This window comes from Cyprinus carpio, chromosome A10 (assembly GCF_018340385.1).
Source record: "Cyprinus carpio isolate SPL01 chromosome A10, ASM1834038v1, whole genome shotgun sequence".
In the NCBI taxonomy this organism is placed as follows: Eukaryota; Metazoa; Chordata; class Actinopteri; order Cypriniformes; family Cyprinidae; genus Cyprinus; species Cyprinus carpio.
The window spans coordinates 16,045,672-16,166,491 of NC_056581.1; the positions used below are offsets into that span (position 1 = coordinate 16,045,672).

At 35.7% G+C, this 120,820-nt stretch overlaps 7 protein-coding genes across 10 annotated transcripts; 3 read left to right on the forward strand and 4 right to left on the reverse strand.

The window, feature by feature from the left end:
• Positions 1-12,525: 12,525 nt before the first annotated feature.
• On the forward strand, positions 12,526-33,708 carry fgfr1b (fibroblast growth factor receptor 1b). 4 transcript variants are annotated; one of them, XM_042765413.1, is made up of 17 exons: positions 12,526-12,974; positions 17,448-17,644; positions 24,014-24,100; positions 24,179-24,351; positions 25,367-25,490; positions 25,585-25,775; positions 26,472-26,616; positions 28,999-29,171; positions 29,260-29,405; positions 29,516-29,637; positions 30,211-30,321; positions 30,435-30,625; positions 30,696-30,818; positions 30,901-30,971; positions 31,084-31,221; positions 31,915-32,020; positions 32,204-33,708. In XM_042765413.1, the coding sequence occupies exons 2-17, from the start codon at positions 17,542-17,544 to the stop codon at positions 32,384-32,386; spliced, it is 2,187 nt and encodes a 728-aa protein (XP_042621347.1). In that variant the 5' UTR covers positions 12,526-12,974; positions 17,448-17,541; the 3' UTR covers positions 32,387-33,708. The 4 variants fall into 4 exon arrangements, with proteins under 4 accessions (XP_042621347.1, XP_018928123.1, XP_042621346.1 ...); XM_019072578.2 differs by having other exon boundaries at positions 12,527-12,974; positions 28,978-29,171; XM_042765412.1 differs by having other exon boundaries at positions 12,527-12,974; positions 17,452-17,644; positions 28,978-29,171.
• A 3,479-nt stretch (positions 33,709-37,187) lies between these two features.
• On the reverse strand, positions 37,188-38,807 carry stc1l (stanniocalcin 1, like). Its single transcript, XM_042765720.1, has 3 exons — positions 38,754-38,807; positions 38,409-38,620; positions 37,188-37,470 (listed from the first exon to the last, which is right to left on the reverse strand). The coding sequence occupies exons 1-3, from the start codon at positions 38,805-38,807 to the stop codon at positions 37,188-37,190; spliced, it is 549 nt and encodes a 182-aa protein (XP_042621654.1).
• rhobtb2b (Rho related BTB domain containing 2b) lies at positions 38,687-51,605 on the forward strand. Its single transcript, XM_042765415.1, is given in 11 exon segments — positions 38,687-38,925; positions 44,215-44,416; positions 44,519-44,622; positions 44,702-44,758; positions 44,760-44,885; positions 45,439-46,385; positions 47,209-47,327; positions 47,525-47,675; positions 48,389-48,477; positions 49,637-49,742; positions 50,063-51,605. Coding segments are annotated over 11 exon segments (2,211 nt in total). The 5' UTR covers positions 38,687-38,839; the 3' UTR covers positions 50,287-51,605.
• LOC109055354 (cGMP-dependent protein kinase 1-like) lies at positions 51,571-68,488 on the reverse strand. The gene is made up of 21 exons (XM_042765419.1): positions 68,353-68,488; positions 67,299-67,385; positions 65,898-66,118; positions 65,704-65,836; positions 65,457-65,623; positions 64,094-64,207; positions 58,166-58,271; positions 57,994-58,057; positions 57,825-57,902; positions 57,651-57,745; positions 57,494-57,559; positions 56,224-56,298; positions 56,053-56,149; positions 55,835-55,974; positions 54,867-54,956; positions 54,643-54,784; positions 53,407-53,570; positions 53,152-53,274; positions 52,209-52,271; positions 52,047-52,113; positions 51,571-51,782 (listed from the first exon to the last, which is right to left on the reverse strand). Exons 3-21 carry the CDS (start codon positions 66,103-66,105, stop codon positions 51,684-51,686), a joined length of 2,091 nt encoding a protein of 696 aa, XP_042621353.1. The 5' UTR covers positions 66,106-66,118; positions 67,299-67,385; positions 68,353-68,488; the 3' UTR covers positions 51,571-51,683.
• LOC122146480 (EKC/KEOPS complex subunit LAGE3) lies at positions 68,112-69,708 on the forward strand. Its single transcript, XM_042765417.1, has 3 exons — positions 68,112-68,252; positions 68,482-68,610; positions 68,863-69,708. The coding sequence occupies exons 1-3, from the start codon at positions 68,119-68,121 to the stop codon at positions 68,975-68,977; spliced, it is 378 nt and encodes a 125-aa protein (XP_042621351.1). The 5' UTR covers positions 68,112-68,118; the 3' UTR covers positions 68,978-69,708.
• A 209-nt stretch (positions 69,709-69,917) lies between these two features.
• On the reverse strand, positions 69,918-76,728 carry zgc:100918 (Ras-related protein rab7-like). Its single transcript, XM_042765416.1, has 6 exons — positions 76,502-76,728; positions 75,771-75,843; positions 75,549-75,675; positions 74,735-74,953; positions 71,443-71,571; positions 69,918-70,873 (listed from the first exon to the last, which is right to left on the reverse strand). Exons 2-6 carry the CDS (start codon positions 75,821-75,823, stop codon positions 70,784-70,786), a joined length of 618 nt encoding a protein of 205 aa, XP_042621350.1. The 5' UTR covers positions 75,824-75,843; positions 76,502-76,728; the 3' UTR covers positions 69,918-70,783.
• A 1,193-nt stretch (positions 76,729-77,921) lies between these two features.
• wdr45 (WD repeat domain 45) lies at positions 77,922-83,629 on the reverse strand. Its single transcript, XM_019072594.2, has 11 exons — positions 83,467-83,629; positions 83,217-83,333; positions 82,671-82,745; positions 82,486-82,590; positions 82,203-82,308; positions 82,011-82,105; positions 81,836-81,915; positions 80,443-80,651; positions 78,529-78,630; positions 78,253-78,398; positions 77,922-78,172 (listed from the first exon to the last, which is right to left on the reverse strand). Exons 2-11 carry the CDS (start codon positions 83,263-83,265, stop codon positions 78,063-78,065), a joined length of 1,077 nt encoding a protein of 358 aa, XP_018928139.1. The 5' UTR covers positions 83,266-83,333; positions 83,467-83,629; the 3' UTR covers positions 77,922-78,062.
• Between the last annotated feature and the right edge of the window lie 37,191 nt (positions 83,630-120,820).

The following is a 120,820-nucleotide window of genomic DNA, read 5'->3' on the forward strand; positions in this document are numbered from 1 at the left end:
ATCACATTTTGGTAATGATAAACGAGCAGTTTATGTTTGTGGAAGTATCATCATTCAGTTCTGTCATAGGCATAACATTGAAGCAAGGTCAGTGCCGGTGGCAAAACAAGGACAGAAGCGATAGCAAAAACAAGTCAGGACCATAAACCATGAAGACTGTGTGTCATTATGAAAAATCTTAGGGTGGCAACCCACTCTGAGCCTGTCATTTTCACCGTAATGAATGCCTGTTATTATGGATGAGCAGAAGAAAATGACCATAGTTTCCAGCAGAAATTATGCCAATAAACAAACTGCCTAACCTTTCTGTATTTTAATTCTAATGTACTTGGCAAAATGTATTATGAAAATACAATAGTTTTCAGTGTATTTTCATCTAGAGCTACAAAGTACCAACAGTTTAGTATTTTTTTTAACCTGTGATGCAAAATTTGATCCAAAAACATTGATAACTGCAAAAACCAGGATAGTGACAAATGAGCAGAAAATTACAGTTTTAGCATTGTTTGAAAGTAAAATGCAAGTGGGGTTTAACAAAAGCCACAAAAGTCCCAGGTTGACAGACCTTTAACTACTTCAAGAATACAATCTGAATCTGTCTCAAGGGTTAAAACAGAACGGAGTTAATATGACAACAGTGTTACCCCATAAATGCTGCTGCAGGCAGAAACAATAATCAGTCCTCTTGGACTCTTTGTTAATTACTGAGCAAGTCAAAAGCGAGCTGGCGAGGTCATGTCAGGGGATGCCCAGTAAAACGGCGCATTTCAAACTTTGGAGTGTTTGTTTACTGAGAGCAGCGTGTTCCTGTCTGGCCGTGATGTGAGAGTACAAACACAGACACAGGCCTGTTTTAGAGGGGAACAGAGGTTGAATTTAAATGCGGGAATCTAGTGAGAGGAATGTGTCTAAAGTGCCAGTAGCTAGATGAATGTTAAAATACTGATTTCTTTTTTTATTGACCCTATTTACTTTTTAAATGCACATTCATTGTCTTATTGTATTCATCTGTGCATATTATTCCAGATTTAAAAAAGATTTTATTATTTTTTTATAATATTTAATCATAATGTTTTGCACCATTTACCTTTTTGGTTGACATCACAAATAACCAGTGACTATATGGTTGCAGATTATGTAGCATATACTTTGAACCAGTGTTAATTTAGTATAATTGCGATGCTATTATAGTTTTTCTTAATATTTTGATTTTGATTTAGTTTTTATTTTTATATTTTCTGTTTTCATTTAAATTTTAGTTAAACTTTTAGTAATTTTGTTGTGTTTTTGTTCATTAATGTCTTTTGAAACATTTTAATTCCAGTTTTAGTTTCAATAATTTTAGTACATCAAGTTAAACTAAATGAAAATGAGAAGTGTTGCCTGAAATAAAATGGTTGTGTGTGTATATATAAGCGTGTGTGTGTGTGTGTGTGTGTGTGTGCGTGTGTGTGTGTGTGTATATATAAATATATATATATATATATATATATATATATATATAATTTTTTTTAAGTAACAATTTTTTTATTGGTTTTAGTTTTAGTTAAAGGAATAATTCACCCAAAAATAAAACTTCTGTGATAATTTGCTCACCCTATAAGGTTCCTCCAAACCTGTGTGAGTTTCTTTCTTTTGTTGAACACAAAAGATATTTTGAAGATTGTTGATAACCCAACAGTTGACAGCTAGTATGGGGGGAAAAACTAAGGTAGTCAATGGCTACCGTCAACATTTTTCAAAACTGAGGGTAAGTAAATGATGACAGATTTTTCATTTTTGCATGAACTACTGTATCCCTTTAACTATAATAACCCTGATTTGGCGTAGTATCCGTATTGTCTTTTGCTGCTATTGTTTACCACTTTCTGACAGGTAAGATAAAAGTTTTAGATACAAGATACAAATCCAGCCACTCCCTGATAAATGAGATGAAAATAAGCAAATGAGACCACTGCTGTGAAGAAATCAATACTTTGACAAAAAGGTAGCATGTGCCTCCAGCGTCATTTTGAATGACCTTCTCATTTAGTCCTGTGTACTGTTCATATTTCAAGACAAAAAAAGTTTAAAATATCACTTTTGTTGCAATATTTTGTTAATAGTGATCATTTGTACTGTTCATAGCAGAAGTTCAAAGACTGGCGTTTATCCACTGTTAATTCATGAATACTGTATGTATCAATTCTTTTTCCAATCTACTATCAGTCACCCTCTAAATGATTGTAGACGCCTCTCAATGAGGGCATCCGTCAGTGTGTTAGTGGGAGCCGAACAGCTGAAATGCCAGTTCAAGCATTGCTGACTCTACTGCATTGATTCTGCTGCCAGTTACAGTGATACTGTGGAAATGTCACTTCATTGTTTGTGATTTAACCAATGTTTGACCCTTCCAGTTACAGCAGTAAACATCCCTCCTCTTGAGTGCTTATAATGAAATGCAGGACTGTGTCCAAATAAAATGTAAGTGTTACTCCAGTTATTGATTGGAACAAATGCTAATTAGCTTGAACCCTATATGTGACCCTGGACCACAAACCCAGTCTTAAGTTGCTGGGGTATGTTTGTAGCAATAGCCAAAAATACATTGTATGTGTCAAAATTATTGATTTTCCTTTTATGCCAAAAATCATTAGGATATTAAGTAAAGATCATGTTCCATGAAGATATTTTGTAAATTTCCTACTTTAAATATATAAAAACTTCATTTGTGTTTAGTAATATGCATTGCTAAGGACTTAATTTGACAAATTTAAAGGCAATTTTCTCAATATTTAGATTTTTTTGCACCCTCAGATTCCATATTTTCAAATAGTTGTATCTCGGCCAAATATTTTCTTATCCTAACAAACAATACATCAATGGAAAGCTTATTTATTCAGCTTGATGGATAAATGTGTAGATGTGACATTTGTGACTGGTTTTGTGGTCCAGGGTATGAAAAAGATCACCGTGATGGATGAGCAGACTGTTTATATATTGTATTAAATATTGTATTTTTATTCTATAAAACTTACCCCTGGTTTCATAGACAAGGCTTAAGCCTAGTCCCAAACTAAAATGAATGTCTGGGCTGTTTTAACTGTCTACACTGACATATCTTAAAACATTGTTTTGTCTCAAGATGCACACTACAAACTATGGCCTAACCTAAGCCCTGCCTGTGAAACCAGGCCATAATGTTTTTGTTTTATTTTAGTTTTTATTCACTTGTATTTTATTTATTTATTTACAAAGTACAAAACCCATACCCACACCTTTTGGATTATTTAATGGATATATCTCTTAATTTGTTTGTATATTTTCAGTTTGATTTATTGATGTATGTATTTATTTATAAGTACAAAAAAACCATACCATTTTGGATCATTTGTATGTAATATTTCTCTTAATTTGTATATTTATATTTATTTATTTATTCATTCTCATGTACAAAAACCATACTCAAACTTTTGGGAGCATATTTTCTCTGAATACACAAATTACATTAATATTTTTCTTAATTTTTCATTATAGAAATGAATAGGTAGTTATGGTAACCAAGATTTATTTGTCCCAAGCTAAATCAAACCCCCATATGACATGTCTATGACTGTATTTTTATTTTAGTTAGATTTTTATTTTATAAAACAAGTCATGTTTCCATTTAATTATTTGTATATTATTTATTATTTAAATGTATTTTTATTTATTATTATTGATGTATTTATCTTATTTTGTTTATTTTTGTTTTTTTATTTTATTTGTATAATTTATTGTTGTATTTTTTTTTTTTTATCTTATTTGATTATTTATTTATTTATTTATTTTGAAGTACAGAAACCATACTTTTTGGGGCATTTTTTTCTCTGCATTATTTCATGGATATTTCTCTTAGTTTTTCACTAAGTGATTATGGTAACCAATATTTATTTGCCCCAAGCTAAATCACGCACCCAGTGACATGTTTATGACTACATCTATTTGTATCAATACAACTTCACTGAGATGAGCCAAAATATTAATACATACTTGTTTCTTAGACATCATTTTGTAATTGTAACCAGAGATTTTTTAAACATACTGCACACTGCTGTGAAATACCCTGTAAACGCATCTCCAGATGTTAATGCTGTGGGACCCTGCACTAGGTGGTTTTTCTATGATCCAAGTCGTCCACTTACCACATCAGACGCTCACAAATGAAGCAGGTGGTTTCTGCGCTATGGTGTGTGGATTGAGAGAGCTGGATGGGTTCAGCAGATGGAGATACAATCACTCTGAAAGGGAAGTGAGCAAATGGAGTTGAATGTTGATGTAAAGCACCTCATTGGGGAGCCGTTTAAAAAATACAGCGGTGTCAAAGTAAAAAGGTAATTCATCAAAAGTCATTTAGAACCAGAACTGCTTTTCTGTTTTACTTCTTGATTTGCATTCAGAGATTCTCTGTGACAAAATCTTAAATACCCAAGACATACTATTTTTTTGTAAAAAGTAAGCTAGTTTTTAGATTTTCAGATGAAAATTACCTCTGCAAACCTTGCCACCATGATGCTACGATGTTGTGGATGATTGCTAAATACTAAATGGAAACTGTTTCATGTACTGTAAGTGAAATTTGGCCGATATATTTTCCAACAGAACTCTTATTCACGGGACATTGATGAATACAGTTGACTGGGTAATTATCGACTTGAACAGTAAATGGAGTCTTTATTTGTTTTTGCAGTTCATATTTTCAATCCAGTCACTCTGACATTAAGTGCTCTGAGACCACATGACATCAACTGAACCAATCAATCCAATTAGAAACAGAGACTCATACAATAACCCACCCATTGTCCGTCTGTCTATCTATCTATCTATCTATCTATCTATCTATCTATCTAAATTCCAAAATCGCTTTATTGGCTTGACTGTAAAAATACAATATATTATGGAATATATTTAGAGAGATATATTAATAACAATGAAAATATCAAAATAATAGAAGCAAACATAACAATTTAAACTTAAACAGTGTAACAAATTAGAACATGTGTGAACTGATACTAGTGTTTAACATAAACACACACACATGCTGAGGGTCACTGTAGTGGACAGAAGGGAAACACACGGAGGTCAGATATATAATACACACACTACACACATTCTCCTGCTGTCTCTCAGGCTGTGGCACATCCACACATATCTCGCAGTGCTGCTGTTTGTCCCACTCCTAGTACTCTTTATTTGTTCCTCTTCAGTCATGGCTGTAAAGTTCTTTATGATTTTTTGTGAATTTGTTCATGTATAGGTCTCTTATTGATTTAAATTTGTAACAATGAAGGCAGAAGTGCACCTCTGTCTCGATCCCCTTACCAAAAAGTAGTATACTTCAAGTTTATTTTATTAAGTATACTTAAGTAAAGTTCAAGTATATTTTTAAATATACTTTATGAAGCAAGTATACAAATATCAGTGTTCTAGTAGTATACTTGTAAGTGTACTGTTTCAGTTCTCCTTAAATTGGCCCACTTTCTACTATATAAAAGTATACTTTTAAGTATACTTTAAGTATAACAGTAGCAAACTTTGAGTACACAACTGGTTAACCTCTATGTTTGTAGTTTGTACTGCAATTATACAAAAAGTGAACTTATAGGTACATACTTATAATTCACTAATTAAATACTTTGTACACTTTGAAGTATAGTCTCAGTAAACTCCTAGTGTACTCATAAGTTATCTTTAAGTGAACTTTACATCATACTTTAAGTATACTGCTATGTCCCTATTTAGGTTTAATTTGTACATATTTTGTTATATGAATATCTGAACATACAAAACATCCAAAGAAAGAGCAGGGTATCTGCTTGTAAACAAAAACATTTTATTCTAGCTTCATGCATTCTTTTTTTAAACACTTTAATGTGGGTCGATAAGTTTCATAAAAAAATAAAGAAATAACAAGTTTGAACAAAAAGCTGAAAAAAGACTATGAATTGGATTCAGAATGATGTTATCAAAATGTAGATAGAGTCGATCAACACCCCAAAGCTTGACTGTAATTATTACCTCTTCATCGGTCAACATTTTATTCCATAATGTTACAGTTTTGATGCTGTTTCATAACATAGGATCATGTTAGATTGCATATGTTAGTATCTGTTGTTTCTTTTTTTTCTTCTTCACTTGTGTTTTTTGGGAAATTCTGTGCAGAAGATGTGTACTAGCGCCCTCTACCGTATAATAATGAAAACACAGATTCTAGGAGCACAAGTACAGTTCAAATATATTTAGACTTTTTGTAAGTATAAGTCAAGTATACTTAAATTAAATGTCATTTTAAGTATATTTCTGAGGAGTACATAAAGCCCATTTCTGAGAAGTACATAAAAAGTAAACTAAAAGCATACTTTCCTATTTTTAGTTCAAAAGAAGTATACTAATAGTGTCACGGTAGGAAATCCATTGTTTCCTCCGTGTCATGTTTTGTGTTTGTTGTTGTACTCACGTAGTCTCCATGTGCTCGTTTGGTTGATTGTTGTCACCTGTGTGTTGATTGTCTCGCTCCAGCTGATCCTCATCTCCACTCAGCTACATATACTCACTCATCTCTCTGTCTGTTGTCAGATCCTCATTCATGTCTCCACTGCCTAGTTGGTTTACCGTCTTCCGTGTTCGTGTGCTGGATTGTATTCGTGTTGTCGTCTTCGTGTCAGTGTTCCGGTCTGTTCCTGGTTTCATCCATTGACCGTCTTCACCTTCACCTGCGACTTCACCATCCAGCTCTTCTCACGCCACCGTAGACCTTCGTTGCCATTGCCTACATTCTGGACTCTGATTTCAATAAACTTCTTCTGATTGCCTGCAATTGCTTCCTCCTCTTTTACCAGCCGTCACAGTAGGATCTGACCATCATGGAAGCAGCAGGCGATCGCTCCCCATCTCATCTAGAGGAGTTTTTGCAGAGAGCCGTTGATCGCATGGATCGCCAAGACAAGGCGATAGATGAGATGGGTCGAGCTTTCCAAGCAATGGTGACGAAGGTGTCCGAGCTCGCTCTCCAGGCTCAACGACAACAACAACCGCCACCCGCTGCGCCTCCCACGCCACCCACACCGCCGATCGTCTCCGGAGGGATTTCCCAGTCCGAACCACGCCTCCCCATCCCTGAGAAATATGCGGGTGAGCCAAAGTTTTGTCGATCATTTCTGTCTCATTGTTCTCTGCACTTCGCCCTGCAGCCCCCCGCACGTTTCACACCGAGGAAATGAAGGTGGCATTCGTCTTGTCACTACTGACGGGGAGGGCTGCCCTCTGGGGGACGGCGGTGTGGGAGAACCAAGACAGCTGCTGTGCCTCGTTCCACGCCCTTTCGGAGGAGATGAGACGGGTCTTCGACCGCTCCGTCGCCGGGAGGGAGGCGGCTAGACTTCTCACGGACCTACGTCAGGAAGACAGGTCCGTAGCCGACTATTCTATTGAGTTCCGCACCCTGGCGGCGGAGTGTAAGTGGAACGAAGAGGCGCAGTGGGATCACTTCCTGCATGGGTTGGCTGACCGCATCCAACAGGAGATCCGCGCCGTCGAGCTCCCCACTTCTCTCAATGGCCTGATCGACCTCACCATCAGAGTAGACAACCGACTCGACCAAGCCGCCAGACGGAGGGGGAGAGCAGTTCTCGCGACCAGACCGGAGGCTCAGCGTCAGCGCTCAGAGGTTGCGGTCAGCCCACCGGGAGATCTTGAACCCATGCAGGTGGGGCGAGCTCGGCTCTCCCGGGAGGAGAGGATCAGGCGGAGATCCCTGGGACTATGTTTATACTGCGGCAGCCAAGAACATCACATCCAGCGCTGTCCGGTAAAAGACCAAGCCCGATATTAAAACGGAGGCTACTATCGGGTGGGATCTCTGCCAGGAAGACCTCATCTACATCGACACTCCTTCCGGTGAGTCTACGGTGGTCCACCCACGCACTCGATCATCACGCTTTGTTGGATTCTGGGGCAGAGGGTAGTTTTATGGACTGTAAGTTGGCTACTAAACTCAACATTCCTCTCACCTCCCTCAAACACCCCATTGCACCTTTTGCACTCAACGGACACAGACTGCCAGTCATCACACAGACCACTGTACCGGTTTCTCTCATCACATCTGGCAACCATACGGAGGAGATTTCATTTTACATCACGGACTCACCTCAATCCCCCATTGTTCTAGGTCACACCTGGCTCCAGAAACACAACCCCCAGGATCAATTGGCGCCTCGGATCTGTGGTTAGCTGGAGCGAGGAGTGTCATTTGTCTTGTCTTTTGTCTGCTGGTGTTAATGTTTCTGAGTCTGTGTTTCAGGGGGAAGCAGTGGATTTGGCTAACGTGCCCGCGGAGTACCACGACCTGAAGGAGGTGTTCAGTAAGTCTCGGGCTGATTCTCTTCCTCCTCATCGTCCCTATGACTGTGCGATAGAGTTATTGCCAGGAACTTCTCCGCCTAAGGGCAAGTTATATTCTTTGTCTATTCCAGAGACGGCGGCCATGGAGAAATATATATCCAGTTCTCTAGCAACGGGGTTCATCCGCCCTTCTTCTTCTCCAGCGGGGGCGGGGTTCTTTTTTGTGGGAAAGAAGGACGGATCCTTGCGACCTTGCATTGACTACCGAGGGCTGAACAACATAACGGTAAAGAATACCTATCCTTTGCCGCTTATGTCTTCAGCTTTTGAGAGGTTGCAGGGAGCGTCCGTTTTCACTAAATTGGACTTACGTAATGCTTATCATTTGGTCCGCATCAGGGAGGGGGATGAGTGGAAGACTGCCTTTAACACCCCTAGAGGCCATTTTGAGTACTGCGTGATGCCTTTCGGGCTAACGAACTCGCCGGCAGTCTTCCAAGCACTCGTTAATGACGTGTTGCGAGACATGGTCGATCTGTTCATATATGTTTACCTGGATGACATATTGATTTTTTCTTCGTCTCTCCAGGAACACGTGCAACACGTACGACGAGTGCTTCTGCGGTTGCTAGAGAATGGATTGTTTGTCAAGGCGGAGAAATGCTCTTTTTTCATGCACAGTCTGTTTCTTTTCTAGGAAACATCATTTCGACTGAGGGTGTTCGCATGGATCCTGAGAAGGTTAAGGCTGTGGTAAATTGGCCATCCCCAGAGTCTCGCAAGGCCCTGCAGAGATTTCTGGGGTTCGCCAATTTTTACCGGCGTTTCATTCGCAATTTCAGCCAACTAGCCGCTCCTCTGACCGCCTTGACCTCCCCTAGTTTGACGTTCAGGTGGTCAAACGCAGCCGAGGCTGCGTTTGCCAAACTGAAAAGCTGCTTTGTTTCAGCTCCCATTCTCGTCACCCCTGATCGCTCACGTCAATTCATAGTGGAGGTCGACGCGTCAGAGGGGGGGGTAGGAGCAGTGTTGTCCCAACGCGCATCCTCAGACGGACAGGTGCATCCTTGCGCGTATTATTCTCACCGTTTATCTCCTGCAGAGGTTAATTATGACATTGGCAATCGAGAGTTGTTGGCAGTCAAACTTGCACTGGAAGAATGGCGTCACTGGCTTGAAGGGTCGGGTGTACCTTTCATTGTATGGACGGACCATAAGAATCTCGAATACATTAGAACCGCCAAAAGACTTAACTCCAGGCAGGCTCGGTGGGCATTGTTTTTCGGTCGTTTCGATTTTACACTTTCTTACCGGCCAGGTTCCAAGAACATCAAACCCGATGCTTTATCCCGTCTTTTTGAGCGTTCCGATCGTACTGCTACTCCCGAGCCCATTTTACCGGGGACCATCATTATCTCCGCGCTCAGATGGGAGGTCGAATCGAAGGTGTTGACTGCCTTAGAAGGGGTAACGCCCCCGGCTCGTTTGCCCACCGAACCGATTGTTTGTGCCGGAGGGGTTACGGTCAGACGTTCTCCAGTGGGGTCATTATTCCAGTGTTGCTTGTCACCCAGGGGTTAGTAGAACTAGGTTTCTAGTCAAGCAACGATTTTGGTGGCCTGGTATGGCTCGTGACGTCCACGACTTCGTCTTGGCTTGTTCAGTTTGCGCTATTGGTAAGACTTCCAATCGACCTCCAGATGGGTTACTCTTACCGCTGTCTGTCCCTTCGAGACCCTGGTCCCACATTTCGCTAGATTTCATTACCGCCCTCCCGCCCTCTAAGGGCAATACAGTGATTTTAACCGTAGTGGACCGGTTCTCGAAGGCGACTCATTTTATTCCCTTGCCCAAATTACCATCAGCCAAGGAAACAGCGGTAGCTGTCATTGACCACGTCTTCCGTATACATGGCCTTCCGACAGACGTGGTTTCTGACAGGGGTCCCCAATTTGTGTCCAAATTTTGGCGAGAATTTTGTAAATTGTTAGGAGCGACTGTTAGTCTTTCTTCCGGGTTCCATCCCCAGAGCAATGGTCAAACCGAGCGAGCCAATCAGGATGTCGAAAGGGTTTTGCGATGTTTGGCTTCCAATAATCCTTCGTCCTGGTGTCAGCAACTCTCAATTGTGGAGTACGCACACAATTCTTTACCAGTGTCATCTACGGGCATGTCTCCATTTAAGTGTAGTTTAGGGTACCAACCACCTAATTTTGTCAGTACGGAATCCGAGGTTTCGGTCCCCTCCGCACACGCACTAGTCCAGAGGTGTCACCGCACCTGGACCAGAGCTCGCAGAGCTCTGCTCCAGGCTAGGTCGCGCACCAAGGCTAAGGCCGATCGCCACCGGTCGAAGCCTCCCCGTTACGTCGTCGGTCAAAGAGTGTGGCTTTCTACCCAGAATATTCAGATGCGTTCCGTTTCGAATAAGCTTGCTCCCAAATTTATTGGCCCGTTTTCTATTACCAAGATCATTAATCCGGTAACAGTGCGTCTTAGCCTTCCTCCGGCGTACAGGAGGATTCATCCCGTGTTCCATGTGTCCAAAATTAAACCGGTGGTTTTTTCCCGTCTTAACCCGCCTGCCCCGGTTCCCCCCCCGCCTCGTATCGTTAATGGGGAAACCACATATTTGGTTAATCGTATTCTGGACTCTAGACGGAGGGGACGCGGATTTCAGTACTTGGTGGATTGGGAAGGTTACGGTCCGGAGGAGAGAAGGTGGGTTCCTGCTCGGGACATACTGGATCACCGCCTTATTGATGATTACAATCTACAGGTAAAGCAGGCTGGGAACGTCAGGTGACGTCCTAGGGGAGGGGGTACTGTCACGGTAGGAAATCCATTGTTTCCTCCGTGTCATGTTTTGTGTTTGTTGTTGTACTCACGTAGTCTCCATGTGCTCGTTTGGTTGATTGTTGTCACCTGTGTGTTGATTGTCTCGCTCCAGCTGATCCTCATCTCCACTCAGCTACATATACTCACTCATCTCTCTGTCTGTTGTCAGATCCTCATTCATGTCTCCACTGCCTAGTTGGTTTACCGTCTTCCGTGGTCGTGTGCTGGATTGTATTCGTGTTGTCGTCTTCGTGTCAGTGTTCCGGTCTGTTCCTGGTTTCATCCATTGACCGTCTTCACCTTCACCTGCGACTTCACCATCCAGCTCTTCTCACGCCACCGTAGACCTTCGTTGCCATTGCCTACATTCTGGACTCTGATTTCAATAAACTTCTTCTGATTGCCTGCAATTGCTTCCTCCTCTTTTACCAGCCGTCACAAATAGCACACTTGAATAAATGTCTTTTTTGTAAGGGTCTCTCCTATCTGACAGTGAAGACACACTCTTTGCTCTCAGTGTAACAAGCTCTTTTTGTGGGTTCCAATTCATAATTTGATTTTGTAGTTTGATAGAGTTGTAATTTACTTTGTGTTTTAGTTTCTTGATCCCAGTGTTCCAGATATATATTTTTAGATTGTTTGATCTCTACCTAACCAACCAACTATCTATCTATCTATCTATCTATCTATCTCTATCTATCTATCTATCTATCTATCTATCTATCTATCTATCTATCTATCTATCTATTGTCTGTCTATCTATCCATCTATTGTCTATCTATCTATCTATCTATCTATCTATCTATCTATCTATCTATCTATCTATCTATCTATCTATCTATCTATCTATCCATCTATCCATCTATCTATCTATCTATTGTCTGTCTATCTATCTATCTATCTATTGTCTGTCTATCTATCTATCTATCTATCTATCTATCTATCTATCTATCTATCTGTCTGTCTATCTATCTATTGTCTATCTGTCTGTCTGTCTATCTGTCTGTCTGTCTATCTATCTATCTATCATCTTTCCATCTATTGTCTGTCTATCTATCTATCTATCTATCTATCTATCTATCTATCTATCTATCTATCTATCTATCTATCTATCTATCTATCTATCTATCTATCTATCTATCTATCATCTGTTTGTCTATACCTGTCTTCTTATTTAGTAAATGAAGTAAGTAGAAGTGAGTTGGTAAGGACCAGCAGTATATCTGCACTGAGTTTCAGAGGTGAATGGGAGGGTCGCACTGGGGGTTGGTGGAGGGGGGCAGTGAAATTCTTGAATCCTCAAATCCTGGAAGTGGGAGGTACGATGAAAAAAAAAACTTCCTTCATATTCATTTCGAGAGGAAGAATCGCTGCTGTGAGCGACAGAGAAAGCGCAAGACAAACACGCACATTCGCAGCAGTTGACTTCGGTGGGACTCGTAAATCTCCGTTCGCTGCGAGACATCCGCGCGAGTTTCTTCCTCAAAACTTCCCAAACAGCAAAGACGTGGAAGTTTTCTAACGGTCCCTCTACGCACCTGGACCAAAAGCTTTTGTGTGCTTTAGCTGGTTTAAACGTGACTCTTTTTTTCCTCGTTACCTTTGCAGAAACGCGCGCTGCACGAGAGAAATCTGGCTGAGTGGCTTGTTTTGATCAACTTCAGCGTGGGATATTTTCTATGGAGAACGCTTGTTTTGGAGTAATGTTTTACAAACCTAAATAACTCCCACAAGAAGTGCACTTCAGCACAACCCAGTGCTCACAATAACATCCAGAGGTGAGTGTTTTTAACTTTGAGAAGAACCTCAACATTTTACGTGTTATCTGATGCCTGTGATGTTTATTTTTATTGAAGTATATGAAAGATACTCCCGAGTCGTAAGAAAAACACTTCAGACACTTATATGTGTCGGCACATTTTTTTTTTTTTTTTTTTTTTTTTTTTGCACGTTTTGTGTAGCGATGTCTATACAGAAGTGTTGTTACAGCCTATATGATTGAGATATAAAGATAAATAGAGTCTATATGTGTACTATAGGCTACATGCATATAACCTTATACATAACCTATATGTATAGTTGTGCTTTTTAAAGTAAATTTTTTCCCATTTCCATTGTATTTGCACATTCATGAAGAAACAAACCTTGAATAGGTGCTCACAGCAGGAGTAGAATAAGAATGCTACATTGTGTTCCCTTAATTTGCATATCAATGAATATGAAAAGTGACCTATTTTGAGCTGTGAAACCCTAGGTGATATGTCCAGTGTGTCTTATGGATGCATTGTGTTCCTTGAGGAAACAAACCTTTCCAGGATCTGTTTCTGTTTTAATGATAAATCAGTGTTATGTTTTTTTGTGTGTGTGTGATTTAACTGAGCTGATTTTCCCTGGCCGACCTCTGTTGTAGACTTTAAGGGGAAAAAAGCACTAATAGAGTCATTCTAAACATCTTGGTCAAGAACCATTGAAACTGAGTCAGTCCCATGCTCGAGACGTTGTGCTAATTTACCTTTAGGGCCACTTTCTGATCACGAGTGAATGTGTCAGCATGTCAGCATCTCTGAGGATGACTACTTCATTCCACAAGCATTAATTTCAGAGATGATTCATAAATAAAACTGATATTTTTCAAAATCACAACCTCCCTCCCAGAGGAGCCCATCTTGACTTATTGTGGCACTTTGTGCTGAGTTACAGCCAAATCTCATGTGTCAGCTGGAGCCCATCCAAATTGAATGTGTAATATTGGATGCGCTGAAAGACGAGCTCCGTCCATGCACCTGGTGGTTATTCCTGCTGCTGGTTTTGTCCAGAGTTTTAGATATTCCATGAATCATATTTATGGTTTGTAGCTTTTGAGGTTCCAAAAGGATTTTTTTCTTCTTCTTTTTTTAATTGAAGTGATGTGTGGCCAAGTATGGTGGCCCATACTCAGAATTTGTGCTTTGCATTTAACCCATCCAAGTGCACACACACACACACACACACACAGTACTTAATGAACACACACCCAGAGCAGTGGGAAACCATATTGCTGCGGCACCTGGGGAGCAGTTGGGGATTCAGTGCCTTGCTCAAGGGTCTCATCTCAGTCGTGGTATTGAAGGTGGAAGAGAGCGTGTGGTTATACACTCTCCCCACCGACAATGCCTGTCAGACCTGAGACTTGAACCCGCAACCTTCGGCTTACAAGTCCGACTCTTTAACCATTAGCCCATTACTGCCCCCGTAATACCACAGAAGAACCATTTTTGGTTCTCCAAAGAACCTTGTAGTGAACAGTGAGGTCCTGGGATGGATTGATGACTATCTCCCAAAACAAACACCAAGTCGAGGAATGTCATGCATGGATGCAGCAGCATAGTGATTAAGGGTCCGGGCTGGACTCTCAGGGGGGTAGGGAACACAGCAAACCCCAAACTTTAATTATCACAATGGGCTTTTCAAATGCTCCTCTTGCATTACTGTGAAGAACTCTGAAAGGACTGCTGGTTTCAGTGCTGTTTTGGTTTGCATTTATTCACATTTAGAAGATGCTTTTGTCCAAAGCAGCTTGCAAAAGAGAATAGTACAAGTATAATCAACTACTGAAAGGTTATTTAGGGCCAGATATGAAAAGAAATAAAACAGTTCATTATTTTTTTAATTATATATATATATATATATATATATCTATATATATATATATATATATATATTATAATCATTTTATTAACTGTTTTTGCTGTCTGTACTTTTCTGTATATTTAATTATTTAGTTAGTTATCCATTATTATATTTGCTAATCTGTAATATGCACACATTTTTTAATATAACATTTGATATTGTGTTTTTTTTAAGATGTTTAGTTTCATTAAAGATGAAAAAATCATTATTTTTTGAAGTTAAAGATAAATAAAACATTATTTAAGTATGTTTTACAATAAAATATTATTTTAGTCTTCAGAATTTCACGTTTAATTACTTGCCATTTCTTTGTAGTTATTTGTGAATTTTACTAGCAATTTCTGACTGAAAATTGTTTCATAGTATTTATTTTATAATATTTATTTATTTAGTTATTTTGACATTGTATGGCTCTTTTTTTTTTTTTTTGTGTTTATCATTGGAAATGGCTTGTTTCCTGCACATAATGTTTTAAAAAGTACAAGCTATCAAGCATGAGCACTATTAATCTCTCTTTTTTTATTTCAAAATCCATCAGACTGGTGGTAGGACTGTGCAACATGTTATCTATTATTCTTCTAGAACTTCACACATTTTTTTTTTAATGGTTTCGTGACTGTTGTTGAAAAACACTTTTATAGCTCATCCAATAACATTTCTTTGAGTTTCACCAGTTTGCCGCAGTTTCTTGCGTGAAAAAGTGCCACGAATAACTCCACATTCTCATCAGTTTAAGAGATTCTTAAATTTTACTGCTTTGACGTGGTTATGGACAGCGCCTGGGAGGTAAATGAACTGCGTTTATGGCCTTATCATAAACCCGCTGCACATCAGCATTTAGGATTTTTCATTCAGTGTCGCCACCCACCACAGAACGACCGTCTCTTCATGTACTTGCCTTTAGCTGAATTACTCAGGCATAAAACCATCCGACAGCTCTCAGTAATGGACGGACATTCCTCGTTTATCATTGTTATGAGGTGTTCATAATTAACAGAATTGGATGTTGCTGTACTTCAACTCCTCTAGATGAAAACAGATCATGGTTGAGTATTTTAAACACACTTGTGCGAAACTGAGCCTTGCAATGAAGGTGCTAATAAGTTAAAAACAACTTTGTTTACATTCACTGATACTCTAATTCCCCTCATTATTAATGAGAGCAAAACATGTGGCACCAAATTGTGTTGGTTCAGATTGGAAATTGTGAGTAATGTTGAAGGTGCGAGAGCAAATGGTTTGCAGCACTAATATTGGAGGAGGGGTACAAAAACAACCACCAGATTACGGGGCTTTTGTTGGGTAATGTTTGGCAGGGATGGAGGCGTGACTGCAGTCCCGACGAAAGACAAGTGTCAAGTGGCGGGTCTTAGGGGGTCATAGCATTAACAGATGTGTTTCACACCACCAGTATGGCCTCTCTACACCTACTCAGGGGGGCAGCTGCTGTCGGGTGAGGGGTCGAGAGGTTTGGGGCCTCTGTTTTCTTCATACTTGTGGGAAAACCATGTTTGAACTACTTTTTGATTTGTGAGGTATCTAGTCAAAAAGTTACAGCTTTTTCTTAGTTAAGTTAGAATTTCATGTAATAGGATGATTGTTGCTTTGAAATTAGGAGATTTTTTTATTATTTATCAGTGGTTGTTTAATTGGGTGGTGAATTGATGCATAAACAGTTGTCAGTGCTAATCAAACTTAATTAATATTTAAAAGCAATGAAGGAGCCTTAGAAGTTGAATTAGTGAGTACCAGATGGGCTTTATGGCCAGGTGACGGTATTATTTCAGTAAATGAGAGGGGTCTGGTCTTTGTAAGAAGAGCGTGAGTGTAGCTGGGCTTATATTTTGTGGCTCTTTGATATAGTTATAAGTGGGAACTTATGCTACTGTTCAAAAGTGTGGGGCTTGTAAGATTTTTTTTAATGAATATAAAGTCTTCAATGCTCATCAAGGTTGCATTTCTTTGATCAAAAATATACTAAAAACTGTTATATTGTGAAATATTATTGCAATTTAAAATAACTGTTTACTATTTGGGTATATTTTAAATATAATTTATTCCTGTGATGCAAAGCTGTATTTTCAGCATCATTACTCCAGTCTTCAGTGTCACCTGATCCTTTAGAAATCATTCTTATATGCTGATTTGAAACTTTAACTTGTTCCCACTGCAATGTGATGTGTCTTCAGGTGATTTTGATCAGAATAAAATGTACTCATTCACAAAATTTAGAGTAAAGACTGCATATTATGTTTTTTGATGCTTTATGTATGTAGTTTATCATTTTTGTGTTGCCACAGAGAATTATGGGACATGTAGTTTTATCGTGCAATCCTGTTTCCACAGTCATTTCGATTTTTTAGCATGTAAAGAGCTCTTTTCCACTATAAAGAATCTTTTATAGAATGGAAAGGCTCCAAGGATTTTAAAAGTTCTTCATGGAACCATAGATTCCAGTTTAAAAAAAAAACTGTGGAAAATCTCCAAAAGCCAGATCATTCCAATGAAAAGTTCATTTTTCGTCCTTTGCATCTATGCATAGTGTGTAATATTAATTCCTGTACACATTCTCTTTTTGGCAGATAGCTCTATGCTGCCAGTGTTGATGGGCCAGTGCTGCCCACAGCTGTGTGAATGAGCTGACTCGGCCCATCCTCCTCGCCCAGCTGCCGTGGCATGACTTCTCTCAGGATGATGAAGTCATGGCATTTGCTTCTCCTGTGGGTTATTCTAGCTCAGCTCCCCTTGGCCCACTCACGTCCTGCAGTAACCGAACAAGGTAAGTTTTTCCTGTTCCCATGTCAACTTTCAGGCTGTTCCTAATCTGAGGTGGCACAAATTGAAACAAATAGAAGAAAGCAAGCAGCACATCTTTTACTTGCGTGATTTAGGTTCGAATACATTCATTTGATGTTCGGTTTACACTTGGCTCCAGCACATGCAGCAGCAGAGTTCTGATCATGGCTCTGTTTTTGATGTGGAGTTAACTAGCGGAGCTGGAACTCATTAGGGTCTGATGTGCTGTAGGACTCCAGATGCTTTTCCTTTATGCATCCAAAGAGCTTTGGGGTTTTTCACTCTTTCTTGAAACCTTAGAGGTTCAGATGGATCACGGTGGAATGTCCAGCATTGCAAAGACTTCTCAATGTGCTAAAAGATCTCCAAATACAATACAGACCTCTACAGCAATCGGAGAATGGCTTTGAATAATTTATTCATTAAATCTGGAATGCTCATTAGCTGCTTCGCTTTTACTCGTTGGTTTTGATATATTGGTACCATATGGTTATATCAGTTGTATTTATTATCCCCCCACCCCAGTATTGGATATCAGTGTCTAGTTTTAGTTTTAGTCTAGTTTGTGTTGTTTTATTTTTTATTTAAAATGTCTATATAGTTTTAATTGATTTTCAATTTCATTTTATTATTGTAGTACATCAGTTTGAACCAAAAATGGCAACTAGCTTAAATAAAATGAGTTGATTTTTTTTTATTATTATTATTTTGGTTAACATTTATTTTATGTTAAGAAATGAAAATTGTCTCATGGTTTTAGTTTACTGGATTAACCCATAATTTAAATTACTTATTTTTTACTTTAAGTAAAATAAAATATAATAATATATATATATATTTTTTTTAATTTCAAGTAATGAAAATTGCTTTATGGTTTTAGTTAATTGTAATAACACACACACACACACACACACACACACACACACACACACACACACACACATATATAATATATTTAATTCATTTGTTTTTTATTTTAATTTTCATTTTATTTTTTACATTTAAATCATCATCTTTGTCATCATGCTCATTTGAAGTTTTATTTTTTATATTAATTTTGACAAAATAGTATTCAGTTTTAATATCAATCATCACTAGCCATATCAAGAACATTATTATCATCTTTTTGTTTTGAATTTTTATATTGATGCGTCCTCATAGTTCATTGTTTTGAGTTGAATCAAGAAGTTTGATAATTTGCATTTAACTTTATTGTAAAGGCAGGGGTCAGAATTGTTGTTGTGACAGCCTGACACCAACACGCTTACACTAGTCTCAGTTGTTTACAGCCTTATTGATGATGCATGTTTGCATACAAGTGGACATAGTGTCCATTCACAGCTGCTTAAGACACTGATATGTTCTACACTGTGGGCTGCAGAGCTCATCTGCATGTGAAAACAGCCATCGTCCATATCCTGTTTCTGCATAAAGTCTTGGTCCATTGTTTGTAAGCCTTGATCGAACTGTCTGTTTCCCTGAATTAACTTGTGTAGTGACTCAGTGCCCAGGACAATTACTAGCCAGGCAGGAAATCCCAGAAGCAATCCATCCAGGCTATGACTTCCTTTACCGATTCCCAGCCAAGTCCAGAGCTTCGCACCAATCCTGGTCGATGCGGAGAGACGGTCGCCTATAAGGATTTAAGGCTTGTTTTATTGAAGGTTTAGTTCATTAAAAGGGTCATAATGATCAGAAATGCAATGACATTTAGGCTTTTAAAGATGTTGCGGATGAATAATGAGGTGATGACAGATTTTGTCCACTTCAGCTTGGACTGACTGACCAAGACAGATGGGTCGGGCCTCCGCCTCCCTCTGAGAAAACACATTCTCTTCGCTTCTCCAAGAAGCCAGTCCGGAGCGGTCTGAATCCGAGCACACAGATGTGCATTGGTACTGCTCGCCGATGAAATCATGCTTGTGTTTTTGGGTCGGTCAGACTGGGAAGAATGATGTAGGAGCAAATCAAGATTTTTTCTGTTTTATGGAAAATGTTCAGTTTTAATTTAGTTAGATTATTTTCTAGCAGTCATAAAGAAAATGTGCTTCCAATTTTACAGTTACCCCATTTCGGCTGTTTAGGTGGTACACTTCTCCCCTTCTTGTCAACTGCTTCAAATTTGACCAGAGAAATGGTTTGAATTTCTGCATGTTGAGGGTCAAATTTAACTGCATTTTTATTCAATGTGCCGTTTTACGTGCAAAAGCTCATTTTAGGTGAAGCTTGTGCAATAGCTTTGCATGATATTCTGACTGTAAATTCCACACATGAACTGTTTTGAAAGAAGTGTGTATGTGATTGGCTTGATTTTGAACTGTTTGAAAGCCCAAAAAGGGATGACGGTCTGTTCTGACAGGATTGTGCAGAACAGAGTAAAAAACAAATAATGCATGCAAATAATAAATGCCAACTATGCACTACTGTTAAAAAATTTGGGGTCTGTAAGATTATTTTATTTATTTTTATATTATTTTTATTTGTTTATTTTTAAAGAAATTAATCAGCAAGGATGCATTAAATTGATTTAAAAGTGAGAGTAAAGATATTTGTAATTTGACAAAATATTTCTGTTTCAAATTAATGCTGCTCTTCTGAACTTTCAATTAATCAAAGAATCCTGAAAAAATATACAGTAAATCATCAAAATGTTAACCAGCACAACTGTTTTAACACTAATAATAATAGATGTTTCTTGAGCATCAAATCAGCATATTAGAATGATTTCTGAAGGATCTTGTGACTCTGAAGACTGGAGTAATGATGCTGGAAATTCAGCATTGCATCACAGGAATAAACTAAAGGTTAAAATATTTTTAATAAAAAAATACTTATAATATTTTATGCTGTATTTTAAATCTCATAGATGCAGCCTTGGTAAGCTTAAGTGTTTTCATTTGAAAATAAATCTTACTGACACCAAACTTATGTTTAAATCAGTTGCTACATTTGCTTCAAATTAGTGCATTACTTGGTAGAAGCTAGCTAAATTAGGCACATGCTAACAAGGACAAGCTCTCTGACATGTCGTCATACTCAAAAACCATACGCAAAGTTACCCAGACTACATTAAATACCAGTTCAGTTGCCAAAACAATTGAATTTCTAGAGCAATTTAGAAACCAAACTCTTAATGTTGCATATTGTTGTGCCTATAAAAGGCAGGGTCAGATTGATGTTTTTTATGGACATTTTTGTAATTTTTTTTGCCACTTAAAGCAAAACCACTTGTCTATGAAGAATTAATAAATGCTAGACTCCTCTAAAAATAACTTATCTGAATTTATTGCAACAATAGTCACAGCCAGGGTTTAATTTTAGTATAAAAGAATCAAAGGGCATGCTGGGAGTTGTCAGCCCTATTAACTGCAGTTATAAGTGCTGTTTTTCTCATAAATGTGAGGTTTAGGGGTGCACGTCATGTTTCTGCTCTAGTAAGTGACCAGAATGATTGGAAATAAAGTGAATGGAAGGATATAGGATGAGACATCAGTTCTCCTTTTATATTTGCAAGACCAGCATCTCCCTCAGCCTCAACCTTTCCTGCACACCATGCTTTTTTTGTTAAATTGGGCTGAAGCGAAAGTCGATCCCAACCCCCTTTCGTCCCGTTTCCCTGCCGGGATTAAGGGGCCTGTTATCCAGGAAATACCTCCACTAGGCTCAAGTGAGATCTCCATGACAACTAGCCGAGGAACCTGCTGTTACAGGTTCTTCTCCGTCTCTCTTCTTCCCCCCTTCTGTCTCTTACGGATCCGCTCACATTGTCAGGAAACACTGCAGAGGATAAAAGGGACAGATTAGTTTGTTTGACAATCAAGGTGACTTTGGCTTGGTGGGGGGTCTCTTTGAATGGGACGGCTGTATGTTCTGGCATCAGGGCTTTTGTTTAGTATGTACTGAAACTCAGGCCTAAGTGGGCCACAGGAGGTTAATCTTTAAACTGTTTATTTTTTTCTTCAGAACTTCCCCCTCTTTTGTAAAGGAAGTATCACAATGCTTGCTAGCAGGCTTATGTTTTAGATTCAAAGTGTTTGACTGGAACACATTACACCTCAGAAACAAAATGGAAAAAAGGAAATAACTATATTCATAATTTATAATAATTTTGCTGCACTATATTTAAATTATTATTTTTTTTTTAAATCATTAAATGCAGTACAACAAATACTATCTTGATGTATAAATACATTACAAATTAAATATCTAAATCAATATTTAAACCATGAATTTTTTCACATTCTAGTCATAAGAAATTTTTTCATTACTGTAATTAGCTTTTTTTTATTGTGTAGTGTGCTTAATTATAATAAATAATGTAATCATGCAAAAATATTCATGCTTAAGGCTGCATTTCCTTTGTCCAAAAAAAATCTTTGAATAGAATAGAATTCTTTTCTATTAATTTTAGGTTAAAATATAGCCCAAGCAAATCTTGACAGGTTTTGTGAGATTCACAAAATGTAAATTTGTTTCTGAAGATTTATGCATTACTTTCTCATTTTCATCTTCTTTGACTTTGTGACAGTTTTCTTATTCGTTATTTCTTTTGTTGGTGGTGTTCCTGTCATATTTTTATAGTTTCACGTGTTTGTTTTTTTGTTTTGAGGTACCACTTCCATAGTCTTCTTTACCCATGGTGCTTTAAAAGCTCATACCTCTTTTGTTAGTCATGGCCCTTAACTTTAAGTTTTGTGGTTCTTCACTTTTCTTTGGACAAGAGTTGTCTCTTGTCCCACACTTTGTTTTGAAATGCTGATTTTGATCCAGTGCCCCCTTTTGCTGGTCTACTGTTCCACCACTAGTCCAAACAGAGGTGAAAATGGAGCTGTACACATTGTTCCCCGGGGAGCGTTTGGTTCTGCAGTGCTTGGCTCAAGACGAGACCCCGATCACAGGCCTAGAGGTCATCTGGACTAAAGACCACACTGTAGTTCTGAATGGAGACCACATGTGGGTGAACGGGGGCCAGCTGGAGATCGGGTCAGTGGAGCCGACAGACTCTGGCCTTTACACCTGCACTGTCCAGAGCTTGTTCGGCAACCACTCTGACTATTTCATCGTTAATGTGACCGGTATGTTTTATAGGAGCTTAGAGAGGATGAGCTTTGTGTTTTTTCTTACCGGAGAAACACAGATTTCTTCACAAATGACTCATTTTGTTCTTGTTGCATATAATGCATCAGATATTTTACTCTTTTGGTTTTTGTTGTTGTTTTTTGCAATTTTGTGTTGTCCTCAAAGAGGACATTGAAAAATTTTCATTCATGTAATACCTAAAATACATGCGACGTTTCAATTTTTATTTATTTATTTATTTTTTATTTTTTTTAATAATTTAAATGCAGTACAACTAATAATATCTTTATGTATAAATGCTTTACAATTATAATTAATTAAATGCAGTACAACAAATACTATCTTGATGTATAAATACATACATTACAATAATCATTATTATTTAAATATTTTTTTTAACATTCCTGTCAATTCTTTACAAATTTTTTACTGTAATTTGGTTAATAGTGATCAATTGTTATTAAAATATTTTCATTTCAGTTTTTCTTTATTTTCTTTATCCGAAATGTAATAATTATTTTCTTTTAATTATAAAATATGTTAAAATATGGTTAAAATATGACCCAGACGTGATCTAAGCAACCACATACAGTAGCAACCCCCTGGCATCATGCAGGCAAGTTTTGCAGGCAAACACCACTTATTGTCTTCTGAAATTGTTAAAAACTAGTTTAAGTTGTTTTTGGGATTGTATTGTTGTTATAGATGAGCAACTGAAACATTGTGAGGTTGTTTCTCTCTGTTCAGCTGTGGAATGTGTCAGGCGTTGAGTGGTGAATTTGTCAGACAGCTCCCCAGAGTGTGTGTGTTTCCGTCTGTGTGATGGGAGCGTGGGTACGGCTCTGGAGCGGAGCCTGCAGTGACTCATGCGCTCGCACTGTCCGACGCTCTGTGAAGGACAGATGCGTTACTTCATCCTGGTTCAATATCCAGATCAAGCAGGAATACAAAATCACCAGAATATTGTGAATACATAAATAATTTAATAAATAAAAGCATTGCAAGCCTCTCCTTTCTCAACCTGCTGCTATTCTTTGCTTCAAGACTGGTAAAATCAAACACTTTAAGGGATATAAATCAAGACATTTTCAGATTTGACTCTCAAGGTGGACAAACAGACAAATAAATAACCACATCTGCATGTGCTTTGCTGAATTTGTGACATCTAAATCATGCATGATGGATTGTGGACTTTTGCATAACTATATTCTGACCTTTATGGGCAGCTATATGAATTTATTCTCTGACACACATCCTGTCGACTTTGTCACAGGTCACGCTGTAGCGTCTTCTGAGGATGAGGATGACGATGAGTCATCATCAGAAGAGAACAAGCCGTCAAGTAGCCAGGAGCTCTTACGTAAGCATGCACTCTCATTTTTAGGAAGGAAATCAAATGATGAATTGTTCTGTTATTAATACCATATTTTCTCTGTAGCAATGGCACCTCATTGGGCCCAACCTGAAAAGATGGAAAAAAAGCTTCATGCTGTACCAGCCAGCAAAACGGTGAAATTCCGATGTCAGGCCGAGGGAAACCCGACTCCGAAACTACGCTGGCTCAAGAATGGAAAAGAGTTCAAAAGAGACCAGCGCATCGGGGGCTACAAGGTACGTCTGCGCATAAGCAGACTTCAGTACCTGAGTGATATCACTGTTATGTGGGACATACAGCCCTCATTTACTCTGCACCTGAGCCGAGAGAACGAAAGCTGATACCTTAGCTTACAATAGGCCAAAATCACAGCCTGAATCTATACACCCTGAACCCAACACCTGAATGCACACACCCTGATGTAAACGTGTAGGAAACAACGGAGCTCTGGTTACAAATTGTTTGCTATAGTGATAAAGGCTTGGCAAAATATTTGTGATGATTTGCTGCCGATTTAAAAATGGATTCAAGAGAGATCACACCAGCCATATAGAAGTATACATGAAACCCGCTACCTTTAAGGCCCCAGAAAATGTAAAAATGACTCAACATAGAGAGACAATGGGCAAATATCAAGACAAGAAGTACCACAATGTGATAAAACAATTAGTAACCAACAATTAAAATTAAGCAACATCATTAATATCGATTTATATGTGATTTTGATGTTTATTTGGCCATTACGTTCCGTTCAGGGTGCATTATTACAATAGTTTTGCAATCACAAGAGCATTAAAACTGATGTTTTAAGTGTTTTTAAAAGTGAATCAGTTTTAACTGATTCAAACCTTTACCCATATGTGTTTTTTTTATGTAATAATTTTAAATGACTACTACTATTATTATCATCATCATCATCATCATCATCATTATTATTATTATTATTATTATTATTATTATTATTATCATTAAAAACATCAATGTAATAATTATTATTATTGTCATATTGGTCAGCATAGATTACAATTATTAAATATTGTTATTATATTTATTTAGACTTCTCAAATGATGGTCTCTTTTAATTTGAAATAATTCATTTAAGCCATTAATAAGCCAAAAATACATATGTATTTCACATAAGAGATTTGTGAATGGACTATGCATATCTGGTTTTCATTTGTGTGTGTGTGTATTTGGAGTAAATATTGTGTGAATACACTTTAAAGAATATTTCTTTTCTTCCATTCTCAGCTGCGGGAACACATGTGGACCATAATCATGGAGTCCGTGGTGCCCTCAGACAAGGGCAACTACACGTGCCTGGTGGAGAACGAATATGGAAGCATCAATCACACCTATCAGCTGGATGTAGTGGGTCAGTCATCTCTCAATATCAGCCAGTAGCAGATCAGGAATAAATACTGTGCTTAAATACAAATCTAACAAACACTGTCTTGTGTATATTTCAGAGCGATCGCCTCACAGGCCCATCCTGTACGCTGGTCTCCCTGCAAATCGAACAGCTGTGGTCGGCAGTGATGTAGAGTTTGTTTGCAAGGTCTTCAGCGATCCCCAGCCTCACATTCAGTGGCTCAAACACATATATGTGAACGGAAGCAAACTGGGACCTGATGGACTACCTTACGTACGCGTCCTAAAGGTAAAGGTTTACATTGAAATTCAGTCAGTTTACTTAAGTCTGACTTGCATTGAGCAGTGTCATATAAGTGGTCCACACATATTAGGATGTCCTGGGTTGGGATTGGATGTGATGAATTTGGTCTCTTGTCATCTCCAGCACTCGGGGGTCAATAGCTCGGACACCCAGGTGCTGACACTCTACAATATCACAGAAGAAGAGGGCGGCGAGTATATATGCAAAGTGTCCAATTATATAGGAGAAGCCAATCAGTCAGCCTGGTTAACTGTCCTTAGACATGATGTACAAGGTAACTTGACCACAGGATAATCTAAAGTGATCTCCTCAGAGGTTTTAGCCTTGGGTTTCTCTCATGCTTTGGGTTTTCCTATCCCATTATGCCATGGAAACTCCCGGTCGACCCAATCAATGGCGATAACTCCCTCGCTATGGATTGGGTCTTACTGGAGAGAGTCTCCATGTGGCTTGCCTGATGTGGGTGGAGGTAGATCGAAGGTGATGGTGCTGGGCGGCAATATTTGTTCCCTCTACAGGTGATAGAAAGTTTTCAGGTGGTTTCCCGGGCATCAAACTGGTTTTAATCCAACCAGATAGATGCAACGACTCCCCAAAATTTCCCAAGCTCAACGTTGTCCTGCTTCCTCCCCCTTCCCCTCACGTCTTGGGCCTCGGTCTGCTTTTCTCGTTCTCTTCCAGACGGCAGGCCTCAACACCACCGACAAGGAGATGGAGGTGCTCCAGTTGAGGAATGTGTCCTTTGAGGATGCTGGGGAGTATACTTGCTTGGCAGGCAATTCAATTGGGATCTCCCATCATTCAGCTTGGTTGACCGTTGTCAAAGGTATCCGGCAACTCTTTTCTGTCCTCTCTAGACTTTTCCTTCTCGTCCCAACAGTGGCTATTTGTTTGTGTCATTCGGCAGTTTCAGGTGAACCACGTATAAGTCAAAGAGCATTTACTTAGCTATCACTTTAACCGGTGTATATTTTGCACCGTTGATGAAGGACGAGGTGTTTCATGGGCCGTCCACAGGTGCAAAACCACCCATGCATGGCACCAGCATGTAGACCGAGTAGACCAAACATTTGGATTTTAGTGACATCTTCCCCTATAAGTATCATCTTACTGAGCTGCCCTCAGTGGTTTTCACTTCTGACAAATGACACGAGTTATAGCACTGTTTCACCTCCTCTACTTATTTTTCTCTAAATACCTTGTTTTCGCTCTCTGACCTGCTATCTTTGTTGTTTTAATGAGTGGTTAGTGCACATCAAGTCACCTTTATTCAGATTATATGAGTTATGCTCATTTTGAGAGTAAGCAGAATGATAACAATGTATCAAGAGGGTGGGAAACCTGGTTCTTCAAAGGAAAATAAAATATATTGTTGAGGGGTTGAATTAAAATTAGAATTAGCTTTTTTGTAGCTTATTTTAATGCTTGTTTTGTCTTATTTTAATCATTTTTAGTCATGTCGGGGCCCCTTAGAAGTTCACTAAGCCTCCCTATTGGGTCCTGGCCCTCAGGTTGAAACCCTCTGCTGAAAATGGTGCAAACAATATTGGGTAAAATTACCCACTGAACTATTAAAAAAAATTTAACCACTTTTTTGTGTGAAGCATGAATATAATGCCTAAAAATGGGATCTAGGTATAATTCTGGAGTTGTTGACTATAATCTGAAATTGCTGTGACTTGGTGCTGCATTTTCATTGGATCATTAAAACATTTTTTACTAATGTATGAAGTTGGCATCTATTTTCAGAGTTGTGTGGCTGTGATAGCTGTCACTTGATGTCACTTCCTCTAACCCAGTGTATTATCAGCTTGATCACCAACTAATATGGGTTTCCTTGTGGGAAAAATAATTATTAATGATCAAGCATCACACGATTAGTTCCTTATCTTCTGGATGATTTGTTTTATTTCAACCACTGCATACTATTGCAGAACAGCTCAACTCCATATGAACGATGCTCTAATTTATGAACAACCCATAAGGTGTAGCTGTGTGTCACTTTGGCCTTCCAGGACATTTTGGCCAGGATGGTTCAGTTTCATGCTTGTGCATGGGATGACTGCAGCCTCACGCTGGTGGAGAATGTGGGGGGAAATACTACGCCACAAAGGAGCCATTGTGTGGCCACAAAAGGGTGCTTGTGCTCTTTTCTCAGTGCCAATAGTGTCAAATGCACTGGTTGAAATAAAACAGAGCTCGGTGTGTTTGTGTTTGTGTTTGTGTGTGTGTGTGTGTGTGTGTGTGTGTGTGTGTGTGTGTGTGTGTGTGTGTGTGTGTGTGTGTGCCTGTCACCAGAATCTACCAGTGTGTGTCAATCCAAAGCACTGTAGACACAGTAACAGAGGTGTTCTTGACACTGTACAAGTGGATTCAGCCTTATTAGTGCTGTATTCTATGGCAAGCATCACTATTATCCATATTTTGTCTTGTGTTCCAGAAAAAAAATAATTTACTTGAGGAGACAAATTTGTGTAAAATAACACTTGTTTCCAGACAAAATATCTTGAATCAAGTTCAGTATAAACCTATGGAAGCCCCTTTCCGCCACTGCATAAAACAAAAAAGGTAATTGTGACTTTTTATCTCACAATTGCAAGTTTATACATTAAACTTCTGACTTCTTTTCGCAGTTTTAAAGTTAGAATTGTTTTAATGTCGAAATTGCTGGATATAAACACAATTAGAAGAAAAAAGTCAGAATTATGAGATAAAAAGTCACAATTACATAAAAAAAAAATATTCAATTGCGGAAATGGGCTTGCATATAAACCTCACTATTTTTTTTATATATATACTTAAAATAAATATAATATCTTTTTAATTTTGCTTGTCAAGTAAATCAAGTAAAATCTTGTTTTGAGGACGGTTTTTACTGGAAAACTAGACTTACGAAACCAGTTTATTGTTGTTAACTAAAACTTAAATTGAAATAAAAATAAATTAAACCTAAATAGTAATAATAAATAATAATAGTCATAATAATAATAAAAGTGACAAAAACACAATAAAATGACTAAAATGAAAATGAAAACTGAAAATATAAAAATAAAAGTTAATTAAAAGTATTAATAAAAACTATAATGGTTTAAAATAACACTAAATAAAATAAAAAAGTAAAATGAGATTTCTTATAAAATATATATATATTTTTTACTGACTGCGTAGCCTTCTATTTGTCCCATAGCCCCTACCACTCCCTCTGCAGTCCCCAGTCAGTCCTACCTGGAGGTGCTGATCTACTGCGTTGGATTCTTCCTCATCTTCCTCATGGTAGGAATCGCCACCATCGTCAAAGTCCACAGCTCCTCCAAGAAGAGTGACTTCAACAGCCAGCTGGCTGTCCATAAGCTGGCCAAAAGCATTCCTCTCCGCAGACAGGTAACAGATAAGGGCTTTGGTGTACTGCCCTCCAAAGAAGGGCCCTTGTGTCTTTCTAAAAGCACCATTCTACTTCCTCACTCTACAGGTGTCGGTGGAATCCAGTTCCTCTCTGAACTCTGGTGTGATGTTGGTCCGACCTTCACGACTCTCCTCCAGCGGGACGCCCATGCTGTCAGGGGTGTCTGAGTACGAGCTGCCCCAGGACCCATGCTGGGAGGTGCCCCGAGAGAGGTACAAACACTGTTCATCTAAAAGTTGAACTTTTCTAACTTTTTTTCTTCTGTAACAGGGTCATCTGAGAAATTATTCTGAAATCGTGTTCATCTGTATTTTTGTAACAGGCTTGTACTTGGGAAACCTCTGGGCGAGGGCTGCTTTGGTCAGGTGGTGATGGGCGAAGCCATTGGACTGGACAAAGACAAGCCCAACCGCATAACTAAAGTTGCTGTGAAAATGCTGAAATGTATGTGGTTTTGCAAATTATCAGCCGAAAAGAACCCATGACATGATCTGATGCAATTTCTATAGGATCTGATAGATAAATTTACTTGAGCAGCAAAATTGTGTAAATTTTCACTTGATTTGAAATTATTATTATTATTATTAATACATATTGTTATTATCTCATTGGCTTTTTTTTCCGTTTTAATGATAAACCTCACTAAATTGTATTAAATTTCTGCATAAACATGAATAAGGAATTTTGTGGGGAAATAAATGTAAATATAGAGAATAAGAATTTATTTTTAGAATAACCATATTTTATAGTTATTTAATAAATAATAATAATAATAATTATTATTATTATTATTATTATTATTATTATTATTATTATATGGTTGAGGAATTTATTATTTTTTAGGTATTTGTTTTCAGTATTTATTATAAAACTAGACAAAAATACAAAAATACCAAACAGACATTTTAGTCATAAAACTCCAATTTTGATTGCATGGGGGCTTTAAGACCAAACCACATTATTAACCAGATGTTTACCAGAACCAGACCTCATTAAGATTTAGCATGTTTTTAATAGCTGATGCCACCGAGAAGGATCTGTCTGACCTCATCTCAGAGATGGAGATGATGAAGATGATTGGAAAACACAAGAACATCATCAACCTGCTCGGAGCTTGCACCCAGGATGGTAAGAGCCCATTTGAGGATTCTTACAATCACGCAGCATTTGAAGATGTTGGATCACACTACAAGGATTTCCTCTCTCAAAACACACATTTGTTTCCAATCTCCTTGTTTCAGGCCCTCTGTATGTCATCGTGGAATACGCCTCTAAAGGAAACCTGCGGGAATATCTGCGTGCCCGCCGGCCGCATGGCATGGAGTACTGTTACAATCCTGACCAGGTGCCTGTGGAGAGCATGTCCATTAAAGACTTGGTCTCCTGTGCCTACCAGGTGGCTCGTGGCATGGAGTACCTGGCATCCAAAAAGGTATTGCTGACATACTGTGTGATTTATTTCTTTAAAATGTGAGCTGAAATTAACATTTTTATTTTGGTAGTGTATCCACAGAGACTTGGCGGCACGCAATGTACTTGTTACAGAGGACAGTGTGATGAAGATAGCAGACTTCGGTTTGGCCCGGGATGTTCATCACATAGATTACTACAAGAAGACTACAAATGTAAGCAGTCAGTTCTACATAGCTGTATTTATTATCTAAAAAGGCAATATATGACAAGTGAACGTCTTTATTTCTTCTTCAGGGCCGGCTGCCTGTCAAATGGATGGCACCTGAGGCTTTGTTTGACAGGATTTACACACATCAAAGTGACGTGTAAGATGGCTCATATGTTTTCAATTCCAGTATATCTTCATATCAGCTCTCTTACTTCATAAAAGTACAGTTTCTTGGTTCTGTTTTGGTACTGAGTGATCTCATGTTGTAGGTGGTCTTTTGGTGTTCTTCTGTGGGAGATCTTCACTCTGGGGGGCTCGCCTTATCCAGGAGTGCCAGTGGAAGAGCTCTTCAAGCTACTGCGGGAAGGTCATCGCATGGACAGACCCTCAGCCTGCACTCAGGAGATGTACGGCACATTATAATTAGTGACAAAAAGATGTTCCTTTTAATTTGATTAAATAGAATCTTTAAAAATGTTTTAAATGGAAGCATTCAAACAAATCAAAAACATTTTAACTTCCATAATTTGAAACATTTTTGAGTGAAACCTATCATAAAATTCATTTATTTGTTTTTTGTTGTTGTAATAATTATTTTCATTTCTTAGATTTGTTTTCTTTTTTGTACTTTAGCAAACATTTTTCTTTAGAATAAAAAGGCCCATTCAGATGTTTTGGTTAGCAACTAAAAATCCTTCAGAATTTAATAAAATAGAATCTTTTTTAAAACATTTTACTTCCATAACGTGACACATTTTTGAATGAAACAGACTTTGTAATTGATTTCTTTTAATAAATATTTATTATATTTGCAATAATAGTAATTACTTAATTATTATTAAAATAAATATTGATTGAAACAATTTTAATAATAAATGTTATTTTTTATATTATATAATTATTTCACATTTTTTTTGCTTTATTTAAATACATTGCTCAAAAATGTATCACACCATTTTAATACAAGTTTAACATATTTTTTTAGTTTTTTTTTTTATTAGAATAAAATGCAGGGATGAATTGTGCACAATAAGATTTAATACAAAAATAAATAATTTATTTTGTATTCACATAATGACTCAATTGTTTCCCCCCCCCAGATATCTAATGATGAAAGACTGCTGGCATGCAGTTCCCACACAGAGGCCAACTTTTAAACAGCTGGTAGAAGACCTTGATCGCACTCTGTCCATGATATCCAATCAGGTAAGGCCAGCAGACTGCATAGGTAGCTATCTTTTATGTCAACATCCCACTCAAAATAAATCCTCACAAGTGACTGATGTGACTCATGGGCAGCAACTCTGTTAAGGCTTGGGTCCACAATGCAAATACGCTGCTCCATCTGCCAACTTGGATGAAAATGTTCACTGTTCTCTTCCCTTGCAGGAGTATCTGGACCTTTCTGTTCCCCTGGAGCCCCTGTACTCTCAGGTCATCCTGAATGAACGGAGTTCCACCTGCTCCTCCGAGCCGGACTCAGTCTTTTTAAGAGAGTCTGGACCCGAAGAACCCTGCATCCCTCCGACAGTCCCCTCACAACAAACCATACAATCCTTCAAAAAACGCTGACAGTAGAGAACACCTGCACCTCCATGTTCACAGAAGACCTCTCTACATCTTTCTGCTTTCTGTGACTCGTAAACTCTGCAGGCTCAGAGACTGAGGTCAGCCTGCGCCGTTCTAGCACAGAAACGCAAGCGGGAGGAAACGTTTCATACCAGCAGACTCTCAAAAACAAGACTGATCACAACAGAGAGTCTCACGTGGGGAACTATCACACTTTCTGTCCATCGATTGTCCTTCAGAGGGTTCAATCCTCACAAATAAGATGTTCAAAAAGCATCACAGAAGGATAAAATGCTTATCAACGGCAACAAAGTCAATGGGGTGGAGAAATATTTCATGTGTTACCCAGTGGAGTATGTTGGCTTTGTAAATGTGGTTAAATTGTACAAATATGAAATTCTATAAACACAATGGTTTTATATTACTATTATAATTATTATTATTTTTGTATGAGCTTGTTTATTCCTTTTTTTGTTCAAGAACATGATCCGCAGCACAGTGTTCTAACCAGTCACAACAGTGACGAACAACATTTGTTGTTCTTTGCTTTATTTTTATTTCTACAGTCTGCAGTATTGGCTTGACCAATAGCTTGAATTTGGAGCGGGAATATCTGTTTGTTTGACCAATGGCAGATGGAGTAATCCTTTAGGAAACCTGTTTGGAAACAGTATTTTTTTGCTCTTTGTCAATGCTAGTTGTGCAGAAATTACACACTTCACCTTTAAATGTCAAATATGTTCTGGCTGGTTGTGATTGTGTTGCATTTTCTCTTTCACTGTGGAAAAATGAATAACTTATGGTTAAAAATTTAATCTCGAGTCTGTATAGAAGATGATGTCACAGATTTATGGAAGACTTATGACTTATCTATATGTTAAAATAAGCTACAAATGAAATCTGTTACTCATTGCTTGCAGTTACAATCATAAGGTGTGGTTACCTTTTGTTTGGTGTCCTGAAAGAGTAAATTCAAGTGTGACTGAATGTTTAGTAACTATTAACATGAAACAGCTGTTTAGCATTAGCATGGTGGTTGACAATCTGTTAGCACCAGTTTCAGAGCATTGCATGTCTGTAGCTTCTTCATAATTTGAAGCTAGACTCTCAAACGACAGGGTTTATATGACAGGATTGGCAACTTGTTGTGAGGAACAGTGCACATTTTATTCTCGAATAGAGTTTTGATGCATTTGTGATTGTTTATGGTACGTCCTGATGTGAATTTCGAGGCAGTGGCCATGCACTTATATTCAGGCTTTCAATAAGCCGACTGATACTGCCTTTCCTGTGGGAATATAAATAAAAATGTTATATATAAAATATGATCTGAAGCTGATATTTGTATATGTAGCTCATGCATGCAGGAAATTAATGAGGTGAACCAAACATCTTAACTCACAGGCCAGTCCTAAGGTTGCTGGAAGGGCAGATGTGCATAAGAAGTTGCTGACTTAAATGTGAACCCTCCATTCATGTTAAAAGCAGAGCGAGAGCTAAGCACATGATTAACGGTGAGAAGAAAGTGTTTTTCCCCTCATCGATTAACCACGCCAACACCAAGAGCAAACACAGCAGCATCTGGCTGTATATCAGGAGGAAAAACTCTCAAGGCAGTGAAACAAGACAGCTAAGCACACTGGCAAGCCTTTAGATCTCTGATTAATACTAAACAGTTTTTCAGAAGATTGAAACCAATATAGCAATCTACTTTACAATCCAAAACTCAAAATTCAATCATTCAGGTGTTTCTCTTGTCTGATCTGAAAATATAACAGAGACATTTGAATCATTTTAAATAAAAAATGTAAATAATCTAAAATTATTATCAGCATGACACGCTAAGCTACAGTGACTTGAATATCAGGAAGTGCTTAATTTGCTTGATCCATCAGAAGCCTTTTAGCATCTTTCTCTTTTCAATCTCAGTCATCTTGTTGCTTTTAGCAGGAAGGGGTCATAATTGTATTAACGCCTGGAAATAGGAGCCGTTAGGAGTCACATCTGCCGGTCTGTTTGTGGAATCGCACACCTGTAAAAGCTATCTATGGACTACACACCTGCCTTTATGAGCAGCTAATGGGCCATGAGGTGCAATTAACCGTTGGCCATTATCACCTTTGACAGATGGTCCAGAAAAGTCCTGGATAAACGACTCAAGTGCTCTTATAGTGACAGTGCTGTCATTACAACCAGCGGCCTCAAGACAAACATCTGAGCAAACAAATGTAATTATTTGGGCTCCATAAAGGTGTTACGTTACCAAGCTGTAGGCTAAAGACATAGCACAGCATATCTAATGACACTTCCATGATTGTAGCAATAGCAATTTTATAGCATAAATTTTGTTCTGTGATTTTTTCACATTTTGTTCTATACCTCAACATTCTGAATCTGTTGTGAACTTTAAAACTATTGATTTTAGCATTGTAGTCCTTATGTAGCAGCTTGTTTAAGGTGTTGTCACATTAACGAAATTTCACAGGCAAAAAGGTCCATTGTCTATTGATAGAAATGAGTAAAGCACACCTCACAAGTCACTTACATCCTACATTCCCTGCACATACGGAGTGTTTTGAGAGCTGTCGCTGCATTGAGGTGCCGGTGATGACACTGTCACTCATTGTGTTTATTTCTCTAAGCTCTCATGGTTTCGGTGTCAAGGTTGCGTGACACCTGTTTAGCTGCGTGTCTGTGTGTGTTTACGAGAAGGCTGATGTGCTGACACGTAGCCTATAAAGAGAGGAGTACAATTGTTCAGCCAAGACTTGAGGACAAGGCAAGTATAGGACAGGCAGGTTATAAAAATTCAAGGCAGGATCTTATTTGCACTTTTCAAAGTACAGCTGAAACTACATAGCCTAAGTGACAAATATAGACTGAAAATGAAAAGAAATTAGTAAACAAGTCAGACTGTGATGCAATGCACATAGAATAACAAATGACATTTTAATAAGTCCTCATGTCCCAAAATGAGATCATATTTTATAGCTGTAAAACAGACTTTAACTTTATTTGTTTCCGTTGTCTCATAAACACTTTCACACATTGGCAACTGTAACTTGATCAGTCTGTTTGCTCTTTTCCCCATCATCATTTTATGCAGGAATTAAAGACTAAATTTAAAAGCCTTTGTGATGTAACTTTATAGGGTAATAACAGTATTGTCTGTCTGTTTACTTTATACTAGTTGTTCCCCATCTGTTCCTTTTGCCCGCAAACACCCAAGAGCAAACTAAGAATGTTCTACTTGCTTTCTAGGATCACTTGATTAGATGTTTATTTGTTCGGTCTCAGTTAGGCAACAGTACCAGACCACTGTTGTCTTGATTCTGGGAAGTTTGGAAATTGGCTTATGTTTTAGTTTTTTGAAAAGTGTGTGGTTACAATCATCTCTTGTCAATGACGTAATGCAGTTGAACACAAAGGATCAATCAAGGTCAAGATAAATGAATTGCCTTCACCCTCTCCTGATTATGGAAGCCAATTTGTGAGATACTGTACGTTCTGTGTATGTATGACCAAAAACAATCATGATTTGGTAAATCGTAATTATGACAAAAAACCTTTATGTCATAATTATGATATAGTATGTCATAATTTAGACTTTTATGTCTTATTTATAACTTTTAATCTTATATTTGTTAATTTCCTCTTTTATGTTATAATAATTTTTTGTGGAAATGGGTTTGGTTGAATGCAACTAATTTTTCATTTATGATTTGATAGTGTTTCTATGAAACACTATCAGTGAAAAGCCTATTCCTTTTTTTTTTAAATCATCAAATCCTTTTATTGCAAACATTTTATGTATCCTAAACACATAATTTTTTTTTCTAATTTTTGACCAAACTATAGCTTGATCATTGAGCAACATAATCAGACAATCAGCAATAACTCCTTATTTATTCTAGTACATTTTTTAGCGAGTCAAATTGTGAAGTTCTATTAAGAAATGATTTCCTACTGTAAAAATATACAAATATGTAAATAGGGTTAACTCAGGGCTCATTGTTAGGAGAAATATGTGACCACAGGTAATCAACAACTTTTCCAACAAGAATGCTTTGTCTGGTAAACTGTAAGAACCTAATGAATGTGTTTGAAAGCAGCGCCCCCTTGCGAGTAACATAACCGCTTGATGAAATTTTATGGATGCTATTGGCCACATCATGGACAAATTTCATACAGTAAGCAATGAAAGATGAAACTATTTAGTATATCAGTAAATTTTATTTATATTTAAGCACATCAACTACGCAATATCACCAAGATGAACAAAGTATGTCCTTCTTAATCATATATAATATTTCTCATGACCAGCATAGGAAACATTTATGAAACATATCCAAAAATGTAGTTTTTTTCTCTCTTAAAGAATAAAGACTCTTTCATTTCAGACTCAGATTACAATAAACAATAATATACTATATAAATTACATTTGGTAGGAAAATAAATACAAATTATTTTCATTGTACACTAATAAATATTTCTGCCCTGCCACAACAAGTTGGTTAGGGTGACAGGTTTCCTTTTTCAAAAATTCATGCTAATATTTAGCTTCCCTTGCATTAGGCCATATACCAAAAATGCAATAAATATTAAGAGTCTTAAACATTTTTATGCTATAAATGACATCGTCATGTATATTCAATGTAATGCAGTTAAAGAATCAAGCAAAGATTTCTGTCGTGTACCATTATAAAACTACATTCACTAATTACTCATTACCATCTTCCACTTATAAACATCAGCATGATACATGATGCAAACTGGTAGTTGTGAAGATGCAGTCGCGCGACTCTAAGAGCTTCCATCCAGTGAGCGTTTCTTGGCGAAGAGGTGCGTGGGGTCCCTGTTGCGCAGGTTGGGCTGGATCTTGAACATGGGAGGCCAGCGGAAGCTGGTGTGGCCCTCAATCCCAGAAGGCCCAGCGGCGGCGGGTTCAGGTGGACAGGGCTTGTTTTGAAGCAGCTGGAAGAGTGTGGCCATGTCAGGTCCCAGTCTGGACACCAGCCCGGCTCGCACCACCTCCACGGTGTCTTCATCGCACTCCATCAAGCTCTGCAGAAGTGTGCTGTAGTACCTGCAACACCAAAGTATGATGCATTAGTATGCACTTTTGAGTAAGCTTATTATATAAAGGAATAGTTAACTCAAAATGTAATGTAAAATTCTGTTATTATTTATATTTAAAAAATATTGTAGGTTGTTGTTTTTTTCTGAGAAACATACATTTTACTTATAGCCATCGCAGTTCAAAGTTACCATGTTTGTTAAGTTCCAAAAAGTAGGCTACCAAAAATTTAATAAGCTATTAAAACACCATAAAGCACCATAAAATAAGTTTAACTTAAATTTTGGCCTGTTCCTCACACAAATGTATCATTTGGCACCAGAAGAATTAAAATATAGTACACAATATCCACCTTATTTTAAAACATTTGCAACTTTAAATGTGCGAGGCTTCCAGTGCCATTGGCTTTCAGTTATTTTAGCTGTACAAAAACAGCCCGTTATACTTCTTGCTATTGCAAACTATTAATTCTTATCCTATATTTGATATTTTTAATGCATTATTTTAATGTACACTGCACTTTGTTATTTTAATTAATGAGTCGGCATTAATTAAAAAAGCTTCCTGCAAAATAAGGTGGAGAGTGTATTAAACTTGCATTTATTATCTTATATTGTACAGTACGTTGCATTAGGAATGTTTAAATTTGTTAAATTGGTTTAAAGCAAAATTGCAAAATTGCAAAAAAAAAAAAAAAAAAAAAAAAAAAAAAAAAAAAAAAAAAACTGACCAAATCGTATGGGCTTTTCGTATCGTATGGAGCAACTATTCATTGTTATTAACTGCCATTGTATAGAAAAGAGCTGCATTTTCTTTATTTCATGGAAGAAAAGAGTGAGTACCATAAATAAAATAACCAAATTTTTCATTTGTGTCTACAATCCCTTTAAGTCTAATATGGACCAATCACGCATGCCAAACAAGTTCGCGCGCTATTGTTCACTTACCTGTTTGGGAAGTGGCTGGGCACTTGGACCACGTCCCCAATGGCCTCAGGATTGGATTTGGCCACTTCGCAGATGTCAAGCTTCTTGTAGCATTCCTCCTGCACTTCAGCAATCATCTTCTGGAAGGTGGAACAGCGTTTGATGGTCTGGAAGACCTTCGTGGTGATACCGCTCGCGATGCACTTGATGCTTTCTTTCACAAACGTCTTACCCTGTAAAAAAAAAAAAAAAAAAAAAAAAAAAAAAAAAAAAACCATTATAACTTGCATTGCAAAACAAACGGAAAGTGAAAAATGCATAACTTTGACTCGCTAAGTAAAAGGTTCTGTTAATGAGGTTTTGTACCTCTGTATTAAAAACCGCAGCAGTGTGGAGGAAGGTGTTGCAGATCTCATGCATGCCGTCAGTGTCGCAGGTCGAATTCTCCAGACATGCGAAAGCTGCGCAGCCCACCTGCAGAGCTCCGTTCAGACAGCGGGCAACCTCAGCTGGAGGAAGAAGGAAAAGTTTTTGGGAGGTACTTTTATTCAAAGAAGTGTAAAAGTGGATATTTTTTTCTAGATAGGCAGTCCTGAATCTACTGAGCATTTCTGGACATTTGCCCATGCATACCCCCCCCCCCCCCCCCAAAAAAAAAAAAAAAAAAAAACTAAAACAAAAGCAAAAAGACAGTTCAATACAGAAAATAATACTTACTAGGGCTGTTGGCAGAGAATCGTGCTCGTCTTGGTTGTGCAGGTTCTTGATCTGTTCCGAATGCAGATGCAACCAGAACGAGGAGTAAAACAAATCCGCTTTTCAGGAGCATGTCTGCACTTAGAATCAAAACTAGGATTCAAAACACGAGCCGTTTGCTGATTCTGTAGGTTTGTGTTTCAGGTTGATGACAGCCTCAGCTTTATACAGATCTTCAGCTGAGCTATACGGCTCATAAACCCCTACAATCACCAATCAGAACGCAGGAGCCAAAAACTCAAACTTTCCATCTCTTCATAAATATTCATGGGCGGATGATAAATGCAGACCTACCTGCTATGATTTTATCTCCGGTTAGACGTTTAAATTCTTTTTGAGTGCTGTCATCTATGGTAAAGATCAAACACGTTTAGATACTTAAAATTGTATTTTTTCCAAATACTGTACATCAGGGCTGGACTAAGACAAAAAAAATCAGCCCTGGCATTTTTTGGTCTAAATGGCCAACCTCTATGATCAGAATCGGTCCAGTACCTGACCTGTATATACAATGTCATTCAAAATAGGCAAACACACATATATATTTGGATCCTAGAACGTAGGGAATAACACTTACACACCAACTCTGTGTGTGCTTATGTGTGTGTATGCCTACTGTGTATACTAGTTTAAGTGGACCAGTCAAAGTTATGACCGAGACGTTCTTAAAAGAACCTTTTTTTCTAAAGGCTGGAATATACTACACAATTTTTGCCCCGATTTTCCGCCGATTTACTGTCTGATGAAGTTGACACTAGTTGCCAAAAGTCTGAGCCAGTCTGCTTTTTTGGTTTGACAGATTTCATAGAAAATCGTGTAGTTTATAATGGTCACAGACTCCAATTTTTTAGCTTCAGACTATGATTCCATCCAATCAGAGGAGATCAAACATGTTTGATATTTTCAGCCAATTTAAGAACACATTGTTTTCATTCGTCATGCCTAGCAACAAGGCACACGTTTCTGCGTGAGTTTGTTGTGATCAGAACAACTTTAAAGTCTGGTTGTGTGTGATCCTCAATTGTTTGGTCAGTGTATGATGGCCAGTTTTTCCTCTGTGACTATTACAACGCCGGTAAGTGTATGATGCCAAGTGTTTTAAAATCTGTTCAGATTTGAAAAGTCGTGAAGTATTCCAGCATTTAGTGTGAAGATCTGAAGAACCCTCTTACACAAAGAACCTTTAATGCAATTGAAAGTTTCCATTTATGTTGAAGGCTCTCCATTCATTTATTTTCAGAGTGTAGTAAATCTAAACCGTCAAACCAACTATTATAAAAAATAAAATAAAAATCAGATTTCTTATGATTGTAAATGATGTTTGGTTTACATTTTCAACTGGAGGATCTTGTTGATTCAGTAACAGTGTAGAAGATAAATGATATTTCCCTCAGGCAGGTCACTCTCAATGGCTTCTTTGTTGAAAACAACTACAGTATGTTTGGTTTGGATTTCAAATCACTGTGATTTCAGTTATGCACATCTCTTGTTTGCTTTTGGTTGCAGTACTAAAAGTAAAAGAGTTCAGGGAGTTTTGTTGACACCTGGCACAGGTTATTGTGCTAAAGGTAGAGTACGAGCGGTTTTTGACAATGCCAAAGGACTTCATGAAAACAGACAGATGTAGCTTGTCAGAACTGGTCATGTAGTTGATTAAACATCTGTTCCCACCGTTTGCAGTGTTGGGTCTGACGGAGAAGCGTTTATCAGTGTCTAATCAGTGGATGTTGGAAAGGCTTTAGAGGAAGTGATGTTTTCCATGATGAATTTCATTAGCCTCAAGAAATTTCCTTCCCTAAAGGGTTAATTACGCTGATAATGATCAAAGCGCTCACTGGTTTTGAAGGGGGCTGGAGACATAGCTATTTTGGTTTTATTACCTTTGTTCACACAGACGTCTGTTTGTTACTACTGAAGTAGTGCAGGAAAGTCACACCCACATCTTTACTGAATAACATGAATGAGTAGTCTAAAGAATAAATATACACACACCTTAGGCCTTTGATTTTCCAATTCTCCTGTGATTCTCAGACTACGTGGAAATGCTGATCAATCATTTGTCCTTCATGTGACACTGAAGTCATATTTTCCTGACTTTTATTCAGCGTACCCGAGACATTTAGGTGACAAAGCTAAAATATGAGGCAGCAGATATGAAGTTTTAAGTTGTTATTTTTATCTTTTAAGCAGAAAATGTAAATGTTTGTAGCTCAACGTCAGTAAATTCATCCTGAGAATTCATCACCATTCATTCAGTTTAAAAAACTGAGGAAGGAAATATTCATAAAAGAAAGTGGGCTCCAAAAGTCTGAGAAGTTTTAAGATTTTGGAAAGTAAAAAGAAAAGTTATGATGGATACATAATTATAAATGAATGAATAAATAAATAAATGTATATAAAAAGAAATGTAATATAAAAATATGTAATATAGCCTATAAAATACCTAATAAATTTATATTTTTTTAATAAGTATTTTTCGCCCTATTATGTCACTAATCAAATATAAGAAATTAAGTGACATTTAACGTGAACAGCTTTTTCCCGTTGAAGCACAAACCTCTGCTGGATATGATGGATAATCAATACTGTCACAAGAAAAAAAATTTGATAAATAAAAATAAGGGTTTACAGGCCTAACAAATAGTAAAAACTGTAGAAATTATGAATTCTTCACTTTGATTGCCATGCTGATATTATTTAATAATAACAAGATTTTATATCAACTTAGATTTAAAGCATTTTAGTCTGACATTTAGACTTCATTGATGGCTTTATATCAACACAAAGCAACAAACACACACCACACTGCAAGCTTATCTATTAAGATTTAATGTTCAGTTTATTATTATTATTTCATAACTAGAGTTTGAAGTGAGTGTACAGATGGGCAAACAGGAGTGCACACGACTGGAGATGGTGGAAAATGCAGATATGTTAAGATGAAGTAGACCAGGTTGTAAGTGAAAAAGCTTGAGGAAGTTAAATATAATTCTTCTCATCAGCGTTAGTGTGGTGCGTCAGATGGCGCTGCCTACATGCGGAAGAGAAAGCGAGGAACACCGGGAATGTCACGAATCAGAAACCTCCAGTCGTCGCGCTTCTCCGCGCATTCAGTCGCTGTATCTGACTCAAATGAGCTCAAGAACAAGGGCATGGGCTGGTAACATGGGTTAGCTGAAGTCTGGTTGCGGTAAACTACGGTAAAATAATTCTGTATCTTCCGCGTCTCCGCCGGGAAAATGAAGCGTATGCCCGTTTCGCTTCAGGTGCTCGCCGCATCAAAGGGGTATTTTATTACCATCACCTTCATCTCTAAGATCACAAACGACTGCCAACCCGATGCTTCCTTTCAGTTCGCTTCGGTAAGGTTTTGCGCGTTCATAAATGCATGTGCTTGTGTGTAGGCTACATTAATTGCCCTGTTGAGCAGGACATTACGGACGCGAGGAGTATTACATAAGTTCAGGATTGAGGCTGTGTCATAAAACCTAGTGAGCTTCCCATCTAGACAGTATTGTAGGCATCGTATTTTTTCAGCGCATTCTGAGCGCGTCTAATGAGGCTGACGTCATACTTGACTCTGATTGGTCAGTAGCGACGCTTTGGCGTATATAAATATATATATATATTCATTTATTTTTTTTCTCGCCAAACTGGACATTGTCCATTTATTTTTAACTGTAACTTTTGAGGAATATTTAGAAAGGGAGTCCCCAGTTAAATCAGTAGTTGTCGCCATTTAGATTTTTTTTTTTAAAAAAGTAACATTGTCTATGTAGAGAAGTAATATTTATTATATTTATAAACAATTAATTTTGTTGCTACGATGTATATGGACTATTTTTCATAGCTTAAAGATACTTAAAGGTCCTCTGAGGTAGTGCATTATTCTATGTGGTGACGTAATTTCAACTGAAACAGAAAGAGAGGGCGGGACATATCCCTTTTTAAAATAGCCAATAGTGTTTTGTTTATATCTGCTCGGGCCAGAGCTGTTGAGCTTGGTAAAGCTGCATTTGACAGCCGCAGTCTGATAGATTGCCGCCTACATTCAATATGAAACTCTTAGTAAAACAAAATAGTGGTCGTAATCATACTTAGGCTGTGTAGTTGTAAAAGTTTTTAATATATGCCGACTCGCGCATATGATATGATTATGATATGATATGATTATTTATAGTGCAGGGGGCGGGCGCTTTGGATTCTAGAGAGCATTTGATTGGTCAGAAGATTTGATGAGAAGATGAAGTACAATGTGACGTCAAAAAAATCATTGAACCGTTTTGGCGGAAGTGAAGAACTGCAATCTTTGAAGGCTTATATCTTCTCAATACGAATTTTGTCACTCTTTTGGAGCACACTGCATTATAGATAACCTTAAGACTAACATATTGATACTAACACCCAAAAAACTTCACTTTTGATTTCATGGGGACTTTAAAATGGACTCTAAACTGGATATTTCACCGTTGTCCATAGCAAAATTTGTGCTACTTTTATTTTGCTCATAACTTTTGAGAGATATTTAAAATGGGAGTCCCCAGTTAAAGCAGAAAAAATATCGTTATAAGAGTTTTTAAGTTGTCACCAATTTTTATTTTTATTTTTACAAAAAAAGTTACATTTTGCGATGTAAATGGATTATTTTTTCATAGCAGAAGCTTAAAGACACTTAAAATGGACTCTAACCCGGATATTTCGCTGTTGTCCGTAGCAACATAACAGCACTAATTTTATTTTTAATCGTAACTTTTGAGAGATATTTAGCAAGCTGAGCAAAAAATTGCTTTGACAATTATAATGGAATAGGGCAAAATACTGCATTGCAACTTTTTGTTATATCACAAATTTTTATTGCCATTTAATTATGAAATCTATTATCATTTTGTATCTGAGACCTTATGATATATATCTCAATAATCAGTATTTTGATTAATACCCATCTTGCCTGCACGTTAAACATAAGGACATAAAAAGTATATTTTTACAAATATCATTTACAGTATTCTTGATTGTGCAAAGAATTTATTCGCTTAAATTTGACAATTTTTTTTTTATCCATTGCTTTTAGGTCCCAGTTTACAGATACTGACATGGACTATGAGAGGCCTAATGTCGAGACCATTAAATGTGTGGTGGTGGGGGACAATGCTGTGGGCAAAACGCGTTTGATCTGTGCTCGCGCGTGTAACGCCACTCTTACACAGTACCAGCTACTGGCCACGCATGTGCCCACTGTCTGGGCCATTGACCAGTACAGAGTCTGTCAAGAGGTCAGGGTTTTATCTTTCCACTCATGACACTTCAGAAGCATAAGATAAGTATTATAACTTCAATCCAGATCCAAGTTAAATCCAAATCTCTTCTGGTTTTGAGTTCTGGAACGTTCCAGAGATGTCGTGGATGATGTCAGCGTGTCTCTTCGATTATGGGACACCTTCGGCGACCACCACAAAGACCGCCGCTTCGCTTATGGCAGGTGTGTTTGTGGACCACATCTTTCTTAAGACTTACTCTCAGTGTTTTCTTGAACTCTTTGTCTTGTATCTGGACACTAGGTCAGACGTGGTGGTCCTGTGCTTCTCCATCGCCAACCCCAATTCTCTGTTACATGTGAACCATGTGGTACCCGGAGATCAAGCACTTCTGCCCTCGTGCTCCGGTCATCCTGGTGGGCTGCCAGTTAGACCTGCGTTACGCTGACCTGGATGCTGTTAATAGGGCACGGAGACCTCTTGCCAGGTGAACTGTCAAAATTTTGATCTGTGATTTAAAGACGACTTGACCCTTGATTAATGTAATTTAGTGGATACACTTATTTAAAATTTATAGTCATTATTTTTCGAAAACAGACCAAAAATTTAAAAATATTTAATAAATATAATATTGAAAAAATATAATGTTTAAAAATTATATTTATTTATGTGGATAAAATATTCAGCAGCAATTACATATTTTTGTTGAAACCATTACAAGGATTCAGTGATGAATATAAAGTTCAAAAGAACAGCTTTTATTTGAAATATAATTTTATTATAACATCTTAAATGGTTTTTGTCTCACTTTTGATCATTTTAATGCATCTCCCCTGAATAAAAGTAATAACTTAAAAATATTAATACTGCACACAGAAAATCAATAAAAATGAATATAACGGTCTTTATATTATAAATACCACCTGATTCTCTAAATTGTAAATATAAATATAAATATTCTTTTATCAATATTATATAAATTATTATTATAAGTATCACATGCTTCTCTAAATTATAAATATAATAAACCCACCTTACAGACCCATCAAAGCGAACGAGATTCTTCCTCCTGAGAACGGTCGTGAGGTGGCCAAAGAGTTGGGGGTGCCGTACTACGAGACCAGCGTGGTGGCTCAGTTTGGAGTGAAGGATGTGTTTGACAATGCCATCCGCGCAGCTCTCATCTCACGGCGCCACCTGCAGTTCTGGAAGTCTCATTTGCGCGATGTCCAACGGCCCCTTTTGCAGGCACCTTTTCTGCCTCCCAAACCTCCTGCGCCCGTTATAGTCATCCCTCCGCCCCCTTCCACCACTGAGGAGCACCCGGGCCGGCTGCTGGAGGAGCCGCTGTGTGCGGATGTGGTTCTGGTCCTCCAGGAGAACCAGCGAGTCTTTGCTCATAAGGTCTACCTCGCCACATCCTCCTCGAAATTCTACGACCTTTTCCTCCAGGATGTGAAAGCCGAGGCTGACTGTAAGTTACCCACGGGACGGGAGCCTCCTGCACGGGCGGCCAGCTTTGACATGTGTGAGAGCAGTGATGAAGAAAGCAGGGTCAACCTCAGGCCCTGCATCAGTGACGGGACCCTGATCTCCGCAGACTCCGGTGGGACCCTGGAGGGTGGACGCGGGGGCCGGCTTTTGTCTTCTTTGGGTCGGGCTTTCGTCAGCATCAGGAGAGAAACCGTCCAGGATCCCGTCACGTTCATCTCCCGGCTGATGACGGTGGTGGACATGGACCCCTCTGTGCTGCTCGGGCCGTTTCGGGTGGTCATGCGTTACCTTTACACGGGGCAGCTGGACGAACACGAGAAGGACCTGATGCACATCGCACACATCGCTGAGCTGCTGGAGGTGTTTGACTTGCGCATGATGGTTGCAAACATCCTCAACAATGAGGCCTTTATGAATCAGGAGATCACGAAGGCTTTCCATGTGCGACGGACCAATCGGGTGAAGGAATGCTTGGCCAAAGGAACTTTCTCAGGTTAAATTTCCTTTATCTTATGTCACAAACACAGTGTTAGGCCCTATAAAATTTCCTTTTTTTTTCTCAATTTTTCTGGATTGTTTTTTTTTTTCTCTTACAATTTTTCTAAACTCTGTTTTAATGGTTAAATTGAAATAATCAAAAAGCATGTCTAATTAATTGAAATCATTAAACTTATACAATTTAATGTAACAAAATGTGAACTTTTAGGGCCCTTTGAAATTTTCCCAAAATTCTGTTATATTTTTCCCAAAGCCAGTATTTTTCTGGATTCCATTTTAATGGTTTACTTATATTTTAACAATAAAAATATGTTTAACCAACTGAATTCATAAAACTTTAAAAGTTCATAAAAGCTACAATAATAGGACACAATGATTTTTTTTTCCCAGAATTTTTTTTTTTGATTTATGATTTAATGCAAACTTATCAAAAACCGTGTTAATCATATGAAGGCATGAAACATTAACAATTTAAATAATGTTTTCGTATGTGATCAGATGAAAGTTCAACACTTTCTTTTATTTTTTTGTCAGCTGAGACAAAAGCTCCTTCACACAGAGATACGCATATTTAAACAGCAGTCTTTAATATTCACATACACTTGTCCATATCATGATTTAATTAAGTATACAGACCTGCCTTTGAAATATTCATCCAAAATTTCCCAGATTCCACATCCCATACTGTAAAGAAACATTTTGTGACTGGATTCCACGATTCTGTTCACAGTTCATTATCTTCCACCTTCCGGAAATCATAGGGTCGTATTAATACTATCAGTTTTGCTGCAATAAAGATTTCTTTCTTCATATCCCAGATGTGGTGTTTAAACTGGATGATGGTCCCGTTCAGGCCCATAAACCCCTGCTCATCTCCAGCTGTGATTGGATGGCAGCCATGTTCGGTGGGCCTTTTGTCGAGAGCTGTACTAAAGAGGTGAGTACTGCATTTTATGGATGTGACCCATTCATGTGCAGCATGGGAAATTTCTGGGAAATTTCAAACTATATTACACTTGATCCGTAGTAGTGTCCAGATGTTAATATTAACTTCAAAGACATCTACTGTTGATTTATGTCTTTTTTTTTTGCATTGGTATACAGATTGTCTCATGACTTGTTGTGGTTCCACAGGTATTGTTCCCAAACACGACTCGTAGTAGTATGCAGGCGGTGCTGGAATATCTCTACACGGGACGCTTCTGCTCCAGACCTGACCTGGATGCCATGGAGCTCATTATCTTGGCTAATCGCCTCTGCCTGCCTCACCTGGTTGCCCTCACAGGTCTGATGATTGATTATTATGCCAATAATGAATATAAGAATTACCAAGGATCAGTTAGTTTATTAAAAAAAATTATCTTCTGGGGTTCTATGCTTTCCAAGCCTGCATTTATTTGATTAAAATACAGTTAAAACCATAACATTGTGAAATATTATTACAATTGAAAATAGAGTTCTGTTTGAATATATTTTAAAATGTAATTAATTCCTGTGATCATCCGTCTTCAGTGTCACGTGATCCTTCAGAAATCATTCTAATATGCTGCTTTACTGCTCAAGAAACATTTCAGATTATTATCAGTGTTGAAAAAGTTGTGCTGCTTAATATTTTTGTTTTCAAAGTTCTTTAATCAAAATAAAGTTCTAAAGAACAGCATTTATTCAAGGGAGAAATTTTTAGTGGCAATATAAAAGTCTTTACTGTCACTTTAGATTAATTCAATGCATTCTTGCTAAATAAACATTTTAATTTCGTAGTTGTAAATTAATTAAAAGTTTTTACCAGCAATGTAAATATTAGGATTTTTTGCTTACATGGACAAAAATATGTGGTGACCCCTTTTATTTAAATGAATAATGATCAGAATTCATTGAAAAGAGCAGCATGGGCATTGTGCTAAACTTCTCCGTTTGTGTTGCACTGAAGAAAACAAATGTTTGAAATGACCTGAGGTTGAGTAAATGATTTTTACGTTTAATTGTGTTTTGCTGCAGAACTCCATACTGTGACTGTTCTGACGGAGGCCGCCGCCATGGGCACGGACATTGACGGAGATGTGCTGGTGTATCTGGAGATGGCTCAGGTAAAACTGCATATGAAAACCAGCACAAACTCTTCCTGCAATAAATGTAGCATATATTATAATCTGAAGAGCATAAGTTGTTTAAGTTGTTTAATTTCCTTTATCGATTGATACTGAAAGTACTGAGTTTACTATAACAATCACAGCTATTTTAGAATTGTTGTGTTTGCTGAATAAGAAACTGCACGAGGAAATGATAGGTTTCATGCAAACGTTGCTGTAACCCGTGTCCTGCTCTGAGATTTGGTGTGAAGTCAGACACATTTTTGCAGCATTCCTGTGATGGTTCACGTGGTTCTTTCAGTCATGCCTGACTGTCAGTGCTTTACTAAAGACTCTCAGAAACGCTGAGCACGACTAAGGAGCTCTCTGCCATGAAGTGTGATTCTGTAGATGACTCTGCTGATGTAATAATGAAACTAAATGGTATGATTTATAAAATGCATTCAACAGAGCTTGAGTTCCGTGGTTGATCTGGTATAGACTGACTGGAGAATGAGCTCACTCGCACTAATGCCATTACAAACTGAGATATTTATCACATTGCTCACTTGTTCAGGAAAGAGGACATAAAGAAACAAAATGAAAAGTTCATAACATCTCTGCAAGATTACATTTAAATGTAGTTTGTGCATCATGGCATTACTATTTTTTGGTTACAAGAAATCTAGGAACTTTGACATTTCGCAGAAGAAAGGTTTATTCAGGAAGAATGCATTAAATTGATCAAAATGGTATAAACGATGTCTATTAAATAAATGCTGTTCTTTTCAACTTTCTATTCACTCAAAACATCCTGAAGAAAAAAAAGGTATATAAGCTACCACAAAAATATTAAGCAGCAAATCAGCAGATTATTAGAATGATTTCTTAAGGATCATGTGACACTGAAGACTAAAGTAATGATGCTGTAAAATATTTTTTAAAATTAAAATTTTAAAATATGTTCATATAGAAAACAGCTGTTTTAAATGATAATAATATTTCACTGTTTTTACGGTATGTTTGATCAAATAAATGCAGCCTTGGTGAGCTTAAGACTTCTTTTCAAAAACATTTAAAAAATTGTACCAACCCCAAATTATGAACGATAAAGTCTGTGTTTTTGAAACAACATGAGGGTGAATAAATGATGATGTTTGTTGTCATGTGGTTTCAGTTCCACTGTGCCTACCAGCTCACCGAATGGTGCCTTCACCACATCTGCACCAACTACAACAACGTGTGCCGCAAATTCCCCAGAGACATGAGGGCCAAATCAGCAGGTACTACATCAAACGTTTGTCTTTTGTTTTGATTTTTTACATTTGATATTTTTTTATTTGGGCATTTTCATTAGTTTTTATTTCTTAAAATATGTGTATATAGTTGTTTATTCATTTGTATGTCAGTTTTTGTTATCTTAGTACATCAAAGTTAGAGTAAATGAAAATGTTGCCATGGTGAATAGCTGAAATAAAATAAGAATATTTTCATATTTTTTTATTTATTATTTTATATATTTCATTTCAAGAATCAAAAATGTTTTTATACTGTTTGTTTACTGCAATAACCCTGTTGGATGCATGTTCATTTGCATTTTCAGAGAACCAAGAATACTTTGAGAAGCACCGCTGGCCTCCGGTCTGGTACCTGAAGGAGGACGACCACTACCAGAGAGCTCGGAAAGAGCGGGAAAAAGAGGACTACCTCTCCCAAAAACGGCAAAACAAGCGTAAATGGGTGCTGTGGAATCTTCCACCCTCCCCTTCGAACCCCTCTTCATCTTCTTCATCGTCCTCATCCTCGGGCTCCTCTGCTATCATCTGAAGAGACGAGGATGAAACCGTAGAGATGGAGAAACTGTGAGGTGCAGTGAACACATCCAACAATTTTTCCGTTTTTTTCTGGTTTCAGATCAACTTCTCATCAGTCGTGCTTTGAAGTTCTTGGTGCTTGAAGTCCTGCACTTGGAAGTGTACAGGCATCGCATATGACACGGCCAGCAAGCAGGTCCAGATGTAAACTGTTTACCGACTGTGACTGTAGTCGTTCGGTTTTTAAGTAAAACAGGTAGGCGTTTTAAAACAAACAGTGATGAAAACTTGCTGTGATTTTGTGATGTAGATCAGTGGCTCTCAACTGATTTTGCTTCACAACTTTAGACATCAAATGGTGAATCAAAAATTGTTTATCGTAAAAAATTTATTGAATTGAACACTGTGGTTGTATATTATTTCTATACTACTATAGTATTCATCAACATTTTGATTCAGCCTTAATTTTTATATTTTTATTTTCATTTTCATTTTAGTAAATTTGTGATTTTTGCCTTTTTTGATATTTAAAAAGTATTTTTAGATTCAATTTATTTTTAGTTTGCAATGTAACATTTCTACATTTTACCTTTTTTTTTTTTTTTTTTTCAACAAGTCTGACATCAAAAGAGATTTCTTATATATTTAAAATATTAATATTTCAGCTGTTTCGCTATGCTAAATCTTTAGCTAATAAATAGTTTTTTTTTTTTTCATTGATCCACTAACTGAGAACTACTGATCTAAAACCATTTAGCCTCAAAAGCAGAACTGTGGGAAAACTGAAGAGTCACCCAAAGAACAAAACTAAACCAGTCTGTACAGATCGCTGTGCATTTTTAGCCTATAATAATATTCTTGATTTTTAGCATTGTACCTACAATGACTCTTTGTGATTCATCCCCTGAATCATATCACATATATTCTCCTGATTATAACAGGCATGACCGTCAGGTGATCACTAGACTCTAGTGCTGAACTTATATCAGAAAATGTGAGTTCACCTCAATTGTGCCTAGTCATGTTATTCAGAGACGTCATGGCGAGATTCTGCTGGCAGAGTCTTTCTGTATGAAATCCTCATTAGATGGTCATCAAGTGCACGTTTTTCACACTACAGCGTAGTTTGGATATTGAATCCAGTGGCAAAACATTGACACATTTAGTAAAGGCAGAACCTTTCTTGAATTCCATGCAAATGAAGGGATAGTTCATGCAAAAGTGAACATTTTGTCAGATCTATCTATCTGTCTATCTATCTATGCGTGTGTGTATATATAATCAAGATATTCTTAGCAAAACAGAAGAATAAAAACGTTTATTTGCACATGACCTTCAGGTCTGTTGTTGTTTTAATCTGGAATGCGGCGTCTGTTTCTGTGCCGTTCGTATAAGCATTTGGTCCCTCGATCAGAACTCAAAGTCCCAGCCGGACTCCTCATCAGGCGGCGGCTCATCTGTGTCCTCAGGGAAACAGTCGAAATTACTCGTGTCCAAAGGCCCTTCCACCTGTGGCAAACAAACCAAACTCATTTTCTTTGGATGAAAACGCAAGATAAAGCAAAGAAACTCACTCACTTACTCAGGACTGTAACTCTCTAAAAATATCCCAGACGGAGTAAAATTATATCAGGATTTGTGAGGTCAACTGAGACTTCTTTTTATTTATCGGAGATGACTAATTCATTTTGAACATATGTATTTTTCATATCCCTCCAAGTTAAAAACAGTCCATCAAATGATTCATTTCTCTTATTCGCTCGAGAATCTCACATTTGGTATAAACGGAGGAGTCAGGGTTCCTTCACGAATACCATCCCAGTTAAACCCTTCAAACCATCTGCAAGACACATCAGAACCAGCACAGCCCACACATCATGACTGTTAAGTGAAGTGCAGTACTGTGAATATGTAGTGATAATGTATGGTCTGTACTTGTGTTTCTGGATGTCCTTCACGCCGTTCTTCTGGTTGCCGAGTCTCTCAGATGGATTGTCCCTGCCAGGTTATATGACACACTTTATGGCTGTTTTTCAAAATGTATAATCAAATACATATTGTTTTCTTAAAAAATGTGCATTATGATATTAATTAAAATTTCACACATTGAAATCCTGAACTGCAAAAAAAAAGGGGGGAAAAAATAAAAAAAAATTTTTTTTAGCTCCTTCCTAAGCCCTTAGATTTTTTTTCTCTCCAAATTTTTCTCAGATTTTTTTTTTCTCTCTTTAAAAAAAAAAAAAAAAAAATAAAGAACTTTGGAGAGAAAAACTCTCCCTAAAACATTTTTTCTCTCACCTGAAACTTTTGTCTATTTTTTTTTCTTTCCTAGAAAAATGTTTTTTTTTCTCTCAAGAAAAAAATTCTAATGAAAAAAAATTAAAAAACTCTTTTTTTCAATAAACCTTTTTCTCTCTTTATTTTTTCAGCATTTTAGTCTCTCTTTAAAAAAAAAAATTCTATCCTGAAAAACCTTTTTCCTAAAAAAAATTATCTTCCAAAAAAAACTTTTCTCTATCCAATTTTTTTTCCAAATAAACAGTTTTCTCTAAGACACTGCATTTAAGTTTTTTCTCTTTGATTTTTTTTTTAAATAAAACACTGAAGCACCTTGTTACCGTATTGCATTAATCAGACACAACATAAACATAATATTTTAATTCGCATCTTGCATAAAATGCTGCGAATGCAGAGGTGAGCCTCAACTAAGTTATATTTTAAGAATTTTTAAGTCACCGTATTTCTGTAACAATGCCCCCCCCCCCCCCAAATAAATATATATACAGAACAATGTTATTTCAGCAGCTCAGGTTCCATAACAAAAGAACTGTCTTTTAAACAGCGTTTCTGAATAAACACACTGACTCTATCTTTGTACCTGCACAGTCTCTTGATCAAGTTCGCAGCACTCTTAGTGATTTTCTTGGGAAACTCCACCATATCGATTCCTCGAAGAATAATGTTGTACGTCTTCATGGGATCTGACCCTGAGAAAGGTGGGCTTGGAGGGACAGAGGACAAATAGTGTTGAATGTTAATAATTAGAAGAGTCAGAGTGTGAACTTCACTTCCCGGGATTCTGGAAACAGGAAAAACGTAATCTTGTTAATAATGACATTAATAAATCACCAACCTTCCGCTCAGCAGCTCAAAGATGAGGATTCCTAGAGACCAGTAGTCGGCCGAGACGTCGTGTCCTTTATTTAGGATGATCTCGGGGGCCACGTACTCCGGAGTCCCACAAAACGTCCATGTCTTCTTCCCCAAGCCGATTTTTTTAGCAAAGCCAAAGTCCACCTAGAAAACAACGACTGTTCTTTGCCACTTGAATATTTTGTTGGTAAATATACAAAGGTTTAGACACGCTTGACTTTGTTTCTCATTTTCTTAGAAATCTAAAGACATATGCTTAAAAATTTTGTAGACTAATATAATGTATGGCTACAAATAAATTTCATAAAATTACAAATTTTCTTTAATATTTTAAATTAAAAAAATTGTATATGGATATCAAATGTAGCATGTACAATAATTTAATGTGTATTAATTCTTCAACAGAAGTACATTGGTTTAGTGTTTACTAACACTAAAACAAACTTTTAAAAATTGTTTTCATTAATTAAAGCTGAAATAAAATATAAGATGAATGTTTCAACTAAAATGAAGCGCTACATATTTTAAGTACTAAAATTACTAGAACTGAAATAATAAATGTTTAAAAAGAACAATTAAAGCTAAATAGAAATCATTAAAAAATAAATAAAAAAATGTAAATTTAAATAAAGTTGCATAACTAAAAACCTCAAACTAATACTTAGTTAAAATTAGTTTTTGTTAAAGCTTAAAATAAAAAAATAAATATTAGATGAACACTGAAAATTAAAAAAAAGGAATATTCAAGCACTAAAATTACTAGAAGAAACTGAAATAAAAATGTGAAAATTGAATCTAAAGCTAAACAGAAATATTATAAAAAATATTCAAATGTTTGTATTAATTAAAATAAAGCTGAAACAAAATAAAATTTAAATATCAAATGAACACTTATTAAAAGGAAGTACTTAAATCAATTTAAGAACAAAAAAAATCTTCAAATACTACAAAAAATGTAAACAAATCTATTACACATTTAAATTAAAAAATTAAAACAAATAAAATAAAATATAAATATTACAACACTTTAACTATAAAAACTTAAGTATGTTATGCTGCACTTAGTACTTAATTTTAGTTGAAGTACTGAAATTACTAGAACTAAAACATTTAATTTATTAAACTAAAATGAAAATGAAAACTGAAAATAAAATAAAACAATGCAAAATAATAATAAATATTCTAATAGTATATAAACTAACACTGCTTTGCTCACCAGTTTGGCATATCCCCGGTGGTCCAGTATGATGTTCTCAGGCTTCAGGTCTCTGTAGATGATTCCACGGCAGTGTAGAAAAGCGAGAGCTTCCACCACACATCCAGCGTAGAAGCGTGTGGTGCCGTCATCAAACGAGCCTCTGGAAACAGCCACACAACTTCCTGTAGGTCACTCGATCCGTTCAGGAGAATGTGATTAAAAACTGAGCGGGATCCTGATACCTGTCTCTGAGCAGAGTCCACAGCTCTCCACCCAAACACGCCTCCAGCAGCATGTACAGGTACTTCGAATCTCTGAAGGTCCGATAAAGTCTGAAACATGTAACCGATGTGGGCTTATTATTGCATGCTTTTCATAAAAATACCACATGATTCATAAAATATGTAGAGTTACAGTGTCATCTGTCAACTTAAGATTTTTATTGCATTGCAGTTATTATAATCAGACTATAATAATTATAATTAGACTAAAATAGATATAAGATATAATAATTATTGTATCTAATATTGTATAAATTATATTATAATAATATTTATAATAGTTTTAATTATAATTATTATGCATTTTATTATAATTCTAATCATTATTATTATAATTATAACAAATTATTATAATCAAATATGCTTTATTTAATTCTTCAATTTTCAAACTGTTACCCAATACTCTATGTAGCCTGATAATATACATTTTACACTAAAAAAGAATATATTAACAATTTTATAGAATATTAAGGATTTTTAATAACATTATTCACAATTAATAATATTAACATTAATAATTTTAAAATTATTGTTTTTATTTCGAATTATTAAATTAAATAATATATTGATAACTTACATTATTTCACTTTCTTGATATTCTAGTTCTAATTTTGTGCCAAAAGGCTTAAAATAAGTTGAATGTCAGTTCACGGATGGATAATAATGGCCACATAATTCACAATCAGTATGTACTTTGTGCCATGCAAGAATTTATTTTAAAAAATATTTTTTCTCCTTTAACAGAATTGAGCTTTATGAGACCAACATGTGTATAAAATAAAATACTGCATACTGCATAACTCATTAAAATGTATTGAATATAAGTTCATATGAAATATAGGTTTTTACTTTAAGATTGCTTTTGCATTGCACATTAAACCAATCAAATCATGTGACTAAGTTATCAACTGGCACTGAGTTGTACAGACCTGACAGTAAAAGGACTGTGGGCCTCCATCATGATGCGTCTCTCAGACAGGATGTGGCCCTGCTGACTCGTGTCCAGGATGTGACGCTTTTTCAGGACCTTCATGGCAAAGGAACGGCTGTGATCGTTCTTCAGCTGTACCTGTAGAGAATCAATATGAACACATGCTGTCAATATACTTCTAACCCCCCTACAGAAACATCAAACTACTCATCTTACCAGCTCCACATGACTGAAGCCGCCCACCCCCAGCGTGCAGATCACACGGACGTCACTGAGAGACATATTAGAGAAGAACACGGCTTCTGCCTCCAACCTACGAGAAATGTCAGTTATTCTGATTTAACTGTCTCTGATCGATGGATGTGAAGCAGCTCAACGTGTGCTTACCTGGCCTTCACCTCTTCACTCTCATACATCTTGTTGCTCATATTGTCCAGTCCTCCGATCAGCTGCTTGAAAGACCTGGCAGAGTTGAGTTTTATTAGCAGTCAGTGACAAGACAGAGGAGAGATGATGTTATTAGTTCACTGACTTCTGATATTGTGCTTGTACAGGTTCTGATTTTGACTGATTATGATGGCTCTGACTAGCTATGATTTTGAGTAAACGTGGTTATTAATATTTTGATTAAAATATGAATATTAATAGTTATGATTTTGCTAATTATGATATTGTGGATTGTAATAGTTATGATTTTCTTCACTTGGGATTAGGGATGTAATGATTCCCACAACTCACGATTCACGATTGTTTTATTTAACAAAATGAGATTTAAGACGAATTATGAATTAAATCTGTCCTTTTATTATTGATTGGACAAAATGCTGCACGTTTATTTGTGAAACTGAAATATAAGACTATAATAATATGCTAATATAGCACTTGCATATTATTGCTCTTTTGTTGGTTTTGATCGCTTCTATTGTCCTTATTTGTAAGTCACTTAAATTTGTGCTAAATGACAAAATTTAAATATAATGTAAATGTAAATAACAAAACTAAACTGAGCATTTAAAACAAGATCCAAATCATACAAATAAGCGACACAAATAAAAGAAATATCTTCATATAAACAAAATAAGGTGCTCTTTCAATTTAAATTAGAGGCAAACACTGCATTTTAATCATGAGCAGTTTTTAATCTAAATTAGATTGTATAATTTTGAAATTTGAAGCAAAAACAGAATGATTTGACTTCAGTCATCAGTCATCGGAAACAGAAGACGAGCTGAACGAGACGCAGATTCACTCTCTGCCAGCAGGTGGCGCTTGAAGCGTTTCCTTGTTTTCTGCTGTAAACAAAGCAGCACTGCACTTATGAACTTTAATATGCATTATACAGAGGCAAGACGAAAAGAAAAAAATACCATCGAAACTTTTCTAAAGATGCATTCATATAAACTACCCCTAATTGAATAGCGATTTGTTTAGCATCTCAACCGATTTGAATCGTCACATATTTGAATCGTTTTTCAACCGGCTCGCAGTTAATCGTTACATCCCTACTTGGGATGGTTGTGATATTGGTTGTGATTTCAAATGATTGTGGTTGTGGATTTGACTGATTGTGATTTTGTTTGTGCTGATGTGATCCTGATAGACAGTGAGTGCTGTTTTTGAATGATCTGTGATTGTGACTGTGCTGCGAGCTCCTCACTCTCTGTCCACAACCAGACATGTCACATCTCCAACAGCCGTTACATTTGCTGTACGCACATCTTCCCTGGGAAGAAAAGTGAAAAATGTAAAAAGATATTCTTAACTCTTAACCAGAATGAGAATTATAACCCTTAAAAATGAGGTTTCTCCCTGACCCTTTGAGAGCCTGCTCTCCGAACCAATCCCCTCGAGACAGTGTGGACAGGAACACTGGCTCCTCACTGGCTGATTTCTGCTGGGTGACCCTCACCTGTGGGACAAAACAGCCACAAAACTTATAATAAATATTCTGTCCTACAACTCTTCTACAATTAAGGCTCCTTTCTCACCTGACCCTCACTGATGATGAAGAATGTGTCTCCAGTAGCGCCCTGACGAATGATGTAGTCGCCATCACTGTAGTGAGTCTAAAGTGTCAAGAGAGAGCGAAAACAACACGGAATAAACACACTGAAGGTCACAAAGATCACATTTTTGAACAGTGTTCAAACACTTCACCTCTTCCAGAACATCTGCTACTTTACTCAGCACATCTTCAGTGAGAGTCTTGAAGGAGGGCACACTGACGACACAATTCAGGTGATAGTATTAGTATTACTAGTCTTACTAAATCTAAACTCTTGATTTTGGTTTCTAATGTCAAATTTGGTTTGGAGCTAAATTGTGTTACCTTCTCAAGAACTCCATGTAGTTCGAATGCTTGAGAAGGCCAGTTCTCATCATGATGGTTTGGAAACCCTGTCGATCTATAGCCCATAGTTTGATATCAGTCAGGGCTGAAAGGGGAGAAGATGATAATGGTGAGGAAGGTTTCCTCCTTATTCCTCCTTTATTCCTGAAAATGTGCAGTTTAATCCTTACCATGCAAATAAATGACACTACTAATTCAAATTCCTGAATATACTGTAATCTTAAACTGTCCTTTCAAGTAAATGTCAAAAAGCTCCTAAGATTCATGAATTAAATGCATTATATAAATGATTATTAACTAAATATATCACATTAGTTAACCTAAAAATAGTACTATATTAAATCCTGTAATTTTACAGTCAAGAACACTTTTATTGAAATTTATGACATGGATTACAACATTTCAGATCAGACGGATTCACTATAATTCTCTGCTTCATAATTCATAAACAAGGACATGTGCAAATATAAATGCAAATATAAATGTTCTGTACTTCCTCTCAACATGACTGACAGCTGCTGCTTTGAGAACTCTTCACATCCCACTCAAAGTAATTACTCTGCCAGCCCACCGCACACAAACACTATCACACACTGTTAATATTCCTCAGTAAACACCAATAAACTCTGGAGTCATTTTATTAATACCTGCAAAACCAATAAATAAATTCCTAACAAATATAACAACCTCCAAAATACCTTCATTTTAAGCCAAAAGATTATTTGGTGGCATAATTGTATGATTAAATATCCTGCAAGTTCTATTTTCTGGGTTACTGTTCTTCCATTATGTATGTATGTATGTATATATGTGTGTGGGTGTGAATATATATGTGTATACTGTTCAAAATAGCTTACTACAATACAAATTGTACTATTTTACAATATGTAATGAGAATATTGTTCCAAGTTTGCAAATTATTAATATGAACAGAGTACTTGAATGACAAAATGTGCCATACACAACAGTTAACAGTGTAGGCTACTCTGCACAGAATATTGTATCCCACAATGCAATGAGTTCGACTTGACCTTCCAGTTTCAGTGTGACAAAGACAAATGAAATGCTTAAATGTTTTATTTTTCCGGACCAGCCAACCTGTACACATTTTGACCTCAAAGTACGCTGGTACGATTTGTCCCCTAAACTACACAAAAACCTGGTGACGCCTGTATCTGTGAACGCACAGTACTTAAATCAAGCAGCAGCAAAAGAAGAAGAAGAGTTTGACCAAGACTGCAATCTTTTGATGCGTCCCTACTTATACTACGCCCTTAAAGTATGTACTCTTTTGGTGAAGACACAGTACGCACTTTTGAGTGTGTAGTAGAAAACTAGGCAAGCTTTGGGACAAACTATAATGTCATACAATTGCGTCTTCAATGGTCCGCTCTGTCGCATAATTACACGCAACCCGTCACTGTAAACTGGCCTGTCAGTCATCTTGTCACAGTTAACATCCTCTACAATGAAATATAAAACAGATAACATTAAATAAATATCTTTACCAGGTTAAATGTTAATTATTAGTAACTCAAACCCCTTTATCTAAACCTCTCTACTTAACCGTTGGTTGCACACATCCTCCACCATTTTAGTATTTTAATAATTTTCAATTTAATGTGTTGTGTTTGTAGTTCTGAACCGAATCCTTTGTCAAAGCGCAATGGATTGTGGGCAATATTAGCCATTAAAGTGTGCACAGATCCACACTTCAAAAATCTACCTGAAATAGTAGACCATCCGGGGACTTCTGTCACTGTTTTCAACATACTATGCTTTGGGACGCACTTATTTTAATCTCACATACTATTTAGGATGGATAGTATGAACATTGTGACTCAGGGTTTACTGCAATAGGGGTTATGCGCAACAGACTTCCATGTTCTGTTAACCGGGTCTCGTTGCTTCTGGTTCAAGCGTTTTACATATGCTTCGTTAAATGTGAAGCAGTTTTACTCAAGATGCCTTCAAAGTAGATACCAAAGATTATCATAACCAATGTCCATCACATATGTGGACTGATATCTATTTTCACTAATATTTAGATATAAAAATTGAATAAAACGTCCACCATAAAAACAGCTAGCTAGTTTAACTGATTATCTTAAAAGTCTATAGATATCGCTATTATTTATTACAGCTGTTAGCATGTTCTCCGTCAAGTGGAAGCGATGAGACCTGCGACGAAAAACCCGGCCGATCCCCCTCCACCTCCACCATCTGGCTGATTTCTTAAGCGAGCACAGACACAGTACAGTAGTCATTATCACTGGTTTTATTTTTTTCTGGTTATGAGTTTAAATAATTTCCATGCGTTTTAACGGCTCTGTTTGTGTGTCTGTGAGTTTACGTGGTGAGATGAGCAAGCGCCTCCCGCTTAAACGTGCATTTGAACACGCCAAACATCTTCAAGAAGAAACCTGCTGTCTAATGAAAGAGAACGTTACAACATGTTTTACTCCACAACATCAGTCGAGTGTTTGAAATAACCTTTTGTGATCTGATATGGCTTCTTATCACAGAATGAGGCAGGAAATATATTCTATGCTGTCGAATGGATTATAAATATACATAATTAATTATGAAAATACACAAGATGGCTTGAAGAACACAGATAAACTATATTCCATTCGCAGTACAGTGTTTACTGTCGTCATGTTATATCTCTGTCCATTTTGAGGATTTCCTGGAGTGTCATCGGTTCTATTATTTCTGTGATGCACATGTGGATATTCTGCCTGAGGGCGCCCTCTGGCGTCCAGTATGAATGAAACAGACATTATATGTGTTTATAGCACTAAATAATGGCCAATCCATAAAATAAATATATAAATAAATAATACTTCTCTCTCTCTTTAAAAAATAAAATAAAAATTAATATTGAAGTAGACATGAGAGTCCATGCTTTTCTACAGTGTAGGGAAGTGTATTGGAGTTTTTTTTATTTTATAAAGTTTTAAATTGCAAATCTCAGAAAAAATACTCTGATGTGCCGTGAGAACCGAACCGAAAAGCTCTGGTTAGGGTGTGTGTGACTGAGTGCAGACCGCTGATCTATATAATGTATATAATGATCTTATAGATCAGTGGTGCAGATCTGCTAACCTTTGGAAAATATTTAACATTAAATCTTGCATTTTGACATTAGCCATCAGGGAGCTTAAGGTAATAATGTAGATATCTAGGAATATATGAAACCCTCCCCCAAACCCTGTGTCCCGTGCCGTCACACTGATGTTACTTTTCCAAGGTGGGCAGGTCTGAATTTCCCCTCAGACATCCAAGTTTTTAATAATATAGAATCATACTAAACCGCAAACTGGCCATTTTATCTATGCAATGATAGCTGGATGCCACTCCTCAGTTAAAACAATGTGTAAGTGTAGCATACTACTGTTTGAAACGTGTACCATGACAAACTATATTTAAAAAACAGTAGGCAAGATACAATTTTTTTACTGTACATTACACAGTATGCTAGCAGTAGCTAAACATTTTAATTTAATTTTCATGTTAAATGACCTGAATGTGATGAACCACTAAAATGACTCAATCTGAAGTGTTTTCAAAAGATTTCAACATATGCTAGTGTGGTTAAAGTGAAGTACCTACCGTCTTAGCTTAGATTTATAAAGTCATACTTTAAACCTTAAGTAGCTGTTGACATTTCTAACAGACCTTCACCCCACTTTGTCACTCTCTGAGGTCTCAGTGACGTCAGATGTACATTGAAAATGGAGCTGACCTCTAACCACAAAAACAGCAAGAAATGAGAAAGCCCAGAAATTACTGATGGAGTGAAAGCAGACAATGAACACATGACGCTGTAAGAAATTGTTATTGAAGCTATTTTATTTTCAAGCTATTCATTTAGCTGACCCTGAACAGCACACACCGTCTGTCATCTTTCTATTGACAAAAGAGAGAGATAGGACAATGTTGAGTAACATTGTTGATTTATTTTATTCTCTAATTATGTAAATCCAGCTTCTATTGTAGTCATTCTGTGCCACAAAATAAATAAAGCAATTTGCAGCACTTTTTGTTCAAATCCAGGAAATCTGTTCTGTTTTGTAGTATGAAATAAAATGAAATGCTGAAATACCTCAATGACTACATTTGCCAAAATCTTCAGTATGAAACCAGAACATGTGGCATGGACTATGTCCCAAAATGCAATTTTTCATCTTATAATTCTATTGTGACAAATATTTCACCTCTCAAGACATTAACTGATGGACTGGAGTGGTGTGGATTACTGTAATGTTTTTATCAGCTGTTTGGACTCTCATTCTGTGATGACAAACTACATCATGGATGGCCTGAGGGTGAGTACATTTTCACAATTTTTGGGGGGTGAACTATTCATTTTAAACACTACGCTGAGTGATGAAGCCAGTGTGTGTCAAATTTTTTTGATTAATATTATTCTATAATTATGCAAATCCAACTTAAATTGTACTCATTCTGAGCAGCGGAGAAAAACAAAGCAAATTTCTTTTAGCACTCTTTGTTGAAATCCAGCAAATCTGATCAGGGTTCACAGGTGAGATTCTTACAGGGAAATATAGAGTGATCTTTGCATGAACAGGAACAGCCAAAGGCCTAATTTTAATTGAATTTTTATTATTGTGATTAAACAGACACCACCAGAGTCAGCTCATTTCACCTCAATCCATCACACTAAACCGATGTGTCGTAAAAGGGCAAAAGATGAGGATATATACCATATGGCCAAACATCCCAGCAATTACACACTGCCGATTCCTCCACGTTCACTTGTCTATAGCCCACAGCGCTGGCAGATGAGCAGGATTTCAGACTCAAGACAACAAACTTTGTATTTGTGATCTTATAATTTCAGGCTTTTGTTTGTAAGAATTACAGAGACAAAGAAAGAGTGTCCTTGTGACTAAATTAAATCCCATTATTGGCATAGTTTGGGATCATTTTTATCGTTACTTGATTCTTCCTACTGACTAATTATGTCACATCCTATCTCTCAAATTTTTTTTTTTTTGACATTTTCTGAATTTACTCTGCAGTGGTATATATTTTTTTTACATTTCGTTTTTTTTTGTTAAGTTTTTCTATTTACTCCATTTGCGCTATTGTTATTAATTCTCTATTGATCTTACTATTTTCATATTACTTTATATATATTATATATTTAAATTTTCGTATGTTACATCCTGTTCCTTCATAATTTAACTTATCATTTAATTAATTAATTAATTAATTTTGTAATAATACTTAATCAATTTGCTCTATTGTTATTGACTTTATATTAACATTAATATTTTCATATTACTTTTACCCTTTGTCTATCTTAATGAAATTTATTTTAGAATTTAATTTAATGAATCACTTTTGTTTAATCTAATATAAATAATAACTTTTTGCTCTGTTATTTCACTCTATATTTACCTACACTCTATATATACACAGATGTATTATTTTATATTACTATTAACATTTCTATATTTTAATTATTCTATGATTGTATGATACATCTTGTTCCTATTTTTGGTAAACTGGTTGATTGTTACTTTCTCTGAAATTTAAATTTAATATAATAAATTTAATTTAACAAAACAAATTTGTTAAATTTTTTTTTTACTCCATTTGATCTATTATTATTTTTCTCTATATTACATTATTATTTTATATTACTTTTTACTTTTATATATTTATTCTAAACTCCAAACACATTAACAGTATAAATGTACAGTTTTGTCAAACTAATAAAGCAAATCCAATTAAAACTCAGTTGAACTGAAAGGAGGAGAAAGCTAATTAAACAGCTAATTAAATTTTAAAAAAGCTCATTAAATAATCAACTTCCTTTAGTCCCCAGTTTGACTAATATTTTGTGCTGAAGCACATAGACTGAGTGAATCTCACCCGTGACGGTGGCCGTGCGTGTGCAGTTATAGAGTATTGCGAGCTCTCCAAACACTTTCCCCGGCTCGATGGTGCACAGCTTCTGCTCTCCTTTGGTAACCTCCACCGATCCCTCTGCACACAACACACACAAACAAACCCAACAACCTTGAGAATGTGTGTAGGAGAACTATTAATTCTTTTATTCAGCAAGGAAGCATTTAATGGATGAAAAAATACAGTTTAGAATGTTACAAAAGACTTCTATTTCAAATGAACTTTCTATTCATTAAACAAATTGTGTTTGCAATATAGATATTAATAAGAAATGTTTCATGAGCAGCAAATCATGGATCTGACATCATTCTACCTCCTCATCAGTCAGTTTAATAAAATAACTGCTCTGAGCCCTTTGTCACTTTGTCACTTTTAATCAGACTGAATAAGCTATTTTTTTATGCACTAAAAAAAATCTTTTATCTGCACCTGTTTGTTCACTGGTTTGCACTCTATCTGCGCAACTGTGCCTGCCTTGCGCTGCTTTTTATTTAACCTTATTTTTATTTTATTTTTTTCTATTATGTCTTTTTTACATTCCCTTATTGTATAGTTTTATCTTATATTTTATATTTGATCTAGATTTTTAGGCTCTACTGTTAGTTGTTATCTGTATGCACCGGGGGGTCCCTGAGAGTTGGAAGAATTGACAATAAAGCAGACTTGACTTTACTTGACTTGACTTGAATTGTGTTATTTTGTGATCCTTAACTTGACTTGACTTGAAATCAGCATATTAGAATAATTTCTGAAAGATCATGTGACACTGAAGACTGGAGCAATGATGCTGAAAATTCAGCTTTGTATCACAGGAATAAATTACATTTTAATATATTTTCAAATAGAAAACAGTTATTTTAAATAGAAATAATATGTTAAAAAAATACTTTTTTTACTGAATTTTTTTCTCCTAATAAATGCAGCCTGGCTGAGACTTCTTTCAAAAACATTCCAAAATCTTACCAACCCCAAACTTTTGAATAGGTTTATTTAAAAGAAAAAAATCCCCTTTGTGTTCCAAACGATAAACAGAATATGGCTTTTGAGTAAATAATGACAGAATTTTTGTTTTTTGTGCTTGAACTCTTCCTGTGCAAAGCCATGAAACAATAGCACACATCATGTGAAGTGTTTTCTTTGCACAGAGGATCGCTGTCACAAACACATGACGAACAGGCAGCAAATTCAGCTGCCCACTTGACAGAGGGTAGCATAAAAACAAAACGCTGTTGTTAGGGACCCTTTCAGTTTTACATGAACTGTTTCTCCAAATAGTTTTAACTGATCATAAAGTAAAAATAGTAGATTTAAAATACATGCTCCTCACCTTCCAGGACGTAGACGGTAGAGCCATCGTCGCCCTCCTGGATGACGCAGCAGCCCTGTGCCAGTGTGGTGGGATACATGCAGTCCATGATGGTGAGGATCTGACTGGCCTCCAGGTGCTTCATGAAATCATTCTCCAAAAGAGCCTTCTGGATCAACTCTCGAGACCTGGGATGAGCACAGAGAGATGGGACGCAATCAAACATGTTGCATTTCTAATTCACTCACGTGTACGGGCTCTAACTCACTCCTCGCTCTTGCTGTAGTTGGTGAGGGTGACGTGGGTGAGTTGATTTGGATCCAGCCCTGTGGGTTCGGCTGAAATGGCCTGGCGTTTAGTGCGCTGGGGCTCATCTAACAACGCTCCGTCACCAACAAAAAAAAAAAAAAGCAACACAACAAATAAATCCGTCCGTTTAATCAATCCAGACTTTAGATTGAGTTCCCAGCTCACCTGTGACTTCTGCCGTCCCGGAGGGGTTGAGTGAGACAGAGGCGGTGCGGAGACGGTCCAGCTCGCCCTGCAGCTGTCTGATGAGGTCATCTTTAGAGTCCAGCTCCAGCTCCAGTTCATCGATGAGGGCGTCACGTTGCCGCAGCTCCTCAATCTTAGTCTGCAGGGCAAACTGGAGGTCACGGAGAGTTCCCATCAGCCCGTCACCGCTGGAGGATTATGCATAAATAAAAGCAATTAAATCCAATAAAGAAATCAGTAAAACACATCAGAACAAGCAGCTTCACAGGGTTTGGGATGGATGTTTCTGAGACGTTACTGATTTCAGTCAGAAGGAAATGGAAGTGTTACAGCTGATGGGATGATGAGGACAGAATTATGAATAAATTAAATAGAAATACAGTGGTAATAAAAGAAATAGCCAGTGAATAGAGTGGAGTCCTCTTGAAAATGCTTTCTTTTTGAATACATTTTTTTTTATTACAAATTATATTATGAGAGTAACATTTCAAATGAATTTCAAAAATCAGATTTCTTCTATGTCTTATGTTTTTGGTGTTATGGTATTAAGAATTTATGTTTTTTGATTTCTAGATTATATACTATTTATGTACAGAACTTTGGTCCATTTTTACTGTTCTGAAAGTGCTTTATAAATAAAGGTTGAATAAAATAAAGGTTGAAATATTTCTAGTTTATTAAACAATTAAAAATACACTTAAAATGCTTTCTTTTGGAATAGTTTTTTTTTATTACAAATCGTTAAAGCAACAATTGAAGTGTATAGCTGAATTTGAAAAATTATTTAATTGAATTATGAATTTCATAGTCTCCTAATACTTGGTTTTAAACATTTCCTATTTAGTTTACATCATATTTCCTTGTTCTACATTTTCAAAATCCAGTTTATTTTCTGTTTCTATGAATCCCCGATAAATAAAAACCCACTGTAGAAAAATATATATATTTTTTTTAAATAAAATAAAGTGAAAATAAATATTTCGATGAACAAATACACAAAGAACCATAAAGAGATGACACGGAACAGAAGTGATTTATATATTTCATTATATATTACATTGTACATGTTTAGTTAGCACATTGTTTTCTGAATAGCATAATCTCTTTTTAGTATTCAGGCATAAAGATATAGGCAATAGTAAGAGAAAAACAAGTAATAAAATAAGAAAGGCTTATTAGAATGATTATCATTATGGTCCTTGTAAAAATCTTGTTTAAACTCGTATCATCATTACATAAAAAGAGAGACTGGAAAATATTTAGCACTCTGTCATTTATGCTTTTTAAGATTTTTCATAAAAGGAAAATTTTTCGCTTGAAATAAAATGAAATCATGTAATAACAGAGGTTCTGCTGTGTCGGACTTACCTGCAATAAAGAAGCACAGAGGACTGAAGCGATGCAGCGCAGAAGACCAGGAGAGACTCGGCTGTGTTTCAACATCTAGTGCGCTGCCTACACACACACACTAACTAGACTGCATCACATGAGCCTTCCAAAAACGAAGCTTGCGACTTCATAACGAATCTTGCTGCATGCCATTAGTGATGTAGAGTGAAAATGCTGCAGGTGTGTTTCTGACTGTACATTTGATTCATTTGAACTGACCGGTGTTAAAGAGATCAAATTAGACACGCTACTAATAATAACTACGTTTTCGGTGACAGTGACACGAGTGACAGTAGCTCGGCTATGTAGCTTTTCCAGCAAGGAGCTTCTTATATCGACAAGAAGCAGTGTAACGTGACAAATCGCTATTTTAATAAACACTTTGCGCGCGTTCTCTTAAATGTTTGCTGGCTCTTGTATGAAGCATTCCGATTCATTCCGAATCGGTTCGTTCGAATGATTCATTTAAATTAGCAAGTTTAGAAAACGTCCATGCGCTTAATTCGCGGCATTCACAAAATAATATCATAATATTTATTACAATAATTTATCAAAATATCAAAATAATATATAAATAACATGTTAATAACAATAACACATTAATCAACCTTAAAAACATCCATTCAAAAAAAATCCCTACAAAAATAATTTTTACTACTGTATTTTTGTGTAGATTTTATTGATTTACTCTAGTTCCTGACCATCTATACTAAACTATGAAAATTCATCACAAAAAAAATATTAATTATATTTAGATAATCTAATCTAAACCAGTACAATAATCGCTAAACTTTGTCGAATGTTATTTTTTGAAAATAAGGGTACGTTTAATCAACACATGACGAAAATGCCGCTTTCAAACCGAAGCTCAACAAAATATGTCAACATGGCGGCTTGCGTGAGCGAAAACGATTCAGATAAAAAACTGGAATTGTATCCTTTTACTGCGGTTCTTAAATATTCAACTAATTTACTGATACAGTTGAACTCTGCTTTTGTATCCTGGGATTTCTTAAGACTTTTCAGCTCTTACCTGCTTGCACGGCGGGGTTTGATCAGAGACACATGTGCAGCCAAGTAACAGTAGATCGGTCAATGTTTGAGAAACAGAGGTGCATGGTTTTTCCAAGTCCTGTTTTGTTTATCTTTAACAAAACATCAGCTTTTTAAAGGTACCTTTCCCATCTGAGAGAGAGGCAGCTATCGCCCTGCAGTCTTTATCTCCTGATCCCGAGCCCAGGAAAGGAGGAATCACTAAAAACCTGGATGTTACAGGACACACACTGTCTGTGTGAGTTACACCACATGAACGATCACCTACAAAAGTCTAGCGTTTAAAATAGTTGTCCTAATTTAGATTTAGGTCGACACACTTTGCCACACTGGACTAATTACCTGATTTGCTTCTTTCAAATACCACCCTGTGTTTGTGATATTAATATTAATAATAATAATAATAAATGTGTGTTTTGTTGTTGAAATTAACAGTACATATCTATTATACACAATAAAACTTATCTGATTTTTGGTCATGTCTTTATAGGAGATGGACTGCGGATGAAGCTCGTATTCTTCGTGTTTCTGTGAGTTCATTCTTGGACCATTTGTCTCTAGTGATGGAAACTCTGGATGCATTTGGACCACCTGTTTCACAATGAGACAAATACAAGCAGAAGAGCAGAAATGTGGACGCAGATGATGTTTGCACTATGTTAGGAGGATGTCCGAGAGAAACATCTGCTGCAGTGTGTTTAGTATGGACTGCCAAGGCTTAAAAAGCATAATTAATGTGCTTTTGCTCATGTCTTAAGACAATTGTTTTGAGTTGTGTTGTTGAAATATTTCACCCAAAAATAAAATTTACTAAAAAATTACTCGCCCTCAGACTATACAAGATGCAGAGTTTGTTTCTTCATCAGAACAGATTCGGAGAAATGTAGCATTACCTCTCTTGCTGACCAATGGATCCTCTGCAGTGAATAGGTGCCGTCAGGATATTTTCCATATTATGGCCATAAATGAAGGTTTAAAGTTTAAAACCCCTTAATGATCAATTTGTTTCTTACAAACATGCAGGTTTTCACTTCACAAATCGTTAATTGTTGGATTGGAATCGTGTGGATTTCTGAAATGTTTTTATCAGCTGTTTGGACTCTCATTCTGACGGCACCCATTCACTGCAGAGTATCCATTGATGAGCAAGTGATGTAATGCTAAATTTCTCCAAATCTGTTCTGATGAAGAAACAAACTCATCTATATCTTGGATGACCTGAGGTCAAGTAAAGTTTAAGCTAATTTTTAGTTCTTTGTTGAACTATTGCTTTAAAGTTGTAACAGAAGCCAAAACAAACGAGTTTTGTCCTTTGAATAAAGATTTATTAATGCAGCATTGTTGATAAAACAATACCGAAAAATGATTTGACCGTGTTCAAGGAAAGGTAATTGTTTTATAAAAGAGGGACAGATGTGTGTTCATTGGTTTCTACTGACAGACATCACTAAGAGTTTTCGATCAAAATAATCTACAACACTGGTTGTTAGAAATAAAGACATAAAAAAAAAAAATCACAGATTCAAGGGTTGTCAGGACTCACTCTCCGATTTCAGCTTTCCTTTATTTGACCTACATCATACCCATAATTTGGTCAACGAGATGAGCCCGTTAGAAATGTCTACTATATGAACACAGAAACAAAAATAAACTGTAAACCTAATAATTAAACAGCATGAGGTCAAGACAAGAATTAATCATTATTGTTACATTCATACATTAAAACTGGGGAGACACTTTCGTTCGAAGTGAAAGAAACTGTGTTGCATGGTTAAAATGATTGCACTTAAGACTTCGTGAGCTCCCAGATCCCCCAAATGTTCACCAGCCTTACAAGACTGTGTCATGTGAGTGGGCGTCCTTAGGCACAAAAGTTAAATATTTCTTTCTGGTAGCTCTTAAATTATGCTGAGGATTTTGATATTGCGACATGTTGGGCTGTTTATTCTGAGTGTGCATATAGTTTTTTTTTTTTTTTAGTTAAAGAATTAAGTTTAGTATATTAAAGGATTTGGCAAAATAAAGGAATTTCAAGGAAGACTGCTTCTACATCCTAAAACAAAGTAAAAGGCACAGACAGACATATAAGCAGGAGACGAGTCTGAAAGACTATAATCTGCATGGATGAAGGAATAAACGATACAAAAAGCAAAAAGAAAAATCACTTGTAAATAATAGAATAACTATCACGTTTCATCTCTTTCTCATAGAAATAATATCCTTAAAGGTAGTTATATTAAAAGTGATGCTGTAGTAGGGAGTTTCTTTAAATTCCTAACAGTTCTTTACATACAAGTTTGGAAAGGAAGTGTTTTCTTCTGAATGCTGGATGTTTTGCACTTCGGGATCGGTCTGCCCCACACTGGCTCTCCTCTGCATCTCTGGTCCCCTCTGTCTCCATACATCCCACCTCAGCAGCTGCAGCCGTCACCAGAGGACACGGGTCTGTCATCTCTCAGTTTAATCTGGTCTGGGAAGTCGTACGTCTCAACCTCAGACTCCTGTGAGATGGGCAGACATTAGTATCAAAGTGGAGGTGCTGTTATTAAAAATAAATAAATGCATCGCGATGCGAATGTAGACGATTCTGAATCGATTCACAAATGTCAAAACATTTGAATATCATATATATATTTTTGCATATCAGGGAGCCGCTATCAATATGAGGGGTATTGAAATCGCTTGTGAATGATCGCTTGCAGTTCACTTTTGCGATCACGCGCACTCTGTAAAGAGAACACATCTTACAAGATCAGATATTTGTCAATGAGCTCAGGATCTGTTGAGCAGCAAAACCTTCTGCATGATCCTGCAAGGCAAATGTAACCTTCCAGATGACTTGCCAAATCACTTCCATTTGTTTTATTAATAAAGGATATTGGAAGTAAATTCATTATTGATCATTACAAATACTTTGCTTTAATAGTCACACAGTGAGAAAAAAAAGAGAAAATCTGTATAGAAAAAGATGCATCGATAATCGTTTTATAATCGCATCACAGCCCTCTGAATCGTATCCGAATCGTGAGGTGCATAGAGATTCCCACCCCTAATGACAAACACTGCGTACCTGTTTGAGGGCGTTGCGAGCGATCGTTTGGAAAGCTTGGTCCACGTTGATGGCCTCTTTTGCACTAGTCTCAAAGTACGGGATATTGCTTTTGCTCTGACACCAGGCCTGGGCTCGTTTCGTTGTCACCTGCACGGGGCAGTCAGTTGGTCAGTATAAGAAATTGATATGTGGCTCATCCAGTCAGATTTTAGAATCAGTATCAGGGTTCTCATTAAATAAAACTAAATTAAAAAAAATTACTCAAAATAAAAGTTGATTGAAATAAAAAAAAAAAAAAAAGTTACGATTATTTATTTTAGCTAATTGTTAAAATAACATTTCTTATTTTAAAATTAGTTTAATTAAAATAATTAAATCTAAAACTGATAAAATCAATAAAAAAAATACACTAATAAAATTACAAAAACACACATCAAAATTACTTAAACTTTAAAATTAAAAGACAGAATAAAGTAAGTAAAAGTTTTTCTAGCCAAGTAAAAAAAAAAAAAAAAAAAAAAAAAAAAAATATATATATAATATATATATATATATATATAGTATAACAAAAATATATAGTATACATTATTTTTAGGTGCAAAAAGACTCAAGTAAAATTGTAAGTGGAACAAAAATTCCACAAAAAATTGACAAAAAAAAAAAAAAACAATAATTTCACTAAACCTTCAACTAAAATGAATATACACAAATATAATAATATATAATATACATAATAACATTAAAGGATTAGTTCAATTCCAGAATTAAAATTTCCTGATACTTTACTCACTCCCATGTCATCCAAGATGTTTGTGTCTTTCTTTCTTCAGTCGAAAAGAAATTAAGGTTTTTGAGGAAAAGACTCCAGGATTTTCTCCATATAATGGACTTAAACGGGGATCAACAGGCTGAAGGTCCAAATATAGTATACACAAATGTATATACTTTTAACCACAAACACACTAGCTCTGCGATGCAAATTGACAACTTCACACATGATGTAATCCTGTTTTAAAGGTCACGCGCGGTTAGCTCTTCATCTGTGTACTCCAGTTCAAAAAGGTAGGGTAAAAAATAAAAGCAGTATTTAATAATCACTATAATAAATGATATTATAAAAAGTAATGTAATATAATACAATTTTTAATAGAATTGTTATTATTAAAGCACCTGACAAAAGTTTGGAAACATTACAATTGTTAATGATTTTTGAAGCAAGGCTGCATTTATTTGATTTTGATCAAAAATAAAGTAAAAAAAAAAAAAGCAATATTGTGAAATATTACAAATAAAAAAAAAAGGTTTTATTTTAATGTTATAAAATGTAATTTATTCCTGTGATGCAAAGCAGAATTTACTCCAGTTCTTGACGCTCAAGAAACATTTTTAATTATTATCAATGTTGAAAAGGGTTGTGCTGCTTCATATTTTGTGTAGAAATGGTGATACATTTTATTTTTCAGGATAAATAGAAAGTTCAATGAACAGCATTTATCTGCATTTATCAAATAGATGTATTCAATTTATTTAAAAAATTAAAATGTATTCACTCTACAACCACTTTATCACTTTAATGTATAATGAATAAAATTATTATTTCTCTCTATCTTTTAAATCCTACCACAAATGTTTGAGTGTATCATTGTTTCCTCAAAAATGTTATGCAGCATAAACAGTTTTTAACATTGATGATAATAAATAGTAAATGTTTCTGAGCAGCAAATCAGCATGTTAGAATGATTTCTGAAAAATCATGTGACACTGAAACTTCTTTTTGTAAACAACAACAGACCTATAAATGATTCTAATGACGAATGCTGTGTTCCCAAATGCAAATTAAAGTGACTCAAACAAAGCAGTGAATCGAAACTGAAAACACAGTACTGTTCAGCAGACATGTAGAATGGCAGACTGTAGCCTATATATATATATATATATATATATATATATATATATATATATATATATATATATATATAATTATACATGCAACCGTTGCATATTTTATGATGGTACTAATCTCAAATTCTCACCACCATTCATAAAAAAGTTATCGGGTGAGAAACTCACCTTTCAGCACTGATTCTGCACTCATTTGAACCCTTTTAAATGTCCAGCAGATGGCACCGTGAACTCCTTCAGCGCTCTCAGGGCTATTCCGTCCATGATGTTTACGTCCATAACCTTTTCGCAGCTTATTTAGTTCATTGCTTAAGGCCATTTCGCGATTTCAATCATCAAACAGTAACCAGCATCACCCTGAACACCCCCATCCCCCAGTTTTTTTTATTACTGATCTGCATGATTTACGTGGGTCATGATTTTAGACCGAAATAACTGGAATTCCAGATTAATCCACAAGAATCACATCCCTGGTAATGTGTGAAGTCGAGCTAGTGCAAGACAAACATTTGTGGTTAAAAATTAGGGCTGTGCAATTAATCGCATGCGATTGTCACGTGCATCTCATCAGTTAAGCCGGTTCCGTGATTAGTAGTAAATCTCTATCGCCTGCTTAGACGGAGCGGTATTTACTAAACAGAGCCGTAGTTCACTGAGAATTAGGCAAAATCGCGTTCAGTATCGCAGATCAAATCGCCAGCGATACTAAACACGATATTGCGTAGCTTGTCAGTGAACTACGGCTCTGTGTAGTAAATGCCGCTCCGTCTGAAAGCAGGTGATCGCTGATAGGCTTAACTAATGAGATGCACGTGACAATCGCATGCCATTAATTGCACAGCCCTATTAAAAAGTATATCTTTTTTAGAAATTGTTTCGCTAGATAAGACCCCTATTCCTCGGCTTTGATCATGTAGAGCCCTTTGAAGCTGCACTGAAACTGCAATTTGGTCCTTCAGCCCGTTGATCCCCATTTAACTCCATTATATTGAGAAAAATCCTGGAATGTTTTCCTCAATAAACAATTTCTTTTCAACTGAAGAAAGAAAGACATGAACATCTTGGATGACATGGGGGTGAGTAAATTATCAGGAAATTTTAATTCTGAAGTGAACTAATCCTTTAAAAAATAAAAACTACTTCAAAATATTAACAAAAGCTATAATAGTATTTTAATAACACTAATCAATACTACCTATTTTATAAAACCACTTTGACCATCTCTAACTACCTATCCATTCAGTACCTCCAAAAGTAGTGTGTTTACATGTACAACAATCATTATAAGACAACAACAAAAGAAGATTGTGTTTAGATGAGATTTTGAAATTATATATATTTTTTTTTTCCTGAGAATTTGATGTCAAAATGTTAACATGTAATCCTGCGCGGTTGAATAAAACCAGACCTGTCTGTTCTCCAAGTCGATTTTGTTGCCGAGCACTACAAAGGGGAAGTTCTCCGGGTCTCGAGGGCTGGCCTGAATGAGGAACTCATCCCTCCAGCTGTCCAGGGTTTTGAAGGTGTTCGGCGCAGTCACGTCATACACCAGCACACAGCAGTCTGCCCCGCGGTAAAAAGCCACACCCAAAGACTGGAAGCGCTCCTGTCCTGCCGTGTCCCAGATCTGAAACAGCCATGAAAATATTAAAGTGCTGCATTGTTTGCATTTAAAGAGCCATATAATTAGAAATCAAAATGTCCTTGAAGTTTTGCAACAAAAAAACAACCTGTTTAATTTTAAGGGTTGTCAGGAGGGTGAAAAATGGTCATAAAAAAATAATACTACACACATATGCATTATAAATACAAAAAATATGTATCAGTGCAAAAAACATAAACCTAAGTGGACCTCAGGTTATAAAATAAAATAAAAAATTATATATGTGTGTATATATATATATATATATATATATATATATATATATATATAATATATATATATATTATTTTTTTTTTTTTTTTTTTTTTTTAATTTAGTTCACGTTATTTTGTGTGATTTAGCAATTTTTACAATCTTTTTTTTTTTGTCCATATTGTTTTTATTTTTTAATTTATTTATTTAGCTATTTTAGTACTTTATCTTAAACTAAAAGAAAATGAGAAATGCTGTCTTGGCAACTAGATTAAAAAAAATAATTATTTTTGATGAGATTAGCTTTAGTTAACAGGGGTATATAAAATAAAAAAATACATCTAAATTCACATCTAAAGACTCATACCTGCATTGTCACCAGCCTGTCATCCACCATCACCTCCTTGGTAAGAAAGTCTGCACCAATAGTGGCTTTATACTGATTGCTGAACTTCTTATTGACATATTGGTTCATCAGAGAAGTCTTCCCCACACTGTAGCACACAAACACAAACACAAGAACGAGTGTTCGAAACTTAAAATTAAACATCACTGTCAGGCATTTTTGGTTCAGAAGGTCATCACTTACCCAGAATCCCCGAGAATGATCACCTTCAGGAGCACCTTTTTACGAGAAGCCATCCTGGTGGACTAGACTGTGCCTAAAAAAAACGATAAGATCACTTGTGAGGTCACTTTAATATGTGATTAGGTTATTTAGTATGCAACCTCTGCAAATGACATGCAATGGCAGTGATTGCCAAACACACACAAACATGTTGAAAAGGGAAGGTTGCACGATGTCAGTCATGTGCCCAAGCGTCAAATCTGCATTATTATATCTAATCTAAGGCGTGCCATAAATGAAAGTCAGAGTTCTTTACATTTATTGTCAATAAAAAGATGATTGATGTCAATGTTAAACGTCGATATTAGCTGTCAGTTCATGCTAACCCGCTGCAAATGTCCTGTCAGTTCTTAAAATGTCAGTGTTACACGTTCAAAACATATATTTTTTAAATTTAGATTAAAATAATAATCAACAAAACCAATGTTTTAAAATAATCAGTTTAGCATATCGATTTTGTGCTAAAGCTACGAGAAGCTAGTTAAAGCTAGCACAAACATACCGCAATCGTAACACATTTACACACGCTATTTATACAAGTAAGCACGTTTCATACACTTAAAACGTTTAAATCTCAGATAATGGTTATTTCTATAGGTTTCAGTCACACAGTTTCAGTATTTTTTCTTTTGTCACTCTACTGTTTTAGCGTAACGTTAGACCGCTAGCATGTTAGCACGACAAAAACTCACTTTCTGAGGAGAAATCCCACTTTCGGTTTAACGATCTGCTGCTGTCATACAACAAAAGCAAGCCAACACGACACCTCCACCGTCTCTGATCGACTCGGGACGCACTCTGTGGGTCGTGCGGCGTGTTTTTGGATGGTTGTCACGGACAGTTCAGCACATCCGTGTGTAATAATGAGCCGCAAACACTCCCTCCCTTGATTCGACTCCACACTCATCGTGTTTATGTCTGTGAACATAATCGCTGCGAATGCAAATACATATGCAAATACAAACGCGTATTGTGTATTTCTGTCGTGTGGTGATTATATCTGATATAAACACATACATCACTTTATAAGCAGAAGTAGACCCGTGCACTCAAAACTCACTATCTATCTATCTATCTATCTATCTATTCATAAAATGTACGTTTGTGGTATGTGAATGTGATATCCACTGACAAAAACCCATTTATGAATGTTATGCATGTAAATATAATAAATAAAATATTAAATTAACTGCAGTGCTGTTGATATATGACAGTATTATAGTTATTTACAGTATTACATATATATATATATATATATATATATATATATATATATATATATATATATATATATATATATATATATATAATTTTTTTTTCTTTTGCCTGTAACCACTAGCGTTCAAAGGTTTTTTTTTTTTTTTAAAATTTCAAATGTATTTTGTTAAAGAAATGAATACTGTTAATCATCAAGGATGCAATGATCTGATCAAAAGTGACAGCAAAGACATTTATAATGTTATAAATAATTTCTATTTCAAATAAATGCTGTTCTTCTTTTGAGCTTTCTAAGCATTAAAAAACCCTGCATATATCAGGGTTTCCACAAAAAAATATTTTACTTTTTTTTTTTTTTACAACAATAATAAGAAATGTTTTGTCATCACAGGAATAAATGACATTTTAAAAATATATTTAAATAGAATGCATTTATTTTAAACAATAATAATATTTTTAAATATTATTTTTACTGCATTTTCTATCTAATAAATGCAGCCTTAGTGAGAATAAGAGATTTCCGACCGAACCCAAACTTCTGACCTGTCGTTGAAACCTAGTCATCATATTTTGTCTTTATATAACAGTGTATTATAAAATGCAAAGGTGGATTTGTTTATAGATAAAAACTATGATTTACCATCTTTTATACAAAACACAACACAAAGCCAAAACTCTGCTCTATAAATTCATTGATATTGAAATATTGATTTCATAAATAAAGTTCCTTAAAGGTTGAGAGACCTTATTCCTCGAGAGTAACAGCACACCAACAGGACAAAGAATGATGAGAAATCATTCCAACGTGTTCAAAGGTCGAGTATCTCTGAAGGACAAGTAAACAGACTTTGAAACTCCTGTATGTGGAGTGATAAGATAAAAGTTAACAAGACATTTACTTACAGACTGATTTTATGTACATTTGATTATACAAGGCAGTAACATACACTCACAGAAAAAAGCAGCAGGAACAACCAGCAGGGTTCACTGTTAAGTGACTACTAGTTTACATTAGTTACAGCTCAATCTCCAGCCTCAGAAATCATCATCATCACAAATGTCCAGATACACGTCGAAAGCCTCGCGGTTGCAGTTTCCATCAGGGGTGAAGACGTACTTGTGGAATGTCCCATCAACACATATGGCTTCAAAGAGAGACATAAATGATGAGAAACTGACAAAACAATAACAGTTCACTCAAATGATTTAAATAAAACCCACATACCAATAACAGAGTTGACATTTTTGGAGGTGTTCTTCCCGAAGGCACAGATGCAAGCGCACTCAGCCGGCACCGTGAAATTAGCCAGAGACCACTGACTGTCCACATACTGCCCAATGACCGGACCAACCTTTCCTACACGCGCCAATCTAGAGAAGACAAAAAGCCACACATAAAGCTCAGTGACTACTAGGATATTTCTAAATAACACTTGGAATGTAACTAAAACTGTAATGAAATGACAATCAAGATTTTTTTTAGTGAAATGATTAATCTTACGCAGAGCGCCGGTTTAGTTTAGTGTCTTTCAGAGCAAATATGTGCACTGTTCCCTTGTCACTCGATGCACACAGAAAGGATGAGTCATGGCTGAAATTAATACTGTAAAACAACAGAATTCAATAAATAATCTGACATTTATTTAATTTCATTAATCATCAGAGTAGGAGCTGTTTGTTTTTTTCATTAAAAAACAGCAATACACATTTATACATATAATATGCACTGAAGAAGTTTGGACAAACTCAAATCAAATGATGTTTTCTTTTGATCTAAAGGCTTCTACTTAAATACTACTGAAATTGTTACTTAAATTAGTTCTGTAGACCAGGGTTTCCCAAATGTAGTTCATGAAAAGCTAATAATAATAATAATAATAATATTTGAATCAAATGTAAAATTAAAGTGGCTGCACAATTAATTGAAATAAAACTGAAATTGCTATATAAATTATAAATATATTTTTAGAAGTTTTCATAAGAAATGTTTCATTGCAGTTCAAATCACATAACAAAATAATTGCAATATAATTTTCATATATTGTTCTATAAAATAGATGCACAGCCCTATTCAAAATAAAGACAATAAAATAAAAACACCCGCTAAAAAAAATATTAAATATTTGATCTGTTTACTTGCATGCCATGTGACCATTAATGGACATCAGAGAACCATGAACATGCAAATGTGTTTTTAAATCATAGAAATATTAAGTAAATATTAACAAATATTTTATGTCTAAGGGGTTCGGCTGACAAAAATGTCTGGGAACCCCTGATGTAGATAAATTGTTTTCACATGAATTTCTTTATAAAAATATTTTTAAATTACGGAACCCCGCACATGGCATGCGGGAAAAAAAAATAGGCTACATCACACGCAAGATTTACTAATTTGTTCCCTCGATTTATAAATTGTTCGCAGGATTTACTAATTCGTTTCCTCAATTTATAAACTGTGCGCACAATTTACTAAGTAGTTCCCTCGATTTATAAACTGTGCGCATGATTTACTAATTCGTTCCCTCGATTTATAAACTGTGCGCACGATTTACTAATTCGTTCCCTTGATTTATAAATTGTGTGCACGATTTACTAATGCACGATTTACGAATTTGTTCCCTTGATTTATAAATTGTGCGCACGATTTACTAATGCACGATTTACGAATTCGTTCCCTCGATTTATAAACTGTGCGCATGATTTACTAATGCACGATTTACGAATTCGTTCCCTTGATTTATAAACTGTGTGCACGATTTACTAATGCACGATTTACGAATCTGTTCCCTTGATTTATAAATTGTGCGCACGATTTACTAATTCGTTCCCTCGATTTATAAACTGTGCGCATGATTTACTAATGCACGATTTACGAATTTGTTCCCTCGATTTATAAACTGTGCGCATGATTTACTAATGCACGATTTACTGATTTGTTCCCTGGATTTATAAACCGTGCGCATGATTTACTAATGCACGATTTACGAATTTGTTCCCTCGATTTATAAACTGTGCGCATGATTTACTAATGCACGATTTACGAATTTGTTCCCTCGATTTATAAACCGTGCGCATGATTTACTAATGCACGATTTACGAATTTGTTCCCTCGATTTATAAACTGTGCACATGATTTACTAATGCACGATAGTAAATCATGAAATAGTAATCCTGTGCACGTTTTAGTACATTGAGGTAATGAATTAGTAAATCGTACTCACAATTTATTTTTTCTTGCATGTCATGTGCGGGGCTCCGTATTAAATAGATATCAGATAGTGAAGGAAAAGCAGCCAGGCGTTCAGCATATATGTGAACTTCTTTAATACTGTTTAGAAAGTATCCCAGGATGCACCTCATGAATTTGAGCAGAGCTTGAATCTAGATAAAGAAGCAGCTCAAAAAACAATACCAGTAGAGTGTAGCAGGGTCGGTTCCTCTACGTAGTTCCACTAGCTTGTCTCGTGTTGTAGTGTCAAACAGACGGATCAACGTGCCCTTTCTGGATGCAGACGCAACCACACTGCCAGGCTGGTTCAGAGCCAGGCAGGCGATTTCACTCTGGTGGGCGTTGATAGTGAATGGAGCAGATGATGTGCCAGGTTTTGTGTTGGAAAGGTCCTGTCAAAGAGTCATGAACAATGTTAAAAATTCCATCCAACATGTAGATGAACAGATTTGGAGAAATGTAGCATTAAATCACTTACTCATCAATGGATCCTCTGCAGTGAATGGGTGCAGTCAGAATGAGAATCCAAACAGCTGATAAAAACATCAAAATGATCCACAAGTAATCCACACCACTCCAGTCCATCAGTTAAAGGGTTACTCCACCCCAAAATGAAACTTTTGTCATTAATTACTTACCCCCATGTCATTTCTAACCCGTAAAAGCGCCGTTTGTCTCCGGAACACAATTTAAGCCTCATGGATGCGCTGTTTTATTTCAAATCAAAGCTAAATACACGTAGAAACAACGCATTCTTGTGGCACGGACGACACAGAAGAGCATACGGTGATATGGAGAGACACAGAGGAGAGTGTTGACAAAGAAATTGTTGAATACAACAGAATACAACATGGGGGTAAGCGATTAATGACAAAATTTTCATTTTAGGGTGGAGTATCCCGTTAAAGTCCTGTGAAAAGCTGTGTGTTTGTAACAAACAAATCCATCATTATGGTATTTTTAATTTCAAATTGTCGCTTCTGGCCAAAATACAAGTCCATAATGCATAATAATGCTTCCTTCAGTGAAAAAGTCCATCACCATTTGTCCTCTCAAATCAAAATTCACCAACATATTTGTTTAGAACTATTTCAGACTGTTTTTGCTTGTAAAACGTGCTTGATTTGTTCATATTTCTCCTGATTAAGACTAGATTACTTTTTCACCGAAGAAAGCAATATTACAGATAGAGAACTCATATTTTAGATGGAAGCAATGGTTTGGAGTTAAAAAAGTCTGTTTTTTTCTAGTGATGGATTTGTTTATTATAAACATGCAGCATTTTGCTTCACAATATGTTAATGGACTTGGAGTCGTGTGGATTATTGTGATGTTTTATCAGTTATTTGGAATCTCATTCTGATGGCACCCATTCACTGACAATGAATGTGATAAATTCACTAATGATAAATTTCTCCAAATCTGTTCTGATGAAGAAACAAACTCATCTAAATCTAAATTTAGCAAATTTTCATTTTTGGGTGAACTATTCCTTTAATAAATGACTGCAAGTTTTAATATGCAAAATTCAATTCACTACTGTAATATTTTATAATAATTTGCACATAAATCTTACCACTAACTGTAGACTGCCACCTTTGTGTCCAGGAAAAACCAGCAACTGCTTTTCTAAACTAGGGCACAGTTCACACAAACCTACAAACGCAAATACAGTGATGAAAAATACATAAAAACAAGTCATACCTCTTTCTGGTGAAACTATATGAAATTGCAAGCAATGCTAACAATACCTTTCGGGTTATCTCGAGTGTCAAACTCAAACAGCTTGACAGGGTTGTCGGGAAAACTATACACGTAGATCCTATTTTTCAGGACAATGATGATTCTTCACGTATAAAAACATGAAATAGGACATTATTAATATGAACAGCATTTTTAAGTGTAAAGATGAAACACTATTGTTTAATGGCTGGATATCTTACTTGTCATGTCTCATCCGCACAGCCAGCACTGGTTTGGTGAACGTGAACTCAAGAACTAATTTGTCCTTGGGGTCTCGCACTTCCTGAGCATCATCCCAAATTAATACTGCCAGAGATAAGATGAACAAAAAAAAAACCACACACACACACACACACACACAAACACACACACACACACACACACACAGTTTATTCCACCTCATATAAAGTCTGTATGAAAGAAGGGAGCCATTCAATTGTACTTTATCCAAGTATAAAAGTGCAATTTAGACTCCGAGTGTACCTGAGATTTCGGAGAATTTGGGGTTGACGCCGCCTCCCACCACAGCCAAGAGGTTTGATCGATGAAGCATTGAACACAGAGCGATGCTGCCCACCTGCTCGTGATCTATATCCAATCAAATCACACACAATCAACAGATAAGTCTACAAATAGGTTTCTGAAAAAGGAAAACATATTTATCCTACCTAAATGGCCCTTTTCCATTAAAGGTTCCACATTGTAAATACGAACACCTGTTTCCATGGCACAGCAGAAACAACCTAAATAACATGGAAAAAGTCACAGCTAATGAATACAGAAAAGATCATCAATACATTATTAACAGTGACCAACAAGTATTTTTCTGATATTTTATTTCATTTTTTGGCTTTATTTTCCTTTTAAAAATCCACTTTGTCAAAACAATGCACATTTTTTTCTGGGTTCAAAAATATTGCGATAAAAAATATGTGTTCATTTGAAATTTTGCATAGGCCTCATCATGAAATTGTATTATAAATATATTAATATTTTATTGGCCACTCTGCTCTCTAGATGTCAATATTTAAAAAAAAAAAATCAATCTGTAATTATTAGTAGTAAAATTAAAGAGTTAACTCTAAAAGTCAATATGATATGTAATTAGGTACTAAGATCAATAGTTTTTTCCATATATATATAATCAGTCTAGCAGCAATTGTAATTATATAGCAGCAGGATGTTTCTCAAAGGAAGTTATATTTCAGACTCACTTTGGTCCTGGTTGAACTGAAGGCTGTTGACTCCTCTCTTCTGGGCCATGATGTCAGAGAAGAGTTCGCTGCTGATTTTCTGATCTTCAGGAGTTAAACTGTCTAGATCTGACCATCCTGAATAAGCAAATGAGCAGCAGACAGCGGTTTAACATATTAAAGCTGCTACCACAACATGACTAACGTTACTAGCTCATCAAAATCAACGTCCTTTTACAATATAATCAGTTTGACATAACAGCTCACTTACCATTACGATGTTCAAAACACCCAACGAGCTACCCTGACGCTAAACAAATAAATCAAAGTGATTTTCTAATGTTGAATGTAAATGTGATAGCTCACATTAAGCAATAGTCGTAGAGCTGCCAAACGCAGCTGTTGTTGTTGTTGTTGTAGCTGTTGTCTTATTCTTCGCTGGCGCGCGACTGTTAACGGAGCGCAGCTTCCCCCTGCTGGAGAGGAGGACAGCGAAAGTAGCGCACGGCCACGGAGAACGTTTTCTCACAGAGATGAAAGCGGGTATAAGACACCCTAAATGGGTGTAATAGAACATCAGAATTAATCTTTAATCGTAAAGGTACAAAAGGCCTTGATTATGCTTTTTCACGTGTTACCTGTAAAGTTACCTGTGATTTTGTACAAATCATTCCATGATTTTCAGAAATTGATCGTTCGAATTAATAGTTCTAAAATATACTTTTTAGTGCATCAATGTGCACAAGAAGAAGAAACACACACACACACACACACACACACACACACACACACACACACACACACACACACACACACACACACACACACAAAACTTTTATTTATGCGTAACAAACCCAAGCCATTCAACTATATACTATGGATTCCTTTACCACTTTTTAAAAACTGTACACATTGCAATTACGCAGTTAAATATTACAAAAAGTGACAATGAGCCTCACAATATAAAAAAGAAAATAAAAGAAAAAATGAATGAGGATATAAATACAGATCTAAATAATTTAATCGCATGGCATCATAATATTGAAAAATACTAGAGTTATGTATTTACGAAAACTGATTGTGTAATTAACTTTTCTGTCCAACAGGTGGCAGCAGGTCTCCTCAATAATACATCTTAATCATTTAATTAGAAAAGTGATACACAGGTAATGATTGCCCTTGTGATGTCTGTCTGTTTGCATAAGCGACCTCCATCTCATCTGTGTCTTAAAATAAATATATATATAAAAAAAAAAATGCTGTGGACAATACAATAGGGACAAAAATACAAAGGCATTCTGTCTGCTGTGGTACCAGACAGAATGACTGTTTCTCAGTTAACACCTTAAAATATCTGCTTAGGCCATAAAACAGGTCTCTGAGCTGTTCGCCAGCCAGACACACATTTTAGAGAATGCAGCTTATTTTAGGATTTCGAAAGCATGTCTAGATTTTCTTGGCTTTACCTGGTTCTCTATTTTGAATGGTAAAATAGTGTTTTACATACACTTTTATTTACAAACAAATTGGGTGAGTTGTTTCACACTGTCAAACTGATGAATGCTTTGCACAGAAAGGAAGATGTATTGAATTACAAAACAAGATGAGGTATTAAGCATGCAAATGAGAGAGCTATAAGATATGACTATATGAGAGAAACCTGATGTTATTTTGAGAAAAAAAATCTTTTTGAGAAAGCTCACTTAAAATTTGTGTGTTGGACATAACATGATTTGAATAAGAAAAGTGCATTTTCTCCAATCATAACATGTAAATTACAAGTTACATAAAAATGATTGACACAACATGCATTTTCTTGGATTTCAGTTCAAATTTCAAGTGTATAAAAACTAAACTTACTGTAATATGGGTTAATAATGCAGTGCTCTAAGGTTCATTTTAGAAATAACAGCTTTTGTATTTTCCCAAAGGCTACATATTTACCATAGGATTGGAGGTAATATTTTAAGAATTGGCCATTGGAACCTACATTTGTTGTCCAGCAACCTGAAGATTGTGAAGACGTGGTGTTTGTAGTTTGAAATTTGGATTCCCTTTTGAAATGTAATGATAAAACATAGTTAAAACTAGCAAATTTCTAGCACAAATGACATTCAAACTGAAGTTTGGGTGGAGGAAACCAGCAGGAGGTGCTGCAAAGATGCACTGTGCAGTTCTTTAATAATTAAACAAACAACTTCCTCGCAATCACTTTTAATATACACACAATCTGTCCATGTTTTAATTAGCAGTCTGGTACATTTGTGCAGAGTAAGTACTCGAATTGAGAGAGAAGTTCACAGGAACACAAGAGCGTTTTCAAGCATCCGCCCATTACAAACTCACTCAAAATAGAGACCGTTTATTCTGGGCCGCAACAAATGTCCAGATTTATTTCCATTAAGCTTTTCTGTCTGCTCTGATTGTCGTTTGCCCTGTCTAGAATGATTTCTGAAGGAATCCCAGAGTGGAATAGACAAACAGAGATCTTGCCAGAATCAGCTATTGCACTGATAATGCTAATGCACTTCTATATGGAGTCTGAAGAGAAGAGAGGAAATCTGGCTAGACATAAGACGTTCTTCCAGATTTGACTGAAATCTCAGTCTTTTCCCCCTTTTGTTTACATCATTTAAAACCACAAAAGATATTGAAAACTGAGATTAAATTGCAACAACAGTCTCATTTCTATTACCGACTGCTGAGACTTTAATGCAAATATTCCCTTTAGAAAACATTAATCTCAGGTATAGTGTGGAAAATAAAAATTAATGCATATCAAGTCACAGTATAGTAACAGTAAGGCATAGTAACAGTTAACTATACTACACTACTTCTGCATTCTACAGTATGTATACTGTACTATGCAAATTTTCTGTACGCATAAATTACCTGTATCCCATGATTCACTGAACTTGTCCAGATTTCCATTTCCAAATGACAAATAAACCTGTTTTTGAGTCATTATTTGTTCAGAGTGCAAAAAGTTTAGACATTGTCACACAAAACTGAACTGGTTCTGGTTCAGTTGGTTCTGGTTCTGAATTCTGATCACTATTTTTAAAAGAAATTCAAGGTGGAACAGCAGAAATACGATCATGTCATCACATTACGATGGGCAGCAGATGTGTCACATTCAGAGTTTAGGCAGAAGGAAAATCTGCTACACAAACTGTAAACAAATTAATTAAAATAAACGAAGCAGCACACAGTTTGAAATAAAAGGAGGTTTATCAAAGAACTGTGTGCACAATGGTCCATGAATATGTGCGTCATCAAACGTTACACTCAGATTAAAATAAGCTCCTTAAGATAGCTTGACTCCACAGGGTTTTACTTGCACAAGTTTAAGTCTAAAGAGACAGGCCTGAAGCAATTATCCAGAGTGATCATGGAAAGAATACTGCGGTCAGTGTCCTCCTGTGTTGTTATCAAAAAAAGACTGGAAAGCTGTGGGAATGACCATAAATAGAAATAATGCTGAATTATGTGGAGCCAGACACTTTTGTAGTTCAAACACCCCCTGTTGAAGACCCCTGTACTAAAAGTTAATTTAGTATACTGATGTGTATGGAAGCTTATTTCCACCACGGAATAAAAAAATTAAAAGGTACTTGTGACTTATTATCTCACAGTTCTGACATTTCTTGCAATTCTGAATTTATATCTCACAATTGCGAGAACAGAAATATAAACTTAAGGGGAAAAAAAAGAATTGTGAGAAAAAGTTGCAAATGGCAGAAAAAAGCAGAAACAAGCTATTTTTTTCTTTCAATTTCAAATTTATATCCAATTCAGACTCAGAATTATGAATTTATGTGTCACAATTATTTTTTCTTTTGCAAGTTTTTGCAAGACTTTTTTCTTGCAGTTCTGAGTTTATATCTCACAATGGCAAACATAAGCTTGCAATTGTGAGAAAAAGATCACAAACTGCAGACATGTTTTTTTTTCTCACAATTGCGAGTATATATCTCAGAATTCAGACTTTTTTCATGCAATATCTCACAATTGCATGATATAAACATTTGTGAGAAATAAGTCAGAATTGATAAAGATAAAAGATAAAAAAGTCACAAGAAAAAATACAGAGTAAAAAGAATAAAAAAACAGCAAGTCGTGACTTGTGACAATTCTGACTTTTTTCTCGCAATAATGAGTTTATATCTCACAATTGTGAGATTGCGAGATATAAACTTGCAATTGTGAGCAATAAAGTCAGTATTGTGAGAAATTGTGAAGTTGTCTCACCATTCTGACTTTTTTTTTTCAGATTGTGAGATATAAACTCAAGAATTGTGAGATAACTTTTTTCTTGGTGGAAATAAACTGTCTTGTTAACCCTGTCTGCTCACCCAATATATAGCCTGGTTCATTCAGTTATTCATGGTGAAGTATTGCATGTGTTAAGTACTGCATTTCTGAGCCATTATTTCCTGTGTCTTGTGTTAATCTGCCCCTTGTTCTAGATTACTCTTTGTCTGTAAAGTTAGGCTGGTTTATGACTTTTGCCAGTGTTTGGATCATGATTGTGGAATACCCAATGAATAAACACTGCTTTTAGATCTTCAGCCTTTGTGTTTCTGAGCAGTTCATGACAATGGGAAATGCAATGCTAATCAGTTTGGTGGGCATGAATCCAGCCCTGAGGGGCGCCGAGGCTTGCTCACTTCATTTAGATGAGAATAATGTTTAGTATAATGCTGTTTGCATGGGTGCCTGGGAAAAACATTGTTGCTTGTTAATAATTTGATTCCGGGAAAAGTAAGCCTTCACCAAACAATAACACTCACAAATTATTGATTTACTTTACTGAGAGTGTAAAGCACAGTACAGCATAAATATTGTTAATGTGCCACGGTGAGGAGCTCATTTCCTTTTGTAGATGGTTGTATTTACAATAAATGTTGAAGACGGTGGAAGACAGATTGTTTGTCATTTGCCCTAAACAGTAAACAGATCATAAGAGCAAGAAAAGCAAAACTTCTTGATTAGTTTAGAAATAAGTAGGGCTGTGAATAGGTTTACATTTTTAATCAGATTAATCACACCTTTTTTGGGTGATTAATCGCACACTTATGAAATGAAGCATACATGATTCATCTTGTTTAACGTTCATTTTGTCATCATTTGCTATATCCAGCAAATTAAACCAAAAGGCTGAAGAGTGATTCTCACTAAACTGTATTTTTTGTAAGTTTGAAGGTCCAGCTGATACATTTATGCACACATAAAAAAATAAAAAATACTGAAAAAACTTTTCAGAATTCATGGTGTATATTACGTGTACAGTACAGTCAAGTTGTGATACCGAACAGGACCACATGAAGATGCCAAAAAAAACCTAAACCAACCACCCTGGGCTTATGATGCTTTTGGGAAACACAGCCCAGAGCTGACTGCATTTACCTACAGTACACAGATCTATTCAGAATGACTAAACAAAGCAACATACACAAGAAAAATCAAAACATTATCCTGAATGTGTGTGGAAACAACATGAGTGTACTGAAATGTGTCTGTGCATAAATACAATGTATAATCTGTGCGTCAAGAGCGCTCATATGGTTTGTTTGTGCATCAATATATCAGACTCGCACATGTTTACTGTACATCACTGCAATCGTCTTTACCTTGATTGCAATCCTCATCCATCAAAACCTTACTAGCGAGAAGCTGGTTTGCTTTATCCAGCTGAGAAGATATAGTTTGTATATCATACAGCAGTGGGATGTTTTGATGTAGTAAAACTGACATGTGAAAGATGTCTATCAGATGTTTTTACGCAGCAGATGCTTCCCAGATGAACCGAACTTTCACAGACATCTTGCAGATGTACATGTGCTATCTAGGTTCCTTCTGTATTTCACAGAATATGACAGGGCTTTTACTTTAAAATGAAACGCACTAGAATGAATAATTCACTGAAAACACAAGATGAGTCTTCATTCTCTTTGCCATTTCTGATGTAATCAGCCTGGTTTTCTTTACATTATCACTGTTTTGGACTAATTGTTTGAATGGAAATGTTGCTGTTAGCTATAGTGTAAAGTACATTTGAGCTGATAAATGCACTAAAATGTTGTTTTTCTCTTTCCAGAAAATGGATCAGAAATATTCATGACTTTTTTCCATGGGTGCATAAAATGAGAACATCCTTCTCCACCTGTTTCTTTAGTATTAGCAAGCAGCAAATCATGATTAAAACAGGCAATCACCTATAAAATGAGTTTAAACTAGAACTTGATGTTATGTTGATAAAGTTGGGCAGCTGGAGTCCTCAGTGAGTTCATTCAGGCCTGTCAGATGAGATAAATCATTCTGAGCTGAGGAGGTGTATGAAAATGCTGATTTAAAGTTTTCTCCATATGGGAGGAAACACTTCATGAAATATTGTCAAAACAACAACACTTTACCAGAGTTAATTTTCCGCTTAATGCCAACTTCACCTGAATCACACGTCTCAGGAGCACTGTTACTAAGCAACAACTCAAGCACATAGAAATATGATAATAGATACCACAGTACTTTGATAAATACACTACTGTTCAAAAGTCAGTAAGATCTATTTGAAAAAAGTGAATACATTGGTTCAGCAAAGATGCATAAAGTGGATCAAAAGTGACAGTGAAGCCTTTTATAATGTTACAGAATTTTAATTTTTCAAATAATCATTGTTTCCACAGCAGTATTAAGGAGCTCAACTTTTAACATTTTTAACATTACTGTTAACAATAAGACGTTTCTTGAATGTCAAATCTTAGAATGAAGACTGGAGCTAAAAATTCAGCTTTGCATCAAAGGAATAAATTACATTTTTTAAAAAAAGAAGAAGAAGAATATTTCACAACTTGACTGTATTTACTTAATTTTTGATCAAATAAATGCAGCAATGGTGAGAGGTTGATTATTAAAATCATTCAATGTTTTTGGAAATACCACATATGGTGTATGAATACAAATCATTATAAAAAATGTAAATGTAAAAAAAAAAAAAATGTAATCCTTAAATTATCATTCCAAATGTGGCTTCTGTCTGCTATACCTCAATTCAAGTTCAAATCAAAGTCAGCAAATGAATTTTAATTGGGCACTCTCACATCAATTTGGCACCAAATATCTAATATTTATGAAAGCAACCAAATACTCAAGGTTATTCAAAATATAAAACTGGTAACTGAAAACCCCATATCGATCATCCCATTATTCTAAATATTGAGGGACACGTGTGTCCACATCAGCATCTTTGAGTATTGTGATCTTGCTAATTTAATTTTCAGTAGAAGTGCTTTTCTCTGCAGAACATTCACTTGGTTACTACCAATTAGAAACCATCACACCAGTTTACTCAATAAGATTAAGTAAAGCAAAGCACTTAAACAGAATAACAAAGACAAGCAATTGGCTCTATGACTGAAAACTCTCTCTCTCGCCTTGAGCGTTAACACCTCCTTCACCTGACTGCTCATTTCAGTCTAATCCTGTTCATCACTTCCAAGTTGAGACTGGCTCACAGGGAACCACAAATCGATAGAAGTGTTCCCGGGGGGTTGAAGATTAATGTGGGATCACCGGCTTTGGGAAGATGGTTCAGCAGAACACATTCCCCACTGGAAATCACTCAGATCTTAATTAGCTGTTAATGAGATGGACACTGACACGGGCCATGCTGAGAGAGGAGTGACACGTGTGGATGAAGCCCTAACAAACATATGCTACTGTAATATATTATATGTCAGTAGGCCAACTGACCCGACTGCTAGGAAGCTAGCACGTTTGTTTTAAAGAAATAGTTCACACTATCATTCAAATGTTGTCATGATTCACTCACCAATGTTGTTCCAACCCCATTTGAGTTACTTCAGTTGAACAGAGCTGAGCTGGATGCATGGAATGGGGACCGATGCTTTAAAATATAAAGAATATAAGTGTGTTACATTACCAACATTTCAGTGAAATTTCACTGTCTAATGTCAATAGTGTAGCGATGTATGAAGCACAGCTTGCACAGAAGCCACTTGCAAGTGATGAAATTTCATATTTCTTTGGAAAAACTATTTGAATGTTTTAACCAGATCGCATAATTATTCAAACTTTCAAGTAGAGTTCTACATAAAAATCCGACAAACTATGCTTTGTCAAGTACTGTTTCAGTCAAGGGTGAAAACTCTTGGATGTATCAGTTTCAGGTTATTTTAAACCAGATGAGTCATGTTATTATACAAGCAGGACCTACTTTTACACACAGCTAATGCTGTTAGCCATTGTGTAAGCGCACCTTTTCAATATTTCCTTGATATAACATTATTACCAAACACTGTAGGTAAAGCAATGCTTTGTGATCCCAATAACATGAGTCATGCTCTCTGGATGTCTGTTTAGCACAGAGCAACGATTCCCCCCTTGTTGTGCGTTCTTGATATGACATATACTGTGAAACTCTCAAGTGTACATCAACTGCTTTAAAGAAATAAAGGAACTGAACAATAGTTCATCTTTATGGCATTTATACTACTTTGGGTTTATACAGGTTTTATGAATGTAAATTCAAAATGTTTTAAGACCTTTTTAAGACCAAGTAAAGAAGATTTAAGCAATAAACTGAAGAAAACATATGTTGTAAATGTAAATAGGGAGAACACAATAAGTTGTAAACACTTCTAGGTTTGAAAATACAAACCTACCAAATGCTATTACATTTTTAACCATTTTACAAAACAACAATATGAGAATAACTTTTACCGTACCTTCTGATCAGTGATCACACTGCACAAAAAGTGATGTTCTAGAATATTTTTATTTTCTGTGAAGCTGATCAAAATGAAGCTAGCTTATGTTTAAAAAGAACAAATATCACAAGTGGACTTAAGTAACTTAACACCAGTGTAACTTAATTCAAAGGGGAAACATTTTTCATACCCCATATTCAGATAGATATTTATAAAAATGTGTTCTTTTTTAACTCTTAATTTCTCATAAAACAGACTTGATACCTTCATTTTGCGTCTCAAATTACAAGACAAAAATACTGAGGAAGGTATTAATTTTTAGCATTACATGCAACATTTAACGGCATGTCTTTATCGATTTAAGACTTTCTGCTCTGACTGAAGGCCTATTTTTGGGCCTTCATTTGTGGAAGGGTGAATTAAGACCTTTTTAAGACCTCCAAAAACCCTGTGAGACAATTAAGTGTGATATTGTTTTTGCTGGTACATACTTATACATACTGTACACCAGCCAGAACTAGTGAAATGACAGGATTTCTCTCAAAACTCATTAATAAGTACCGGTTATTATTAGATATAGTTAAAGGCAGAACTTCGGTGCATGTAAAATACTTGCGATGTCAAAATAACAACTCATTTTTTCCCCAGGCTGCTCATTTTCTTCTTACACCTCCACAACCTGGAACAGAAACAGGTGGCTGTTTTTTTAACACCTTGACATACTATCTAATGAAACATTATTTTTTCCAAGCATCATTTTAATTTTAGACTTCAAATGCATTTTTCTCTGTTTTTTTCCTGCCTCGTACAGAACGGCATGTCTGAGCTCTTGGCAAATGCTGCTCAGCCCAGAAACAACTAAAAGACTAATCATGCTCAACCTCATCCGCTCATCCTCATGTTTAAGACAGACAATTTGTGAACTTCCATTTTCCAGCTAGCTTAAGTATCTCCCTCTCCAATTATCACTCTGTCAGAGCCAACGTGTAAACAGAGGTGGATGAACTTTCTCTCAGTCTCAGCTATCTGTGAAGACGTGTTGTAGTACGTTTCGTCTGTTTTAGCACTCTCATCTGATGGCCTTTTCAATAAGATCAGGAAATATAAAACAACATATGATGTAGTTTGGTGGCCTGTCAAGACCCTTGTGTGGCTTTCATTTTTTTCTTATTGATTTTATTGGCTGCTAACCTCTAACCAACTCAGACTTGTGTACCTTTCTTAGACTTATTAATTTGGTTTTACTAGTGATTAGGACTAAGATTATTCTCCTACAATCCATCTGCTCTAGGTGTAACTTTCTGATGAAAAATGTGTCAAAACGGAAATAACTTACTAGGCCACGACGAAGACTTGCTGTGAAATAATAATTGCTTAATATTATGCGGGTCACGGTCTAACTGAGATGTTTAATATGGAGCAGATTACCGGTTCGGGGACAGGTGTTAACCTTAGCGGGCTGTCTCCGATGTGAGAGGAAGCAGAGTTGAGACCCCAGCAGTGTGCCTTCTGAATACATGAATAAAATGCAGCAAACTTCAAGGCTGCGCGAACTGACAACTGCTCTTGGCTACACAGTGAATTCACAATGTTAACATGGACAGATATGACATTGACAGATGTCACAACAATTGAACACAAACGATTAGCCTGCAATGTTGGGAAGTTATTAAAAGTGTTGATGCTACTGACTGAACTACATATTTATAGTTCCCATAAATGAAAAGTGTAAATGTTTTAGATTTAACAAACTGCATTTACCAACAACCAGCAGTGTAGCATAAAAACAAGCAATAAAATGTATTTTTGTACCATTTTAATTCACGGCCACACAGTGAGAAAATCAAATGATAAAAGAAAACACAAAACTCAAAATGCTCGTGTTCATTTAAATGAATGATTCACTGATTCATTTAACTCATTGTATTTCCTTAATAGTAAAACATGGAAAATTTGTGAAATTATTAGTTAAATGCTTATTTTCATCTGAATTCATTTTTTTCACACTATTCATGCAAATAATGATTCACTGATTCATTTAAGTGGCTGTTTTTAATTACTTAAATATTGAAAAGTTGTAAAGTTATTTGTTAAATGTTTATGTTCATCTGAATCAGTTCATTCACACTGTTCATGTAAATAAATTATTTCCTGATTTAGGATTCACTGTCTTTTTAATAGATAAATATTGAAAATTTGGCAAATAATTAGTTAAAGGGACAGTTCACCCAAAACTGAAGATTACCCCATGATTACCCCCTTCTGAAGCGAAAAAAACTATTCAAAAAAAAAATCAAAAATTAAAACATCAACTTACTCAAAATAGATACAACCATTACACAAAATAATATACAAATATTAAGGTATCAAATTATAATGAATTATGCAATAAAATATTTCATATATATATCTCCTCACTTTAACTATGCAGAGACTCTGTTTATAATCACGATGTGGACACCAGTACACAAATCTGTACTGAGAATGACTGCTGGAAGTAAATCCAGTTTAGGCGGAAAAAGACGATAAAAAAGAGACAGAACATGACAAAGAGAGAGACAGAGAACTGGATTTGAAAAAAGGGGAGATTATGTTTTTTTATTATTATTATTATGTCTTTCCAAGACAGCAGGAAAGATTTTGGCATTAGTTTCTGAGGATGTCTGGAAAGAAATGACAAAATGTTATTGTCTGAAGGTCAACACCTTAAAGGAACAGTTCCCTCTAAATAAAAACCTTGTCATCATTTACTCAAGTCATTACAAATGTGTTTGATTTTCTGGAACAATTTGCAAATGTCATTCGCATTTATGCATATTCAAATTGGGCATATTGCAATCAGTGTTGCTAAAACTTTAAGGTAGTAAAATGTATTAAAAATCAACTTTTTCGTTTAATTGAAATAAAGCTGAAACATATACAAAACTTAAACATTAGAAATGCTGCCTTTGCAACTAACTGAAAAAAATCAGTTTAAGTACTGAAATTACAACAACTGAAATAAAAAAAGTAAATTAATAAAAATAAAAAAACACAACAAAATATATATTTTTTAAAATTCATAAAAAATGACAAAAACCTAGACCTAATTTTTGTAACAGCTTAAGTTCTTTTTACATTTTTATTGCATTTATTGACTTAAGGATGTATAAATTATGTCAAAATTTTTACCAAATCAAGGAATATTTTCTGAATAACAACCCAAATTTTGGTCTATTCTTCACTCAAAACCATCATATGGCCTCTAAAGACTTGGAATATGTTGCCCAATTCATACAGATGAATTGCACAATACTTTTTGTCAATCATTGTATGAAAAAGAGCAGCATGAACATTCAAAGATCTTTTTTTTTTGTGTTCCGTGAAAAAATTAAAATCAAATGTAATGAAAAGAGGATGAATAAATTATGACAGAATTTTTTTTATTTTAAGTGTATCATTGGCTGCATTTACACTGCAGTTCTTGATGCCCAAATCCGATTTTCTGACTATATCCGATTTTTTTGACGACCCGCTTACATCATCTTTTAAAAGTGACCCGTAAATCTGATTTTTGCATTTTATACACTGTTGAAACTACCAAACGTAGACGTTCTGACTCGGAAAAGGAAGTAAAACAGCACGAAAATACAATGGATGCAGATAAAATAAAATTAAACAGTGTGTTTTGCTTTCCATAATATATGAAAAAAGTCAACAAAAAAAAAAATCAGCAAGCATTGGTCTCGTACGGCGGAGAATGGCTGAAAAAAAAAAGCTTAAAAAAAAAAAAAAAGCGCTTATTAAACCGCCTCCCCATATCTCGTGAAATGTCTTCAAACTTATTTATTTCTGTACAACCCTTTTTTTGCCTGCACTGTCTCTTCGCCCCAAAGACTTAAAAGACATGAAACCTCCGCATTGCTCCACTGTGTGTATCCTTCGTCCTCTATCACGCCTATTAATAAGTCAGTGATCTCAGTTGGTGGTGTCCACCTGATGACGTCAATGACGTACGACTCGCATTTACTGGGAATATCCGATTTTGTCTGCTTAATGGCACACGCAAATGCAGTATCCGATTCATTTTTATTACCACATATGAATGAGGCCTGAATCCGATCTGAGTCGGAATCCATGCGGTTTTTTCCTGCTTACACGTTCACCGGTCATATCCGATCTGTGCCACATGAGAGGAAAAAATCGGAATTGGGTCACTTGAACCATGCAGTGTAAATGGGGCCAATGATGTCTTTATCAAGAGAACACAGTGATATATGCCACATGCTAAGATCTCCACGTACTTCAGAAAAGCCTCAGAATTCTTTTAGCAGTTCATAGGTTCACTTGTTATCATTTATGAAGCAATCTGGGAACTGGCTGATGCCTAGTGAGGGGTAAACTGCTATTATCTCTCTCGAATTAACTCATATTTAATTCACAAGACAAAATCACAAATCACTTTACACTTCCTGTGACTGATGGTTTTGTGTTTGAGCTTAAATATTTGACCTGATCAGTGCAAACTGGATCGTGGCACACTGCGTTTTAAAAAGTGAATCTCTTCTGTAACCTGTTACCTATCTACATACAGTACCTGTGACATACGAATTTGTCATCCAGAGATTTTCCTCCTCCCTGAGCCATTCCTCTCCCACTTCCAGCAGACGTCCATTCCTCATCTCCTTCTCAATTCTTCCCCCAGCATGTAATCTGTTCTTGACTGATTCCATCCATTTATTTTGCATTAGCGACAGTCTCTTCCCGGGATCTTTATCTTGACAAACACACAACCCCTTAAAATAACAGTTTACCTGACAATGCTTATAATGACACACCACTTATTACAACTGCTTAGCAACCTGCTACAAGATTAAAGGAAATATCTCATTATACAACTACTAACCCAATTCCAAAAAAGGAATGGAATAATTTACAAATCTCATAAACTTATATTTTATTCACAATAGAATATATATAACATATCAAATGTTGAAAGTGAGACATTTTAAAATGTCATGCCAAATATTGTCTCATTTTGGATTTCATGAGAGCTACACATTCCAAAAAAGTTGGGACAGGTAGCAATAAGAGGCTGGAAAAGTTAAATGCACATATAAGGAAAAGCTGGAGGACCAATTTGCAACTTATTAGGTCAATTGGCAACATGATTGGGTATAAAAAGAGCCACTCAGAGTGGCAGTGTCTCTCAGAAGTCAAGATGGGCAGAGGATCACCAATTCCCCCAATGCTGCGGCGAAAATAGTGGAGCAATTTCAGAAAGGAGTTTCTCAGAGAAAAATTGCAAAGAGTTTGAAGTTATCATCATCTACAGTGCATAATATCATCCAAAGATTCAGAGAATCTGGAACAATCTCTGTGCGTAAGGGTCAAGGCCGGAAAACTATAATGGATGCCAGTGATCTTCAGGCCCTTAGACGGCACTGCATCACATACAGGAATGCTACTGTAATGGAAATCACAACATGGGCTCAGGAATACTTCCAGAAAACATTGTTGATGAACACAATCCACCGTGCCATTCGCCGTTGCCGGCTAAAACTCTGTAGGTCAAAAAAGAAGCCATATCTAAACATGATCCAGAAGCGCAGACGTTTTCTCTGGGCCAAGGCTCATTTAAAATGGACTGTGGCAAAGTGGAAAACTGTTCTGTGGTCAGACGAATCAAAATTTGAAGTTCTTTTTTGGAAAACTGGGACACCATGTCATCCGGACTAAAGAGGACAAGGACAACCCAAGTTGTTATCAACGCTCCATTCAGAAGCCTGCATCTCTGATGGTATGGGGTTGCATGAGTGCGTGTGGCATGGGCAGCTTACACATCTGGAAAGGCACCATCAATGCTCTAGAACAACATATGCTCCCATCCAGACGTCGTCTCTTTCAGGGAAGACCTTGCATTTTCCAACATGACAATGCCAGACCACATACTGCATCAATTACAACATCATGGCTGCATAGAAGAAGGATCCGGGTACTGAAATGACCAGCCTGCAGTCCAGATCTTTCACCCATAGAAAACATTTGCCGCATCATAAAGAGGAAGATGCGACAAAGAAGACTTAAGACAGTTGAACAACTAGAAGCCTGTATTAGACAAGAATGGGACAACATTCCTATTCCTAAACTTGAGCAACTCGTCTCCTCAGTCCCCAGACGTTTGCAGACTGTTATAAAAAGAAGAGGGGGATGCCACACAGTGGTAAACATGGCCTTGTCCCAACTTTTTTGAGATGTGTTGATGCCATGAAATTTAAAATCAACTTATTTTTCCCTTAAAATTATAAATTTTCTCAGTTTAAACATTTGCTATGTCATCTATGTTGTATTCTGAATAAAATATTGAAATTTGAAACTTCCACATCATTGCATTCTGTTTTTATTTACAGTTTGTACAGTGTCCCAACTTTTTTGGAATCGGGTTTGTATTTTATAGCATACCTTCCCACTTACCATTTTATCAGTATCTTAAAACACCATTTCATTGGTTATGCAGAGAAATGAGCTCTCCAGGTCTCCAAAGAAGCTTCCACTGATTGACCGTTGGACATGCATGAGTGATTGAGCTCAATTACAGTATCTTATTTTCTCTGAAGACCATCTCCACTACCTTCGGAGAGAAGAATGAAGACTGTGTTTGAACTGGAGAGCTAATTAACAGACTCGGCTTGAAACTGAAGGCTTGAGAACCTGATTGTCTGCACTCAGATGCAAATGGACCCTGGTGATACAAACACCACCTCTATCTTCTACAGCTCAAACATCTGACGATCTGACGAAGATGACTGGTCAAGAACCTTTATGGATGTGAGATATGCAGAGGAAAAGATAAAGAAAATCGAAACTGCAATCAATGCATTGTGGCATTACAGGCCCAATGAATAAAATAATACAAATAGATGAACAAAGAAAAATGTTGATTTTAAATACACTTAATTTAATACTTAAAAGTAAATGCTAAAATAATTGTAAAAAATAATGTTATTTATTACATTATTAATGTTTTTTTTTTTACACGCTGTATATACTTACCTAAAGCTACAAACAAAAGTAAAGTAATTATACTATTTCCCTTAAGGCTGTTGTAATCAATCTTAGCGCCCACTTTAATTACAAAGAAAAATGGAATTGGGACAGCGAATTCAGTGATTTCTCTGGGGATTATTGAATCTAAATCATGCTACAGGCTTTATACTCCAGACACTATTTACCCTCCCCAACTAAGTCTTAATCTGGAATATTTTGTTTTCATAAATTCGCTGACACTTGCATCATACAAGAAAACACATCAAGATTCAAAATATTCCTAGACTGGAAGTTGCCATCACGAGGTCTTAAAAAGCAGTTAATATATTTCTAACATACTGAATGCATTTTAGATGTCCAAGACCAAATTAATCATTTGCAATTCAATTTTAACAGCAAAATAAAGGAATTGCACAGCTCAGACAAATATTTCCATAGGATATGCTCAAAGGACTGAACATTCAGTCCTTCTCAGTGAAAGCTGTGCAGAGGAAAATAAAGCAGATATTCTAGCAGCCCAATTAAATTTGTCTGTGTGTTCCATATTTTATGAGGCGCAGTCTTCACTGCTCCCCTCCTTCAATACAACGTGAGCTCAGCATCATTCGGCCAGTAAACCGCTGTTTCATGTATTGACAATCCAATAACACATATATAAACCAGCATGATGGAACACGGACATGCAAGACAGCACAAAAATACAGCAAAGAAAGAAACTAAATATTATCCTTGACTAACCTTTAAAATACGCATGTGCATCAGCAAGTCAGTGACGTCAATGGTTTATTACATCTTAAAAATATACCTTAATGCTTTAAACGTAAATAATCTTTGGGCTCAGACGGTGTAGCGATGGTTAAATGACACATTCTGCTAACTAGACAAACCTTGACCCTAGAGCTAGACAAACACAAATCAGCAATTACCAGCATAAATAGAAGTTTTTCATGCTGGTTGTTTCAGCAGAGACTGTATTGTAAATATAAATATTATTTAAAAATATAAAATAGTAATATAAAAAAAAAAATCTACCAGTAAATATATAAAATAATTAATTTGGATATATAATTAATATTATGACTACCATTTATTATTATTATTATTTTTACATTAAGTATTAATTATATTTAATATATTATATTTACAAATTAGTTTCATCTGAAAATTATTATTATTATTATTACTTTTAATAATAACAATAATAGTACTATAAAAATTAAAACAGTAACATTTTAAAATATAATAAATATATAATTTAAAATAAATATATAATTCATATTAACATTTTAACATATTTCTTATTTACTATATTTAATAAATAGTGTCTCATCTGAAAATTATTACTACTACTACTACTACTAATAATAATAATAATATTATTATTATTAATAATAATAACATTTAAAAATAATTTAAATATAAAATTTAGGAGTAACATTTCTTATTTGATTGTTTACATTAGATCTTTATTATATTTAATACATATTATATTTACAATATTGTCCTATTTAAAATAATAATAATAATAATAATAATAGTGATAAAATAAAAAAAAATAAAAATTATATATAATTCATATTAAGTGTAACATTTATTATTATTATTATTGTTTTAAATATTTATCATATTTAAATTAATACACATTTTTATGAATCATATTTATAGTCATTATCATCATCACTGGCACATTATTGGAGTTCTATCTACAGACATGCTGTATGACAGATGTGAGAGTTATAAAGTTTCTAGTTTTAAACATCATGGCTAAAGATTGGAAGAAAGTTTCTAGAAGTTCCCCATCTTCTGATCTGTGTACAACAAGATAAAAGTTTTTCTTAACTTGTTTCCACAGTGCTTTGGCACGTTATGCAACCTCATCTTGTTTTAATTTGAATTTATTAAGCCTGGAGATGTTTGATGGACTTGTTTTTTTAAGAGAATGACTTCTCCCAAGGGTGCGCTTTGAGTACACTGCTAATTAAGAGAATATTAAATTTAGGTGGTTTTCAGTCCAAACAGCATTCTAGTACTCTTTGCTCCTGAGCTGGAGTGATATTTCACATTGGCATAAAACAATGTCTCATAACAACAGTGCAGTAATTTCTGATTACAGTCTTACTGACAGCAGCAGCTGCTGGGAACACGAGTGTTCTCAAACCTATTGTAAATTTTTTTTTTTTTTTTTAAGTTTTAAATAAAACAAAAATTGCTGGAGTAAAGTAGATTTTACAAGAAAAATAAATCAGTCTTTCTACTTCAGAATTTCATGTCTAATTTAACGTGTTTGTGGGGAAGTCGTGGCCTAATGGTTAGAGAGTCGGACTTGCAATCCAAGGGTTGTGAGTTCGAGTCTCGGGCCGGCAGGAATTGTAAGTGGGGGGAGTGAATGTACAGCGCTCTCTCCACCCTCAATACCACGACTGAGGTGCCCTTGAGCAAGGCACCGAACCCCCAACTGCTCCCCGGGAGCCACAGCATAAATGGCTGCCCACTGCTCCGGGTGTGTGTTCACAGTGTGTGTGTGTGTTCACTGCTGTGTGTGTGCACTTTGGATGTGTTAAAAGCAGAGCACGAATTCCGAGTATGGGTCACCATACTTGGCTGTATGTCACGTCACTTTCACTTTCACTTTTTACTTGCAGTTTCTTTGTAGTTATTTGTGAAATTTACAAGCAATTTCTGAGTAATAATTGTTTCTTAGGATTAACAACTTCAAACTATGGCCTCCAACTAAAATATAAGTCCATAATCCATAAAAGTTGTCTCTTCTGATTCAGAAGAGAAATATACACAGATTAAAGTTTACCGTTATTATGGATTAAGGACTGGTACCCAACTCAATCCATGTTTAAATTACTGTAATTTCAAGGTTTCAACATGCAAAAAGCGTTCATGTCCTCGTAGATCTCTTAATTACAGCTTGTAAGATGGGACTTTTCTGAAAGTTCCTACTTGTACCACCTTGAGTCCGTGGATGTGAACAGCTCCAAATAGAAAGTCATGTGTTGTCATCTCAAGCCTACAGTGACATGACATGATGTGAACACAGCATTATCACAGAGTTTCCCAGTAGTAAATATGACTTTCTGACTACGAAACTCATATTTACGATAATTCCGATAGCACGTGAAGGCAGCATAAATATTAATTTAATGGACCCTGAAAAACATCAAGAGAAATGATTATTGTGGACAAAGGTGAATAATCACCTTCACATTCATAAAAAGCTGGACAAAATCAAATTTTTGGAATGTCTATTCAATGCTCCCAGTATTACAAAGTCTTTGAATTATCATCATTTGAGTGCTTTTACTAGAAAACATGCAATTCAGTATGGTTGATTAATCAGCATATGATGTAATTAATTCAAAATGTTTAATTAACAATCCTAAAACATATTTGTGGTTGTCAGATGTTTTATCTGAAGAGAGCAGATGCAGGTTCTCAGTGGGGTCCTGTGGGTTAAGTCTGTAGGTCATCTCTCTCTCTCTCTCACTCTCTCTCTCTCTCTCTCTCTCTCTCTCTCTCTCTCTCTCTCTCTCCCTCTCTCTCTCATCCATCTATCCAACACTAACAGCCCCTGTTCTTGTGCACACTGAACCGCAGCCCTGCTAAAGACAGCCATGCATTATAAAGCATGAATCAACATGAATCAGGTCACGGCACGCTGTTCAGAAGCGCAGTCGAAAATGCAATATGAGATATTGTAATGTAGATGTTAGATATTTTCCAAAACCTTCTGTGACAACAGATACATTTAAAGAGCAGGAGCTCCATTGGGATTCTGTGATAGTTTCAAATATGGGACATGAAATGATTCAATTGAGGTATTGTGGGTAAACATACTGGACAATGGTGCACAAGTGGTGATTGTTCGTTTGCTTTGGATAAGTGCATTCACTTCAAATTAAAAAAAACATTTCAAAGGAAACAATAGACTGAAAAAAATGAATCACAAAAGTGAAGTGGTAATTTCGCCAGTCCTCTGGCCCCTAAAGAGTTTAAGTCATGCAAAAACAGTGTAATCAGTAAATTAAACTGGGTTATGATTTCGCCCACGTCCACTACATACAGAGGTGAAAATGTATGTTTTCCTGCATTTTTACACTAATCTATTTCCACATTGGCAGTTGAAAGCTTCAGGAAAAGTTATTTTTCTTCCCAAAATTAATTAAAAATGAACACAATTACCATATTTTAAATAAGACTCCTTGTTGACTTATTCAGATGGAGTCATCCTGACAGCTGTCTTCAAAACAAATCTGCATAGTGTGCGCTGAATGCCAAAATAATTGTTTGCTCAATTAGCCAATCCTCGGAGCAACTAGAAGTCCGGGGCCTTCATTTGTCCAACAATCTGCCTGTTCCTTATGCATTCAGCTAAAGCAGCGAGTCCCAACACACAACGCTCATTTAAACACCTGAATCCTCTCGAAAAACACTCGCCCCCTTCACTCATTAGCTATAGCTGCTAATTTGTATAAGAAAATCAGTATGTTTTGAGTCGTTTTCAATCAGCATTGGGAAATAACTAACTAAAAGTATGACTACTAACTAGATTCTCAGTAGCTTTGCCCAACAGTACTGGAGCAGAACAAAATGCTGCATCGCTTTACAGTTTTTTGCATTTATATGTATACATGCATTGTATTTATATATCACACACACAACACCGACATAATTAAATTCGAACAGACATTTACACAACATACACATTTTTTGTTCTATTTTAAATGTTTTTAGTTGTATTTAGTGTTAATTTGTCTGTATTTGGTCCATAAGTGATGGTTTAAAGTATAAATGCCTTAATGATTGATTTTTTTTTCTCACAAGCACACAGGTTTTCACTTTTCCAGACATTAACTGATGGACTGGAGTCGTGTGGATTGCTTGTTTATTATTGTGATGTTTTCCTGAGAGCATCCATTCACTGCAATATATCTTCAATGTAGCTAGTTTCTTTTTGTTAGTGGCATATCTAACTACTTTTTACTTTTTCTGCTATTGGTTGAATTTCCCTGTATCTGTATCCTGTATCTGGTAAAACCACTTCAGTTTTCTCCAGTCCCACCACATGCTTGTGTAACAAGACTGCAGTCTGTTTTTATGTGGTTTCATCCTCTTTTACTCTGAGATATACTGTATATTGTTTTTTTTTATCCAGCAAGTTGGGCATTCAGAATGCACTGTCATGTGCAGCTTGTGTGTGTCGTTTCGTACAGGACAGATGAGTTTCCGCACTGCAGGTTTCTACTCTGTGTGGTCTTTATGGAAATGTACTGTACACACATTCATCTCTGTCATATATTTTCAGTGTACATTAGGCCAACATGTGTGTGAATGAGTCAGATAACAGTGAAATGGCACACATATTCTGAGCACATCGATTCTATTTTGGTGATATGTAAAGACACATTTAAACATGCTGACGGCGCAGATACTGCAAAAGTGGCTCGTGCAGCTCTCTGAATTGCACATTTCAAAAACATGTTTAAAAGAAACATCTAAATTAAAATACTGTCAGATACATTAAAACAACATAATAGATTCTGCCAGAGAAGGTTGTTGCTGAGAAATACATGTTTTATATTAGAGTAAAGAATTACCTGCATTGTAAATATATATTTTTTCTTTTGGTGTTTAGTTTTGCAGGATTAGAAGAAATGTCATAAAAACATAACATTGTGAAATTTATTATTACAACCTGTTTACTATTTTAATATAATTAAAATAGCATCATTACTCCAGTCTTGGGTGTCACATGATCCTTCAAAAATTAATCTAATATGCTTACTTGCTGTTCAAGAAACATTTATTATTATTTTTTTTTTTAAATGTTGAAAACAGATGTGCTGCTTCATATGTTTGCGGAAACCATTTCTTTGTTGAACAGAACATTCAAAAGAATAGTATTTATTTGAAATAAAAAAAAAAATTCTGATATTATAAATGTTTTCAAAGTATTTAAAACTATTAATTTTGTTTAAAAAATCTTACTGACCCCAAACCTATATATTTTCTTCCATTAAGATTAAACGTATTAACTATATTTAACTACATTAAAATATCATAAAAGCATGAAAATATTAATTCTTATGAAGCTGAAAATGTGCTATTTCATTTGACATCAGAACTAATAATGTCTAATATCATTCTTTTAAGTAGAATGTTGTCAATGAATCTGTTAATTCAGTTCATAAATGATTAAGTGAATGATTTAATCACAAACTAGTCTGATTAAAACAATTGTTTTTCTTTGTGTGTAAATTTTTCGGTTCAGTTAACACTGAAATGTTACTTTTCACACATAGAGCCAGTGCTGCCTTATTCCTCACTAATTACTAAAAAAATAATTATCATAATATTGGGATTCCTGTACTTTTTCTAGACTAACAACGGCTAGGTGAGACCTGCGCATGGCTCTTTCATTACGTAAAAATCACCTGAAGTCTAGGTGACTAGGAGAATATTTGAGCATCTGTCAAGATGAATATCTAACGTGAAACTCAATGAGATGACCTTCAAGCATGTGTGCTTTAAGGGCCTTATCATTTTCATTCTTCAGCTCAATGTTTTCATAAAGCGAATCAAGTGAATGGCACTTGGAACTAATGATACAGATGTCTGATTGACAGCTGCTGAAGTTCAGCAGTGGTTGTAACCTTCACAGCGCTCCTGATCTTCATTTACATTCACGAATGATCTGATCTGTCCCCTCTCCTCTCTCCCCCGAACACTTTGATGACTGACAGCCCTGCTGCTAAATAAAAGAGAAACCCATTTAGAAATTTTCTTCGAGGAGTAAATCGATTGAACCCTCTCTGCCTCTTCTCCTTCAAAAGACCCTTCCGCTCTTGAAAGTCAAGGGAAGCCTACAGCACAGAAGGCTTTTCTCCGAGCAGGAGATGTGGTGTGCCGAATCGCAATGGCCTCCAAATAATGAACGATGCCATGAACAAATGCTCAGCGGTGCTTTTTCTCCAAACACGTCGATGTGACATCAATGAGCGTGTACATTTCGCAGGAACTCATTAGCTTTACTCTAGATGAAAGACAAGATCGTTCCATGAGATGCTGACAAAAGTTTCAGAAGAAAACAGAAATGGGAATCTGACCAAAACACACCAAGGCCACATTTCAACCCCTTAAATCAGAAGAAAAATATATGTGGAAAAAAAATTGTTTTAAATAAATAAAATAAATATACTGTATTTGCATTATTCAGATTTCAGGACCACTTTGTCATTTGAAATGCATATGTTGTGGATTTGTTCATCTGATAATCGCTGCAGTGTAGGACATGTAACTTTTACGCAGGGGAAATTCCCGACATTAAACTAAGAACTGTTTACAGGATCAGGAGGTTTAAGAATGTACATGGATACTTCAGATATAAAAACACTGAATTGTTAGGTGATGCTTTCTCATTTCATCGATTTCCTATTAATTCAATGGAATGTATGGGAATACTAGGGAATACCAATATGGTGGCGCCGAGGCTTCACTTTTATGACGTCATGAGCAATCCAGCTCTCTATTATAGATCAGACAAACAAACTTTTTATGAGTCATTTTATCACCCAAACACACAAGATCAAGCCTGGCTGACCGCCTGCTCACACGGATGACGAAAACCCCTCGCTGCATTACAACCACATATCCTTCGGATCCTTCCAGCAGGAGCTGAGAAAACACACCATAACAAACCTCACTCCTCACATCCTACCGCATGCTGAAAATTCATTCCATGTGCCACTCTTCCTAATATACTGTAGAGCTCCGCTCTTCTCCAGCACTGAATCAATTCACATCCACAGCTGGAAAAACACCATACCAATTACAGAAGCAATCCACGGCAGGTCTGCTGACACTGAGCCATGGCAGCAAGCTACAGGATGATCTCAGCGACAAAGCTCAGACTAAACAGACATCTGCGCATGCAACCACTGCACATATCCAAGACTTATTTCTGACTTCTCAAAGCCCGGGAAGTGAAGGAATTGACGTGTTTGTCCCCGAAAGATGGCATACAATAACATTTGGGATCATATTCTGTTCAGATATCAAGCAGGACACTCTGTAGGGATTGAATTATTAAGAACAGATGTGTACAGTATACATACTACATACTATGAATTCACTTAGTCATCTCCAAAGGCATGATTTCAGACATCATCTGAAGTCTTGTGGCACATCGTCAGTCAGCATTATGCAGCTAGGTTGAATTAATCTGTCCCTTTTGTCCTCATTTCCTGCTTCGTCAACACATTCAAACATCACTGCTCAGGTCCAAACTGCCAGAGTTTTAGTGTTCACTGGAGGAGAATGACATATAGAAAGACATTTATACTCTTAATGCAGATGGAGGTTTCAGTGCCCACAAACCTGCGTGTGTGACCTTTGATCCCGCAGATATCATTGCATAAGAAACCGTCATGCGGCTGTGTTAAAGAAAGCCACACAGGTTCAGGAGCACTTTAGAAAATTGCTGTCATTTACCACAGTCTGCTGCTGCATCAATAAATGCAACTTGAATCTCCGTTACTCTAGGAGAAAGCAATTCTAAGCAGTGATGCCATGGGGTTCTCTGGGCCAGAGCTCATTTCAGATAGTCAAAAAGACAGTGGAAATGTGTTCTGTATGGTCAGATGAGTCCACATTTCAGCTTGTTTTTGGGAAAAACGGACATCAAATTCTCAGTCCCAAAGACCAAAGGGACCATCCAGCAAGCATCTGTCATGGTATGGGGCCGCAGCAGAGCAAACGGCATGAGTGACTGGCATATGTGCGAAGGTACCAACGACATGGAGGCATATATTTGAATTGTACAGAGACATATTTTGCCATCAAGATTATGTCTTTCATAGGAAGTCCATGGTTATTAGATCAAGATAATGCCAGCTCTCATTCTGCATGTGCTACAACAGTGCGGTTTCGTAGACGCATGTGAATGTGACTGACTGGCCAGCAGATCTGTCTACTGATAATGTATGGCCCATCATGAAATGGAGAATCAGACAATAATGACTATCTAGTCTTGTATCAAGCGAGATTGGACAAAAATTTTGCAAGCAAAACTTTAACAGTTAGTATCCATAGCAATTCTCAAACGGTAAAATATTGTAATTAAAAGGGCAGTGGATGTGACAAGAGTGTTAAACATGCCTCTGTCTCAACTTTTTTGTAGTGTGTTGCAGCCATCAAAATCAAAATTTGCTTATATTTATAAGATATAACTAAGCTGGTCAGTGAAAACATTGGATATAATTCAATTAAATAAAGTTTAAAGATAATAAACAAATCACAGAGTCATGATTTTTTTTATTTTTTATTTTTTTATTTTACAAAATGCCCCTTTTTTTGGAATTGGGGTTTTGTGTGTGTGTGTGTGTGTGTGTGTGTGTGTGTGTGTGTGTATACAGTATATACATATATACACATTATTTATAATGTTACAAAAGATTTCTATTTCAAATAAATGTTGTTCTTTACAACTTTCCATTTTTAAATATTGAACAAATTTATCAAGGTTTCCACAAAACTCTTAGGCAGCACAACTGTTTGCAACATTGATAATAATTACAAATGCTTCTTAAGATCAAATCAGCATATTAGAATGATTGCATATTGATTGCAAATCAGCATATTAGAGTGACTCTGAAGACTGGAGAAATGGTGCAGAAAATTCAGCTTTGCATCACAGGAATAAATGACATTTTGAAATATATTAAAATAGAAAACAGTTATTTTAAACTGTAATAATATTTCGTAATATTATTGTTTTATTGTATTTTTGATCAAATATATGCAGCCTGGGTAAGCATAAAGTAAGACACTTCTTTCAAAAGCATTAAACAATCTATGAAAATAAATATTTAACTTTTATATTTTATAATCATATTTTGGGGGTCCTGCCATCAAAAAAAAACGAGAACACCCCTGCAGTAAACAAATTATAATATATAGTTTATACACTGGGGGCTTGTGAATGGAAACATTTAATTTTCTTACACTAAAATGACTTATTATTAATTCATGCAGTGGCCATCTATCTGCTTACTTAAAAAGACATCTGCAGCTCATAATACAAACACCTTCATAGAACCTATGGACCTTAAAGATTGATCCAGACCATGTTCACATACAGCCACAGCCACCTCTGAAACACCTCAGCACAGTGAGGGCCGCGGCTGTGTCTGTGTGACGAGTCTCATTTTGTGAATCAGACGCTCTACTGTCTAATTACACTCATTAAGTACGGTGAGCTCACGATCTCCCATTATCCCGCAGAGAGCTTGGTTTCTCATTGCACCTCATTATCATTATGGCTGCTTGTGTTACAGCTTTTGATTTCAATAATATCGCTCTCAGGAGGCAGAGGCTCCGAGATAACCTGGATGCCCTATGGGACATCCGGCTTATTAGCTGTCCGACGAAACATACTGCAAAATCAACACATGAACCATTTTCCGGGTGCAGTCCCATCAATCATTTACTTCTTTTTTTAGCACAACAATGTAGTAAAAACTGTCACTTTGTAAAGAAACGCTATGCGTCTGCTCACATATGCATTCCTATAGATTCAAAAATGAATACACATGTGCCGTTTTTACAAATTTGCGATAACAGTACGGTTTTCAAAAACCTGTATTTTCAGGCCACCAACATGCAAAACTCTTAAAAAGTACTCTGCATTTGGGTTATAAAGTTGCAGATGTGAAATGTCACATTAGTTGTGAATGTGAAATTTTGCACTGTCAAACCTTGAGACAAGTCAAAAAAAAAATATATATAATAATTTAGCAATGGCCTAGCAACCACCTAGAAACACCCTGGTGACTGCAGAGTTTTCCCATATCAGCTCCTTGGAAACTTTTGCACATGCAAGCAGCACTCATATTTTCTTTAGAAAGGTAGGCGTTTTATATGACATCTATATACAGCTTTGACAGACATATTGAAAATAACATTAGGATGAAGATATGAAGAATAACTTTCATGGAGAGATGCAGAAAACCACATCATTTATTTCAAAGCTCTTTCTGCCTCTGCCAGCTCAGCACTATGAGGGAAAAATTATGTTTTGAAAGATTTCTCAAGCTAGGAGAACACTGGCCTACCTCTCCTGCTGTCTCCTATTGAACTTTTGCTAATATAAAGGATTAAATGTGTTTTTTTTCCCTCTTTACTCTGTCGATTTTACTGTCTGCTCAACCCAAGCTTATAATTAGAAGGCGGAGACATGCAGTATAACTTACAGGTACCAACATATTCACACTTTCTTTGTTAATGAATATGAATGAGAGTTTAGAATGTGAGTAGCCACTGAAATGAGTCCAAACAAAAGCTGATGAAATCATCACAATAGTAATCCATAATCCATAATAATGCCTCCTCCAGTGAAAACTTTTTCAATCACCTGTTGTCTTTTCACATCAAAATCGACAGACAAATTTGTTTAAAACTGTTTTGGACTGGTTTTGTTTGTAAACGGTGTTAGATTTTTGCATATTTCTCCCCTGATTTAGATGAGACAACTTTTCCACTAGAGAAAGCAATAGGGAGGACACATTTGAAGTTAAAAAACATCTTAATGATGGATTTGTTTCTTACAAACATGCAGCTTTTCACTTCACTTGATTTTATTTGATGTGGATTACAGTTGATTATCGTGATGTTTTAATCAGCTGTTTGGACTCTCATTCTGACAGCACCCATTCACTGCAAAGGATCCATTGGGGAGCAAGAGATGTTATACTAAATTTCCCCAAATCTGTTTCAGTGAAGAAACAAACTCATCTACATTTTGGACGGTCTGAGGGTGAGTACAGTTTCAGTTCATTTTCATGTTTATGTGAACTATTCCTTTACATCATAATATAAAAAGTAACAGGATTTGCTTGCAGTAGCATGCAAATCCCTCACTGTAGCTCTACATCTTCAGTGTGATGTTTTCTGTTTCCCGTGGTGCAGTGAGAGGAGAATATGTTTCTGAATCCCTCTGGGAGTGATTTATCACCTGAATCCCCAACGAATAACGTCCACAGTAGCATCAGTGAATGCAGCAGAGAAACAGTGGGGTGATTCCAGCCCAGTCACAAACCAGCTGAAAAATTAGAAACTTTGGTTAAAAGTCAGTGGGACAATATTTAGTGACATTTTATAATTTTTCAATGGAATAAATATAATCTATATTTTGTACTGAAAATTAGTCAGTTAAAAATTAGGGTCTAAGAACATATATTATATTATATTATATTATATTATATTATATTATATTATATTATATTATATTATATTATATTATATTATATTATATTATATTACATTATATTATCCATAAATCAAGGTAAGTCAACATTAATTCCAGTGTTGTTTAAAATGTAAACATAGTTAAAATGTACCACAATAAAATAATAATAATAATAATAATAATAATAAAGTGAGGATGTTTTATATAATATCAAATATTAAATATTATATTATATTATATTATATTATTATCCATAAATCAAGGTAAGTCAACATTAATTCCAGTGTTTTTCAAAATGTAAATGTGGTTAAAATGTACCACAGTAAAAAAAAAAAAAAAAACTGCTAAGGATGGTTTATATAATATAAAATAATGAATATATATATATATATATATATATATATATATATATATATATATATATATATATATATAATATTTTGTATTATATAAAATTCTATTATATAATTATATAATATTATTTATTGGATAAATATATATACCTTATTAAATACTTTAATTTTTACTGTAATTATATAAGTTCTTTTTTGATTAAGGCCTAATATTTTTTATAATATATCAGTATGGTTTATAGTGGAATGACTCAGACAGACTGCCCACTTTTCAAACTAGGTGCTGCTTTTAATAGAATTTTTTCAGAGTGCACATATCCTGACCAAACAAGAAAGAAGCGATAGAGACAGACTGAAGAGTAGAAATATATATATATATATATATATATATATATAAAACCTATATTAGTACCCCAGTTATACTAAAATAAAGTAACATTTAGTTACATATATGCACCAAAAAATATTTGGAAGAAGGAAAATGTATTTTTTATTAAAGAAAACAGCAATATATCAAACCAAGTGGCATCTGCAAAACTTAATTTTTCTTATTCAGCTCAGTGACTTTTAAATGACTGGTGTTTTAGTGATTTTTACTGGATGAAGTCGGTCACATTGCTTCAACATTTGAAAACCAGTGACACTTAGATAAATTGTTTAAAATAAAGACCTTATAAAACCATTTAAAATCAATGTTTTGCTTCAAAAATATGTGCTTGTGCTGTTTTTCTTAAAAAGAAACACCACTTGGTTTCATACATTGTCTTTCACATTAATAGCGTATCTTTTTTTTTTTTTTTTTTTTTTTTTTTTTTTTTTTTGTGCCACTAGGAGGGAAACTCATGAAAATGCAGACAAACTGCACTTCAGAGCCTTCACTGCTTGTTTGAAACAAACACGTGCACCAGCATACATACGTGTGCATAAAGTGCAGCAACCTGCATAATGGGAGATCACTCTCACAACTGAGACCACCACTGACAACATTTCACCCGCATATGTGACCCTGTGATGAATAATGGAGCTGCTTTAGTCTTCTGCAAACTGATATTGCAACTGATATGCAAACTGATCCCTCGTAGAGTGGAGGTTATGATAATGTCCATGCGTAGCTCATTTATCTTTCCTCCTTATAAGGCCTCTAATCGGTTGCTGAGAGATACTAAGAGAAACTAACAAAAAACCTCGTAGTTACTGTGTCTATAAATACATTTACATCTAATAAGGTGCAAAACCTGATAAATTGGATATATTATGTAAATTTACAAGCAGACATAAAATACCCCATGTGTTCTCATATGTACCAAACATATTATTTTTTCTTGATTTTATCAAGGTTATGACATTAACGCTCACTATACCCCTAAAACCAGCTGTGCTCAGTCCACAGCACAATAATTCATACAGGTTTACATATCAAACTTAAGAAACATAAATATAAATGTGGATCTTTCGAAGAAACTTAATGTGCTGGAAGAAGGAAGAGGTTCATCTAAAAAGATTAGCTCATACAAAAGGTTTCACAGCTGTGTCCCTACCCTTTGTCAGCACCATCAGATATTTATGAAAACATTTATAAAATAAGGCAATATTAAAGTCAGTCTCCATCCTAAAGTTTCTTTTCCATCACAGGCTCTGGTGAATTTCTTTTCTAGTTAAAGCCTGTGGTGTGTGTGCATGTGTATGTAATATATAAATATAATATAAATGATATAAGTTTAATACATAATTAAATACTACATGTATACTACTATTATATATACATACTGTGTGTACACACACATATAATAGTTAAATCATCTTTATTTATATAGCGCTTTATCTAATAGAGATTGTGTCAAAGCAACTTTACAATATTAAACAGGAAAATAGTATGTCAATAATTCAAGAGGACAATTAGTAAACGTTGAGTTGCTTCATTAGAAGCTTCATGTGTCACTGTATGAAAAGCTCACTGTATTATAGGAGAGAGATGGACTGAGTGAATGTGATTACCTGCATCTGATACAGCATTCATTCTTCAGCTCAGTCTCATATTCACAATAAAAAAATGTTTGATATCTTTGTCGTACTGTCGGTTCATCTGTTTAGGGTGATTTCCGATGACAGCACTGCTCAGTGCATTTGAAGGTACTGTTGAAAGTAAAAATAACTTGCTTGTTTACAACCCTATTTCAGTCTCTTTCAATATAAAAGTCTTTACTGCAGACTCACTCATAAAAACAGTCTCTTGTCGCCATCTAATGGTGGAACAATGTAACTAATCACCATCACAAATACACCGTTGCCCAATTCTAAATACTACAATTAAAAACAATTACTACAATTACTACTATTAGGCAATTCAGTCACAAGTACAAAGGCAGCACTCTGATTTACAGCATTAAATTTATAAAATATAACGTGCTGAGATTATGCCCTCAGACAAAATTATTTGCTCTTGAACAAATAATAGATTATTGAGACCAAAGACTGGCCATTACATTTACCCCAAATGAATAATATCTCATGTTTAACCACTATAGAGACATGGTCAGCGGAAAATTCCAGAAGATCTGGCCGAGGTGAGGCTGCTCTCAGCGTGCTCATGAGCACTGAACGTCCGCTGATGCCCTGGAGCTCACATCTCTGAAAAATAGGCATTATCTTTATTAACAAACCGCACATTTGAAGTCTAAACAGGTACATTCCTGCCTAAAAAACTCTTAAAACTACATTCTGTGACACAAAAACAGTATTATTTATAAAATAAAACTGATTTAGGTGCAATCTTACAAGCAGCATTATCCTTGCCTGTAAATCCCTTTTTGTGCAAAGCAATGATAACTGCACGTTTCCTTGCAAGTGACCATAAGCACCACCCTCCTTTTAAAGCTTCCAGCCCATTATTCTAACTCAGTCAGCATGACAGCGTGATCGCTAGCCTTGTCCTCCTCAACACTTTCACCTGTGTTAATGAGAGAATCACTGACATGATGTCAGCTGGTCCATTTGTGGCAAGACTGAAATGCAGTGGAAATGTTTTTGGGATTAAGTTCATTTTCATGGCGAAAACTGAGGCAGCAGACTATAAACAATTACAAACAACTATATAAAAATGTTTTTGAGGTTGGCTTGAGAAAGCTTAGCTTGAAAGTTTAAAGTAGTTTTAAAATGTGAAATCTGAAGCAGTTAAAAGCAGTTTTAAAGTTTAAAGTTTTAAGGTCATGCTGTCTCTCAGATGTGTCTGTCCCTAGGATGTGGCTATGCAGTTGCTAGGGTATTCTGTGTGGTTGCTAGGGTGTTGCTATAAGGTTGCTAGAGTAGTTGGGATGGTTACTAGGGTTTTGCTATGCAGTTGCTAGGGTATTCTGGGTGGTTGCTAGGGTGTTGCTATAAGGTTGCTAGAGTAATTGGGATTGTTACTAGGGTTTTGCTATGCAGTTGCTAAGGTAATCTGGGTGGTTGCTAGGGTGTTGTTCTGCAGTTGCTAATATACATGGGGTGGTTGCTATAGTGTTGTTATGCAGTTGCTAGCGTACTCATAGTAGTTGCTAGGTGGTTGCTAGGGTGCTCTGGGTGGTTGACAGGTTATTGCAATCCGGTTGCTAAGGTATTCAGAGTGGTTGCTAGGGTATTTGGGGGTGGTGGCTAGAGTGTTGCTAAAGTGATTTAACATTTAACATGAATGAAAAAATCTTACTAAAAAACAACAGTTTAAAAAAAATGGTTAAAACCAGCTAAACCCAGTTGATTTAGCAAAAAGCCAGCTAAAACCAGCTGATTTAGTACAACAAAACAAAACAAAACAAAAAAAACAAAAAAAACAAAAAACTTAGCAACCAGCTAAAACCAGCCTAAGATGGTTGTCTAGTCTTAGCTGGTTTAAGCTTGTTTGATCTTTTAGCAGGTCTCCCAGCCTGACCAGCTAAAAGGATGTCAAACCACTTTAAAACCAGCCTGGGAGACCAGCCATAGCAGCCAAACAGTTAAGGCTGGTTTTAGCTGTATTTTCAGTAGGGAGTTGTTAAGCTTTGCCATAGCAATAGACAGCTTAAATACACCATGGCCTTGTTTCACAGAAAGGGCTTAGACTAAGCCAGGATTAGGCCACAGTTCAATTAGGACATTTAAGTAATTTTTATAAATGTGCCTTGGAAAAAAAAACATTACTGGTGTGCATCTTGAGACAAAACAAGGGCACAGATATATTTTAAGATCAATTAGTGCAAGTTTCTTTCAGCTGAAACAGCTCAGACTTATATTTTAGTTAAGCCTTGTCTGTGAAAACGGGGACATAAGTCTCATTGTACCAAATACACTAAAGTTAATCATATCCAAATCTATCACTAACCCAAAAAAAAAAAAAAAAAAGCTTTCACTGTTATGCTGATGATACTCAGCTCTATATTTCTCCGTGGCCCAATGAAACACAAATTTGCAAAACTAACGAAAAAGCGATGATGAACAAGCCTCCCACCATACACAAAAGCAATGCTCTGATTTAGCATTTTCAATATGTCTGCTGATTACTCATTCACAGCGACTATGGCACAATTAGAGGAAATTATTCAGCGTGGGATACAGTGGGTGGGAGGTGTTAGCACCCTCACACACACGTCTTAATTCAGGGCTTAGACCTCCACTATCACCTGTAACCCTCGACTCATGGAAGACTAGCGAACACACGCTGCTGAAAAAGAATAGCCAGGTGTTTATTTCACCATGGGACTTTAGCCCTCAGAGCCACGGCCTAGCAGTTAGCACACATGGTCCAATTTAAAATTGTATTATCAAGTTAGAAGCTACCTAGAATTTAAAGTAAACAAACAACAGTCAAACAATTGTTTGGAAGTAGCTAGTTAATGAACAAGCTAACTACATTGAAGCTTAGGGGGTAACAACCTAAATACAGATATTACAATTAATAATTTGAAAATTATTCAGAAACATACTTTTCTGGTAAAAACAAAACAAAATGAAACAAAAAAAATATTTTTTTATTTAAACTACTAAAACAATGTGAAGAAAAAAACGAGCGAGTAAAAACAAACAAACGAACAAGCGTTTAGTTATGAAAAGCGCAGTGGCTCGAATCGTTGAATCATTAGTATAAATTATACCTAATACCTTTATACCATTGTTCGAACAAACCCTGTGTGCCCTGACATCAACCGACTGAATGCCTCTTTAATAAGCGTGTGAGAAACTATATATAAATAACTATAAATAATATATTTTATATAGTATCAAATATAGTTTTATTTTAATATCTTTATATTATAAATGTTTTTTTTTTATATATATACTAAGTAAAATACTATATTTCTACATTAAAAAAGGCAATTGTAAATAGTTTTAATATAAAGAGATTTAAATAAATGTTATATATACTAAAATATACTTTATTATAAAACTATTGTCCTTTTGAAAAAATATTGTGTTTCATATATTAAGAAAAAAAAGAGTATTTTTACAAAATCACATTTTAATCCAATATAATTAGGCTATAATAACACAATATGACAGCTCATCTCATATCTTATTGCTAAATTAATACACTGAATGGCTTGTAAATGTTATGATAAACTACTGAAAGGAATTGCAGCTAAAATGCAAGACTGCTTCACAGCAATGGGAAGAGGGAAAAGCTGATGCCATTTGTAACAAATCCTCATTTCACTAATGAGTTGACACTGTGCCTGAGTGTATCGACTAATGGGTTCCTTCATAACAACATTAGCACATAATTTAATTCAAACGCTCATCTAATATTTCCTCAGGTAGAAAAACAGTTTTTGGCCATTGTTTTCTTAGCTGCCTCCCTTTTTAAACATTTTTTTTCTAGCTTTTATGTTTTTGATATTAAACTGTTCGTACACTGATTTGTTCCTGTTCTGATGTGATTCAAACCCATGCAACTTCAAACTTCTCCAAGCTATAAAAAACATTCAAAAGGCATGTAATTTTCTATTTTTCTCCATAAGTTGCTAAATCAAACATTCTGCAACTTTTTAAAACTATGATTTAGCACCGTTAGCATCACAAAAGCGTGGTAACACATATTTCCCTACACTAAAGAAAGTTTGGCTAAAGTAAAGAAAGCCTTGCAATCACTGTGCAATCGTCTGGATATTGGAGGGGCATTTGTGATGATTACAGTCTACGCATTCTTTATTACACCAGAGGGAAAAATTCACAACCATTTCCTATGCACTCAGAAGCATAATAGATGCAAACTAAGACAAATGTATGAAGCTTTGTGTGATGCCAGAATACAACACTTCAAATATTCCTCTAGTGCTCTCATATTGCTCTAAAAATATTTGCTTCAGTACAATTTTGCTGCTTCCTTCTGGAATAAACTATACATTTTAGTTTAAACAGTAGTACAAATAATAATAAGAGTAAGGTTTAGTATTTGCAAAGGTTGCTAAAGGAAAGGTCAAAGGTCAGATCTTACCATACTCAAAGGACTGAAAAGAAACATTGAGAATAATGATTGTTTCTAAATCATGCACATTTATTTGGCGTCCTAAAGGATACACTGTAACAATGGACTTTTGTTATATATATATACAGTACAGGTCAAAAGTTTGGAAACATTACTATTTTTAATGTTTTTGAAAGAAGTTTCTTCTGCTCATCAAGCCTGCATCTATTTGATCAAAAATACAGAAAAAAAATGTAAATATTGTGATATATTATTACAATTTAAAATAATTGTTTTTAAATTTATTATACTTTAAATTATCATTTATTTCTGTGATGCAAAGCTGAATTTTTAGGATCATTATCACATGATCCTTTAGAAATCATTCTAATATGATGATTCATTATCAAAGTTGGAAACAGTTCTGCTGCTTAATATTTTTTCAGAACATGTGATACTTCTTTAGGATACTTTGATGAACAAAAAGTAAAAAAAAAAAAAAAAAAAAAAAAGCTATGTTTTTAAAATATAAATATTTTGTACATAACAATATACACTACTGGTCAGTAATTTGGGGTCAGTAATTTTTTTTTCTTTCTTTTTTTTAAATAAAATCAATACTTTTATTCAGCAAGGATGTGTTAAATTGATAAAAATTGATAGTAGAGAAAATATATTATTAGAATATATATTATTAGAATTTTTATTTTTTTACTTTGAATAAATGCAGTTCTTTGTTAACCTTTTATCATCAAATATATTAGACAGCAGAACTGTTTCCAACACTCATAATAAATCAGAATATTAGAATGATTTTCTAAATGATCATGTGATAGACTGGATGTTACATGTGACACTGAAGGCTGGAGTAATGATGCTGAAAATTCAGCTTTGCATCATAGGAATAAATTATTTATATATTCAAGTATATTCAAATAGAACAACTATTATTTTAAGTTGTAATAATATTTCACAATATTACTGTTTTTTTCTGTATTTTTGATCAAATAAATGCAGGCTTGATGAGCAGAAGAGACTTCTTTCAAAAAACATTAAAAAAGTAATGTTTCCAAACTTTTGACCTGTGCTGTATATATATATATATATATATATATATATATATATATATATATATAAAAGAGATGTTTGGGGCAAACACATACACACACACACTCCAACAAATTACATTTGTACAAGATGTAAGATGCAGAAATCAAATTTCCTGGTCTGGTCTGGAAACTTTCTGGGCTTGGAAGTCTCTGTCTTTCTGCTTCCACATGATCTAGTTTGGGTGAATTGTTGTGTTCACACATGTTCGTGTGTCTTGACACAATTTTCCTCAAATGTAAAAAAAAGAAAAAAAAAAAGAAGCAAAGACACATGCATGCTAAACGAATGAGGTAACAGTATAGGTAAACAGTAATGGTAATTTAATGGCATCACATCTGCTGATTTTTAGTCAGCTTGTGTTGAAATCACACAAGGGTAAATGTGGAAGGAATTGGCCCTTGCTAAATCATAGATCAGTGGTTCTCTTTTCTCGCTTAATATGACAAAGAACTTTAGGTGTATCTGTTGTTTTCTGAAAAATATCAGTTGCATTATATAAAGTGCCTTTTTAAAATCTTTAAATATAAATTAATTCCCAAAAATGAAAAGACACTGAAAATGTACTCACCCTCAGGCCTTCCAAGATGTAGATAAGTTTGTTTGTTTGTTGTTGACATTGCGTGAATCAAAGGTACCCCCAAAACCCCCAATATAAATACTGTTCAGTTTTTGCACAGACCAATCATTTTGTGTCTTTACACATCAATGTATCATCACGAACCGCAGGGTTTAATTTGGTTTTGTTTGTGTTTTTTTTTTTTTTTTTTTTTTTTTTTGCACTGACAAAAAAAAAAAAAAAACATAAGACTGATAGACTGCAGCGGTTTGTGTTAAAAATCTTTGTTTGTGTTAAAAATCTTCATTTGTGTTCTACTGAAGAAACAAAGTCACCTACATCTTGGATGCCCAGGAGCAGATAAACATCAAATTTTCATTTTTGGGTGAACTATCCCTTTAAAACGTTTTTATTCAAGGAAATACAAAAGGAGAAGATGAGCAGGTGGTGATTGTGACTTTGCATTTGTTTCAAAAAACATAATAATATCATAAAATATATATATATATATATATATATATATATATATTATATATACACAAATAGGAATTTGTGGTTTTGTTGAAACTGTCATAAAGATGCTCTTTCTTGTATGTTTTCTGGTGAGGAAACAAATGAACTAAATGAGCCTCATGTAACCTTCAAAATCACCTATGAAACATGTTAACCTGCGGCTAAAGCATAAGACAATCACTGTGAATAAACAAAGATAACATGATAATCCCCTTAGACAGACTGACCCAATGCATTATTCATAGGCGAACATAGTGAATGAGAAGGGAGATAATCAAGCTTAAGCGATCAGTTATATAAATTACATTTATTCACTGGGGGAGGGGGTTAAAATTAATTATTCAGTACATACTCAAAGCAAAGTGTCCAAACACAAACAACCCCCCCAAAAAAAAAATCATAATAAACAACAACGTTTTGGAAAAAGTGCCCTAAACCCAAAAGAAAACTCAGTGGATGCTCTTTCAAAGCTGGGATTGGTTTAAGTACCAAATTTGTATCGGATGTTATTTTTATTTGTCTCAGAAATAAAAACAGAAAACAAAATAGACTTAAAGGCACAACATGTAAGATTTTTTTATTAAAATATCCAAAAACCACTAGAACAGTGTTATATATTTTGCTGACTTGTGTACTTACATTATCCCAAATGTTTCAAAGAATGTTTAAATCC

Bases quoted from the DNA above. Each gene is read 5' to 3' on its own strand.
- fgfr1b (XM_042765414.1), top strand. From the start codon at position 22,484: ATGGAGCTGTACACATTGTTCCCCGGGGAGCGTTTGGTTCTGCAGTGC. The intron at 25,776-26,471 runs GTAAAGGTTTAC...GTTCTCTTCCAG, and splicing joins CTTACGTACGCGTCCTAAAG to ACGGCAGGCCTCAACACCAC. The intron at 31,222-31,914 runs GTACGGCACATT...TCCCCCCCCCAG, and splicing joins TCAGCCTGCACTCAGGAGAT to ATATCTAATGATGAAAGACT.
- stc1l (XM_042765720.1), bottom strand. From the start codon at position 38,807: ATGCATGAGATCTGCAACACCTTCCTCCACACTGCTGCGGTTTTTAAT. The intron at 38,621-38,753 runs GTACAAAACCTC...TTTTTTTTACAG, and splicing joins CTGCGGTTTTTAATACAGAG to GGTAAGACGTTTGTGAAAGA. The intron at 37,471-38,408 runs GTAAGTGAACAA...TTGGTGTTGCAG, and splicing joins CCCAGCCACTTCCCAAACAG to GTACTACAGCACACTTCTGC.
- LOC109055354 (XM_042765419.1), bottom strand. From the start codon at position 66,105: ATGGGAACTCTCCGTGACCTCCAGTTTGCCCTGCAGACTAAGATTGAG. The intron at 58,272-64,093 runs GTGAGATTCACT...CTCCCCTTTCAG, and splicing joins ACGCACGGCCACCGTCACGG to CCCTGACTGATATCAAACTA. The intron at 54,785-54,866 runs GTATCAGGATCC...GGCTGTTTCCAG, and splicing joins TGGACTCTGCTCAGAGACAG to AGGCTCGTTTGATGACGGCA.
- LOC122146480 (XM_042765417.1), top strand. From the start codon at position 68,119: ATGTTATTTTTTGAAAATAAGGGTACGTTTAATCAACACATGACGAAA. The intron at 68,253-68,481 runs GTATCCTTTTAC...ACAAAACATCAG, and splicing joins TCAGATAAAAAACTGGAATT to CTTTTTAAAGGTACCTTTCC. The intron at 68,611-68,862 runs GTGAGTTACACC...ATGTCTTTATAG, and splicing joins ACAGGACACACACTGTCTGT to GAGATGGACTGCGGATGAAG.
- zgc:100918 (XM_042765416.1), bottom strand. From the start codon at position 75,823: ATGGCTTCTCGTAAAAAGGTGCTCCTGAAGGTGATCATTCTCGGGGAT. The intron at 75,676-75,770 runs GTAAGTGATGAC...TGTGTGCTACAG, and splicing joins ATCATTCTCGGGGATTCTGG to TGTGGGGAAGACTTCTCTGA. The intron at 71,572-74,734 runs GTCTGGTTTTAT...TGCCCCGTGCAG, and splicing joins TCGACTTGGAGAACAGACAG to GTGACAACGAAACGAGCCCA.
- wdr45 (XM_019072594.2), bottom strand. From the start codon at position 83,265: ATGGCCCAGAAGAGAGGAGTCAACAGCCTTCAGTTCAACCAGGACCAA. The intron at 82,106-82,202 runs GTAAGATATCCA...TTATACGTGAAG, and splicing joins GTGCGGATGAGACATGACAA to AATCATCATTGTCCTGAAAA. The intron at 81,916-82,010 runs GTATTGTTAGCA...TTGCGTTTGTAG, and splicing joins CACTCGAGATAACCCGAAAG to GTTTGTGTGAACTGTGCCCT.